Genomic DNA, 105,769 nt, shown 5'->3' with positions numbered 1-105,769 from the left:
ACTGGTTTGTTTTGTCCTTCAGATAACTGCTCCCTGTGGTTACTTTCCTTAGCAAAAACAACATGAGAAGAGTAAAGCCAATTCTTCTACTCTTTCCTCCTTATTAACTTGGAAGGTGTGGGGAGTTGGGTTTGTGGGGTAGGTTTTTTATTGTTGTTTTTAAATATTATCCTGTTCCCTAATTAGGACTTAGCAGACACATTTAGGAATATAAAAGCAAAATAACTTTCTGAAAAGAAGCGTAATGCTTGTTTTCTGATTAGTAGATTGTGAAGGATGTCTGCATGTCCTCTTGGATTCATTTATTGATATTAAAAACAGGAAGCAGGTGTGAACTTTTTATATTAATTCTATTTCAGGTGTTTGAATTAAAAAAAAAAGCACACCTGTATTTTACAGCTCCTTGGAGATAAAAAGGAAGGTAACCTATAATCTTTATATATATGACAAGAATCTGAGTTTTGAAATCTAAAGCAGAATTTTATTCGACTTCACTTAAGGTAATTTTAATATAAAGTTAATAAGGCAATTTATAGTTAAGTAACTTTATTCAACTTCAGTATATTCCAAAACTTCAACCATGTTGGTTTACACTCACAGAATTGTGCCTTGCTGTGTTGAAAATGTGAAAATTTAATATTAGTACATAATAACTATGGAAACTTCTTAAAATATGAGCAACTGCATATTGCTCTTTATTGACAAATATCAATAAAACATTGTAGGACAGATATCAATAAAACAATATGTAGGCAAGTCCTGACAGATGAATAGTAAACTCTGTGTTGGTACACAGACTTAAGCAGGGATCCTGCACTTATGAGGCTTGAAACATGAAGGCAAAGTAAATACAGTCATTTTTTTCACTTTGTAATTGAATTTAAACACTTATTTCCCTCATGCCAGGTCACTGAATTCTCCACCAACTTATACTAAAAAAAGAAGAAGAAGTTGCCTCTGTGCTGGAACCAGGATGTAAAGGCTGCAGCCTGGTTCACTCTCTGTGCCACATGTTTGCCACAGCATCTGTGGACACACAGGAGTGGGGATGGTGAGATTGAGAGGTTGGACTGTCAAAATGTTCCGGCTCCTGCTGCCGTTCCTTGGTCCGGAGCTGGCGGGGCGGCGGCCGTGGCAGTGCTGTGCTCTGACGGCAGGGGCTACTGCTGTATTTCCAGCTGGCTGTGGTTCAGCAAAGCTGATCTGGTTTTTCCTTCCCACTAGCAATTGTGGGACCGGGCTGCAGAGTGTGTTTTGATTTAGCAGTGTCTAGAGACATAATTTTAAACACCAGAGAAACTCCTTAGAGGTTCTGAGGGAGAAAAGATGACCTGGTAATGGTACTGGTCGTATATGAAGTGCCTGTGACCATATGGAGGAACATGCTCTCTAGGTTATTACAACAGGTTGATGTGTCTTTCATCAAACTCTTGTGCATGCTTTCCTATATCTTCTTTTATATGTATCTTCAGATGAAGATCCTCACTTCAGGAAACAAAACAGAGAACTGATTGACGTGGACGAGAACCGATACACAACCAGATAATGGTAGGACAAGGGGCAATGGTTTTAAACTGAAAGAGGAGAGATTTAGAACAGATATAAGGAAGAAATTCTTAACTCAGAGGGTGGTGAGGTACTGGCACAGGTTGCCCAGAGAAGTTGTGTCAAGGCCTGGACAGGTTGGATGAGGTTCTGAGCAACTCAGTCTGGTGTTAGCTGTCTCTGCCCATGCTGGGGGAGGTTGGAACTAGATGATCTTTAAAGTCCCTTCTAACCTAAATAATGGTTTGATTTTATGAATGTTCATACATTGAACTCTTTTCAACTCTTTGAAACTCTTGAGTACTGACCTACAGCCAGTAAACCAAGTTTGGTTTCTCTAAGGTTTAGTTTAAACATGAATCATTTGCAAATATGCTGTGCCTGGTAGTACTGTGATTCAATAAGAAATGGTTGTGCTGAGTAAATTGGCCATGTGATATGAAAGGTGAGGAGATTTCTAACCTATCAGCTGCATACTTATATCGAATCAGATCTGGTCTCTTTTATGTTCAGGATGAAAGAAATATGACCAGGTAGAACATAGGTTTGTTTCCTAGAGACTTCATGCAAAAGATCTCTCTTTCACAGATTAATCCGTGATTAATCATAGAATGGTTACATTTAGCAGTAGCTCAGTATGATAGGTTTCTATCCTTATTTCAAAGTTTAGTGTGAAAACAGGGTGATTTACCTGCATATTTCTTTCTTTGAGAGTGGCTAACTTGGAGCTGGAGGTCAATGATGACAATTTGGAACTGAGGATATGGATATGAGGAAATGGATAAAGATGATTATTGCTGGCAAAAGACCCTTAACCTATTAGTGATCAGAATTGCTTTTGTTGTAATTGCTGCACTATTCCTTTCCTGTCTGGAGCGTGGTTACTTATGCTGAATAGTGAAACCTTTCTAAAACTCAGTTTTGCTTTCTGCTTCCATGGCAATAGATATGCTTACCAAAAAAAAAAAAAACAACCAAGTGCAGATACACTTCTCGTTTTCCCAGTCTCTATGCAACTTAACACTTCACCTTCAGAGACTGCTTGAACAGCTTAGTGAAACCCACTCTGAATCCATCAGTGACTCTGCTGACAGTTGGTGAAATTTGTCTTAGCAACTTTCTTTCCTGTCCGTCCTTCTTATGACTGAGCAGCATAATAAGAAATGACATACAAGGTATTGGCTGTATTTTTCTGGACATGTGAAACAGATGTACTTATCAAGTGTGCTTCCAACTAAATAAGAACAAATGATCTCTAGGACTGTTTTGCCAAATCATAGGCCAAAACACTGGATCCTGTACTGAATTGAGTCCAAAATTAGTAAAAAATATCTGACTCATGGTTTTGACTTGTGTGCCACTACACTAAAGCCACTATCATACTTCATTTATCCCAGGTCTGTCTTGTTGCCCACTGCAAATCATTGACCTGACTGGGAAAGTCAGCCCTGGTTTTACTAAATTACCACGTTGGGTGATCAGCAGTAGGCCTTGGTACGGTGACCGTGGCTTTCAAGATGACATGGAGCAATCTGAGATCGATGGCACCATGGGCTGATCATTTCACAAGACAAATCTATTTGCAGTTGGAGATGGTCTGGCTGCTGTTAGATTTCTGGGATTCTAAGTGAGAAGCGTGGATTACTTTTCAAGTGAAATGGAAAACCAGTATTTTTTGGTCTCATTAAAATAAATGTCTTTTTATTTCAAACAGATTTTTTTTTTTATGGTTTAATTCTGTTAAAAAAAAAAAAGGCAACCTATTGTAGATATCCAAGATTTTGATCTGTTGCTGGGCCTGTGTTGCTTATATAATAGCTACATTTTTATTTTATTTTCAAGTAGCTCTGTATAGCAAGTAATGCAGTTTTGAAAGGATTGAGGCTTTTTACAACTCATTTCTTCAAAATCTGCATGGTGTCATTTGTAATGTTCTCATTTGTATATGTATTTTTCATCTCAGGGGCAAATCATCAGCCTCCAAAGGCTTTGCAAATATTTCCTTTGATAAAATATTTTTGACCTATTTATTGTACTCTGTTTAATAGGTATAGTTTTAACTCCAGAATTGCCTTCTGTGCAAAAGAAATTTTAAAGGCTCATTAGCTCTCCTTCTTCTTTCAGAAAGAGGAGGCAGCTACTATAATTTATTTGATTGATATCTGTATCTTCCTGGGACAAATAATTATTAAAGCTTTATGTTGCTGTATAAACCACTTGAAAAGAGTATGGTGCATGAGATTGCAGGTGATGCTTCTGTATGCTTTTTTGGGGTGTTTTTACACCACTGACTATTAAATTAGTGAAACCAGAACTATTGTCTGGTTATTGCTTTTGGTCTGCTCTGCTGACACTGAGATTGCCTGAACAGCAGTGTGGTGAACAGATCCTTCAAAACATTGCCCTAATATAAAATGAATACAGGGTGTTTCAGCTGCAGGACTATTAGAAAACTGCTTTATATTACTATACCTGTGAAACTGAGAAGAAATTGCTGGAAGCTGAGATCTCTTTGTGTCCTGGATCTCCAATGAAAATGACTTCTTCCTTCTGCCAAATAACTGGAATAAGATGAAGTATATTTATAACAATCTTGTAAGTATTTTCCATGTGGATGCCTTGTTTTACAGATAAACTGGTAAAGATCAGGTGTCTGAAAAAGACGTGGCTCTTGTGTATGGGTGACAAAAATCCCACTTGCTATTGATGTCAGCTCAGGCTTTCCTATAGAAATGGTTGGCAATGCTCAGCAGGCATCAAGTGTGCTTTCCATTTATCCAGACAGAGGTTTTAATGTTCACTTAAGTATCTGCTTTCTGGAGTATGTTATGCATGCAGAGTCATGAGAATGAAGTGGAGATATTTTAAGCTCGTGTGGGGTCTTGCCATCTTTCTGTGCATCCACAACTAGGAGGAGATTAGTCTGAGAGGATGAATCGAAAAGTAGGAGCAAAGCTCTCACTTTAAAAACAATCACATATTCATAAAATAACTGAAGAGTGCAATATTCTGGTGGAAAAAAAAGATCTCCATCTCATTTTGGCCTTAAAAGCCACAAAAGGAAGTAAAAGAGACTGTGAACCCTTCAGTGTGTAGGTGGTGCAGCCACCTTGGGTGTCAGCTCTGAGGATATAGCAGGAAGTCCCCGTGGTGTAGAAATAAATATCTTTTGACCTAAGGAGAAAACGTGAATCTGTAATTTCTTAACAAATGCTCTTCAATGTCTTCACTGGTAAGTAAATAAATTACTGCTAATAGACAAAATAGGGGTGGGGTATGGGGTCATAATTTTCCATACAGCTTTTTTTCTTAAGGCAAATATTTAATGCAGCAAATATTTTAATAAAAAAATAGTCAGGGATTTGTTTACTGAGAAACATTAAAGGGCAAAAAGAAAGAGCGAGAAAAGAAAAAGAAAAACAGTATTCTATTCACAATTAAATGCCTGCCTGCAGTTAAGCAGAATTGATTTTCTGTTTCTAAATTGTACATAGGGAAAGTAAAAATATTGTTCAGTGGAGTTAATCAGAGAGTTGTGAGAACAAGTGTGAAAGTTGTCCATTCTACAGCCAGGACTTTATGTACAAGCATAACAGCTAGATAGCCTGTTTTTCTGAGGTAGGGAGTTTGAGCTCTTCTGAAAACTGCTTCATTAATTTACAAGTCTGAATATTGGATTTTTATTTCTAGCTTTAGGCACGCAAACCAGCAGATTCAGGTACATAATTTGGCAGATTACTATCAGTAAGTACATCTCTAGGTATTTTGACAATTTTTTGAAATCCAAGAAAAGTCCCTATGTATTAAAAAAAATTGTTCCTGCCCCTTTTCAGAGTATGAAATTGTCAGCAAAAGCAAAATCTAAGCTGAGCAAATGGCGTCTGCAGACAGCTGAGGTTTGTGCTGCAGTGAAAATGTGAGGTCTAGAATGCAGTAATTAGAGAGGGTAGTCAATACTTGTTAATGAAGGCAGTGCTTGTGATATGTCTTTGAGGGGGGAGCAAAGCAACACTGCCCTTCCTGCAGTGCCTTATTGACCTGCTACAGCAGCTGCTCTCTGCTTGCATGGCCCATCCATGGAATAATTGACATGCTTTCTCTAAGAATAAGTAACCTGTTTTCCAAAAGTGCTGGAAACAGTTCAAGGAAAATGTAAGTTGCTTAGGACTGCAAGGTGTATGGGTACATTATGTATATGTGCAATAACAAGGTTTTTTTGGTAGGATTTACAAGCTCCAATAGCTGCCTTTTAAGAACAATTTTTCACATTATTTTTTAAATGTACTTTTGATTTTTGGTAAATAGATCAGTCTAAAATGTTTATTCATAACTTGAAGGAGGGAGGTTTAGTCTGTGAACTACTTGCTTCTGTGAAAGGACAATAAATGAAATTCAGGTGTTTGGCAGACAAGCTTCAGGAATTTAGTTCTCTGAGAAAAACTGCTGCCACGTAAGTCCATTAACTGTATGGCATGGCTATGCAGTAGCCAGGCGTGTTACTGCCCTTGAATTTCCATTTTGTCCACTCCTTTATTTGTGCTGTTCCCATGAATTGTTTTTATGCATCTTTCCTGGGGTGCCAGCTTCCAGGAGGTGATCTGAATAGTTGGCTTGTGGTGGTAACCTCTTCTTTATTGTAGCTGTCAGAGCGAGTTTGCCAGGATCAAAGATGGAGAAAGGGGTTCTATTAGAAAAGGAGTCTTGGCATGGCACTTCTTTTAAGGCTATTCTAAATCTGGCTGAAGATGAAGAAAGTGTCACTGAGGTCCTTGTTATGCTATTTAGTTCCACAATTACAGAAGAAAGTACCAAAGATGGAGAGCTGCTCATTTTCCCATGAAAGAGGAGAAATACTACTTGTTTCCTTTTGGAGCAAGGTAAATGAAAGGGAGAACTTTTGGGATTTCTTCTGTGAAACATTATTAAATAATTTTAACCAGTTTTATTCAGCATAGGTATGATGCCTATGCTGCCATGAGCAAAAAAATTGTTACACCCCCCCCCCCCCCCAAATTCTCCTTCTTCAATTTATCATGCTTTTTATGCTTATTAACATGATTTGGTAGTAATCAAGGCTGTTCTCAGAAACTCTTGCAGCAGCCTATAAATGTGCAGGTACTCAGTACTCAGAGCCACTCCATGTAAAGTAGAACGTTCCCGTTCCTTCCTTCTGCTGACCCCTGGGCTCATGCTGTTCATGATTCCTGATTCCATCACTTGGAAGCCTGCACCACTGTATATGGATTCATTTCTTCTTTCAAAAAGCCTCAGGTATTGAAAATGTTTTATTTCTCAATTAATACCATTAACAGTGATCACTCAATATCTTACCTAGTGTTTTAATGGAAAAGCCTATTTGGAAGGGACTTCTGTCAGGACTGTTCTAACTTAACAGTTGCAAGATGGTGCAGTGACAAACCACTGGTACCAGTAGAGGGCTTTAGATTTCCAGCCTAATCCAGCAGGCATTTAAAACTTCTTTGCTGTGGTGTTTGCACATTGGCCACATGAACTTTAGTGGGGTTGACCTGCTGGTGTATTGAAACCAGATCCAGACCTCTATTTATCAATGGGTTTTTTTGGAAGTGATTTATGTGCCGATGTTTACAGTCCTTTACATTTTCTGCGCTAAACTTAGTGTGCTGGGATCTGAATGTGGAGCTTACTGCAAATATCGCTTCTGTGCTCAAGGATTTCAACCAGGCAGGAGCCACAGGGGTTTTTTTGCACAGGTACATCTGGATAGGTACCCACAAAAGGGTAGGAAGCAAAGCTTTCAAGTACACTGAACATCATCAAAATTGAATGTTGCTGTTCAGACTTATTTCCCCCCTCTTTCTCTCTACAGTAAATCTACTCACTGTACTTAACTTGAAGCGCAGATGGGACCGTGTTTGGGAGGGCATAACCTCAAATCACAAATATTGTATGACCTAAAGAATGAGATACATAGGGTCTATCTCTTTCATCTGACAAATGAAAAGCCTTACTTAGATTCAGATATTTCCTCTCTGCTGCCTTGATGAAACCATGAAGTCCTCCTCTTTTAATGGGGCTGTGTGTGCTTTGAAGTAAGGAGGGAAGAAAATGATGCTTTAAACAAGGCATTTGTGTTATTGTAGGAGTTCTGGGAACACAGTGTAAAGAGCTGATGTTCTGTGTATGAAATACCATTTTCAATGGAAAATATTTGCTTAGAATAAAGTGTATTAAAATTATCTTGCTAATTTCAGTTCTGTAAAGTTTACAGAAGCCAGGCTGGGGGAGGAGAGGGAGTTCAGTTTTGTTTTTGTAAATCCAAAAAAACATAGATGATTGATGCATTTACTGTTTCTAGATGATGTGTTGTCTGTCAAACACTTAAAAAAACCCAAAACCTTCCCATTTTCCTAAGTTGCTTCTTGTGTGTCTAAAGTAACCAGTACTAACCAACCCACCTGCAGTCAGAAAATCTTAAAAAGGTCCACTTGTGCCAATCCTATACTCACTTCTTTTGTAAACTTTATCAAATAGGGACTTCAAAAATCTTAGTAATAAGAACCTCTTACTTCTGTGTCAACTTTGAGAGAGAATCCAGAAATACTAAGTTTCAAAATTAGTCAGGTATGTGACCTCAGGGGCCTGCAATGGGTAAAACTGTAAACACCGCAGTTGTTAACTGGAGGTTGCAACCATAACGAGGTTTAAGAAGGAAAAAGAAATGGAAAGGAAAAATGCTTGTTCTACCCAAATGCAGAGTGCAGGTTTTAAGCAGGTTGTAAATAGGTTGTAAATTAAGGGTCCCACTTTGCACTGGGGGATGGTACTGTCTGCAATCTGGTAAAGGAGGGCCAACCATGTCCTGGGGGGCATCAGGCAAAGCATCACCAGCCGGCTGAGGGAGGGCATTGTCCCGCTCTGCTCTGCGCTGGAGCGGCCTCACCTTAAATGTTGTGTGCAGTTTTGGGTGCCTCAATGTGAGAAAGACATTAAACTCTTAGAGAGCATCCAAAGGATGGCAATGGAGCTGGTGAACGGTCTGGAGGGGAAGCAGTATGAGGAGCACCTGAGGACACTTGGTCTGTTCAGCCTGGAGAAGAGGAGTCTGAGGGGAGACCTATTGCAGGTACAACTTCCTAGTGAGGGGAAGAGGAGGGTCAGGTACTGATTTCTTCACTGTCATGACCAGTGACAAGACTTGAGGAAATGGCCTGAAGCTGAGTCAGGGGAGGTTTAGGTTGGATATCGGGAAGAGGTTCTTCACCCAGAGGGTGGTTGGGCACTGGAACAGGCTCCCCAGGGCAGTGGTCGCAGCGCCAAGTCTGACAGAGTTCAAGAAGTGTTTGGGTGACAGTCTCAGGCACATGGTGTGACTCTTGGAGTGTCCTGCATAGGGTCAGGAGTTGGACTCAATGATCCTGATGGGTCCCTTCCAACTTAGCGTATTCTGTGATCTAGTTCAGAGCTTGCCAGATGTTGCTTTCTCTGTTTCTGTTCTCTCCTTGTCTCCTGAGACTCTTGGAAGTCCTTTTATCTGAGATGTCTGCCGTAGTTCATGAAGTTCTAGCCCTGTACTCTTTTGCCTACTGCCATGATATGTGATCTTCCTGTTAATTTTTGCTTTTGGGATCCTGACATTGCCTAGAAATAGTTCATGTTAATTTTTTTTCTATTTTTTTTTTTTGTATGTGTGTGTCAGAATGCATTGTAACCACTCATGGAGCATAAAAGCTGTGACACAGAGCATTGTCACTGCAGTGATAATTAGAACTAATGAAATACAGTCTTTATGTAGTGAAGGATCCCACTGATTGCCTGTATATATCAGAGAACAACTTGAGTTTTTTTGTGAAACTCGTGTCCAGTTTATACCAAAAATAAATAAATAAATAAATAACAAATGTTCCTCATATCTGGCTATAATAGTCAAAATGAAACTGGTGAGCCAGTGGCGATGTGTGCAATTAGCTTTATTTTTAAAGCTTCCGTCTTTGTCCTGAGTGTATTCCAGATAAGTGTTTGTATCTTGATACCTCCAGAAGATACAACAGGTGTCTGATTGGTAATTGTAAACTTGATAAACTTTCTTTGAACTTTTACACACCTTGACACTTGACCTTTAAATATCATTGCTGTAGATGTATTAGTACCAGAGGGAAGGAATTGGCTAAGAAACTAAGAAACACATCCTTTGTTCTTAACTGACTTGTTCAGTGTGAATACTAAATTTATTTTTTTTTTTAGTTGCTCTTGAATGTAGTCAAGCCACTCTGTACTTATGGCAAACTTCTTTGGTGTCCTATTCTATCTTTAGTTTTTCTCTCTCCTTCTGTGTCACTCGATAAGACTCTTGAGGCTGAAGTAAGATTTTTCGAGGTTCCTATTTTGTGGGCCAGTTTGTTCTGTAAATAGAAAAGTAAATGGTTGGCTGGCTACTTCTTCAGCAGGAAGTGTGTACTGCCTTAGAGATTTGTCTGTCACTGAAAGTAACAGCCATGCTGATCACTCTGAAACAGCAGTAAAACACAATAACCGTGATTGAATCGCTTCTGTTGGGATAATGGTGGAGTGGAATGCTAGAAAATAATGAGCTGTCAGGTAGCAGTAGGATTCTGAGCTTTTTTTGGTATAATGTTTGTGGTTTCCAGTGGCTTCTACATTTTTTCATGCTTGCTACGTAGATATTTAAGCTTTTATAACAATACCTAATGATAGTCATCTGGTCTTCTGGCCAGTTATCACCTTCAGTGCTGAGTAGCTCTTCACACACATTGGGTACTGGTCACCCATATTACTACAGAGGAATAAAATTACATCTGCCTTTTCCCTCAAAAGTGATAGAGTTTAGATCATTCAGTTGCTTCTGATTTAAGAGAAAGGGTAGCAGAATTTCTGTCTAAAAGTCTGTAATCTGGAATAAATGTTTCCTGGTTGTCTTGAGTGGTTAAGTGTCAGTTGATTCTGGGGGTGTTAAAGGGCATGACACTGTTCTTATGGATCTGTTTCTTCCTGCACCTGCCTTTGCTATGCTTTTTCCAGCTAATACTGCATGTGATGTATTTGAAACCTAAGTGTAGATGTTTTATAATGATTCACTTTTTTTGTTGATTTGGACACCTTTACGTCACTTCTTCCTTCATCATCTGCTTGAGGGGGTTTCTCTTAAATTCTCAGAAATACCAGAAAGGTGCTTTGATCATCCTCCATGTCACTTGATATCAATGCTATGCCATACAGACAGGTGTTTCTGTTTAAAAAAAGTAAGTCTGAAAAAAGTTAGTTTTATAGACACACTTTTCTATGAGGAAAATCTTGATACTTTTTCCCTGGGTTGTTTTGTTGTTGTTGTTAGTTTTTTTAAACAAGATTTAGCCCTTTAAAGTCCTGAAATACTTGGAAGTAAGCTTTATCACCAATGCTTCTCTAAAATTTCAACAAATAGTATTACTGAGAGCCCTGTACATGAATAGTCCTAAAATACTGAGAGAAATGTTATATCTGCTATCTTCCCAGAAGCCCCGTGCATCACCCAGTAAAAATAGATTTGTGATGATATAGTAGTAGCAACACTCAGTCTAGAAGTTGCTCCCTTTGGAGTGGGATGTGCAGAACTAAATCCAGACAGGCACATGGGAGGCTGGCAACTCTGCGGGTAAGGATGTGAGCAGAAAAAAAGCAACATTAGTTGCATTTTTGGAATAGCTGTTTTGATACTGAACCTGGGAAATCGTGAGATGACTTTTAACAAAATTCCCGGGATCCTGGAAATTTGCTGTCTTCTCAGTGGAATTTTTCCTTACAAGGTCAGTATTTAAACTCCCTAGTGGCGTTTTTCGAATATACTTTTAGAACAGCTAACTCTTTAAACTTGGCAGAGACAAGCAGCTGCAACCCTAAAATGATCCTTGGCAATTAACTACTGCTTTCCCCAGCTGGCAAAGTTTTCCTGTTGTTTTCCTCTTCCCTTTTGTATCAGGCAGTTGGTGATATTTATTTGTCCTCTAATGGGAAAGCAGTTTCCTCTGTCCCATATTAGAACAAAGTCTGATTTTTATTTTGATTCCTGAGTCACTTTTTTTTTTTCCTCTGTCATGTAACTACTTAAAAACACCACGGGAGCCATCAAGAACTGCATGTTCATTTTTCCTGTCTTATAAATATCTGCACAACCTCAAGTAATTAATGATTGTTTCCTCCTTCTATGTTCATAGTCAGTGGGATTATTAATGATAGGGTTATCCACAGAGAAGTCTGCATGGAGAATTAAGGAATATGCTGAGGACAAAAAATTCGTTGTAGAGTCAAAGATTTTGAATTTAGGTTTCCTGAAGTAATTCAATAGCTTACCATAGGAATTTTTTACATTTTAAATTCTCCATATAGGTTATAATATAGTAATTCCATCAGTGGTTCCTGTTTGGATTACCATGTTTCCCTGTTTTTTTTCTTTAATAGTTTTCTGGATTTTTTTTTTTATTTCAAAGCATCTCTATGACAAATGCAGATATCTCTAAACTGGTTTTGCACTAGAATGTAAGGAGGACACAGTGGTGTGGGTGAACTTCCCTCTTTGAATCAGAGTAATGTGTCCTGTGCTCCATCTTAGTTTTTAACTGAGTTTATTAAACTAACTGTACATGTTTTCTGTGGTATCATTCTAGTAATCTATGATCTCTTGCCTAAACATAATCTGTCTATTGTTCCAGAGTACTCCTATAAGTTATTCTTCTCTACCCTAAATAAACTGCATAAGAATTAATAGTTAGCCATAAATACAAAACCAGATCAGTGAAAAACAGTCTAAATTAGTCTTTTTCTGAGATATGAACTGCACTGTTTTTTGGGATAGTTTAGCAGCTGTGAGTACTGTTAGTTTCCAAATGCCCTGGAGAACCACGTGTCACCAATTTGCATATGAATATAGCAAGGGTCCAAGGTGATGGTGCACTTCATCCATGGAAATTGTCTGCAAACTTTTTTTCTGTGAATAATGATAAATTGATATCTCTATTATTTATGCTTTCCTCCTTTTTCTTAATCCCAGCCCGTCTCCAAATAAAAGCCAAAGAACCCAAACCTAACATGTTAGTTTGACATTTAATATGTCCGTTTATTTTTATACAAATAGTTGTGCTATGCCTTCATACACCAAAAATGTAAAAATTCTTTCCATTCTCTTAAGCTACTCAACTCTAAAGCTCTTCAAAGGACCTTTGGGAAAGAAACCCACCAAAACAGTTTTGCAAAGTTGTTCTTGTCTCTTTCTTGTTTATGTTTTCTTTCTTTGATGTACACAAACAGTTCAGGGCAGGGAAAAAATCTTAAAACACTTGGAAACTTAGCAGATGGGAAAAGATAATGACTAACAGTTACTGATTACGTTCTTGTAGTTTAAGTTGTATTCTAAGTAAAGCAATTTGGCCAGTGGTAAATTGGTATTTGAGCTTAGAGGAGGAGCCACCTTATGCTGTTGTACTTCCATTTTTGGAATGGTGCCCTTTGGTTATGGAGAAAATGGTCAGTAATTCTGGAGATGGTTTTGGCTCCCAAAGCACTTTTAGCAGTCCTGGCAGCCAGGGAAGGAAAAGGAGTTCCTTTTTCCTGGGTTAACACTGACTTTGATGCTGTTCCATATTGCCATTAACTACCTCAACAATGGAAAGAAAGGCGTCTGCAGCAAGTTTGTGGATGATATTACATGGAGTGGAAGCAGCTGACAAGGGTTGGGCAGGGATGCTTTTCAGAAGCACTTTGTCAGACTGGAAAAATGGATTGAGAGAAACCTCATGCAGTTCATTACGGGCAAAATAAAGTTCTAGTATCTAGCTGGAAAAATCTCAGTGCAATAGTAGAAGCTTAGAGCTTGGAGAACAGTGCAGATATGTGGGGAGCTGAAGAGGAAGAGGAATGTGAGTCAACTGTGTGACCCTGTGGTGAAGCAGGACCAACTGTGTCAGGTCACAGAAAGTGAGCCGAGTAGTGGTCAAACTACACCTGCAGTATTGTCTCCAGCTCTGGGCTTCCTGGTGCCAGGAAGGAATGGAAGAAGTCTGGTTGACTAAGAGGATCACATATGATGTAAGAGCCTGACAGAAACGTTTTTTTTTCCAGAAGAGGTATTTGTAGAGTAACTTATTACTATTTTATGTTACCTACTGGGGTGACGGAGACAGACTCTAGAGATAAACAGTGTTAGCACAAGAGGCAACAGATGCACCTGCAACAAATGACATTTCAACTAAACACGAGGGGAAGAAAAGCTTGGCATTGGGGTGGTCAAACACTGGAAGAGGTGCCCAGAGGGCCTGGGGGATCTGCATCCTTGGAGGCACTCGGAGATCAATTGCCAGGACCTCAAGCAACTTGACGTAAGCTGGCCCTGCTCTGACCAGGACAGGCTGAGCAAGCTGGGGTTGTTCAGCCTGGAGAAGAGAAGGCTCTGGGGAGACCTTGGAGCACCTTCCAACACCGAAAGGGGGACCTACAGGAATGATGGAGAAGACATTTTACAAGGGCATGCAGTAATAGGACAAGGTCTGATGGCTTTAAACTGAGAGTGGTGAGTGAGGGTGGTGAGGCACTGAAACAGGTTGCCCAGAGAAGTTGTGGATGCCTCATCCCTAGAAGTGTTCAAGGCCAGGTTGGATGGGACTTTGAGCAACCTGGTCTAGCAGAAGGTGTCCCTGCCCATGGCAGGGGGGTTGGAAGTAGATGATCTTCAAGGTCCCTTCCAACCCAAACCATTCTATGATTCTTTCAAAACTAAACTACTGCATGAGGTGAGATTAGTGGATGTGTAGCTGGAATCAGACAGGGTCTGACAATACTCATTAGACTACCTGTTATGATCTGCAACTATCCCTGTAAGAGTGTAGATGCCTGACTGTTTAACTGGAAATGAAAATCTCCCAAAGCACACAGATGGGGGTTTTACTTACTTTTTTTCAATAATATGCAATAACACACACTTATAGCAGTAAGACAGTAAGAATATGTATTACAAGAGGGGCAACACTGCAGTAAGTCCTCACTGAAGTAATTTTTGTTGTTGCTTGCTCTTCTTTGTAAGGCAGATAAAGTAGTTGTTTTGCCTCCTGTAGAAGAAAAAGAGGCACAAACTCCTTTGTCTTGAATAGCAAAAGAAACCATGCAGAGTTTTGTGGTCATGAAGCTCCCTCCAGTTTAGCATGGTAGGCGCAAGTATTTATTAAATTATATTATCATTGAATATATAATACAATATGTGATACTATATCTTTAGACATCTTCCTTGGTCTTTTAGTTACTGTTGTCTTCTGTCCTGAAGGAACTGTAAATTTAATATAAAATTTATTCTTGATCAGTCATTTTTCATTTTTCCTTCTAAGTGCCCAGGTATATAATAAAATACCAGATAAGATGATAATAGCTCTAGAATTCAAATCTCGCAAATATTCCTCAGGTGGGAGCAGCAAATACAAACCTGTTATAGCTGGGTATTTATTGGTTTGATTTTTGAATTGATTTTCCAGCTTCAGGCATATTCTTTCAAAGACTCTTATGAGAATATCATCATACAGATAAAGAGTTTCAGTTCTGGACGAGGTAAAAAGTCATCATTTCCACCATCCCCTCCCCCCAGTTGCCCCTTTTCCAATCTCAAGTCAGTCATGGTAGTTGATAGAAAGGCTTAACAAACTATTTTGACAAATGCCTAGGACACATAAAGATGTTCGAACCCTGTACAGAAAAGATCAAAGAGATCCTTGGAGAAGGCGAAGCTGAACTGGTTTTTTGGTTGTTATTGGATTTTTTTTTGTTTTGTTTTAAGGGTTTTTTTGGTGGTTTGCAAACACTTTTCTTATTTCTAGTTCTTAAAGGTGTGAGTTTATACCACAGAGCTCTTCTGGCTGCAGTATGTCCTTCCACCTGCAATTGATTTCAAAGTCATAATGAGGATGCAATGCCCTAAACCATAAAAAAAATTAGGAAGCAACTGAAGAATAAGTAGCAGTGTTTGCAGTCTGAAATGGTGAGTCAGAGTCATGGGTGTATGTGGCCATGGACTTGGCAAAATGCTGGCTGTTCAGAATCTGCAATAAAGGTAGAGAGATCCAAATTAAAGTGGGTATCTTTTTTTGTGTGTGGTTTGTTTGTTTGCTTTTTTTATGTCATTGATCATCTAAACACTTCTGTATTTAAAAGCAAATTTAGGAAAAAAAATTTCCAGTGTCTGTGGCTGGTATAGTGATATACACAGCATGAAGATTTTGGCATGAAGTAAACTTGAAGAGCTTTTGTGCTTGTTTAGTTCTGAGAGCTATTTCCACTTTACTTGACTCTTGCTGCATGAAAAGGTCTTGTGTGCTACCACTGCTGATGAATATTTTACCACTTTAATTCAGAGGGACACATGCAGAACACACAAGTGGAAGGGCAATCAGATGTTGACAACCTGATGTGATTTGATCATGATTAATAATAACTCTGCAGGGCCCAGCTTGTTTATAGATTTGAAACCAATCAACCAACCGGACTCACCACCACACCCCCCAAAACGCTTACCTCCCCTGATATGAAAAAAACTTCTGTGCTTGTTTGCATGTTGGTGTTCTCTAGCAGCTCCTCTTTAACTTTCTTGCTTGCAAATCTGAGCCAAATTAGGGATTGGACTAGTTGGTCTTCAGTTTTTGTTCCCAAATTTTTCTGTTTCAAGAAGTTAATACTTTTTTTTTTTTTTCTTACTGGTGACTCTACTGAATCTGGATGTTGAGTAGAGGAGTCTAAGATTCTGCTAAGCTACTGTTTCCAGAATATCTGAAGCTTTGTCCCTTAGCTGTGATGTAGAGTATGAGCAACACAATCTAAAAAAATACTCATTTTGGTTGTTTATTAAAAGAAAGTTTATTGAATATAATAAAACATACCCATTGTTTTATTATTTCTCTGGAAATGGGAGAGACCATGGTGTGAACATAAAAACATTCCTCTGAACACACTTTTGCTTATTTTGGGTTAGAGGTTGGCAGCCTTCCCAAAATACAGGTCCTTGACAGACTTTTGTTTCAATATTTGGTGGAGATATATTCTGTCAAAAAGGGAAGGGAAAATAGCAAGAATATTTACCATCAAGTACTGTACTTAATACATAGGCTTCTTGTATGTCCTGAAAGAACTTCAGATCTTCTTCCACATCTAAATAGCACAATCTCTCAAATCTCCAGACTGCTGAGGAACACAGTAAGGCTTCTTGTGGTTTACAGTGTCCTCATAGTCTAAATAACTTGAGTCTCCTTCAGCTATTTCTTTAGTGTTTCCTGAGGTCTTAAACAAAATGGTTGAATTTTCCTTTTTAAAATAAAATGTTGAGCAGTCTGTCCCTCCACTGAATAAGCAACACAGGTGTTTCTAGCTGCCAGCTGCTGCTTTAGAGGGAGGTGGTAAAGGTACAGGATGTCTGTTGTGTTCAGAGGAATGTACTTGAGGTCAATTTGGCAGTCTTCCACTACTGCTGTGCTGTGTTGAGTCAGCTGAAGTATTTATACCCATTTTTAGCATCACTTCTGATAAATTACAAATGTACATGTCTTTGGCATGACAACTGCATGTTTTAAATTTGAATGTGATAAATTTCTTCTGAGTTGAGGAGTGGATGCATTTTGGAGATTGGTTCTTTTGCCTCATGTAGGATTGATTTAAAAATCTTTTCTGGGGTGCTCTGTCTCCATTTTGTAGCTTCCAGGTATGAATGTCACAACTTATTAGAGTCTCTACTTGCTATGGAATAGAGGGACTGATTAAAAGCTGAATCTGAAGCCTGATAGATTACAGATTTTGCTATTTTATGTCCCATGACACTATGGGATTTCCTTAAAATTAGATTACAATTTACTGAAGCAATGGAAATTGACTATTTCAAGAGAGAAAAAAAATCACAGTCTTACAATGTAGCCTTACTTTTTGTCATAAAAGGCTTAATGCAACTTCAAATAAAATAATCTAAGTTTAAATAAATGGCAATGTAATATATGACATAATGCTACTGTATTCTAAGTAACTGTGGTCCAGATGAATAAGTGCTCTTTGTAGGCTGTTGGTTGCAGCTGTTTTCCTGTTGATGACAGCAATCACTGCTAATGGTTATAGTGCTGAAATCAAAGGTAACTCTGCAAAGTGAAAAGCACAATTTTTCTTTCATTAATTTCTGTTCAGCTACCATTTCCTCCTATAACCTGAAGTTTCAAGAAGAAAGAGTGGGAAAATTTAGTGTTTCTGCTGTTAAAGTTGCAGGAGGTTGCAAGAAGAAACATGACCAAAAAGATCATTATAATTCATACTGAGCTTTCAAATAATAGCTTCAGGGCTTGAAGGAAAGGGTAAGAAGGGTTTCTGGGTGAGATAGTGGATAGCATTAGAGATGATAATGTTTAAACTCTGGTTTTTTTATGGGAATGCTGAGGATCTTAGCCCTTCTAGCAGTTAGGAGAAAATGAGAGTGTGGTTGGCTTTCTGTTGAAGAACCATTTTAAAAAAATGTATCAATTCCTTAACTGAAGCATCTGGCTGTACTGTATTTTTCTTTCTCTTCTATTAAGCTGAGGTAGGTGTAGTCATGCTTTTGATGATGTAGTCTTCTCACAGCCATCTTCCCAGGATGAATTAGGCATGTCAATTATGTTTCATGGCTGAGCATTGGACTATGTGGTCTCCTATTATTTCTTCCATTCATGTATTTAAAGGACTCTCTTTTGATCATTAAATTTCAATTTTCTGATATATAAGTTCTGACACTTCATGAAAGCAGCAGTGCAGTAGACACATGCTCCCCTTTTTGTTTTATCTCATAGTGCCTTCTGATTTAAAAAAATAATCAATTTGAGGAACGGTCTTCTAAAGAAGCTGCAAAGGAGTGGGGTAGTGTGACAGGTGAGTCTAGAAAGCTTCAGGCATCATCCATGCCTGATGCTTTGGGATTTTGTTTTAAGAGTTTTTAACTGAGGCATGCTGGAAAATGTCAGGTCTTTTTATTCTGCTTGGAAATTCTCTAATGGCGTTTCAGTAATTTAATATTCAATGCAGAAAAGAGTCAGGAGGTTTTGGCAGTCACTGCTTACTTGTTTCTATGCTGAATTTTGCATGGCACAAATACGTAGCAGTACAAGAGTCGGAGGTGTTCTGCTGAAGTTGGGTATAAAGACCACAACAATGAGAAGCAAAAATGGAAGAGCACTAAATGCAAAGCATTAGACTGTCTTGTTTGCAGGTTTCTGGAAAATAATACTACTGGAAAATAATAACTCCCTACTAGACAGTTTATTACTGTGAAAAGAATAGCAAGGTTACAAGTAAAAGCAACTTAGACTAATCCTTTCTCTGGATTTTTTTTCATGTGCTTCTAGTTCCTGACAAACTAAAATACAGAACTGCTCTTCTACATTGAGTGACAGCCATTCTGCATTGCCAGAGCTGCTCAATACCTTCTTAAGAAGTGAGGGTTCCTAAAAGGTCTTGAAGATGTGACTAGAATATAGCTACAATGATGTGGAATAGAAAATAGCTATTCTTGATGGCACTGAGAGAAGCGAGTCCTGACATGTAAGGATTTTTTCTTTATAAGGAAACATTTCAAAGATAAGTTTCCTTTGACTTAGGTGCCCACTCATACAATCTGCTGTCAGTATGTGTTGAAATATTTTTTGTTGCCTATTTCCTGAGCTATGTCACTAAGTTATGAAATTCAGAACTTCCTTTTTTGTAGAATGAGTTGATAATGCTCATTCTATGTCCAGTTTAAGGACTACCTCTTAGATGAGTAGAGTTACTTGCACAAAATAATTGGAACATAAGGATTTCTGCTCGCAGTAATGACACTCCTATATAAGGCATGGGCAACTGTAAGTAGATGTCTTTTTTTTGCCTTTTTTTTTTTCCTTAATAGTTTACTGTGTTTGAAGTAAATATATGTGCTCTGGGAGAGGCTCAGAAGTATCTGAAAATCATGATATATGTAGTTTTTCTCATCCTGGCCTGTAGCTGATACACATATAGGTCTCTTCTAAAGAATCAGAAACAAGCAGGAGGTAAGAAGCTCTCTAGTAGCCTGTGATCAAACTTTTCTAAGCAGGAGTGCATTCTGTAGTCTAGGTCTAGGTTTTCTGCTCATATCAGTAGAGCTTGTTTCTTGCTTTTGTTGAGGAACAAGTCATCTGCTGGTCCAAGGGCAGTTGCACTAAGCTGAATTCTCATCGCTTGGGTGAGCAGGGCTGGAAGCAGAACAAGAGTGTGTTGACCCAAGGCAGCCATCCCCACGAAGAGAAACAGAACCTTGTGACCTTCCTCATAGCATGCAACGGATTTGTCTTCACATCTGAACTTAGTTTCTGACGCTCTCCCGACTACTCCTTCCCATTTTTCTGTCACATGCAGTCTCGGAGTAGTGATGATCTTTGCAACTATGGATGGGAGAGAAAAGGTGCCTGTCACTACAGCCCCCCACATCATTACCTCGCAGTGCATGGCCAAATGTTCCATTTTCCTGAAAGTGAAGTTGAGATAATACTTACATTTGCTAGAGTGCCTATATTCTGGCTGTTTAAAATGTAACTACGGGCAGACTGGATCGAAAGTATTTTGCTATAGTGCATATATACACTATATACACACATTTAAACTACATTGTATTACTTGAGGAGCATAAAAATGCATTTAAATGTTCATCCGTGTTTTGTATTGCATTCTTTTGACTCATTTTGCTCACCAGTGCAAAGACAATGAAAACCTCAAAAGTGTTTCAAAAATTTTTTTCAGTGAGCAAGATCAGTTTATTAGTTCTGCTTTGTGTGTATATGTGTCAGCCATTACTCATTTCTCAGAATGTGTAGAAGTCTTTCTTTGTATCTATGTCTTGATACATTCTGGTTATTTTTTTTTCCCTTATCCTTATGTATAGTAAAGTGCAATTAAATATAAACTATGAAAAGTCTAGACCTTTCAAGGTACTGGAGTGACTCATGTGCTAATATTCTTTGGTGGCTCCTAATAGCAAAATAAAATCCTTGCAAGATCCCTCTTTGTTATATGTTAATGGCAGTAATAATACAAGCCTTCACGAGGTGATTACTGCAAGAAATGCTGTACAGTAATAGGCTATATTAGGCTGATTACTTTTATTGAAAATAATAAAATAAAGATCACCTGTTGTTGTGCTGGATGCCCCTAATGCCATATATCTGTCATGTATCCACCTAGAAGCCCCAGCTGGGACCAAGACCCCAGCATTCATCAGACTTTTCTAAACAGTTTCTGACAAAACTGCTTTTTTTTTTTTTTTTTGTCAGCTGTGAAACTGGTTTCTTATCCTTGTGGGAGGAGACAGACTGCACAGAAACCTCTGAGCCATTGAAATATAAACAAAATAAAACCAGGAGTATTTTAGGTGACTCCAGTGGAGTACATAGTTACTGTCAGCCTAAATGGTACTGTAAATTTGGGTTGTAAAGAGCTAACTCTCTTATGCCAGCTAGGATGGGAGATAGGTGGAATTTTGGGTTTTGTTGGTGTTGTCTTGGCAGATACCAGTAAATCCTGTGATGCTGCTTTTCCTCCTGCTTGTCAGTGGAGCTGTCAGCATGGAAGGAGCACGCTCCATGTCTGCCTGCCTTATCAAATAGCCCAACCTGGTTTCTTTAGATGACTTCCTGCTGGCTGATCTGTTGACCTGCAGAAGGAGACTCTGGCTGGAGAAGGACAAGGTGTATTGTAAAATGAGTGTGTTGTTGTTCAGAAGGCTGTTACAGGCTGCTCGGGAAAGTGTTTGTTTGTGTTGGATCTAGCACAGGTTCTAGACCATAGAAATCTGCGGCAAAGTGGTGCCTGACGAGTTTGGACAGGAATGTAAATCAAATCAGTGTGTGTTATATGAGTGGATCTGCTAAATTCATTTTGAGATTTTTTTCTGTACTCTTTGCCACTAATAAGTTAGCCACCTGCAGTGGGCTAAAGCTCAAGGATGCTGATGTAATATTTAGTACAGCTCAAATGCCACCACTCTTGCTGCATACCTCAGGCTACCTCTACATCCAAGTTCTGGAGTCATAACAACTTTTTTCTTTCTGAGTTTAATTGATGAAGTATGAGAGTTTCCTGTACCTGCATGAAGGAGACTAGCACACTGAATACCCATAACATCTTGAATTATTTAATTATGGTAGCATTGGTTTTTCTGCATTTCCTTTCTCTCTTACTGTTTGTGGTCTATACTGTAGGATACAGAAGAGAGAATGGTACAGGCTATTCTTCTTCCAAAGACACCATTTCTATCTTTGGTTTGCAAGTTCTGCCAGGAGTTGTCCAAGCCAGGGTTGAAGAGCAGTCCTGCAGTAAAGCCCAAAGAGAAGGGAAAGCCCCGTGGTCACAGTTCCCACCCATGTGCTACTCTGATGTCTGCTCTGCTCTCATTGGGAACATAATTAGTAAATAAAGGTTAGGCTCTCCCTCAGAGCTGGATTTACTCTTGCATTTCTCAGAACCACGTCCAAAGAGCTGTCTGTGATCTCTCTTTGAGCCTTGTGAGTTTGAGCTTTGGCTGGCTCAGCTGTCAGACTCTGAATGTCAAACCTAGGAGTCTGCTGCTTTTCCATGGAAACACTCTGTGAGATTGCAGAAATAATCAGGCGTGTCTGGAGGTTGCTGTGCCCTATTGTTGGATGCTTCCAGACACTGAACTGAATTGTCCCACCTAGACAAACTGTTTTCAGCTGAAATCCTCTCTGCTTTTGTCATCCCTCTGGCTTTTTTTTTTTTGATTGAATGCAATAGTGTCACAGTTTATTTTACTGTTGTAATATGAGCCTCTTGATGTTGTCTTTCCGTTTCTGTTTGTTCACATCTTGCAGAACCAGCTCCTGTCCTCTTCCTGCTGGGTAGGTACCACCAATATGATCTGTCTTCTGCCTGATATGTGGAAGGCCTGAGCTGCATTATGCTCTTGAGGGAGACTGTGCAATTGTACGCTCTCCTTAACAACTCTTCTGTGCACTGCATTTTACTGTTGACATAAAAATAACTCAGCGTTTACAGCAAAAAAATTCTCTTAACTAGCTGTATCTTTTTATCAGCAATTTCCAAGAAGATTTTTTTTAGTACAGAAAGGGATTCACATCCAAAGCCTTGGGATGGATGGATTTTTTTTTTTAAATTACATTTCACATAATTTACTTTTCATAATACTTGAAAATTACATTAATTGATGTGCCTGGCTAAATCTAGATATACTTTGGTATATCTAGATATTGGCTTTAGGAAGAAACAATGTATTTTCTGCAGGCATTACTAACTTGGAGGCACTGTTGCCAATGGGAGAGGTGCCATAAACCATTTGGAAACTAAACCAATTCTGGTTTATGGAATGTGTCTAAGTGTATTGGGCTGATGGTGTGCCTGATCTGAAAATAACTATCTTTGGAGACATAACAGTGAAAGTCTTGTTTTTTCTATATCTATAAGGCATTCATTTTCATAACTTGAAAGTTATTCTGGAGAACTGCCTATGAAGGAAGGATAACTTTCAGGCTTGTACACTAAATAGGTCACTAAGATGGCCTAGTACGACTTCCGTCCATGTTTCTTTGTTGTCCTTTAATGACAGTTGCCAAAAATAAATGTCCACAGAAACAGCTGTTGTAATGTTGGAAGAATGATTGCTGCAGTGGATGGAGACAGTGTCATTGAATTGGTGAGAAGGAGAGAGCTGCTCTCCCCGCTGCAAATCTCACTTTTGTAAGCAGTAACAGTTTGGAAGTGAAAGGTTTATCACTCGAAACACTGACAGCATGTTCATCAAATAGTGTCTGTAAGAGCAAAAGCAAAACAGCTGCTGCTCCTTCTCCCATGCCCAGCACACACATCATCCCAGGTTATGTGGGCACCCTCTGAAGGGAAAAGAAATGCCAGTGTTGTCCCTTGTGACACTGAGGAAGCACGAGCCAATGTGAAACTGTGCGATCTGAAAACATGGTGTAAAGGGAGTACAACTCACCAGGCACGAGGTCTCCATTTGCTGTGTTATCTGCAGAGGTGCTGCTGAGGAAACATTTGTTGTCTGCAGGGCTGAATTCATTGCTTCACTTCCACAAAGCATCATGAATTTTAGGTGCACTTGAGGTAAGATGGGAGGAGCATCTCAGATCAATGTGGAAGCCTTAGTCCTTCTGTGCTTATCCAAAAAAAAAATAAAAAAGTTAAATCTTGGGATTTTGGGAGAATAAGAGGAAATTTTCTCAAATTTCAGCCCTTATACTTGTTTACAGAATATTTTTTTAATACTCTTGAGAATTTAGACATCCTGTTTCTCTTGAAGTGAACTTCCTCAATACTAGATAGTGTGAAGCTAAAAGAAATACATACATATTTTGTGCCCCTGTACCTGGCACTGGTGCAGCCACAGCTTGAATCCTGTGTTCAGTTTTGGAACCCCACACTATAGGAAGGACATTGAGGTGCTGCAGCAGGTCCAGAGAAAGGGCAGTGGAGCTGATGAAGGGTCTGGAGCACAAGCCTTATGAGAAGCAGCTGAGGGAGCTGGGGGTGTTCAGTCTGGAGCAAAGTAGTCTTAGGGGAGACTTTCTCTTTCTCTAGAACTACCTGAAAGGAGGTTACAGTGAGATTGGGATCAATTCTTCTCCTAGGTAAAAAGTGACAGGACAAGAGGAAATGGTCTTGAGTTGCATCAGGGGAGGTTTAGATTGGCTATTAGGAAAAATGTCTTCACTGAAAGGGTGGTCAGGCATTGGAACAGGCTGCTCAGGGAAGTGGTGGAATCCCCATCCCCAGAAGTGTTCTAAAGCTGTGGGGATGTGACACTTGGGGACGTGGTTTAGTGGTTAATACAGCAGTGCTGGGTTAACAGTTGGACTCAATGATCTTGGAAGTCTTTTCCAACCTAAACAATTCTGTCAGTCTGTGTTCATATTGAAGTTGGTTTCTTTTTAGAAACAAAGGTGATACTGTAATAGAGAAGATCAATGGTCTATTGTTTTGCTTTATGTCTGACAGTAATGTGTGGTTGGTACAACTGCCAGAAATTCCAAGGTTGTTTTAGTAGAGCTCTAAAAAACGGTATGACAGATGGACAACAATTCAAACCCATGCATGTGTGAGGCCTGGTGTCACTTACATAGATGCTGTGGTTGGCTTTATTTATAAAGCTTTCAAATCTTATGCAGAGAATGGAGACTAACTGCTGTCATTATGCTGTATTCTAATTTCACGTAACTTGTTTTAGGTGAATAGATTTTTGTCATCAGCAAAAAAAACCAAACCATATCCGATTTGAAAAACATACATTGCTAAAGCCTAGTTTGAGTCTTCATCAACCTGAATAAAGTGCCAGAGTCTTGATCCATCAGATGGCAGCTGGGGCTGGAAAAAGCTGAAGCACGTGGTGTCATTGTTATAAAAGACACTCCTTTCAATGGAATCAATTCAGGAGACAGGATGTCAATATGTTGTTTATTTTCCATTCATATCTTCCAGCTAAAACCAATTTATTCCTAAACGTCTATCTGGCTCAGACTTGGCCAAATCAAAAGGGGAGATGGCTAAATTTTCTTTTCCTTGTCCACCTCTCCTCAAAATCATTTTGGATGTGCTGTTTTCCTCTCCATCTCTCAAGTAGTCTGAGTAAAACTTCTGTCATATGTACAAAGGATACTTTTTTTGCTCCATATAACTTACCTATTGCTTCTGTCAAAAATTGTAGTGCACCCCACTGCCTCTTTCTATGTGTGATGGCTACTCCATATAGTTTATTCAATTTTTTTCCATTGTACATTGTAAAATCAGACTTAATTATTAAGAAAATCCAAGTAAGAAGCTGACTGCTGTTGCCCTTCATTCTGCTAGCAATCCTCCTATAATGAGTACAGCTAGTACTTGTTCAAGAACAGATGGTCTAAGAGTTTTTTATAGTGTAGGGAACAGGTTTTCCAATGCCAAAATTGCTTATAATATTTCAGTAAACAACATAATTTTTAAATACAAAGTTAGAATTAACATAAATCTAGAAAATTGCTTTGTAGGAGGTCTCTTTCATGAAGGAGAAAAGACTGAAACTGAACCTGAATCCCTATAATTTTGAAGTCAGTTTGCCAAGAATTGTAATTCCTCCATTTTTCCCCCCAGAAATGCATAAATACATAAAATCTATTAGTATATCGAAACTAATTTCTTAGCCATGTTCCTTATTTTTAAGAGGCAAAATGAGAAATGCTATTGGTGTTTAATGATGCTTAAATGCTGAAAAGTTTTTATTATTAACAATTGGTAAGTTAAACAGGACATTGATTTCCTTCCTTACTTTATTTTACTCTTGTTGTCGATGGGTAATTAGGTTTGGTGGCCATGTTTGCTTAAGAATTTTTTGATGATGTAAAGTTTGCTTATTTAGAGGAAGAAAATGGATTCAAATTATGAGCCAGCATGAGTCAGAATGATCTACTAGTTGTGGAAGGCGAGTTGGCAGACCTAGGTTTGGTCCCATGCCTGTCACCAGTATCTGCAGTGCCCTTGTGAGCTCTGAGAGTTCCCTCTGAAATCTGAGTCTTCTTCAGCTCCCTGTGGTGGGGACTCTCAGATGGGTTACAGATACTCTCACACTGTCAGCAGTAATCTGAAAGGCTTCCAATGTTAATGCACCCAGCGGTTTAATAGCGATGCCTCTTACCAATATAAACTTCATTGAGCTTGCTGTGAAACAAAACTAACATCCTTGTGCAGTGAGGATGAGGGAAACTGAAAATTTGGGCCTAAGGAGAGAGGAAATTTTTGAGCTCCATGCCTGGAGCCACCCACGGGAGAAAGAGGTGTTTTTGTGATGGTGGGTTCTGGCAAAGGGGTTTTCAGTCTTTTACAGAAACAAACACTGCTTTGCAGGACCAGCTACAAGACTGGTGTCGTTAAGGGAGAAAGGAAACCATTTTCCCTTCCTCAAAAGAATAGTTTGCTAGACCTGAGTTAGCAGGCAGAAACCTGAAGTCCAAATTTGGCTCAGATTTAAGTAAAATTACCCACAATTTTTTGACACACCATTAGTCATAAGCACTGAGTGGTTTTGAGAGTGAGAGAGAGAAAGTTTGAGTGAGTCAACAGGCTACTGTGCTGCATGCTGTTATACATCCAGTGTTTAAAACCTTAAAGAGATGTGGTCCTGTGCAAATCACCAGAATTTAAAAGCTTTAATATGTTCTTTCAAAGCCCTTTTATTTTGCAGACGAGGTCATTATCAGTTGGACTTAAAAAGCCACTTCCCTTTTCCCTCCAGACAACATCAGTGGGAATTCACTGAGCTGGTGCACACCATTGCTGCAGGTGTGTAGCTGTGCAGGATCTGGCCCAGTGAGAGCAAAGGTTTCATGCACACCTTTGATGTGGGGGGGAAAAAAAGAAAAAGGCTTTTCCAGACACGCCTCCCCTGGCAGCCTGGTCATGCAGCAGAGAGACAGGGTGGTTTTGCCTGCTGCTGAATCAGCATTGATCTCGGCAGATGTGGAGCAGATACGCCTGGCAGAAGCTCTAAGACCAAAACAGAGGGTCTGTGCAGTTCTTGTTGAGCAATAGATTATAGTATTCTTGAGGGGAACAGTTTCGAGGTCCAGGAGATAGAGATCAGGCAGCAAATGCTTCCATCGTGCTCAAATCAAACCCATTCAGGGGAAGTAAGCCTGCCTTCAGAAAATCATTTTGTCAGGGGAAAAGCAGATCCCAGCTAATTTCTGTGAATGCTCTGTTTTAACAGCAGATAGAACTCTTGCTGGCTTCACCTCCATCTTAGCGAGTGTTTTACCCCCATTTCCCCCTGCACAACGCGGGAATAGGCAGTGTCAAGGTTAAACCTGGTCGCAAGCTTTTGTTGAGGTGTCGTGCCTGCTTGCGAAGGCAAGGCACCTGCCAGGCATGCCCAGTCAGCCCTAGGAGCCGGCTCTCCCTGCGCTCGGGCTTTGGGAGGCTGGAGCACAAAGAGCGCTTGTTGCCCCAGTCCCCGGGAGTCTCCCAGTGCTACCACTAGCTGGGGAGGACTGGTTACCATGGAGGCTGCCATCTGTTCACTCCCTGCTGGAATGTGATTATCCTCGCTGGGTTGGGAACCAGCAAAAGCAGGGGAGCGTGTGCTGTCGGCAATTATCTGCAATGGAGTGCGTTAATGGAAGGCTGGAATTAGCTAGCTGGAGGAGCACATAAAAGGATTCTATCAAAACTATTAATGATTTCTAGCCAAGAGGAGTAAGCTTTTTGCAAGGTCAGTACTAAATTCATTCTTTATGTAGGCAATTTTTAATTGCTGTGGTGGCTTTATGATTTAAGGATGGCAGCACCACGGAAATAATGCTTATTGTTAAGAGGGTGTGTGGGGGGGACTGTGTTTTAAGGATCTTTGTTTGTCTGTTTCAGTTCGAGCAGTTTAATTTGGGGTTGTTAAAGTAGTAAGTCAGAACAATAACTGGCCGAACTGACACAAATGGAGCAATTCGTATCTCTTGTCTTTATGAAATGCTGTTTGCTGCCAAATATGTTTGATTCACAAGTCTTTTCACGCTAATTGCTTTTTGTCTGAGTGATATCTTTTTGGATGTGGTACGTGTTTGGTTTTCGTACTGGCATGAAGGGTGAGACGAGGGAGAAATGTTCAAACAGAGCTGGTGATACAATGGATGTTTAGGGTGTTTTATGCAGTTTGCTCAGAGGAAGCAGCGTAAGGGAAGCAGAATGCAGGAGCAGGTTTTCCACTCTTCGTTCCCACCCTCTGCCCCTCTTTCTAACTCACCAACTGACCAAACACTTCAGACTCTTTCTCTTAAAGAGCTTAATTGTATGGAGACTTGTCAGGAGTTTTCAGAATACTCTGCAAATATTATGACTGTTTCAACTGCAGGATTTCATTTAAAGGGGAAAATAAAATTAGAAGTATATGCTTGTAAGGTTTTTGTGTCCTACAAAAGACTTTTTTTGTTGTGTTTTAGGAGCTAGGAGTGTTATTTTTTTCATAATGAATGAATGATGAACATTTTAGCGCAATTCAAATGACTGACTTAAACGAGGAGGATTAAAATTTTGCACCCCATATAGACAAAATGTTACTTCAGCAGATGTTTTTAGTCACATATGGGCTTTCCTTTTTCAAATAAAGGTTTTATGCTGCATCCCTCTTGCCAGAACTGCCATTTTTATTTGGTGCAGGGGAGGACGCTACCAGAGGCTTTTAATTAAAACTGTGTCAGTTCTAATTCAACCTATTTGCCCTCTACTTTTATGCACTGAAAATGTCAGTATATTGGGAGTCTGGAAGGGAAGTTACTGAGAGAGTTAATAAGTCACGATTGCAACATATTTGCCTAGGATAAATTTTTAACCTACAAGATGCTTTCCAAGTCTTGGTGCCTCACAAAAGTGCGTGTGGGAGATTGAGGGGGTTTTTATTTCTTTGAGTACTTTAACTGTTTGTGATGTGTGAGCTTTTCTTGTGCTTGTGGGAGGCTGGTATATGTGCATGAAGTCCTTTCAGACTTTTATGCTACGCTTGCACGTTGGTGGAACTGGCTGAGCACTCTAAATGGAAGCTGTATCATCTTATAATTAAAAAAAAAAAACCAAACCAAAACCCACACCTTTTTTAAACCCCTTCTTTTCCCAGAATTTAGCTATTACATTGCCGTTTCAGTGGGTGATTTATGCAAAACTTGTTTTTAATGGGCTGCAGTGGACTTGTTCACACGTGCAAGTCACCGGTCTGGAATTGTGTTGTTAAAAAGAGTGCAGGGGGCAGATTGGCTTTTGTGCTTGGAAAGAGATTAGACTTTCACCCTTCAGATGCTACGCTGGACCTAACTGGAGGGAAGGGCAACCACCCCAAGGTTATGCTGGTGTGGGATGTGTTTCTGTCCCCTGGTGTCTTTCTAGGAAGGTTGCTGTTGCCCACAGGGTTCACTGTCGCTGTGTGTGTGAATGATAGTCTCATTGGCAAGTCTTCACAGACAGCAACAATCACATCGACATAAAGGTAAAGGCTTGTATATCCTTTCCAGAGGTGATTTTTCCTGATTGCTAACTGGTGGTGTGCTGAGAAGCTTGTTTTTCCACTGACTTTGCTAAACCTGTTTCAAGGATAAGTAGGGGACTTTGCATTCTGCATGCTCCAGCTCTTGTTATATTCTCTGACAAGCACTATGCAAATGTCCAAATAGTCTTCAGCAAACAGATTTTTTATTCTGTCTGGATTGGTCTGCATGTGTCTGTCAGTTACTTATTTTTTATTATTAAATTTTACTTTAGGTCACTAGGTCAGTGTTGATTTGTGGATGCAGGATTTAAAGGCTAGACACTCTTTAATCCATTTGTGCATCTGGCCTTTCATAGTCACATCCCATTTCCGTGTAACAGAGGAGTTGTTAAATGTCTGTTGGAAACTAATGATTTTTTTTTCTAAAGACTGTTTTTTTTTAATCTTTGGTAGATTATTACAAGTGGCTCTGATGTTTATGCTTAATGCAAACAAATGATTGTCGATGTAATCTGCTACATGATCTCTTGAAGGAGATTTATTCTAAAATACAGGCTTTGGGGACCAGCAGAGGTGATGGGTCATACTGAGTAGTGATTTGTTTTGAGTTTTTTTCAGAGCGTAAGCTACATTTAGGTACTTCATCTCACACACACAAAAAAGGGACGTTTTTAATAAACTCCCAACTAAACAGTGTCTAGAAATACAACCAAGTATGTAGTGGGCTCATAATAATCTTGTTTATAATGTCTTACATACTAAGCTTTCAGGACACTTGTCATTAAATGGTAAAATCCTGAGTCAATATATAGGAAGCTGGCTTGCGCATAAACGATCACAATTGTTTTCTTCAAACAGACAAGTCTTTCTGCTTTTCACTTGACACATGACTGTGGAATGCTGTTTGACATGACTTGGATTTATTTATACATTGTGTTTGGGCTGCTGCTTGGTGGAGGTTTTAAATGTGCTTGGATTTCAATACACTTTTTTTCCCTGCTGTTTACTCTCCTAGAGTGAACATTAAAACAAACAAACAAACAAGTCCAGGCTCCTTACTGTCTCCTTACAGCAGCATGGCTACTTAAAGGTTTCAGCCTGCAGCTCTCTCTGAAGGGCCAACTGTCTTAGAAAGTCCTGGTGCCTGTTTACAAACTGTTCTCTTTGCAGCTCCCATCAAATAATGGAGTTCTCCCGGCGCTGGATGTGGGAGGATAAACCTGCTGACACAGGCACTGCTGCTGTTGGTCTGTTCTCCGGGCCTTAGTCATGTAAAATTGCTGGTGCCTTTTATGCTTTGCATGGGCGGGGTCAAAATGCTGGCAGTAACACTTTTTTAATTGATGCTGCAAAGAGCTGTACCAGATTTTAGCAAACACCAAAATTGTTGAATTTGTTCTGAAGCAGATCACCATACTAAACTAGTGCAGTGAGACAATGAGTAAGTAAATGGGAGAGACTGGCAGTGTCCAGATTTATTATATGTCTGGGAATTGTGGTATGTTTTTTAGCCTTTTCAAGGGGGGATTGCATTTAGTACAGGAGTACTTTTGTCCTTCCTAGAAGTTCCGTGTTGTTGAGGTGCCTAACTGGAGAACCTGAAGACTCAGAGCTCTTCTGCAAATGATTTCAGAAAATATTCCTCCCAGGTAATTGTTATTCAAAGTTGGGAGAAGAACAGGGTGGGGAGAAATGGCTGCATGCCAGCAACAGAATATCTTGAAGAGGGATTATTTCTGACTTTTTTTTTCCCAGTTCATCCAGTTGCTATTACTATATAATTAGCTGTTCATTTTAAGTATAAAAATACTACTTGGACTGACAGAGACATGGGAATTGTTTACTTTTTGATTATTATCTCAGCAAAGTAAGTGCTTGAGTGCACTTGGGAATGTGGAGCTCAGGACTGGAAGGAGCCATTTGGTCACTGAGGGGTTTTTGTGGGGGCTTTTCCCTCAGTCACAGGTAACCATATAAGTTACACATCATTTAGATGTTCAGTAGGCTTTTCTTCTGGCACACTGCGAATTGCAGAGTGTTACTGGCTATGGAAGCAAACTTTAAGCAGAACTTTAAACTGTATTAAATGATGAAAAGCCAATATTACACTATGCTTCAGAAACTGTGCAAGAAAGATTGAAGTCATTGCCAGTGTCATGAGATTTCTGTTAGTAGTAGAAAACTTAAGCAGGCACTTTGAGACATTAATTCTACTAGCAGGAGGATGCTTTCTGGACTCAATAGCCACAGTCAGTCTCCAGTGCTTCAGAAAAATGGGAACCCAAAGCAGCCAGATTTTGAATCACAGGGAAGAACGGTCATCTAGTCCTGACAGATGGTGGTAGAAGTGCTTTTCCAGCAGCTGATCTTTGGAGGAACTTTCAGTGCAGTTTTTTTATACTTGTTCTTGACTATCTGTAGACATTTACTGACTTGTGTATGCTTCAGACTGTACTTTTAGCTGTGGTTTTCTCTCAGAAGCACTTTACCTTCATGAAGATGGTATGGATGCAACTAACCCTGGTAATTAAACAGTGCTGCAGCTTGTCTGTTCCACTTTTACTTGTGGTAACACTTACTAAAAAAAATTCCACCTTCGGCTGCCCAGTTATGTGGTGTTGTTATAGTTCTGAGTACCTGTTTTGTATTTGATAGCTAATATTGAAACAAAATATCATGAAAGCTTTTTCAGCAAAGGCTTGTGAACTGGGGATTCAGGCTGCAAAAGACTTGAATTACAGTCTCTTCTACAACCAAAGGTTTTGTTTTGTAGACATTGAGTAATGCCATGGGTGGTGTGGTGTATTCCCTGGAGTGGTGCCGAGCATATCTGCTGTTTGAGTAGTAGAGGGAAAATTAGCTCAAGAGCTTGTAATATTACTTGAAAGATCAAGTTGATTCTATAATGAGTTATTCCTGCAGGGCAAGACCTGAACTTCTCACTTGGAATTTTTCTTCCTAGTATCTCCTCCTCGTCCCAGCGTCCTTTGTGTGCTCCTACACCCCTGTCCCATTTTGTACACAAGTTAATATTTATTTTATATTTTTTATTCTCCTCCCTTTCTTAAGGATGTCACTGATGCTGAGGAAGATGAGTGAAAGCATGAAGTGGGGTTTTTTTTGTAATTCAAAATAGTTTTATGGCTTCCCATACCATGATTGCAGCAGTTACATTGAGACTAAGGTCTAATACCTAGAATAAATAATTTGATGCTCATTGTACTTGTGTTCAACACGGGTGAGTATTGGTCAGCTTCATAAAATATCAAAAGGGTTCATGGGTTAGATAAGATTACCTGCTGTCTTTCCCTAAATATCCTATGCCACTTTTCTTTACAGCTGAAGTAGTTCTCTGGCAGCTCTACGTGACAAGGCAGTTTCCAAGACTAATTTTGATGTCTACTCTTGTTCACGCCATTGCTTGGAGCCTTATGTTGCTGTTATGACTTGGCCACCCACCATAATGTAACTGGCAAGTGTTTTAGTCCCTTGGCTTGTCAAGATTTCTGTGTGTAAGTCAGTTTTAACTGTGGAAGCTGCTACAAACACTCTTAAAGATAGCTGCCATAAACCAAAATATAGTCGAAGGCCTAGGGGTGGAATTGGAGCGTTGCCTAAGAACCGGAACACAACAGTTAAAATCTAACACAATGAAATATTCACAGTTAGCAGTGTGAGCACTGTTTGCCCTTAGTAAAGTCAGCAGTGCTGCACTCCTCTGTCGTCTGCTAGCGGCATTCTGTTATTTTGGGTAAATGTTCTTTTTAAGATCTTAGTCTGGAACACTGTAGATAAAGCACCTTACCCACCAATTTTTCCCCATGTTACCACTTATTCTGCAAGCTGTGGTCTGCTTTCTGCTGTAAGAGGCAGACCATTTTGTTTTGGGGTGTGTGTGGTTATAAAGCTGATTTTATTGATTGTAAAATATAGTTTTTCTGACCAATTGAATTAAATTTTCCAGACCTGTCTTGTCACTGATGTTACTGGTCTTATTCCTGATGTTTCTCTGGTTTGCCTGAAAATATTCCAAAATTTTCCTACTGTTGAAAAATTCTGAAAACTGAAGAATGCTTTTCTGCTTGCTTCTTAACACAGGAGTAAAACTTTAGCTGGTAGCTGAGGTGGGTTCTTTGTGTATGTGTGTCTTTCATGGAGCGTCCTCAGCTTGTGCGAACAGAAGTGTGATATTCCCACAATCTGATATTAAACATTTTCAGTGCAAAACAATGCCCAGGACACTGTAATGATGAGAGGGAAAAGCCTCTCAATCCAATGTGATCTACTTACTGTTCTTTGATAATGTAGTCTGTTCATCATGTTTTAACGGATTAAGATTTTTCCTTGCACTGAAACTGCTTTAATCCAGTTTATCTCAAAATCAGGTGGTGTTTTAGAATCTCTTTCTGTAAGAAAGACAACAATGAAACTTGACTGTGTCTGTTTTATAGCTGGCATCTTCTCTGACTCCAGGTTTTTTAGAATTCAGAGATAGCAGTAAAAGAACTGTGGGGAAAAGCTTATTGATTGCTTTTGTGTTGAAATAAATGATGAAAAGTTATTACTGTCTGGCTAATGAGGTCTGGTGTATGGATGGCAATAATTTAAAGGAAATTACAGTTTCATTAGTGCTGATGTGGTCTCAAAGGCTATGTTTAACTATGAGCACAACTTCACTATGTAAAACAGTCGCAGATGTCTCTGATCTCACACCCTTACTGCTCCAAAAGCTGAAATACGTGTCTAAATTCTCTTATTTTTCCCCATTGTGTGTATTTTTACCTTACTTTTTTGAAATAAATTGGTTCATAGAATTCCTTTTGATCAGTTTTCCCTGGACACTTGAGATGTGTAAGGTTGGATGGACTGGAAAAAAGCAGTACTATGTATTAATGGCAGAGGAGAAAAAACTCTGGAAAGAAGGTCCCAATTTGCTGACTGTCCTTTAAGTACTAGATCAAATTGGCCATAACAGGACAAATTCAGGAGACTAAAGCTGTATATATATTTGAGGCAGAATGAAATAGTTGTGAACAGATAGTGACATTTTTTGTCCTGTGACATGATCTAGTGAGAGATCTCTCTGCCCATGCAGGAGGGCTGGGCTGCATGATCTCTAAAGGTCCCCTTCCACCCAAACCATTCTATGGTTCTGTGATTTTTCAGAATGGAGAAAGTTAATTTGATGCTTTCTAAAATGTGACAAGAAGGCTGGAGAAAAGTGGAAGGAGAAATGTGTCGTGCCCTCAAATTTCTCTTCCTCAGAAAGGACAAAGTCAGAGCTAAGGTGGAATAGACTGAAAATGCCTGTACTGTCACATATTCTGCTTAAGAAATCTGAATGGGATTCAGGGAAGGACTAAACAAATTCATGGTGAATATGGCTTCCAGCATCTGGTAAAGTAGGGTTCCACACAAATGCGTCTGCTGATTTGGGTGGTGCATAAATTGATGCTGTAAGCCACGTTATCTGTTTGATGCCTTCTGGGTGGGTTACCCAAACATTTGCTACTCTTTCTCAGACACAGAATTTTTTTTATTGAATTTTTTTTAATTCTTTTTTCCCTGACCTTGCTGCGTATGCTCTTACCTACCCCAGAAATGTACTGATTACTCCATTGTGTTCACTGTGAATCTGCCATGCAGGTTTTTTATTAACTCAAACCAAGAATAATTTGTACTTTATTTTTAGTATCTAGCACTGCCCAAATTTGATTTTTATATGGACATGAAATCACGGTCTCTGTAATTTGACCTGCTTCACTTGAGTCTTTAGTGTCTGGATTTTTAATGTGGCAGAGGTAATTTTTAAATTATGAATTCAGCCTTTCACTGTACTGCAGAATCTTAGGAAAATTTTGTGTGGCAACCTTCCTTGTTTGGATTGTGAGGTTTTATTGTGGGGTACATATGTATTTTGTGTGTTTATGTGTGACCAAAAGCTAAATTAACTGGAAAATGAGTCTATGCTGTTTTGTAAATATGTTAAATGGTGTTTGATGTGTGAAGGTGAGTAAAGGTGGATGGCACAACACTTTTAGGGTAGACCATAGCCTTTTTCCTCCTTGCTTTTTTCCACTCTTCTTTAAGGAGGAGTATGTGGTTTTTATGGTAACAGCTACATCATGACCCCAAGCTGCTGAGGGACCAGAGCTGCCCTCCTGGTCTAGTACCACCTGGTCTGCTGGTCTGGCTGTAGGTTCTGGCTGGCAGGAGAGTGCACTGGCAGGTGGGAATGTCACCATCAGAGGTAATACTGTCACTGGGGACAAGGCAGCAGCTGTGTGGGAGGCAGGAGGCCTGACGAAGTATCCTTCTCAAGGAGGAAGGCATTGCAAGGAGAAAGCAATGAAGAAGGCATGAGAAAAAGCAGGATTGCAGGGCCAGAGTGTCTTCTCTTTGTGGGTATTTGCTAACTCTGTGTTAGCATAACAGAATGGATAACACTATAAATACTAATTTCTTCTTTCCTGAGTCATAACATGATGTTTCTCTCAATTTTGTAGTATGTACATTTATAGTGTGTATATCTATATGTATACATGTGTATATCTATACCTATATATATATATATAAGAAGGAGATTTTAGAAATAAGAACTCTTGAACCATTTTTTTTTAAACAGAAGAATTGGCAAATCAAACCCAGTTGATCAAGGTGAAGCCTTTGACCACTTTTCATGTCTAAAACTAAAAATCCTTTAACAATTGATGAGCTTTCTTTACTGAAGAAGATTAATTGAAAAATGAGCCACAGATTCCTGGATTTATACTTTTTTGTAGAGTATGGAAGATACTTTAAGCTGCAGAAAAACAGCTTTATGTGGTTAGTGTAAAACGTACAGTTGCCATAGCAAAAGCAGTCCTTTTGTAAATGCTAATAAAATAGATGTAAGTGATGTGATCTTTGATATAGTTCTCTGATTTTGCAGAACCGCAACCTTTTCATTATTTGTTTGGAGAGTTTTGTAGTTGCTTGTGTCGCTTCTATGCTTGGACTAAATTGCATTCACAAAGATGCTTCAACAACAAATGCTGTGCAGACATAGGACAAAAAGTTCTTTTCCCCTAAGAACTTCTAATGTTTGTTTGTGCAACCACAAGCTTTCCCTTTGGGGCACATAATACAGCTGAACTGGAAGAAAAGAAAAAAAGATGGAAAAATACTGCTATTTACGTTCTACTTATGGCACGGTAGTTGTTTACTGCATCTACCTTGAGATTGCTTGTTTTGCATCTCCTTGCATGTGAACCAGGAGAGCTAGGGAAGAGTGATGGAGTTTTTGATTTTCAGAACTAGGAGGGTAAAATATCCTTTCCACAAACTTGTTTCTGTATTAGGCTGCAGATCCTGAGTATCCCTTAAGTGTTTGTCACCTTGTTGGAGGCTAGTCACCCATCTTCTTAAGGTGCTATATTTACTTTTGTAACACATTGTTGTGGCGGTCCTGAATATGTGTTCCTAGACTCCCTCCCTGTCTAGCCCACTTCTGTGTGGACTTTTCCTCTTCCCTACTTTTCTTGGTGGTCATTAGTTTCTGCAGGTCACTTGCTTAATAGAGAATTTCCCCCATCCTTATATTCATTATATGCCTGAAAATCTTGAGTTGTCATATGGCTGTTTCTTCCTTCCTCACTTGCCTGTGTGGCAAAGCTTGAAGGATGCAGCTTAACAAGACAGCAGTACTTAAGTTGTGTGCATTGGATTTTTTTTATGTGTTTGTTTTGTTTATGGTACAGTTTATGTCCATCCAGGCTTCTGCACAAAATCACTTGTTACTGATTTTAGAGTAAGCCAAGAGTCATGAAAAGGGCAGCACGTGGAAGGTCTGACAGAAGCGAGGGTCACTTCGGGACAGGAGTGTGTAGTGTCTCGGTAGCTGATCCTGTTCCCTAAGAATAGCTGGGAGCCAAGTTGAACCCCTTTGCCTGGCTTTTGAGAGAGGCTTTCCATAGCATCTCAGGAACTATTTTGGGCTGAGGACAAAGCATGATTTTATTATTACCCATACTCAAAGTGCTGTGCTTTTGAAGTACTGGGATGTAAAGGAAAGTGGAGAGGGGTAGGTCAGTGTGAGTCAACCACAACTACTGTATGAGAATCCTGTGAAAGGGGCCTTTCTCTCTTCGATTCATTGAGATGTCTAAAGATCTCCCACATGGGAAAAAAAAAGGTGGGAGGTATTTTCATATGGAGATTCAGAAGTGCTCATTCTGGGTTCTGTGTCAGGGTTACAGGTTGGTTACTGATCCTTTGGATGAGACAATCACTGGCTTGCACAAACTGTGTATCATGTCCTGATGCAGCATCCTCAGCAAACCTCTTCAAACACTTTGTGCCTGAAGTGAGCCTGCAGTAAGGAGGAGACAGCCCACCACAGCCAGTCTGAATGCTGGGCTGTGATTCACTGTCACATGAACTGATTTGTTTCGGGGGCTGTGTGTGTCACTGTGACATGATGCCCGTGTAGCTCTGTAATACTTAGTTCAGCTTTCTAGGTCTCCTAACAGCACTCATGTGCTAGGAAAAGGAAGTAAGTGCTGTCTATTTACTGTCAGATGTCTGTAAAAACTTTTAATTATTGGTGGCAATAAAGTGGTACATGAGGCAATAATGTTGATGTGAGATAACATAGTTTCATAGAACTAGTCTGCTGTGCAAGGACTAAAAACATACTGGGTTTAGTTTGTGTCATACTAAATGACAGCAACTACTGATTTTAGTAGTATGGTTTTAATTACACACTAATGACAACATTTTATTTAACTAGTTGTTCTCCATTCCTCTTCATCTGCTTTTTAGAGAAAATTAATTAAACTAACTTTATTTTTTAATTAACTTTTCTTCAAAGTTCACAGGCATATTTTGGTGACAGGTAAGGCACAGCTGCACCTATTGTTGATGAGTTTTCAACTAATACTTGCCACTTGGTGTTGTGCAGTTTGCATGTTTCTGCTCTTAAGAGTAAGCAAAGTTGGGGATGGAACACATGTGAAACCAGGGGAATAGGTTAATGAGATGTTCCCATTCTAGCAGTTTTAATCTCTCCCAAATCCCCTTATCGGCTAGATAATCAAATAGAGATAAAACAATTAATCTTTTACCTTTTTTAAAAAAGGACAGGTTAAGCATGTGTTTTAAAGACTGGCAGTGGTGACTTCTTTATAGTTGTTTTAATGTTATTACTTCTGGAAATGAAATAAAATCCCCAGTTTCCCTCATGTGTGTAAAATTCCTTCTCTCTCCTTGAGTGGTAGCAGAACTGTGGTGACTCTTTGTGGGCTGTGGTGGGTTGGGGGGTTGGTTGCCTGTGTGGTCCATGGCTAGTTGGAGCTCTGACTCCTTGCCTGTTCTCTGCTTTGTCCCTGTGGCAAGGACTGAGGGAGAAGAGTGTCTTGGTAGCTCAGATGTCATCCCTCCCACATGTCATGTTGAAAGTTTCTAACAGATATTATATACCTTTCCCCGGAGGGGAGACTTCATTTCTTGTCTGGCCCCTCCTTTTCCTTGTGTGACCCCTTCACTCCTCTTTGTTTGCAGTGGTCAGTGACCATTTATGTAGCTGCATATCTGAACCAATTGCTTTTGTAGCCAATTGTCTTCGAGTTTTCCAACCCACTGTGTTGCTTGTGTGAAAAGTGAAAACTATATTGCTGATGCCATCTGAATTTAAAGTCTCTCACATCCTTGTATGACGGGCATTATCAATGGTTTTCCTGGGCTGGAAAGAGTATACCAGGCTGAAGAAAGGCTGACAAAACCCTCACTGGCAGATGGACAAACGAGGGTCGTGAGGAAAATTATTTGTTCCAAATATGGGAAACTGAGCAGAAAATTTATCTTCTCAACCAAGTCTTTCCTGGAGAGATAAGGTGTTCTTTTGTAGATGTACTTCATATGCAAGCCCAAGAAAGGGGGGCAGCCTTTGACCTCCTGGAGGTGAACTTCAAAACAGAAATATAACCTATGCATTGGAGTTCTCTTAGTTGGTTATGAAACTCAGCTAATGTTATTTTTTTTGTTTTAAGGATGGGATGATGGCCTGGATGAACAAAATTTGTATGTGTCTTTAAGGAGCCTGGGATTACTGGCTAGGAGTATCAAGCATGAAGAAATGCATCTTCCTAGCTCAGCAGTGTAAAAATAAAACACTTTAAAAACAAAAACAACACTTGCAAATCTTGGCCAAAGTGGTAAAAGTGGGTTCCATTTAGATTTCAAATCCATATGCAGGGAGCTTGTATCTGCTCATCTCAAGAACAAAACAGACCGAAGTGTTGAAATAACTGGAGGAGTACTTGGGGTTTTTTTGCTGTTTTTGGCAGTACCCCCTGCCATTCAACATCTGTAATAGAAAGGAAATAATTAGTTGCTCTGTTCCAGAGGGCTGTCCCCTGGGTGAAAAACAGATATTCATGGATTGTTTTGCAAGTGTGTTCCCCGTAACCCTTGGTACTTGTCCTTCAAAGCAGCTCTGCAGCGCTGTGCTCCTGCACAGCCTTAAATGTGTGGACCACAAGTGGCTGGTGATGTGGGAGCTGTGGTTTGGACCAATGCAGAGGCTGAAGATGACCTCAGCTGGAGCAAATGGCAAGCTGGCTGCTATATTCTGATTCATATTATCCAAATTGACAGGGCTGGATTTAAATCCCAGTTTTTCTCCTGCTGAGATGAAAGTGTGCCAACCAGGGATCACATGGTGTGGGAGCTCTGAAAAATAAAAGAATGTTACTTGCAGTAACTTCCCTTTTCAGTTAATCCTTTTGCTTTTTAAAAATGTGCATTTTCACAGTTCATAATTCACTCTAATATCTTTGTATTGTACCCTGGGGCACAATATCTAGTTCATGCCACTTAAAAATTGATTTTAAATTATTTTAGTTGATTTTAATCTGTGCCAAATAAACTAATGTTTTCACAACGATTCTTTAATGCAGACTCTTTTGGTCACTGCTCTGGTATCCTGTGTGTTGTATGTTTTTCATTGTAGGCATAAATTTAAATAGAGATTAGGAAATGCAAAAGATGATTCAAAATGAGCATCATGCAATAAAAAGGGAGAACAAAGCACCAAACAGAAAGTGTACTAACTTGTCCTTTAACCCTGATACTGCTTTAATTTCAAACAGTAATGCAGCTAATAGTGACAAAACTTTCATAGTAGCTGAAGTATTAGACAAAACAACTTACAGTAGTCCCTCCTCCTCCTTTCTCCAGCAGTTTGTAGGTTACATAAGCTGATTTCTTTGTTTTTCCTCTTTACTCGTGAACAGAGTTCACTCTCTTCTCTAAGCGGACTGGTTCGCATGCTTACGTTTTTCCTCTCGAAACAGGCTCGCCTTCAAGGAGGAGGAGCATAGTGTAATTGAAAGACCCAGCATGTAAACTGTCAGCATATACCGAACATCTGGGGAGAAGTCCTTTCTCACAACTTACGGGGCTTGTAAATAGGATAAATGTGAGCCTCTCCTAGGGTTATTACCACTGCAAAATCAATTTCTGCTGCAGTGGTACTGGATTATATTTGCAAACGATGTCTTCTGAACCAGGTAAGACTGAACAGGTTCCTTCTGGTAAACTTTAATCTCTTCAAGACTCTGGGGTACGTTTGTGTCCAGAGACACCAAGAGTTAAACTTTCTAGTTTGAAGCAAATAAGCCGGTGAACATCAGCTGCTTTATGATGCAATACAACTGGAATGCTCTGGTGGCTTTTTCCTCTTATTCTCAGTAAATGAGCTTGAAGTCTCCTGAACCAATTGTCTATACATCTGCCACACCAAGAACTCTGCTGCTTGTCGATTGTTTTGCTGCTGCTTTCATCAGCTCAAGACTTCCTTAAAAGCAGATCAGTTTTGTGGTGTTTCTAAGTGGTTTCAGTTCCTGGCTTATTTTCCAGATTCATTGACCTCTGTTCATAGCTGTAACATATGACCTCTCTTCATAGATTTCTATGGGACATTTCTATAAGTAAGCATTGGCTCTAAGATTTATGTCTTGCATTCTTTTAGGAAGTAGGTGCGCACTTGTGACTTCTACTCAACCTTTCACGTATGCTGTTACAATAATCCATTTGACTGATGCTTATGCCACGATTAATGTATAGAATTGGCTTCCAGAATTAAAGAATGCTTTCTTTTATTGCACCATCTAGTGAAGGGTTTAGATTTTTTCCGTTATATACTCATATGAGTTTTAAAGCATACTGTTGAAAATACTGCTTTACTTGTGAGTATATTTTTCAGTTCTGGAAAACATTCAGCTTAGGGTAAGTTCAATCAAAAGGCATACCCAACCCTAACAGCTTAATATAAAACAGTAAATATTCTGAGTTAGAGTTTTCCACAGAGAGATGGATGAAGCTGATCTGTTGGGAAGTTTGGGTTTAGAATACTGGTCTCCCTCTCTGGAAAGCCCTCTGAGACTAAAGAGAGGAAAGGGAGTCACTGGTTGAGTGAGACTGAGATTTGCAAGGGAAGCTTGGAGTAGGTGCATGCAAATAGTTCTACCCTAGCTCTCCTAAATTCAGTACTTTTGGGCATCTGATTTTTCTTGGGATCAAAGAATACTTGTTTTCAAATAATTCTGTTGGCTCCTTATCTGTTTTATGATGAGGTTTGAAACTGCCCTTCTCCCTCTAGCTTTTAATAATCAACCAAAAGTATGGGAATCATACCTTTCCTCCTGCTCTTTACGTGTCATTTTGCTGAATCTACATGTGGATGTAGGAAACTTTTTTTCACTGATCTATTTTGTAAGAGCTCTTTTCTAGGATATGTAATACATATTCTTTTCCTGTAAATGAGACAATAAACCCTTATGGATTTTTCAGGAAGTATAATGTGGTGCCATAACTACTATTCTTGGTAGTATAACATCTTTCCTCTTGCCCCTTGGCTTACTTTCAGTTTACAGAGGCTCAGGCCTACAGTGTACTTACATCTAACAGTGGCATTCTAAATGTCAAGTATAGTAATACAATGGTAAAGCTGTGATCTTTGATTTTTTTTTATTTTTTATTCTTTTGAGATTAACTAGGTGAAGTACAGGTATAATTGTGTATGCTTTAAGGTGACATAGATTATACTATCGTGGTATTTTCCAGGCAGTGTATTTCCAAGTGTCCAGTTAGAAGGTGTATGAAAGCAGTTAATGCAGGAACAGACTGTGGTGCAAATACCTGACTTGAAGGGTAAGAATTTGTGAGCTTCTACTGGCCTGTGGAATAGCATATAGATACCTCCTAATGTCACCTTCTCAGAACAGAATGATGTAGGATACCTATGGATATAGCGTGCAGAGAAGTGCTGACAGCAGTAGTTCCAATCTGTGTAAGTTTGAAATTGAGTGGACAAATATCCCTGGACACCCCTAAACAGTATCTGAGAGAAGCAGTGAGTTGCTTGCTGAAGCACTGGCTGCCTCCAGTCACAAAGGGAAAGAAATCCTTCCAGTGCTGGGAGCGGGTGAGAGGGGAGTGGCACGCCTGGAGGGACAGTGTCTGTGGGAAGGTACAAATTCACATGGCACTTTATTCATTGTTATCACAATGAGCAGTTGAGTGTGTCCAGCTACCTGAGCAAAGCAGTTTTTCCAAGTACTAGAGGCCCATAACAAATATGGAAAATATGTAGGATGTACCTTCTCTGGATGTTTTTGAAGACTAGAACTTTGTAGATTTATATGTATATATGTATGTATAATATTAGTTTTCACTATAAGGAAAACTGATTTCCACTGATGTTGTTTTGAAGGGTCCATTGATACCATGACCCAGAAGTCAACAATGGACTTCAGTGTTTTCAGTAGTGCCATCTCTATGCTTTGCTTTGTGACTGCAGCACTGAGTCTTATGTTAGTCTTTTATGTGGTAGGTGCTATATAAACAGAGACAGACAGTCTATTAGTTTACATCATCGCTTGTAAACCCAGTGAATTTGTTGAGTCTTTACTAAAAATTCAAAATATTTATGGAATGTTCATCTTCCCTATCTCTTCTCTTCTGCCCTGGGTTTATAATTGCTATAAAACAGAAGGATTAAAGTTCTTTAATGTTAAGAGTTTGGAAATTTAGTGCCCGTGTGTTTCTTACAGTTTAACAGTAAATGCTTGACCTTAAGCAGGACAGGTAGTTAGGAAACTGTCCTTTAGATTGCCATAAAATATTTAACACGTTATGAGTGCTCTTGCTTGCTTGTGAAAAAGCCCTTACAGTCATGACCTGTCACTAAAAAAACAAAGGAAAGAAAAAGAAGGAGGCAGTAGCTGGTTTAGGTCATGTGAGGTAGAGAGGGACTGTAGTACTGCCAAATCTTGTATTATAAAAAACATTAAATGTTTAACCTTAAACAAATGTTACTTTTTAAGAGTAGTTTTGTAGATTTTATTTGCTCTGTTTTGGAAAACTTTCTTCCCCAACATGCAAGCTATCCACTTATTTTAGTGAATGTTTTGATGCTCTTTCTTCTGATGCCAAGAATGAGGCTCTAAGGAAAACAGTAAATATTGCATAGGAGTCAGCAACATTTTGTTGAGCTGAAGATCTGTGAGCAGCTCAAGTGATCCAGTGGGCAGTTGCTGCCAAGAGGCTGCCCAGTCCCTCCCCGGGACTTTCCCAGACTTTTGGTCTCACAGATGAAGCAGTTCAGCTCACTCCCATGGCACAAAACTGGTGCTAAAGCCCTCATCGACTTGCTGTGAGGTGCAGGGGGTTACACCGACCTGGAGAGAAACACAAGAAGCCCTAGAGCTGGTAAGAAGTGAGCAGTGGGAGCTACGGGGATGTGGAGGGATGGAGAGGATGAAACTTTCTCGTTTTGGTGGAGGGCTGTCTCACTCTGTCTGGGGTAGCTGAGGTTTGAGTGGGAGAAGAGTTTTTTTGGTCTGTCCTGGGGCCTTCAAACATTTTCATTCTGAAATGTTTGCAAAGTGAAAGGTTGCACATCCTTGAGATGTGTTGGATGGTACTGGAGCCATTACAAAATTCTTTCTCTTCCTGAGGTGCAGTTGTGTTTAATGTATTTTTACATTGCATGACTGCTTTTTTTTGTAATACATTTCCTATCCATTTGCACACTCAAAGATATATATTTATGAGTATTAAGCTTTTAGGAACACTATGGTAAATATTCATCCAAGTCTGCATCAAAAAGTATTTGAATTCTCAACAAGTTTTAAGAAATTACATTCAAAAGTCATAATACAGTTGTTCTTTTTCTGTAAAACAAAAAAAAAAAAGACATTTTAAATGGGAGTCTGCAATAGAGAGGAGGGAGGACCAAACAGTAGAATAGTTCTGAATTTGAATCTCAGCCAGTTCATAGCTTTAAGTGTAAAGCTGTTTCAATATGTATAATTTTCAAGAGGCAACTGTATTCATGTGCGGGTCTGTTAGTCTGGGATGAATTCTGTGGACAGCCCAAACAGTGGTCATCTCTGGCAATCTAGGGCCAAGGGGTTTTTCCCCACTTGGGTTTCAGACAACTAGTATTTGGTTCTCTGAGGTATGGGATGATTACAAACCGATGAGTAAGTGTGAAATGGTGATTGGTCTCTTGTTCCTTACGGAAAAGAGACAGCTGGCATAACTGTGGTAGGCTTTAAAGGGACTGGGCACGGAAGGTCCTTCTTGAATGATTTCACAGGAAGGCTCTAAATGTACTTAAACGAGGCTTTTTGTGGCTATTCTTCACTTTTTTTCCCTCAACCAGGTCAAAAGCAGGAAGCACTTGAATTCTTGTGAAGTGTCCAGCTTTGGGTTCTTTATATTTCTGGTTTGGTGCAGCGAGCATTCCCAGGGAACTGCTTGTTTTTCTCTTTCGTAGATGATGGTTGTTAATTACTTGGCAGGGAGACTGAAGTGCTTGGGGAGCCTGACAGCAGGCTGGCTGCCCCGGGCCTGGGGGAGGAAAGGCATTCACCATGGAGCAGCCGGGGTGCCGCACAGCTGCACCGCTGGTGCCGCTCTGAAGGGCCGACTGTTCCTTTCCGCCCGCGCTTTGCTCTTGATCATGGAGTGCCCGATTTTATATTTTCTTGTAATCTTTCATGTAACAGGGAGTAGTTGCCTGGTAGCCTGTTGTCATGCTATTGTGCAGTTAATACCCTGCTGCCTTTTCTATAATTAGGGCATATTTCAAGCCATCCATTTTTAGATAATAGTTTTTTGATTAATTTTTTTTTCCCCCCTTTCCTTCCCTACTGTTTGCTCCAACTCTCTTGAGGTATGATTCAACAAAATCAATATTATCTAGTGGCTACTTGCTTCTGGAAAGGAAGTCTTGTCTTCCTTTGACTATCAATACTTCTGCATCTTTGCCCAGGCTTCGGTGCATCTAAGGTGAATGAATGCATGAAACTGGCTGCTTAATTTTTTTGGCAGGATTACATTTCTGAGGGCTTAACTTTTCCAGACCGCATCCTGAGGGTAGATGCATGCCAACACTGGTGCACAGAAAGTGGTGGGAGCAGGCAGCCAGGAGGAGGGAGGGAAGTGGGTGGAACAACTTGTGTCCGTGACAGCTGGCTGCTGGATGAGCTTTGGCTTGTCAGATGCTGGCGGGACACATGGACTGCCTCAGCAATTGGATGAGGGAAACAGTTTTCATCTATCAGTGATAATTTTATTGGCTTGTGTTGAATAATTGGCTTCTGTTTGGATCTTTGACTGTTCTGCGTTTTGAATATACTATATTATGTATTTATATCTTTAAATTATTTGAATGCTCTGAATGTGTGTATTTATACAGCTTCTGCTCAGATCTTCTGAAATAAAACATCAGTTACTGTTTCAACCTTCTGTAATTAGGTATTTTATTCTTTTCCCCCTTTGGGTCTGTGGGGGCTTTTTGCTTTGGGTTGGTTTAGCATCCTGTTTCTAAAAATGCTTTCCTTTAGTCCTGTTATCTACAGAAGTAGCTAATTTCATGTCTCAAAGCATATGAATAGTTTCTAAAATAGCTCTGAGTTGAGATGACCTGTACAGATAACTGAGTAGAGAACAAGATGAAGTGTCAGTGACTGACTGGTTAGAGAAGTTCAGAAACAATTTATACTGAGCAAAATGGTGAAATTTGTAGTTAGATCAAATTTATCTGTACACACCATTATTTTATAATGTCTTATGAATTATGGAAGGGGAGGGCTTTGTTATTGTCTGAGTAATCACTGCACTTGCCTGGTAAGTAAATGCTAATATATTGTCTTGAATTATTCCAGTGGTTTTTATGATAGCTGCATTTTTCATTCACTTGACTCCAGTATTGCAGGTGCTCTCCTTAATATGACAGTAGACTGTGCTACCCAGCATGGTGTCATGCTGTTTATCCAATATATGATAAAAAAGAAAAAGACAAATAAATCATCTTAAAACTTGACAAATAAAGTGAAAGAAACACAAGACTTGGTGCTACAACCCTTGGCCAGACAAGCGATTCTTCTGTGATCAGTAAATCTGCTTATACAAATGGGGTGTTTTGTTTAGTAAATAGGAGCTTGGGACATTTGGAAAATAATGATTACCATCTGTGCAAAATATGCTGGTGACAATTAAAAGCTTAGGGAAAAATTTCAGTGTTACTTAAAACAATAGTTGAAGGGACATTGCTCACTTCACACAGCTCTACGCAGAAAACTCAAATGAAAAAATAATTTTGGGAAAACTCGGTGGAGGTGTATATCTTGTGCTAGGATTCATAGTCAGATCGGCTATTAATTCAGTTGGAACTCAAGAAAGCCACACAAAACTTCCTCAACCCCTTCCTTCATCAGATATGTAGGGAGCTGTAAAGGGCTTGGGGGAGGGAGAGGGTAGGCAGTGACTCTTAGATACAGAGCTCACCAATGTTCCCATTATCACGATGGGGGAAGAAGTTGATGTATGTATTCAGGACTCTCCTGCAACTTTGTGAAATACAGTCATGTGAGAAGGTGTTTGTGAGCTGAAAGTTGCCATTGTGTGTTATGGAAGGGGGAAAAGGTGATGCTGACAAGGAGGGAGGAATTACCCGAAGAGTTACCTGTTACAGAAATGAAGCAGTAACAGCAGGGTAGCTGTCGTGGGCAGCAGGGTCAACTTACCCTGCCTAATCCTGGACTGATGAAGCTGCTGCTACTTATTTTACCCATTTTCTTTTTTGGTGTTTTTTGTTTTGTGGGTTTGAGCCTTGTGGTTCTAAGCTACATGGTACGTGGTTGTAGGGTCAGGAGCTGGAGTCACTTGTAGGTCTTGTTGTCTTAATAAAAGCAAAGAGAAAAATATTCTCCAAAGCGGTTGAGAGATGTTGACATTATGAGATGCTGGAAAGCAGTGCTGGGAAAGGGACCTGGGGGTCCTGGTCAGTGGCAAGTTGAATATGAGTCAGCAGTGCCTTGTCAGCCAGGAGGGCCAACCGTGTCCTGGGGGGCATCAGGCAAAGCATCACCAGCTGGGCGAGGGAGGGGATTGTCCCACTCTGCTCTGGGGCGGCCTCACCTTGAATATTGTGTGCAGTTTTGGGCACTGCAGTATAGAAGAGATATTAAGCTCTTAGAGAGTGTCCAAAGAAGCGCAACGGAGATGGTGAAGGGCCTTGAGGGGAAGCTGTTATGAGGAGGGGCTGAGGTCACTTGGTCTGTTCAGCCTGGAGGAGACTGAGGGGAGACCTCATTGCAGTATACAACATCTAGTGAGGGGAAGAGGAGGGGCAGGCACTGATCTCTTCTCTGTGGTGACTGGTGACAGGGCCTGGGAGAGTGGCCTGAAGTTGTGTCAGGGGAGGTTTAGGTTGGATGTTAGAAAAAGGTTCTTCACCTCAAGAGTAGTTGGGCACTGCAACAGGCTCCCCAAAGAAGTGGTTACAGCACTGAGCCTGACAGAGTTCAAGAACAATGCTTCCAGGCCTATGGTGTGATTCTTGGGGTGTGCTGTGTGGGACTAAGGGTTGAACTCAATGATCCTTGTGGGTCCCTTCCAACTCTTCAGCTTCTGTGATTCTGTGATTATTTTATGAAACACAAGCCATGAAAAGTCTTTACAAGTAAAAGACATAAATGTGTATTTTCTCTTTAGATTTTGGGCTCAATAATATATTCAAAGATGAAAGTGAAAATAAAGGTTTGAGGGAATGCACTGTAATACAGGAACCAAGTATGTGGAAAGAGCAGTGCTTTATTCCTGTAAACAGAACCCCTCATACTCAGAGCTCTCCCTTCATATGTCTGGAGATGTGGTTTGAACATTTCTTTTCTCTGTTCATTTAAGAAACCTCCATTATTCATTAAATAGTTGAGGAACAACCACCATCAGCAAAGCCACTGTCCCTGAGTATAGAAGACTCATAAGAATTTAGTGTAAGAAATGCTGTGGTTTTATTGGAGGACCTCAGTCATAAGCTACTGCTTTCAAACCACAGTCATTTGAAGTCCTGTACAGTGCTTTTTGTTTTATTGGAACAGCATCAGCAGTGCATGTTATATTATTGTGCTAATCCAAAATTAAAACAAATGTCGAAAGATAATTCCATTGATTGCTGACTCATTTTAATAAGAATCACAACAGATGCCCAGGTTTGCCTGCATGGAATTGACTATTAGACCAGAGCCAAAAGAACAAAGATCAGAGCCAGACAGGACAGGATTCTAAGGCACACTGGGTCTGTTTGCTGCAGCCAGCATTGGCAGGACATCTGTAGTGAATGTGGAATTCATCATTCAGTCTCTTACTTTGCATGACACACATGAGACTGCGATCGGGGGGTAATTGATAAATCTTGTTCTGTTAATATCCTGTCAAAGCTTGGACTTTTAATCTTGAGTTACCTTCAGTAGATGTCCTACTTAAATGTAATGGCATCCATAGCTGGTGACTTGGCAAACTCTATTTTTTTAGGAGCAATTACTATAAGCTGTATTTCAGCCTAAAAATGAAATTTACCATGGAAAAGATGCTTGGTTTCCTCCAGTCAGAACAACTATAAACCTTGACAAAACGCAGGAAAGGCAATACTGAATACTCGAGTCTCGTGAATACCTTACAAACCAAACAAATGCAATATTGTCTTTTTTTAGACCAAGCAGATATGACAGTGTTTCTGCTTGGTGTTTGGTTCTGTCACTGATGCCCTGCATATCCTCCTTTAGTTTATTAGAAATGAAACTGTTTCAAAAATTGTTTCTTCTACAATATCTTTTGTGTGTTGTGCACAGTTGAACTTGCTGAAGTTTGTTTCGGTTCTCCTTCTGTGTTACTGCTCTGTGTGTTGCTGCAAGTGGTTCACATATTGAGTGTTATGGATACCAAAGTTTGGAAACCTCTGCTCTCTGTTACTATGGAATGTAGCATATCTACCAAGAAGTTAAATATTTTCTAGTTTTTGGCAAGTATTGTGTGGTGGTTGGCCTACCAGTTTTGAGTTCAGTAATGTTTCCTGTTTAACTTCACCATCAGATGTTGTGAGTGCATTCACGTAAAAGCACACTTTTTGCAATCTACAATTTATACCTGTCATATTTACTTGAAGATTTACTTACTTCATACATTAAATGTTATGAAATTGACGGTAATATTTGTTTGGTAGTTCTGTTAATGTTCGTGTGCAGTGAGAAATAAGAGCCTTATATACTTTGCATCTTTTTTATTCCCAGAAAATGGTCCTCTGTTGATCTTAGAATGTTTTTGCCTGTGTCTGGAGAATAGCTCTGCAAGAAAAAATGCTACATTTTTGCATTTTGTCAGCATATGTATCTGAAGTAATCCTTTAATAGAACCTGATCTGTACCCTACACTTTGCCAAGATTCCATCTTTCAAAGATAATTCTAAACTGTCTGTTATTTGCCACTTATTTTTCTGGTCAGCACCTTCTTGCAGAAAGAAAACTAATTTCTTTGGTGAGACCGCCCTCCTGACTTCAGCAAAAGCTATTTTTTTCTCTTTTTGCAGTGTTGGGTTATCAGCTATTTGCAGTATCTCAGCAGTGGCTCACCACAGTAAAGGCTGGCCTGATGTTTGACTTTTAGAGCTCATCTGCATAAAACAGAATATCAGTATAAAGTTTTTGTACTATTCTGCAACTGCAAACCATTCACAACCCTATTACCACTGGAATGGGAGACGTGAATATACATCAAGACACAAATCTGTATTTAACTTGAAAGGATAGCATTTAATAGAAATTTGAGGAAGGTAGATTTACTTTTTTTGGTGAGAGAAACTTGGACCTTCAGACTTTCAGCTCTCCTCCTCCATACTCCTAATTTTCAGATAGTTTGAGCTTAGTCCAGTTGTTATTGACATGTGTTTGGGTATGCATCAGCAGTATAAGCATCTTAGTAGCATGTTGGGTCCTCTCACCAAAAGGATAAACCAATGAAGGGTAGGTACCTAGTTAATAGCAACTTAGTTTTGAGGGCAGATTTGAGCACAACTGTGGGCAAAATTTGTGACTCAATGTCCTGCATTTCCTGCTCAGGCCTCAACACATGTGGAGATATAACTGCATGGGTGAGGTCACTTTCTGCCTTCTTATTTGTGGTCAGGAAGCTGTTGCTCACTCTTGTTCTGTTCCTTTCTACAGCTCCTGTAGTGTTTGATGAGTAAGTGGGTGGGCTGAATTCATCTCTGGAAGGGTCAGTGCTACTTAACGCTCTCCTGAGCTGATCAGGAGATTGTATGGCTTGGTTACTGTGCCTAAACCAGTACTTTGGTAGAGAGTGTATTAGCTGAACCCCCACCTATGCCCAGGGATGGATAGGAAGCATGAAGCTTTGTACTGATGTTACATGAAAAGATGTAGCAGTAGAACATCAAGACCACACCCATTGTGGCAGGTGTTTTGGGACTTAACACGAGGTATACCTAACTGTATAATTTTAAGAGAAGTAATTTTGATATTTGAATTTTCTCTTGTCACAAGAGACAAATCCTTTTCCTGTAGACTTTGTTTACATCCAGATATACTGGATTTCTTTCATTGAGAATGTATGATCAGAAGAGGGATCACAATGGCAGTAAAAATTAGACAGTGCTGGAGCAGCATAGATGTGCTGTGTGCTTATAAGTGGGAATAAAAATAAATATAACAGAAGACTTAATGGTGTTGAGACTGGCTTATGAAACTGCTGATGAAGGATCTATCCAATACTAAAACATTAGTGTAACCTTTGTGAATATAAATAAGCCATTTTCTCACGTTACTGGCATTTCAAGCTGGCTGATTATGTTTGTCTAAATGTTCATGGCTACAAGTTATTTCTAATTGGAATGCTATGAAAAAATAGATAATGCATTACCTAGCTGCAAACGTTCTTGCAGATGCAAGCGTGTTTGTAAGCATTCTAGCTTCTCATTTCCTCGCAAATGATAAGGAAAATAATTAAGTACTTATCAAGTTTGCAGTGTTTATTTCTCTTTTCTGTTAGTTATTTATTACCTCTCTCTCTCTTAAATTCTTGCCTGCCCCCATTTTAAATTTACCTAAGTTTTTTCCCCCCTTTCTCTCCTCTTCAGTGTATTTAGTCATTCCTGATTAAAAGATGGGGGTATTAATCATGTACTAGTCAACACAGTAAATGACTGGTAGCATTTTGTTGTGCACTGCATTTCTGACCTCAGGTGAAATTTCTCAGTTGTTGTAATGCATAGGAATAGAAGAAATATGCAACTGCTTCTTTAACCAGGTCAGAAATAATCATAATGGGAATTTACTTCAGCCCAGTAAAAGCTGCAGGTTTTTGCAGCATGTCTGCCTTTTTGCAAATCAAATGGGATTTTATGTTCTATTTACAGGGCAACAACTGCGTTTGTAAAGGTAGACTGTGTTACTCCTTACTTAAGTGGAGAGAATTGAGAAGCCCTACTGCAGTGTATGCTGCTGATTGTGGAGCAAGTATTTGGCGTTTTGTAATGGGCTGAATTTTACATGGTTTGGGCTTTTGTTATAACAAAATATATTATTGCCTTATAATACACTTGCATACAATACAATAGATACAGGAATTTTCACCAGGAGTTTGTATTTCTGCCACGATTTTCTTGTCCACGTCACCTGGAGGGTGATTTTGTTCACTGTAAAGGAACCAGGGCTCAGACTTGCACGGATGTTAAATGATGCTTTTTGTCCAGAGAATTTCACTGCTCAGTTTTGCATAGAAGTATGCTCTGGCTAGATTTCCATTACTTTTTTCCATTTGAGCTTTACGTGGCTTGAGGATGTGACACGATTAACAGAATCACTAGCTTGAAATATAGGTTAAATGTCTGCAGCGTGTCCATCTCCAGAAAATATGGCTTCCAGAGAGGATGGATAATATGTTTAATGGCTGGTACAACAATAATTAATTTGAAAACTTCCTGTTTCCCCACACCCCCTTGTGCTGAGTTGTTGGTGTGAAGCCAGAGCAGGTCTCGGGTCATAACACCTCTTGAAGCTTTTGTTTTCTGTAAGCAGTTGCAAAAGATCCCCTTACAGAGAAGCACTCTTTCTGTTGCTTGTGTTACAGTTTTGTATTACAGTGCACAAGCTTTACTAAATGGCTTTTGCCCACTGAATGGAACTAATATTACCAAGTCTAGTGGGGGCATGTGATGCTGACAAAACTGATTCTTAAGGCCATCTAATGTTTTTGCATCAAAGGTCATTTTCAGCTGTTTTCTGGTTTTGCTGGACTTTGTATTAAGGCTATGTGTGTGCACCTGTAAACCAAGTGGAATTGAAGTCTAAATATCTGCCTGAGGAAGTGGAGTTGCATTTAAATTATCTCATCAGGCAGATCTAAGTAAGGGCTGCTGCTGAGAGGAGCTGTCCTGTCCCTTTCCAGCCATATTCCTGGCTGTTCCTGTGTGTGAGCAGCAGTGCTGGGGTGGTCATGATGTCAAACCGACCCAAAATATACTCCAGATTTCAACTGCATTGTTTCTACTCTTCATCTCACTGTGTGGCTGAAGTGCTGCTGCTGGCACAGGGGAAGGAGTAGCCAGAAGCAGAAGCTGGAGCAGAAGGCGACAAGGAGGGGAGGACAAGTGGCTGACCACAGAGTGGCCTGTTCTCAGCAGCAGCTCTGCGACAGCCTCAGCTTAAAGTGATTGTGAGCGATAACCTAAAATGGGAGTAAGTGCCTTGATAAAGTTGTGTGTGTTCCTATAAGTTCCTATTCTGACCCCAGAAGTTTCTTGTTTCGTTAGGAAATCCTTTTAATAAATAAAGTACCACTTGGATGGACATTTTTAGCCTTGGCATGAGCAGCTGACAGCAACAGTGCCCCTTACTGAGCTGCACTCTGGGACCTGGAGATTTTGGAGCACATTAGCTGTCAAATATGCAAGGAAATTAGTTTTCAGAAAGGTCTAAGACTTCATGCTTTCACCCTCATTGCAAAGTTATAAGTGTGATCTGAATGTAGATTTATAAATTATGTGCAATTGCCTACCCAATTTGTGCATCGTACCAATCCCACAGGAGTTACTCTTCTTAAATTAGTTTCTGAATTTAGGATTCCTCAATTAGAGTGTAAACTGCTACAGTATGATATGGGATTCTGTAGGAAAGGGAAATTCAGCCTGTCAGCTCTTTGATGGAGACCAGGAAAACTTCCTGGTACGACTCTGTACCATCACCTTGGTCTTTCTCAGAGCTTCTAGTACTCCTGCCTCCATAGGGGAGACAGATATGGCACTGAAAATACCTTCTTAGGCATTGAGCAATGATGTGGGACACAGCTCCCACTGCTGTAGTACAATACAACTTTTTGTGTATGGGGACGATACCCAAGGAAAGAGGAATTTCTGCCTCAGATTGCAGATGTCTGAAAAGTTTCTGTTCGTGGTGGGCCTTGCTAGATTATCCTCATCATTCTGGAAGTAGCCACCCTTATGTTCCTGGAAGATCCCTTGCTAACTGAATGAAATGGAAGAGGGAAAAATGCCATGTTGCAGCTGTGGATGTCGTGCATGCATTGTCATCCAAGTACTGGTGCCTTTTTAGTACGGATTGTTGATCTCACCATGGACCTCTGCAAACCTCCATGTTTGCAGAGGCAGCCTCTGGGTGTACCTCAGTGTTTAATAGGAAACATAAGCTTTTAAGAAGTAAAAAATAAATACTTGAAAATATTGTTGGAATCCACAGAAGGCTGAAGAATCACTGAGCAGCACAGAGCAATAGCATGGTGTCTCTGTCCATTGCTACACAAAGAGCAGGCTTGGATAGGAGTGGCTTGATATGGTGGATTTTGCCATGGGAGAGGGAGTTGGATTAGACTGGAGTGTCCAAACTGTGCAGACCAGTTGTTCAGAAGGCATCAGAGGATGACCTTATGAAACGGTTAAATGAGTTTCGGATTTGCTTTTTATAGAAATGTGCAAAGAAAACCCAAGTAAAGGCAAAGAAAAGGTAAAATGGTGGCAAATAATAGCAATAAATTGAGGTGCCCAACATTTGCCCTAATAATGTTTTTAAATGAAAATAATTGGGACAACAGTGGGCTTTCTTCCTTTCCCTTGTTCCTCCCACAAAAAAGTTGTGGATTTTTTTTGATTCAGAGTTGAATGAATATTGGCCTAAGTGACATCTCAAGGTCTTTCATATTATTATTTGAAGTTTTTGGTTGTGTTTAGGGAACCAATTGCTTTCACACTCTAAAGCAACAGACTTCAGTAATCACATTCTAATAATTGCTTTTATTACAGTTTCTATTGTTTGAATTTGCTTTCCTTTATGTTTTCTTCCAGATTTCTTACCAATAGCAGATTTCTTCAGATCCTATTAATGGGAATAAATTCCATTCTGCTAGGAAAGAGTTGGCTGGATTTGTGTTTTGCTCTATTTTTTTTCCGTAATACTTAAAACAGGGGCCTTTTCCTACCAACAAAAATTGCATAATTTTGGATCCTACCATCACTAATAAAATAAACTTTTTGAATGTACAGCATTTTGTGCACACTTGGAATGCAGAAGTACAGTAGCCAAACAAAGATTCTGGGTTTTCTACAGTTCTGTTGAACAAGCACACTGACAATTCAGATAAGAAAAAATCTCTCTGTTGGAGATTGTAATCTTCCTATAGAAGAGCTTAGGCTAGTCGTGGTGGAAGTATTTTTTAATATCCAGCTCTTCAAGGTTTAAACCACATAATAAATTTCGGTGAAAGGTAAAATGTGCTTTTAGGATGAGACATGCTTAAAGGGAAGATGAATGTTTTAATTTTCTCTGTAGGGAAGCGTTCGCACTCTAATAAATGTGTTTGTAGTCGTTATATCCTATATTTAATCCTGTTTCTTACTCTCAGGTTTTTGTGTGTATTTTTCAGGCAGCAGCATCTGTCCAAAGTCCTTAATATTGTCTAGAACTTGTACAGCGAGTGCCACAACCAGACTAGTTGAGCAGAATGTACGCAATGAAGCGGCTCAGGGAATAAATGGAAGTGTGCCAGTCAAACAATCCCCACGTTCAGCTTCAAATCCAAAGCCACAAGGTAAGTAGTCTCAAATATTTTTGTTACAAAAGTTGTTCTTCATCTCAGACTTCTGAGAGAAACAGAGCACCTTGAAAGAACTGTGTTTGTCAGAAGGAAAACCGTAGGGTAAAAGCTTGCTATTGAAATACAAATGTTCTGTAAATGCCTTATGATTCTGTAATTTCTGACTTATTTTTCAAAAGTATTGCTGTATTTGAGCTGAGAGGTTTTGACATTATTTTTGAATTGGAGCATTTGACAGGCTGGCTTCGAGGCAGGAGTGATGGGGAGGATATTCAGGACCTCTGGAGTTCTAGCTCTGCAGGAGTTTGTGGAAAGATGGGAACTCCATGTTTGTGCAGTAAATGCTGACCAATAATGTATGTAGAGTAGAAGTAAATGTCCCTTCTTAACCTGTTTCTGTCCATAAGTATGTATCTTTTAAAAGCTGCATAGGTCAACCTATGTATATATAAATACTTTATACGTGCACATTTTATATATATATATATATATATGTATAAATATCTATATATACTTCGTATATATATATATGTATAAATATCTAGATATACTTAGTATATATAGATATAAAGACAATATAGGTATTGACTCAAACCACCACAAACCATCTTTTTTTGTGGTCTTCTTGGTAATGTTGATGATTCTGCTGAAGTTGATCGTAACAGAGTCACTGCATTCCAGAAATCTTGAATTCAAAGCTACTCTGGACTGATGTCTTTTAGAAGTGACATGCAATAGGAACTTTGTTCATCCTAGAAGTTACAAGAAAAAGAGTGAGTTTAGAAGACTAATATCATGATGCTGTTCAGGGAATTGGATTCTGAGATTCTGTTGCTGATACAACAGAAACGAGAATTACTTATAGAAAGCTAGATATGGTAGTTTGACCCTGGCTGGATGCCAGGTACCCACCAAAGCCACTCTATCACTCTCCTCTGTCCCCCTGGACAGGGCAGAGAAAATACAACAAAAGACTCATGAGCTGAGACAAGGGCAGGGAGAGATCACAAACTGATTACCATAATGGGCAAAACAGACTTGACTTGGGGATATTAATTGAATTTATTACCAATCAAAATCAGAGCAGGATAACGATAAGTAAACCAAGACTTAAAAACACCTTCCCCCCACCCTTCCCTCATTCTCGGGCTCTGACTCCTTCGCCCAGCAGCACAAGGAGACAGGAATGGAGGTTATGGTCAGTTCATCACATGTTGCTTCTGCTGCTGCTCAGGGAGAGGAGTCCTTCCCCTGCTCCAGTGTGGGGGTCCCTCCCCTGGGAGACAGTTCTCCTTGAACTTCTCCCTTGTGAGTCCTTCCCATGGGCTACAGTTCTTCACAAACTGCTCCAACGTGGGTCACTTTTCCATGGGGTGCAGTCCTTCAAGAATAGGCTGCTCCAGCATGGGTGCCCCACAGGGCCACAAGTCCTGCCAGCAAAGCTGTTCTAGCAAGGGCTTCTTTCCCCACAGGGCCCCAGGTCCTACTCCAGCACAGGCTTCCCATGGGGTCACAGCCTTCTTTTGGGCATCCACCTGCCCCAGTGTGGGTCTGCTCCATGGCTGCAGGGGGACGGCTGCTTCACCATGGTCTGCACCACGAGCTGAGCAGGAATCTCAGTTCTGGTGCCTGGAGCACCTCTTCCCCCTCCTTCTTCACTAGCCTTGGTGTCTGCAGGGTTGTTCCTCTCACATATTCTAACTCCTTTCTTCTCTGAGAGCAATTTTTTGGGGTGTCAAGAAAGTTTTGTTTACTTCAGGAGAATGAGAGAAAAATAAAGCTGTTATTTTTTGGTATAGTTCATTTTTATAGAACTTTTGCCAGTATTGTTCAGTAAACTAAGATGTTTTTGTCAGTTATATGTAAACATTACTTATCTGAGTAGCCTTTCTGCACCATTTCCTATGTCTCTGAAACAAATTCTCCACAGCAAAGTTAACAAGAGAACACGTGTTCTTCCTAAGAAAAATATTTTAGAAATCTGCTAATGGATAAATAGAAATGGGCAACCAATAAAAAGATTTTAAGCCTTTCAAAAACAAAGCCAGCACACTTATTATAAATTCTAGCCATTAGATAAATTAGGAGTTGTATATTATTGGACACCATTCATTCAAGTAGTTATGCAGCTGTTGTTGCTCTTCCATAGCCATGACTTGTGTGTTTGTCAATACTGTTTGCTCCAAATTGTGCCACAGCCAGGAATAGTGCTGTAGTCTAAGAAATGCAGCTGCGTAGATTATATTTAATAATACTGTTTTAAATAGTATTTTGTGTCTGCTTTGTTCATGGGCCTATGCCTTGCTCCATTTATTCCTATTAAATATGTGCATCAGATTGAAGTTTTATAGTATATCTTTTTTTTTGCTTTTAATTGAATTCAAGCAAACCAGAATATAATTCATGAGAGAAGTATTTGGGAGTCCAAATGATGTAAGCAGACTAGATTGCTCTAGTTTATTGGTTTAAAAGTGGTCACTATATTTTTTTTTAAAGAGCTTTTCATGCACAGGTACAGAAATATTTTTGGTTTATAGCAGTAGGAAATGTTCTTCCAAATTGTTGTTCTAGTCATGCAAATACATAATGTCCTTTCATAGTGAGAGGAAACAAGATGACAGACCTGAATTGTAATGCCAGTATATTTGATTGTGGATGGACTAACTGCAAAATGACCTTAATTTAACCTACTGGAATGCATATAATTAAAATGAGAGATATAAAAAATTACTTTGAGGTTGTGTTGCAAGTAGGGTACAGCTACCTTCAGTAAAGGTAGTTTTAGAGGAAATAGAGCTTTAATAGAGAGGAAAAAGGTCCAAAATCTTGCACTTGAAGTGAACCCTGTTTTGTCTGTACTTGGTCTCTGAGAAGTAGTTTAAATATTTGGAAAGAGTTCACTTAGGGTAGCTAGGTCAAGTGAATAAATTTCTGTGCAGAATCCAATACAAAATTCTTGCTTTTCATTTTCATTTTTTCCCCTGGCATTTCAATGAGGAAAAAAAAATCCGTCTGATACACTGGCTGTAAAGAACAATTTTTGTTCTCCAGTAATTCCTTCCATCAATTTTTGTTCCTTCCATCAACAGTTTATCAATTCATATGTCAGATTTCTGTCCTGAGTACAGTTTGGTTAGTGAAAATCCTTGCAAATTTGGAACAGAGCCTGAAACTGGCTGAAGGCCGATGAGGGAGCTAAGCAAAGAAATCAGGACTGTGGAGCAAAGCAGTCACAGTCTGTACTGGCTGTGGAACCTGATGCTTTGCCTTTGCACCAGTGCATTCTCTGACAGAGTAGACTAATCCAGACTGGAGATAGTCAGTGGAAATAGCAAAATATGCTACCAGGTTCCAAGATGAAGATGATGCATGAGAGAGGAAGCAAATTGTTAAATAATTTGAAATTTACCTGTACCTACAAATAATCGGGCAGTCATCTGAAGCTAGCAGTAGCAGAATGCATGTAGAATGACACATAAAAATTGACCTTTTTCTTTTTTAAAAAGAGAAAAGTTTCTTCTATTCCTTGCTTTTTGAACCTCTTGCTTGAGTTTTTTTATGATGCCCAGTTACTAGATACTGGGCACCGAAGCTGTTGTCTGTACCAGGCAGCTTTATTGTAGGATGCAAAATATATTGAAATGTCAACACTTCTTCAAAGCAGTGAACTGTCTTGTCAGTTCAAGACTGTGCATCAGTTGCTCATTTAAATTTTTCTAATGAGAGCTTAGCAGTTCTTATGAATCTCCTGCTGAGGCTGAAGAGGCATTTTTGTTTGGGTTGGAGATGAATTTCCACTCCAAAAGACAACCTGGTTTGTGCTACTGTGAAATGATAAGGACACAACACATTCAGCACATAGACTTCAGCAGTCAGTTTTAGCTGACTGTCTACTGTGTAGCATCAGTCCTGTCTTCCTTTCTCAGTTAATTATAATATATTCTGTGGTTTTGAAAATGTTCAGTGGCTTGGGCCTAAAAAAGCTGAGAAAACTCTTAAAAGTCTGAAAAGTAGACTGTGCTTCTCTAGCAAACTTGTACAGTTAATGGTGCATTGAACTAAAGCTGAGAGCTGTTGCTAGGTAGGCTTCACTCTCAATGGTGCTTTAAGAAACCTGTTACAAAGTCTCTTTTATCAGCAAAACTGCCAAATCCCAGATATTATCTCTGGGAAGAAGACAAATGAGAGAACAAAGTACATCCGATTAATATTGGTCATCTTTCTTAATACAGTATTGGAAGATATTTCTTCTGGTGTGATCTAAAAACATAGAAATGTGTACCTCAAAGAGAAGATGGCTTTTTCTCTCTTTCTACTGAGTCTAGGTTACTAGTTATTTCATACTGTTCTTAGAGTGTAAATCTTTGGCATCTATCCAGCTGTGCTCGTTTGATCTTCCTGAAGGTGATGAAGCATGCAAGGAGGTGATGATGGATGACTCAGCCAGGAGAGCTATAGTTGTTTGCCCCAGGAACTTTTAAGTGTATTTTCATGGAGTCAAGGCACAGTAGCATTTTTAACCATCGTGAGTTAAACACATGGATGGAGATTGAACACATGATACTTTCCAAGGGAAGAGATAAATGACCTTGTCTAATATGCTTTGGAGTCTGCAGAGGTGGTTGCACCTTTTGAACCATCTGTAGCATTAACTCCCATTTCCTTATGCATTTGTGCAAAGTTGAATGCACAACTAGGCACTGCAGCATAAATGTTGATTATGGCTAGTGGTATACAGTGCCAGCTACCTGAGTACATGGAGGGGTTTTCTTTGAGCAGAATGGGCAGTTCATGTCTCCTAATGAGCTCAAAATTCTACAGTATGGAGATGAGTATTTATAGACTCAAACAGTGCTCTGTATTATGCAGGTTACTACAATGGGCCAGTCTTTTCTTTTTTTTTTTCTTTCTCTTAAGATCCTTGCTGTATGCACATTGAAAAATAATCTGATTAAAACAAAACACTGCAGAAGTACATTGAGGGGAGAGTTAATGGAATTTATTTTCCATAATCCTGTTAACAAGGCTGACCTTACAGGAAGGTTTGAGGGTTGGGGGTTTTTCACGCTACTGATTCTTTTCTTTCCATTGATCTTGTGACTATTCTTTCTCCATTGCTTTATTCCTAAACCATACAGTAGCTACAGCAGCAGCTGATTAGGGGAAATGCTCTCTCTTAGATGCTAGTAGGAAGTAAAGCATGAAATATCTTGCATAAATGAGTTGGTATGACCATTTGGTTTGTAGTTCTCTTCTGAAGATATTACAGGGACTTTCAGTATGCGGGGTTTGCCCAGAGGTTCCTCATGCTTGCCCTACGTAAATGCTGCTAAGCTGTGGTTTTTCAGTAATAGCTGCAAAAGTGTGTGACACTTCCACAGAACGTCCTAGAATTTGATTTTTGTCCCCGTGGACCCAGTATAAAAATAACTTCCAACTAATTCCTTCTGCTTTATCAGTAGACATTAATTCCCTATGGTTCAGTAGTTTTAATATATCCTTGTGAGGATATTAACATTTTATGAGATGTACAAAAGAGTTGAAGAGATGTACGGGTCCATTACATAAGAGATTTCACAGGAATGGGAGTTATACAAAGTCCACTGCAAGAGCAAGAAGTGTTCCTACAAACTCATGTGGTGCTGGTCAGCAAATCCACTCGGTGACCCCTTTCCTGTCCATCTCCTCCCTGAGGGAATGGCAGCGCTTACACTCAATTATGTGTCCTGCTTTTTCCCGGCCTGCTCGTGTCACCTTCTTCCGCTGTCCCCTTGCCTTTGTCAGCGCAGCAAGCTATTCAGTGCTTGGACAATTATCTGATGCTCATTGGCCTAATTCTGCCAGACCTTCTCTGAACTCCCTGAGAAGAGGGAACGTAGGGAAAGCTACTCCACTGCACTGCAGCTGTGGCTGAGCAATTGCATGCGGCTTCTCAGGAGGGACTTTGGTTACTACAGATACTGAAGCAGTTACACAATTTAATAGTCTGCTTGTTTCAGGGTTGCATTGTGACTATTTCAAAAGTGATTGAGTCATCTTTCTGTGCTGCATCCTCTCCAAACTTGCTTTTCTTGCTTGTGTTAATAAATATAAAACTTCCAAGAACCAAGTATGCACATATGTACAGCAAAAGCATCTGATCTACAGTAATTGTCTTCCTTCTCCCTCTGATTATTTAATTTATCTGCATTTGTAGTTGATATGATTGAAGTCTAAAGCTTTTTGTGGTAAATTCGTTTCTTTATAGAGTCTCTCATGGTACTTTTCAGACTGCAGCAATCACTACAATCCCACTTAAGTGCAATTAGGTTCTTGGAAACACAGACAAATATTACCTCCTATAAATTTAACGTAAGGTAGAGATGGAAAATTGCCCTTAAACTGCAAGAAACACTTGATTATCATAGTCTATGATTAGTATATTTGCAAGAATTTTTTCAACACTCCTTTCAGTTGTCAGTTGATGGGAGGTAAGCTCATTCCTGTGGTGCATGGATTTTCCAGGGTAAGTTAGTAAGCTATCCTAAAGCCAGCGATGCGAAGAACATGGCTTTTTCACATCCATCTGTTCTGTACCCTGTACTGATGCCTTTTTTTTTTTTTCTACCATGAGAATGGCACATGATTCCTAATGCCAATTCCTGTCCTCTTTCCCTTCATGGTTGTTCCCTGGCAGGTCTTTGTAGTTGCTGGAGGGCCAGTGCCCGTGGCATGCTGGAATGGGGTGTCTGTGGAGCAGTGGCCAAGCCCCTGGGGCCACTGGTTCTACTGGCAGGGCATTACCTACTCTTGCCAATTTATGCCTGCCTTTTAATAAATCTTTTTTCAATTTCATATCAAATGGTTTCACTTCCATCACAGTATGTTTTGGGAATATGTGTGGGATTCAACAGAGTTGTGGTTTTGGGAATTAAGGACCTTTCCATTAAGTTTCTCTTCTTGATGGAGCTGGATGTGCATTACTCCAATAGTGGAACACATTTGGGCCCAGTTTGTGATGTGCTTTTGCTGCCCACAAATGCTGCATAGTTGCTTAAAGGGATAAAAGTTAATTTAAAGATCTTTGGTACATGTGACTTTAGTTGTTTTATGTGTCACCTTGTCTTTTGTGCTCTAGTCACTGCTTTATTAAACAGTGGCTGGTCATTAACAATCTAATTAGAAGGACTTATGGAAAGGATGAGGAAAAAGCAAGAAAAATAAAAAGTATTTTCAGGGGGGAAGTTTTTCAGCAATATAATTAGACAAAGGTTCAGTGAGTAAAGGAAGTTTAAAGCTGAAGGCAAATACCTTTTCCATTGACAATTATTACTGAGGTCACAAGGGATAAGGTAAAGAATGAGAGCACCGGAATTTTGGGGCAGCAATTTAAATCTCTGTCTTGAGCTTCACAGTACAGCTAGGTCCTTTGGGCTCAATTCTTTTTTATTATAAAGCCTGCATTTATGGAGGCCACTTACGTATTTACTACAATACACTATAAAACCAAACAAACTAGAAAAATTCTTAGTTTTCTAACTTGTCAAAGTAGCATATGGTTCACATTTTAGTCAGGAAATGTAATAAGATCCTCAATACCAAACAGTGTATAAAGGACTATATGAAGTCCCTGTATTCATAAAGCAGCTTTAATGTTAATTAAAGCCATGAGCATCTCTTTTTCATTACTGCAGTAGGTTCTTATGCAAAAGTCTCATATGTGAGAGTAACCTGGTCTCGTAGAAGGTGTCCCTGCCCATGGCAGGGGGTTTGCAACTAGATGATCTTTAAGGTCCCTTCCAATCCAAACCATTCTGTGATTCTGTATTCTGGCAGCTCAAAGAAACATGAGTGATTGATTGTTGTTGTTGTTGTTTGCAGTGCCTCCAAAGCCAATTCATCTGCAGAAGGCAACGTACCAAACCCCCAGGCATAAAGCTTTAGCAAATCACAAACCAAGGATGGAGGAAGAGGCGCCCGCTGCTGTTTCCAGTGTTGCAAGGGAGAAGTCCAGTAAAGTGTCAGATCTCATCCATCGTTTTGAGGGAGGCAGGTATGTAAGAGAATTTCAATTAGCTTGTAACTCTGTTTGTTGTGTGTGGATTGTTGGAACTTGAAGGTGTGAGGAAGAACATTGGTACCACAGTAGTGCTCACATCCATCCCTGCCAGAGGACTTGGTGGCAAAACTGCACATGTTTTGAAATGGTGAGAGCCAACTGTGTATTTGGCCTGTACCAGATGTGCTCACTCATGAGGTGCTAGCCTTAATTTTTCTTTTTAAAAAAAAAAGGAAACAAACAAACTTTTAGCATTTTTAAAGCGTCCCAAAAAATGGTAGGGATTTGAAATAAGTGCTGGGTTTAGAATGAAACATTGCAGCTAATATTAAATTCTTCTGGTTTTGCAGAAAATAAATCTTTTATAAGCAAATAGAAAACCCTGAAATCCTGATTTTCATTTTACACTGTTTTAACCTCTTAGATCATTCATGTGAAGAGGGTGATGTCTACGAGTTATTTGTATTGATATGACATACATTCTCTGAATGGTTTCCTTTGTAGTACTTGGTGATTTTGGAATAGCTCAGTGTTCTGGAGTTTTGATACTGCATTTTACAGAAAACATTTGGAACTGTGGGAAACATAAACCACGGTGAATAATGCTTGCACAAAATAGTGTTACTTGTGTGTCTTTAATTAGATGTACATGATGCATCTTTAGTAAGATGTATTATAAGCTCTGAAACAGAAGGTTTGAAAGGAATCTGCTCTGTATAAAGAGAGTGACTTTCCAGAAAGCCCATGACAGAGGAACAGCTCAAGGAGCAGTCCAGTGCCAGTTGAGTACTGCAAGTTTTGGATGTGGTTTTCTCATTTTTCCTTGGGATACTGGTGTTCTGAAGGAATGCCCCCTGTGAGAATGAATGCATGATGTACAATAGAACATAAGCTTCTGAGGAGCCAGACTATTAAGACTTCCATTGAAAGAATTTCCCCTCAAGATGGGTGAAATTTAATCCTTTATATGGAAGCAGCTGAGCATTGTAAAAGTATCTTTGTCCATTGGAATAGAAGTCATTTCAGAGCTTCATCTGCAAGAAACTTCTGTCATTAGGCAAAGACTTAATTGCACTTGATCATGGCAGGAGCTTAGAGATTGGAAAAAGAGACTACTACAGCACTGGAAGTCCGTGAATTCTTACAGCACAAGTCTCTAGTCCTGTTACCACTTTGTTTCCTAGTCTTCCTCCTAAGTTTTTTAAATAGTGCAGTATTCTTAGAAAAACAATTTTATCCTTTCTGAAAGGAAACTCCTCAGGTACATTGTGTCCTACACTACTGAGCCCTACATTCCTTCCTGCTAGACGTGCCTGCTGTATTGTAAAGTAACTTTTTCAATATTATGCAATAAAAGGAAACTATAAAGAAAGCAAGGAAAACTTTCTTGTCCATAGACCTTTAAAAGTAGGGACATTTTGAGAACTATGGGAAGTTGAGTTGCTTTTGGGCAACATCGTTCATTAGGCACACCCAGTAATATCTGTCTAATGACTAAATTCTCCTCAAGAATATGATCTCTGCTTATGAGAAACTTCCATAATTAGAATGCTGAGTTCTGGAATATCCTGCTTTGACAGTGGAGGCAATCCCTGTTTTTCGAATGAGCTCAACTCACAAAATGTATCTTCTGTGAAGTTGGAACTTCAGTTTTAATTAGTGGTCTTGAAATGGCTAGGTAGCATATTCATGAACTACAAACTGTGATTGTCAGTTATGATAACTTATTTTCATTAGTCTGTACAGACCACAAACATGTAGGCATGACAGAAAGTTAATTAAACCTTTTTGCTCTGTGAAGACAATGGAAAAATGTGAATTAATTTTGTCCTGCAATTAAGCTTACTGGATAAAAAAAAGGCATAATCTTTACACAACTAAAGAAAAACTGATTTAATTTTTTTGTTATATGATGGAAAAAGGTAAAGCTAATGTAAGTTATTTTGTGAGTTCTGTATGTCAAAATGCAGAATGTGTTTGCAATATTTGTGTAAACTGTGCTAAAAATAAGGAGTAAACATACAGTTTGTAAGCAGTTCTCATCTCTCCAGAAGATGGAGATCCATACTAGGAACAATGTGTTAGAGGACAGTTATGATACTTTATAGCAAGTTGAATGTGGCTTGTTAAATGTACTTCAGGTTCCAGTGACTTTTTTTCCCTGACTTATAATGAATCCAAATGCTTTTACAGAGCAGAGTAGCATTTATGTTGGCCTAAAAGTCAAAGGGATAGTGAAAGGTATGAACAAAGGATAATGTGTTTAAAGCAGAGATAAAGTATGGAGGAAAAAGACTTTCAGAAAAGATGCAGCATGATGGAAGGACACTGCTAAATAAGGAAGCAGGGGAAGAAATGGAATAAAAATTTAAAGCTCCTCCTGTAATCTGCTGAACTAAGGAAAGGGATGCTTAAATGTTCTTGGACACATTTAATTCATTTTTTATAATTAAAGAGCAATCAGGGAATAGGCTATTTGTTACTTTAAGCAGTGGACTGGGACTTGGGACACCACGGGTCTTGCTCCATTTCCGCCAGTAATTTCTGGAACACTTTGGACCAGTTGCTTCATCCATCGGTTTCTGGATTACCTTGTCTGTTACGTGGAGCTAATAATAGAATCAGGTTGCAAAAGATCATAGAATCCAACTGTTAACCCAGCACTGCCAAGCCCACCACTAAACCACATCCTTGAGTGCCACATTTACATGTCTTTTAAATACCTCCAGGGATGGTGACTCAAAGTCTTCCCTGGGCAGCCTGTTCCAATGCCTGACAACATTTTCAATGGAGAAATTTTTCCTGATTTCCAATCTAAATCTCCCCCACAAATGAGATTCAAGACACATGAGGATGCAATGGATCGGTATGAATGGCACTCTGGGTTTCTAGTAAGAGATGCGTGTTTGTGTGTCGTTCAGTGCATTCCAGGTCTCAGTGGCCTGAACTTCCTAATATTAACACAGGAAAAAAAATGGTTTGGGAGGAATTGGTTATATGGTGCAACTCTCCTACTTACCATACCAGGATGTTTTATAAGTCCACGTTTAACTCTTCTCTCATCGATGCTTTTTTTTGTTCGGTGTTTTTAGCTCGTTGAATCCAAGTGATTTGAAGAAAGATTCCTCTGTTCTCCACCTTACTAAATCTCAAGGAAGATATGGGTCAACATCATCACCTCAGCCCAAACTCCCCTCCCAGCACTCACTACAAAAACAGGGAAACAATAATACTGACAAAACTCAGGTTGCACAGCTACACACAGCCAACGGAGTAGTAGCACAAGACCAGCTGGAGGATGAGGACAGGAGATTATCAGATCGTGGCTCTGCTGTGTCCACTCCAGTTCCAGATGATGTCATTGACAGCAGCTTGATAAATGGGGAAGGAGAAAGTACTTGCAGGGAGTCATTGCAAAGTGTGACTACCTGTGAAGAACAGATGCTTAACAGCTGCTACAGAACTCCAAGCAGTGATACACTGCTCCCATCTGAAAATGAAACTCCAGAAATTAATACTAATGTGAAAGAAGAACCAGCTGAGGAAATCAGTAAACAAGATCAACCTGTAGAAACAAAGGTAAAAAGAGAAATTGTTTCATTCCTGATATATCATTACTTTGTGTATTTTCTCTTGGTTTTTATTTACAAAACCAGTCAGACAGTTGAAACTCTTTTGGTTATTTTTCCTCTGAAAAAAAAAGATGGGAAAAAAAGTTTTGCTGGCCTCTTCCCACCTCCTGCCCTCCTTTGCTCTTTCCCTGTTAGCTATCTAAAGTTTAAAAAACAAGTGAAACTGAAATATGTGGACATGTTTGACCCTATGCTTCAGCTGTGCCAGACTATGAGGGACACGTGTTAGCGGTGTATATAAAATAAAATTTCACTTGTAGTAAACTGCAATGACAGAGCTTCAGGCAGGACTGTTGTGTGAATCCATGATTTGGATGTAGCTGTCAAGTCAAAGCTTGAAAGGCAGTGGCAGTCTGCTATCTATCAGCTAGATGCAATGTTCAGAGTATACTAAATATATAGCAAGGAGAACTTATATCTGATGAATTTGAACTTCCTTGTAAGGAAGGTTTTAAATACTTTAGAGCGGTAAGTGGGTGGAAGAAAATCTGTCTTGGGAAACTAATTGCTGAAAAACTGTGCATATTTCCACTTACAAAAGTTTGCTTATGCAGTTTTCCTTCTTGTACTGAAGCAGTGAATGTGATTAACAGCTCTGGTCCAGCTGTGCCCTGTGTGACTCATGGCAGGGGGAGCTTGGCAGACCCTCCTGGTCTTCCTCTTCACCACAGAGCCAAACAGCTGAGTGCTGATAAAGCTCCTCACTGCTGTCAGGAGTACACCTGCATCAGTTAACTACAGACCTCTCCAAGCCCTGGAGTTTGGTTAGCTAAGGGTCATGTACATACATGCTTGAAGGCAAATTCTGCGAATGGGAAAGGTGGGTCTCAAATTCTCATGCATTATAGGATGAAATATCCTCGGCAATGACAAGAAGGTGCTGGGTTGTGTGGGTTTTCTTGTTTGTTTTAGAGGTTGTTTTTTTCCTGTAATGAATGAATGCTATGATTCCCATCTAAGCATAAGCCTGGTCATAGTCCAAGGCACCTTTAGCCTGCCACACCTCTCATTATGTTTCTATCTCCTGTTCGGTAGTGCCTGTTTCCCCTCTCTGTGCCCATGAAGTGCTGAATTCTCAGTGGGCAACACTGTTAAGCTTGAATCCAAGTCATGTGGTGAGGTGCTGGCAGCATTTTCAGGAAAAAGCTGAAATGAGAAGCAGTTCTGTTATAAAGTTAAGGAAGGAACTGGGCAAATGCTAATGGCAGAAATCTCATTAAAATCTGTCTTTGAGCTGCTGGAACTGACACGTGATCTCTCTTATATTGACAAAGTCAACTTGTGAAGTGTAATGCAACTGTTACTAGATGTATTGTTCACTGGTGCTTGAAGGGTAAAAAACCAGAACAAGCCAAACCCATGCAGGATGACTTTTGAGTCTGCATTGGTGTAGAACTGAATCTATATAATTGAGCTGGGTCACAACAGCGCTTCCTGAAATGCCAGCTTACTTGTGCAACAAGGGCATCCCCTTTAGTCTAGTGAGGTTAAGAAGCCTGTCTGCCACAGAACGATCTAAGGGCCACCCTCTCCAGAATCAAACACTGATTTAGTTTGTATTAATGCAGCCTATAGATGGAAATCAGCCCCGTGGTGGTCTAAGTAGCTGCTGCCGTGCTGTCTGGACTAGGGAAAGGGTGATGAGCAACAGACTTCTGGTGGAGCTTTAAGCTGTTTCTGCATCCAAGCAGGCATTGGTAAGAAGTAAGAGCATTAGACAATCTGTGATTTTGCTAAGAGCCCACTTAGTCATTACAGAATATTAAAACTGGGATGCAGTCCAGTTGAAGTTGCACTGCACAGGCTAACAGCAGTCTTCTGCCTTTTTTAATTAAGAAAGTGTAGGTCCAATTGAGTAAAAGCAACAGGAGCAGATGCACGTGAGTCATAGTCAAACTTTAAATTATGCATCTGATATATGTATTTTGGTACTGATGCAAAGTATCTTGTCTCTTGAATGCCATATTTCTTAATTCAGGGAAGAGAAGAGAGTGGTGGTCTCTCTTTGTAAATATGTATGTGTACAGCAGAAGTGATCTGAAGTCCACTGCTAGAAGGGGTGAATCAAATCGGGAAATGGTGCAAAACCAGAGCAGAGATTACTTTTTGGACTTGGAAAAGAAGACTTATTTTGAAATAGTGGTGTTCTTACAATTGTTTTTCTCCCTCTTATCACTGTAGATCTGACTAAAGACAGATTACTGCAGGTTATGGAAAAGTTGAGCAAGACTTAGTAAAGTTGACAGTGATCTGAAATGTCTTCCCCAAAAGACCAGAGTAGAATATGCTTTATTTCTCTTACTTGCTGAATTAGCTTGAAAGTAATGAAACAGAAGTATAACAAGCAGAAAGACAATTAAAAGTGAAAAGTTTCCTGCCTTGCAGCAGAAACACCTCCTGTCATAAACTTTGATTTGTCTAAACTGCGGAGGCTGAATAGTACAAGAACATCCCAGTCAATTAACTTCCTTGAATAACAACATGTGGGAAATCTGCTGCCAGTGCTAAGTGAAGACAAGAGGACAAATGTTTCAGTGTTTGTTGTGAGACTGGAAGGAAATAGGCATATAGACTGCCTGCATGCCACAGATGGAAAAGAATCCACTGTACATCCTTAACAAAGTCCTCATATGATGTCTTCTTTTAATGACAGTGCTGGGGACTCTGATGTTTCGAATGCAAAACCTGGTGGAGATCCTCTATTTCTAAATGTAAGGCGAAGTTTTGATTTAAATAGGGTGAAATTTTTGTTGCAAAGTTAACTTTCTGCCAAGAAATGTTTTACTGTTGAAACACTTGAGAGGTTCTACCAACTTCTTGATTCTACAATTTTTTTGGTCTTCTTTAGCAACAGTGATTTGGACAAAGCTCCTTAGCTCCAATGCCCAATAGAAATGCATAAATCGTCTTGTGAATAGATGCTTCTTTAGGGATACCAGGATCTTTACTGCATTGTTGGTTGCTACGCAAGAAGCAAGCAAGAAACAAGCACAATGTAAATTAAATTATATTTGTTCATACTTTACATCTCTCACCCTGTCTATGTTGCTTAATATAGTCCATCAAAGCCCTTGGGGCAAGGTCTATACCTGAATAAGAGTGAATCATGTACAGCATCACTGTCATGCTGGTAGGTATAGTTTTCTTGACAGAAGATGGCTCCTCTTTGGTTTGGATGTTAAGTTATGCCTGTATTGGAATTAAGGCTTACATAAAAGCTGCTTTAAATCAGCAACATTTTTTTCAAGTTCAGGACAATTGAAAAACAATATTAGGAAATGAGAACAAAAAGTTCATACTTTCAACAGCACTTTTCATACCTCTTGTTTATTTCAGTTAAAAATTACTTGATTTAATTTCTGAAGCATCCACAATAATGTAATGATTCTGATGTGCAGCTTTGTACTAAAGAATATCTAACTAGACCCAGCTGAAATATTTACTGTAAGCGTCTGTATAGAGATGCAAGTTTGCAGTTCCTCCTCATGCACCTGTTGCTATTTTATGCTTCTCATATCAGCAGTTGAAATCATGTACCTCTGTACAGCACACTAACCATTTCTGCTTGGTTTCATATGTGGAGTTGCCATGTGTTACAGATTGTCACAGAAGTTTGAAATGTTCCCTGAAATAATTGAGAAGTTGCCTTCCCACCCCCCACCCTGAGAACTTCTTAAAAGAAAAGTAGTATGGTTTTGTGGTATTTTTGCACTGATCTAACCCTATAGGTGGGTGGTTTTGTTCTGGAATAAGAACATACCACTGTGATTAAAAGATAACTCATCCATGGCGTGCAGTTTTCCCCGCACAGAAGATCCCTGTACCAGGTACTGCAATTGTAGAAAGGAGGCTGAGATTCAAGAATTAGAAAGACGTGTAAGGTTGATACTGAGAGGATTGGAAAGCTGGGGTCAGCTCATTTTATGTGGTATTTTTGTGTCTGTTATGCATGATTTTTCCTCTTTTAGTTAGTTCAAGTTCTTCTGAAAACTCTGGATTGGTTCTGTAGCAGTGCTTAGGGAGACAGTGGGGTTCTGGGGTGAGAAAAAGGAAATTAAATTGCTGAGGAACCAGTAGCCTCCGTGGTTTTGTGCTTCAAGTCCACATGTGAAATCCTTTTTAAAGGGCTGCATTAAACAGCAAGCTGTAGCTGTAATAGCTAATCCTCCAGCTCCCTGCAACGTCTCTTGACAGCACTTAAAATGCTGTTCTGTAGGTTACTGTGGTTGCTATGCTGATTTAAACAGATTTAATAAACAGCTTTGAAGTCACTATCGAAAGCCTGTATTTAGGAAGGAGGTTTACCATGCAGCAGCATGACCATTAACACTGCAGATTAGAACTGAACTGTGTTGAAATTTGGAATATTTATAGAATACTGAAAAGAGGAAAATAGCCACTGGAGTCCCTGAAATGTAAGATTGTACCTTATTATTCAGTATTCCACAAACTGTCTTTATCGATGTACTTGCAAATGTTTATCACACTCTTGTGGAAAGCAGTGTGCAGTTTGAAATCAGAAATCACTCTTCCAAGCTCTCCTCTCTATTTTTCTTATGAAGACTTTCTATGGTTTGCCTAGAAATCACCACTTTCCCAAAAGCACTTTGATAAGACTGCCATTTACTTAGGAAAAACTTGGACATCATTAAATGTGAACAGACTAGCATGAGATCTGGAGAAAGAATATTGTAGTGGAAGTGTCATTTTGTTGAATCTGACACTTGCAGGCTTGAGGCATTTCCCTAATGCTTTAATGTTGTAGAAGCCTGTGCTTTCACTGTTTGTTTTGAAGTAATTTTGCCTAGCAACTTATAATTATATATTCTAACATATTTAGTTTAATATCAAAATTTGAATGAATGTTTTAAGTTTCTGTTCAGCAAAAGAATCAGAAATATATTTTGTAGAATCATAGAATAAAAGGCTTTAAAATGAAGACTTCCCTTAAGATGCTAAAATGGCTTCTGTAAAGACTTAATGAAGGAGCCCTCTAATTACAGTCAACACTTATTCAGCAATGAGTCTACTGATGAACATAAAGCATTCTGTATGGTATTTTTCAATAATTCTGTGCAAAGAACATACAGTTCAAACAACTTTTGAAATGGGGGTGGGGGTGAACACTGAGTACTCCCATCTGTTCCCTCTCACTCTGCAAATCAGTTCTTCCAGCTCTGAAAGGTCAGTGGTACTCGATTACCAGGATATGAGCTGATCTGTTAAGTAGGGAGTTGGTGCTTTGGCAAAGATCCCTATACAAACTGGGAAATACTAAATCTTTTAGGCTTTGAATTTTGCTCCACGATTTTTGTCATTCTCTGACATTTGTACTGGTTGATTAAACTGCTGGAAAGTTTGTGTTTTTCAAAATTGGTGTCCTCTTCACAACTGTGAGGTAATCATAAGTCTTTTCAATTTTCTTTTACTACTAAATTATGTTTTCCTTAAGTCCCTAAGAGCTGCTCTTATTTTCTTGCAGGAGACAGATGAACAGAAACGCCACAAAATTGCCAGTGAACTTCTGCAAACAGAAAAAGCCTACGTTAGCCGACTTGACCTCCTAGATGGGGTACATTTTTGTTGAATTTGCTTTTATTGTGTTGCCTTGAATTCACTCAAATGGCTATGCATAAGTGTGGATATAAATTACGTAAGATGTGGTATGTTTTTCACATTTTGCGGATTTTCCAGTCAGTTATTTGCTCTTGCCACATGACTTTGCCTGTGCTTCTATTTTAAGAACACTACATTTTTAAAAAGTATTAAAATTTTCTGGATATTAATGCAAAATGTTCTCTGTGTGTAGATGTCACTATAAGCAATAGTATTACATGCTGATAACCCTTCCAAAAAGAGGATGGATAACCATGTCTTGGTTTATTATGATTTGGAGGAGTATAATTTTATAATGCTGAAATCACCCATTCACTGGAAAATTACTAAATCCTTCGAATTTGAACCACCCTGTCAGAATTTTTCTTTAGTGCTAAAGAACGTAAGTTGATCGTTCCAAATGGTACATCCTCTCTTTTTCTACTATATGTTTTGAGTAAGTCATACTGAGTGAACAGAAATTCCTCTCTCTGCAAGGAAAGGGTTGGACTCTTATGCTTTGTAGAATCTAACTGATCTTTCTTAAATGCTAAAGTCTGTAGTTCTTGAGTATTTTTCTTTCCAAGAAAAATTCTTTTCTTTTCTTTACTTGCTCGCATAAACAAAACACATATGCATTTTACCTGGATACCTCTAGCTTTGCATTGTCTTATTCCATGATATTTTTCACAGAAACCACTGCTTAAATTTCTCAGGTCCAGTTCATAAGCCTTGTATAAGCAGTCGATGAAAAGCAAAAAGCCTCAACTTGTACAATAATTGTTCAGGCTGCTTAGGGATCTAAGTGATTGTCCCCATGAAAGTGGATTGACATAGCAGATCCACGTTGTGATGGATATATGGCGACTTTTAAAAGCCAAAGTATTGCAGAAAAAAAAAAATCTTTGATTTAGAGAAGTCTAAAAATAAAAAAGAACAGTGTTTACTTTGTTCACAGATTTTTCTGATGGGTAATGTACAATTATTTCCCTTGATACCTTCATAAGTGCATTACTCCTATGCCTGCTTTCCAAATATTAACTAGATGGAGTTCTGAAAAATGAGTTTCAAACACAGCTGCTCAACTGTTGCTAATGAGAGGAAAGCAGAAGACTGGGAAGGGACTGTTATATTTCTAAACTTGGTTAAAAAGTTGTGTAATCTTTATGGTCTTCAAAGTAGCTTGTCAAAATTTAACTACCTGTCCTCTCAGAGATGCAGCAAATTGAGCATATTTTAAAGTATGTGTGGAAGTGTATGGCTTTTTCCTTTTAAGACACTTCTGCTGTCTCAGTTTGTGTGATCAAAATTCCTGTCTTCAGACTCTTTTGCAAGTCCTTACCCAAACTTCTGAAACCCTTTCTAGGGAGATGCAGTCTGTTCAAGCATGGGAGGAGGAGATAGAGGGACAACAACTCCCCATAAGTACTTTTTTTTGATGTGCATATTAACAGATGCACAAGTCTCCAGCCATTTTGTAGCTTTGTCTAGTCAGGCAGAGCTCACTGATGGGGAAAGAATATATGGGTTTTTCTTAAAGAAACATAGCAGACTATATAGAACTGGGCTCCTTCTAATATAATACTCTAAATAGTATGAGGGTACCACTCATAGTCAGCCAGCTACTTTGATTTCAAAAGGATAAGGGGATAGAGCATACAACAACAGTGATCAAACATCATGATCAGACAGCATGCTGATTGAAAAGAAAGGAAGAGTGGAAAATGTGACTGGAAGACTGGGAAAGCTGAGATGATCTAGCTGTTAAAACAGACAGGATGTCTGGAGTTGATCCAAAATAGTACTACTTCAGTTTGGCTTCCCTTATGTCTGCTCTGCCTGCAGTGCTCTCCTGGCTTACGAGAAAGAAAGTGGTGTGTGAGGGGAGGAGAAGCTTTTCCCTTCTGGTGAAGGAAAGACAATAAATGAGTTCATCATTACCTGTCTATTACTGAAATATTAATGTTGCCTCAGTTGTAGCAGGAGGGGTGGATATGTGGTCTTCCATTGATTAAATATAATAGGCTCTTTTTCTGTATTGCAGGTATTCTATTCCAGACTCCTTGAGGAAGCCAACAGAGGTTCGTTTCCACCTGAAGTGATTAATAAAATATTTTCTAATATTTCGTCAATAAATGCCTTCCACAGTAAATTCTTACTTCCAGAACTTGAAAAAAGAATGCAAGAATGGTAAGAGGCAATTCACTGGTTAAATATGCTACTAAAACTGTGTCTGTAGCAACTCTGTTGCAGGGTTGAGGTAGGGAAGGTACCTTCATAATTAAGTGCTCCAGGCCCAGGAAGTACTGTGGGTAGGAGAACAGCTGCTCTTCCACTCTTCATCAGGATCTGACTCAGCAGAGGACTTGAATCATTTGCTCAAAATAAAGGACATGTATCTCACTGAAGCCAGTGAGATTACTCATGATCAAATGCCTTGCTAAATTAGGGGTTCAGACTAAAATTATTTGCTACCTGGTGAATTCATTGTACAGAATACAAAGTTGAGATAAATAACACATATGTGATTTATGCTAACATTGAAGCACAGTAACCTTTGTCATTACTGCTTTCTGTAATAAGATGGGATACATTTAAAAAGAAATTACAAATATTGTTTCATCCAGTTGTTTTGCCTTAGCAGCTCTTTGGCTCCTTTTCCATCTTACTTAGAATTTATTATGAGGGATTCAGGTGTTTGTCCATATATAATTTCTAGTTACACTTCCATAAAACTTCTTTATTGTCAAAAAACCCACACTAAAAATGTTTTTGTGACATATATGAAAATCTCAGACCATACAGTGGTGCTTTAGACAGCAACTGTATGTGTTCTGACTCTCTAAGGTGATCCTCCTTTAAAATGTTGATTCTTTAAAATAGAACAGTTACCATGCACAAACACATGGTAGCTCTGTATAGTCTATAATGGAAGAAAGTAAATAAAATACAGTCATTGTGAAATATAGGAAAGCTTACAGCTTATGTTGCAGAGTGACTATGTGAGGTAAGCCAAACCTTTACTTTTAATCAATTAAAAAAATCTGACAGGAAATACAAATGCCTGGATTTTAACAGAGTGCATGTTCATGAGCACTGGAGTTTAGTTGTTTGAAAAACAGCTTACACTACATTATGCCAGTGCTGTATATATTTAAAATTAAATTCATGATGCAGTCTTCAAATTCTGCTGTAGACACTTTATGGAGCACAGAAGATGGGTTGCACTACTTTACATATTTGCAAAATGCTACATTGCTCACTAATATTATGTGTATAATCATATCACTTCAAAGGGTGAAAAATGCTTTTGCAGATAAGCTTTGACTATTGGTGCAAAGCTAATAAATCTCGTCACAAGGATATTATCTTTTCCACATTGCTTGAAAACAACCTTTGTGCTGTACCTGAGACGCCTGTTTAAATGTCCTTGAAACGTGCTTTTGGGAGGCATTAGAAAAAAGGGTGCACTCTTTCTGATCATTGCTGAAAGAAAAATCTGGGATAACTTTCTCTCCCCATCACCAGTCTGAAATTGTCTGGCACAAAAGCTTCTGCCAAATAGAGAGTCTTTTCTTGGCAGTTCCTCTCGTTAGACAGAGAAAATTAAGTAAGTTCTATGGGTAGGTTTATGCGCTTCTATTATTCTTTAGCTTCCAACAAAAATAGCTGGATAAAAATTTCTGACATTTCCCTTGAGTTGTGGTTTGTTTTGAAAACTTACAGTAGAAATATGTAGGTTTGCAACTGGGAAAGCAGATCAGAAGCAGATTCTCTCTTGGAAGAAAAGGCAGTGTGAATCTAAGCTTATCGGGTAAAAATGGAATTCTCTGGTAGTTGCATTTTGAACGAGTTGAGCAACAGCTGGAGCTGAATCTCTTTTACAACATATGCCTTGAAAACACTGGAAACAGCAATATATTATCCATGAAAAGAGTATAACAGAGCATAACAGTGATCCCACATCATAGAGTGGTTTGGTTTGGAACCAACCTTAAACATCATCTAGTTCCAACCCTACTGCTGAGGGCAGAGGTACCTTTCACTAGACTATCAAACAAAATAACTGGATAAAATACCTTGTGTCTTTTGTACCCAAGGATGACCAAAACCAGATACTTGGGAAGAATATAAGGACACAGCATGATAGCCTCTTGGGGTAATGGTGGTGGTGAAGAAATTATTTCACTCTTTCAACACAAAGTTTTGGAATCTGTCAATTAGACACCACTTATTCATGTGATTTGTTTTGCTTTTGAAACTGCAACTTGCAGTTTTGTTGGATGTCTGTTAATTTGTATGTTGGAAGATGAAGCAGTTGTTCTGTAGGCACCTTTGCTGTGGTTGATTTTACAGAGTTTTCCTTAGTTTTCTTGCAGCCAGTTTGAAATTAGATGCTACAAACCTTGATTAGTAAGGTCTGTATTTTTTGGTGGTTTTTCTTTTTCTTTTGACCTTTAGAAATAAATTCACATTTCCTTTAGTTCTGTTGGAATTGGCATGATTTGTATTTTATTTTCAGTTAAAAGTTACGTTTCTACATTGCCACAAATTGACAACCCAGAGAAATGGTTGAGAATCAAAGGGCGGTTGTTTTAAATTGCCACCTTGCCTTTGAACGTGTGTCTGTGTGCTTGCATGTGGAGTGGTTGAACAAATGTGTGAAGCTAAGTGAGGGTGGAGAGCCTTGGTGACTTCAGAGACCAACTTCCCAGCCTGTCTTGTCCCCTAATTGCCAGGCCCAGCAGAAGGACAGACCTCTGCCAGGTGTTGCATAGGTACTTTCTGCCCTCTCAGAGGCAGCTGGAGCTGGACCAGTTTTTGACAGTCTTGCAATATCCACTATTCAAGTAACTTTTCTCTTCTGCACACTTTTTTTCTTGGAGAAGTGGTTTGTTGAAGTAGACTGTAGAAATAATGTAGATTGTTTCACTTTGGACCACAATAACAATGTTCAGAAATCCAGAGATACTGAGTTTCTGAGTCTGTCCTTGAAAATGAGACATGAAATGTGCTTCCTATTTTAGTTCTCGGAGATGCATGTGTGCTGCTCCACATTCTTTGTGTGCACTGAGAGTGCAGCTTCTCTCAGCTTCTCCATCAGTTGCTTTATTATTCTGTTTTATTTGAAGATGCCATCATGAATTGGGAAAAATGTGGGAAAATTCTCACAAAAGACTGGAATCCAAGGGTTTCTCTCTACTTCATGTGTTATCTTAGAGAAATAATACTTTTTTAAAATTGTAAATATATATGTTTATATAAGGCACAGAAGGGAAGCTGTACAGCATGGATTTAGTCCTCAAACAAAACTACAGGCTAGATATTTTAGAGGTTAAAATCAAAAAAAGATAATGTACTTTTAAGAAACTGCAAATAAAATAAATTAGGCTATGTTTTATAAACATAAGTTTTTCATTATATCTAGCTTTTGTTTCTTTAGTGCTCTACATGACCTATAATGCTTATACATCATTAAAGATATTACAAACAGTCTTTCTATGTTAATTCAGGTCAGTTTTAATGGTTACTTTGGAACTCCATGTGAGGTGATCCCAAACAGAAGGATTCTCTATTAAAGGCTTGAAACTTTTTATAACCTTGTGTGACTTTTTTTCTTTCCTGTTTGCTCTGAGATTCCACCCTCTTACTTTGCAGGACTACCACCCCTAGAATTGGAGATATTCTGCAAAAGTTAGCTCCTTTCCTCAAGATGTATGGAGAGTATGTGAAGAATTTTGATAATGCAATGGAATTGGTGAAAACGTGGACTGAACGGTCACCTCAATTCAAATTCATTATTCAAGACATTCAGGTAATGGGAAGAATAATGTAAATCTCCAAGTAATACAAGCATTTATAAAAATATATAGGTTTGTGGATGTAAAAAGGATTAAAGAGAAAATTAAATACCAAATCCCCTAGAATTAAGAGTTGTTGTTTTTTGTCAACTTCACGCTGCCTTCTGTTTCTTCTCCTTCTTCCTTCATGTGTGCACAATCCACCCACAGAAATCCAGACTTTTCTCCTGCAAAATAGAGGAGCAAAGTATAAAGGTTGTAGCGTATGAAGACTAAAAAATGCTGCATTTTGTTGTAGATACCAAAAGTAAATAATGTTTCAGGATAAAGTGACCTATCAGTGCAACTGTAGATCCTTGCTCTGAATCCATGATATTGTGTTGGCTCACACTAATGCTGAACCACAAAAGGTTAAGAAAGCTTGAGAGTCCAGCAATGCATCGACCTTGTCAGAGGTTCGTTTCATACCCTCTAGTGCTCCCTGTGGGTGTCTCTGTGAATTGGCAGGTATGTGTTCTACTGCAGACTGAGCAGTTAGAAACAGGATAAAGCATACCTACTTAAATTTTACTGCTCTTTGGGGTCTTGTGATTGTAAGCCAGGGAAGGAAACTATGTGTATTTTAATGTAATCTTTTTTTCCCTAATCTAATTATATCTAAGATTATGGAAATGAATATACATCTTAAAGCACTGCTGAGGGAGTTTGCACTATAAATGAAACTCAAAGAAAGCATTCCCTCCTCAGATAGGTAAAATATAACTTTGTAGCCCATTTAAGTGATTGTTTCTAATATTTGACCATGAACTCTTCTTATTAATTCAGAAGTAATTATCTTGTTTGTGTTATTACAAACCTCATTTAAAATACACTGGAGTTTAGGAGATTTTTTTTTTAGTAAGACTTTTATTTATGGATTGTATACTTACTGCTGGATACTTAGAGAAGTTTTGCAAGTTACTTTTAGGAAAGACTTTCTAATTATTTGGTTTGGTAAAGTAGTTCTATTTTCTTTCAGTAGGTCTGTCACGCATATTTCAAAATACATTATGTTTCATCAATCATAACTTTTATTTTACTATATCGTAATAACATTTTTTGCCTGCTACATTGAAATATGTTTACAATTTTTTAGAAGGAAAAAGTGTGTGGAAATTTGACATTGCAACATCACATGCTAGAACCAGTACAACGCATTCCACGCTACGAGATGCTTCTAAAGGACTACCTAAGGAAATTGCCTCAGGATTCTCTAGACTGGAAAGATGCTGAAAGTAAATATCTTCAGGCCATTAAAAGAGCTGTAATAAGATATTAGTAAGAGGATACTGTAAATTAAAGATGTCTTCCTTTAGGAAAGTGAAGAAGTAACTGTGAAAAGAATAATAGAATTTCTTCAGGGGAGTCATAGGATTCTTTGAAAAAAGTCTGTCTGAAACGAAGTTAATGTAAAAACCATAAAGCCTTTAGTATTCTCCTCCTGGAGCACAGAAGTTTTGTCTTAGTTTTGGAATAACACACAGGTTTTGATTTGTTTGCTTTGCAGAGGATCAGGGCTTGTGGTGGCTTTTCTTTTTTTTTTTTCTTTGGTTGGCATTTTGATTTGCTTTATGCACATTTGGAATGTATAACTGTTATTTGTAAAAAATTGAAGTTAGCCTCACTGTATTTTTAAGCTTCTTCAGGGAAGAAGAACAGTCCACTTTTAAATTTCTAGAACAGCTCAAGATATTTCCATGGGTTGTTCAAAATCACTTGCCAGATATTTTTTTGCTATATATCATTGTTAGTACCATTACAATAAACACTTGTAAGATGAGCTGTTTCAATGAAAAATACAGTTTGACATTCTGAACTGCTTTGAGAAAAGAAGGGAGAGACCATGACTGTTCTTGTCACAAAAAATGTGATTAAGTGCTGAAGCACTAAAGTAATCTGCAATAATTCTCTTCTGGTCTTTACAGATTATAATATCTATTTGGTAGTTTACTTTATTATGCTGTCCACTTTACCTTGTTTTCTTTTTATGGAAAACTAAAGAAATTTATTGTACTTTGTAATTTACATAAAAATGACAAACATTTTTGTAGAATGACTCCTTTTTTTTTTTTTAACATATATAAATATGTAAAAATGCAGCTTTTTGGTTATACTTTTTCCTTTTCTTCTGTCTAGAATCCCTGGAAATTATATCCACTGCAGCAAGTCACTCGAACAGTGCAATTAGAAAGATGGTAAATGATCCTTGTTTTCCTGTTCACTTTTCAATATATTGTATTTGAGTATTTGGTGAAGCTAGGAGGTGTGAATTGCAAATCTTTCCTAAAATGGCAAAAATTGTTTTCCTGGATCAAAGTGATTGCTCCTACTTAATGTGTTTATACAGCTCCTGGGAATGATAGGCAAAATCTGGCATTGCACTTAACTCCCTCAAGTGGAAAGTGGGACACTTAGTTCCTCCCCTGGCTCAAATAACTGATATTGCACTGAACTCTTAACCTTGTTTTGTCTGTTTCTATCGGTGCAAGGATAATGTTTGTAAAGAGTAGCTACTGTTTCTCTGACCTATTGGGTGGGCACAGTAGGTACTTCATTAATACGTGAGAAGTTTTGGGAAGAAATAATGCAGAGTGTGTGTGTAACTGCATTTTTTAACTTGCCAAGGATATAACATATCTAAAAGTACTTCTGACTTTATCAACTAAGTTAATCAGTCAGACCATGCATACCAGGTATATTTGTTTTTCAGAGGTAACGTTCTCCAAACTTGTGCAAGCGCCCATCATTTAATTTAAACATGCTTAAAGATCTGTGCTTTCAATTAGTAAGTCTTATAACTGTATTTTCACCATATAGGAGAATCTAAAGAAGTTGCTAGAGATATATGAGATGCTGGGAGAAGAGGAAGACATTGTGAACCCTTCAAATGAACTGATAAAAGAAGGCCAGATCCTTAAACTCGCTGCTCGCAATACGTCTGCTCAAGAACGGTATCTTTTCCTAGTAAGTACAGTGGCCTGTGTTTGCAGGAGTGGCTGTACACCTTTCTAGACTTGAAAGAACTACTAAAGAGAAAGGGAAGTCCTCTCTAGTTGATGTCTAGGGTGGGTGTGCTGCTCTGCAGAGCATGTGGCCTGTGGTGCCCGGCGTTGTGGGGTGACTGTTGGGCTGTGCCCATCAAGCTGGGAGACAGACTCAGCTGATGGTGGTCACTGTCACTGACCACCTACCACACAAGCTCTTCTGGGTACCTCTTCTGCCTGCAGAGGTGCCCTGCCTTGCTCCAGTGCTGGGAGGTTGGTGTTGCACTGGATCCAGCCTATGAATGTTCACGGAGGGTAAAATTAATCACTTGCCAGACTCCTTTTCCTGTGCCTGCTGCAGTCCCTACAGTTTCAGAGCTCTCATTTGCCAGTTCATAGCCAGATTTAGAATGTTATCTCAGGGTGACTCCATGCTGAACAGGCTTATGCTCAGTGGGCTTCATTTATTTCTGACTTCTTGGCACATGCTGTCCTGGCAGCTCCACGGTGTTCTCCTGGTATCTCCCAAGTCCCTCCAGAAAAACATTTAAGTGGCTGTTGATTATAAATGTGGCTCCTAGAGCATTAGAATTTTGACCTTCTCATTAAATTGAAGTGTAAAGGCTTAGGATTTTAGTCCTGATGGATTGTGTGTTGAGGTTCCAGTAATGCTCATAGTCCTCTGGGAGCTTGTTAGCATGGCAGGTCATCCTCTCGACAGGTGCCTGTGTCCTGTCTTGGAACTCACAAGCTGCAGCCATACTCCCTTACAATTCCCTTGGAAAAGGTTTGATGTAGTTAATTGCTTTCCATGCATTAAAAATTGCTGATGCATTTTTGCTTACGGGCCTCTGGCATTGCCTGTCTGCTGCTTAATAAAGCCTAGTAATGAGTCGTCGAGGCACAACTTCTGCTTAACTGTGCTTCAAACAACAGGAGAAATCATTGAATAGCAAGACCTCAAATGGAGCTAGACAGCTGATTAAAATAATGTTCTCTTCATATGAGAGATGACAAGTTCAAATGTGCTGTGTCTGTGATACAGACTAGGCAAGAGGCTAGACAGGAATACTATGACATAGGATTTAACTGAAGTGAGTTTTTCTTTTTAATAATTAATTTTGAGAAGAATGTGAGAGGAAAAATGTGAGAAAATTAAACACTGTAGATATGATTTAATAACTGTGCTTCCAGGCTGGGGCTTTAGACATTTAAACATTATTAAAGTTCTAGTTTTTAATAAAGGAATATATCTTTGTCCTACTCATGTACTTCTTTTTTTTTTTTTTTTTTTCCCTGTGATATGGAGGTTTTCGGGGAATAAAACCTCTAAGAAATGTTCTTCTGTCTTGGATAAAAGACAAAAAATGTCCTCAAGTAATAGTAGTTACAACTTCTACAAAACCAACTGGATAAATATAAATGTATACACTGAAGAAAAGAGTTCTTATTCTGCAGTTTAAAGTAGGTTTTGCAGCATTGGGGCATAAGAATGGGGTTTTTGTTTAGAAAAGCTTTACATTGGTATATAATATCTAGTCTGAGTATTGGTCTCATAAGCCACCAGCATGCCTGTAATAAATGTGGATAGAGCCTTCCCAAATCTTCGTTCGCAAAGCCTAGCCATGAATGAATGAATATCTAGTCTGAGTATAGTTTGATAATAAATGCTATGAAGACTGCTGCATATACAGAGCAATTATTCTTATAGTCACTGCAGCTGTCCTTTAATCTTACTTCTAAACAAATAAGAAAAAAGCATTTGTCTTACATGAGAAGACCAAAGCTTTAATGCATCAATTGATCAGGAAGGAGCCTGCTTCCTCACCCACCAAGTCTAGCTTTGCAATACTGTCCAGCTCTCAGTGTCCAAACTGTGGCTTTATCTGTGTTTTTTTTAATGAAAAACGGTGTGGGTTTTTTTTTTCCCCCCAGTTTAACAATATGTTGCTCTACTGCGTTCCCAAATTCAGCCTGGTAGGATCAAAGTTCTCAGTTCGAACCAGAGTTGGCATAGATGGTATGAAAATTATAGAAACTCACAATGAAGAATATCCACATACTTTTCAAGTGTCTGGAAAGGAACGAACACTGGAGTTGCAGGCCAGGTAAGCAGTTGTTTTAGCTAGTTTTTTGAGGATTAAATATGTACACACAAAAGAGTGGGCTAATAGATTTGGAGACAGATGCAGTGGATGTCATTAAAATATCACTGTTTTGAAAACAACCTGCCAAAAAACCATAGATTGTCAGTCCAAGAATCTCTCTGACTAGAAGATGCATCTACAAAGATATGCTTGTATCCTGCTCTTGCTGAGTTACCTTCCCGTTAACTTTTGCATTGCCTAGACTAAATCTTTTCTGTCCAGACTGCCCCACTTCAGATGAAGTTTGGTGCTCTACCTCTCCTTTTGGACCTGCTTCAAGATCCTATTCCTAGCAGTCAGGATTTCGTTGCAGAGAGGTGAAGGTTAAATAAGCAGGAAGATGTCCATGGTGGATACAGTTCTGTGTTGGCACCATGGATTTGGGACAAACCATGGCTTGCTAGCCAATGACCTTGCAAGCAACTGTCCTTTATGAAATAAAACCTTTTTAAAAAGTAATGAGAGTTACAGCAGTGAATATGCAAAGATAACAGATACATATTAATGTAGATATTTACCTACACTAGCACTGAATTTGAAATTAAGTAGAAACTTTGAAAAATGACAGGAAAAAAAACTTTCCACTAAGGTCTGTAAGACTTCTGGGACATGTTTATGCCAATCAATCGCATCCACTGTAAATTGCTCTATGATATCTTGCTAAGTATTTTGCAAGTTGTTATGCCATATACCCATTTCAGTGGTGAAAGATGGCATCTTGCTGCACTGTTTGTAAAGCATGTTTTAACTGGAAGAAAAACTATACAGTGAAGGAAGTTTATTTTGTTAACTTTCCTCTATTACCAGTAATTGAAAGTTTATTGCACTAGTTTGTTTTAGGTGTGAGAAGCCCACATTTTAATCTTTTTCTTTATGATCATTATTGGAAGGCATTAAGTCTGTACAAAATTGTGAAGGAATAAGTACCAAACAAGGTCTGACTCATATATATTAGAATAATCTTTATTAATGTATGAGTATTGTACGTATGCTATATCTTAATGTCCTTAATTCATGAGCTGGTATTAACAATATTGCATGTTTAGTTTACTCTCGGGGTATTTTTTATTAGTAGCCTTCTATTTACTTTTCAGACTACTATTGGATTACATTTTAAATTACTGTTTTTCAAACAGTATCTAAGGAGGAGGCCACTTTTGAAGAGCCAGATACACTGAAGTGTTAATTCTTATGTTTCTAACATAAAGTTTGGAGATAAACTTTTTTTTTTCTTACTAGCAATAGCCAGTAGTTTCTAAAAGTATTATTACTTGTGATATAAGATGCCTTTCCAAAGATTTGAATGTCAAAGTTCTGCTGATATATTTAAAGGCAAAGCTGTCATACAAGATTAGGGTTGGATATGCTTCCTCTCTTATCTTTGACTTGTCTGTTTATCTCATCTGTACTACTGTTAAGTCATCTGTATCTGGTGTGATGCATAAAAGGGACATTTCTGCTGTTTGGTTTACAATATTAAAACGTGTTTCCTTTAGTTTAATTGGATGCAATTCCTGTCACTGTTGAGAACAGCAACAACAAAAAAGCATTAAGGAAATCACTTTGGGGAGGGAGTGAGATTTAAGAGGTACATGGGAGAAACGTATATTAGTATGTGAACTTATAAGTAATGAAACGTGAGGAGAAAGACACACCTAAGCTGTGCATTGTCCTCTTTTCCTCTCTATCCTGGTTTAAAAAATAATAATCATTAAAAAAGTCTAACAATGAAATACTATTGCTACTTTTAAATGCACTGACATTTAACTTATTACTTGAATTTACTTCTTAGTGGTTGCAAATTTGTGAAGCCTAAGGTCATGGTTTTGCCTTCTGGTTTGGTTTGTTTTTTTAAAGTTTGACAGTTAAAAATTAATATTGTTTAAATTTAAATTCTTGAGAATTACTTCAGAATTACTTGGCTTTTGCAAGAAGTTGTTGATAGTGAAGTGTTTCCTGAACCAGTCTTGGACTAATGTGTCAAAATATTTCTTTTAGTTCTGAACAAGATAAAGAAGAATGGATAAAGGTAAATTCATCTACCTTCTTTATTTTCTAACCACTTTTTCACTGAAGCAATCAAAAAAGTAATATTCATATTTTCTGTCTGTACCTTCCCTCTGCTGATCGAGAACTGGTCAGAATGCTGAGTCTGTTTTTAATTTAACATGTTTGAGGAATTTCTCCACTGTTTCCTTAGGCACTTCAGAGTACTATTGAAGTTTTTCAGCAGAGGAATGAAACTTTCAGAAATGCTATTGCTAAAGAATATGAAGACATGCCTGTTGAGGTTTCTGTAAGTTGCTGTTATTCCTTTGTAACCTTCTTAGTACCCATTTTGTTCTTCAGTAAGTGGAAAAAGTTTGGCAGAAACTTTGTTTTCAAGCTCATTGTTCTTATAGCAGAGTAATTACAGAGTAGTCATCTTGTTGGTAATTGTTTTTCTTCATAATGCTGAATCCTATAAACAAGCCTCTTTCTCTCTTGAAACTCGTAACAGAGCACCCTTTCAGTGATGCATCGTGATTTTTGACTGGGTCCTTTGTTGTTTCTTTTATAGATTTCAAAATGCATCTTGAGCTATGTTTTGCCATTTCCTTTCTGGAGGAAGAGAATAATTATTTTCTCTATTTCAAGCACTGTACAACTTTTTACTAGCTTTTTTTTTTTTATTCTCTCATCCTCCTCCTGCCCCTGCTTCAGAACGCCGAGCTTGGGAAGAGAGCGCCGAGGTGGATACGGGACAACGAAGTGACCATGTGCATGAAGTGCAAGGAGCCATTTAATGCCCTGACAAGGAGAAGGCACCACTGCCGAGCATGTGGACATGTGAGTGCAAAGCCCTAGTACCTGTAGCTGGTCAGCAGGTTTGGGAATGTCTCCAAGCATCTACCTGACTTCCCGTGACTCCTTGTTATCACAGAATAGCTTGGGTTGGGAGGGACCTTAAAGATCATCTAGTTCCAACCTCCCTGCTATGGGCAGGGACACCTTCTACTAGATCAGGTTGCTCAGAGCCCCATCCAACCTTCCAGGGATGGGGCATCCACACCTTCTCTGGGCAGCCTGTTCCATTGCTGTGCAGTTTTTTGCTGCACTTGCAGCTGAAAGAAGCAGCTCTGCATTAGCACAAAGGACCCTCTGTCTGCTTTAACTGGAATGCTAAATTTGGAAATAATTTGGAGCGGTGGAAGATGCATGTTTGTGTAAAATGCCCCAAGTCCCTGGACATACTGTATGTATGTTCACTAATATGTTCACTAATATGAACAGTTTCAAGACTATACTAAGCTGGCATAATCCAGCATTATTTCTGGCAGCACTGGCTGCCTCCTCTTTCCATTCTGCTACATCCTCTCTCCTCTTTGCAAGAAGACCATGAAACCCTGCAGTTATTCATTGAGTTAACTTGGAGCTGTTCCCAGCTGGGTTCACTGTGTAACTGTGTGGACATGTGCATCAGGGAAGGCGAGAATGTTAGAATGGAGAAAGAGTATTGCTGCTGCTTTCCGTGTAGGATGTTACAGTAACATATCCAAATAGTGGTATGACTTGGGAGTTTTTAGAAGTTAACAAAAGAAGAGGAAACAAACTTCTTTCTCTTGTCATCCAGCAGCTATGCCTTTCTCCACCAGAGGGTGGTACAAGCCCAGGTTTAATATTTGCGTGATTTCTTTCTAATGTTTTTATGTGGTATGAAGACTTACTGCATTCATAACGCTGCTTTTATGCTTTGCAGGACACTTGAGACTTTTACAGAAGCTCCAAATTATTGATTCTGGGTTTTTTTCCCCCCAGTCATTCTGTTTTAAAACTCCATTAATCTTAAAACCGCACCCTTCCTTTTTATTTCCCCTTTTGTTTAGACTCCTAACTGCTTCTCTCTATTGCTGCTCTGTCACATCTCCTTGCACTTTAATTTTAAAACATTTTTTCGTGGGAGTTAATTTGGGTCAGCAGTGGCTTTCCAGCAGTGACTAATGGGGAATACTTCACTAGTATTCTCTAGAGCCACTAGCTGAAGGTGCTGATCTGGATTAGTACTGCAAAGCCCTGGCCCACAATAAAATTCTCTTCATGTGTCTGACTGATTCAAGTCCATTTGCCTACCTTTCTTTCTTGAAATAACCACACTCATATTTTTTATTCGGAGCTTCTTCTCTCACCTGAAAAAAAGAATTCTGTGGAAAAATATTTCTCATGAAAGAACTTCTCTCAAATCTCTCTCACATTTCCTTTACATCTGTAGTGAAAAGAAAAATTGGGAAAAATCAGTGTGATATTGCCTTATCAATTCTAAAAGTATAAATTATTTCTGATTTTATATTTTTTTAATCATTAAAAGGGCATCTCAATTGTAGGTTTCATTCATTCACAGAACCTCATTTCTGATAGAAGACCATATAGTAAATCTACCTTTTCACATTGACGTCTAAAGAAACTGTAGGATTTTCTTCCTGCAGCATGACTTGTGCTATATTCTGATTCTATATCCAATTTTAATCTACAGATGTAATTGAAAGCCTAATGTGATTTTATGCAAACTCCAAAACTTGTACCAGGTAAATAGTAAAAAGCACTTCTAGTTAAGAAGTAATGGCAAAAATTTGGAAAATCATTATTTTCAGTTAAGTTATTTTTGACATGTTATAAAGGCATTATCTATCTTGTTCAATATAACTAAAAATGTACAAAGTAGAATAATACTAATTTTAATTAAATTGTATTTTCATAAATCTTCATAAATACTTAAATTTTATATGTATGTTCTCTTTTTTGTTTCTAAGGTGGTTTGCTGGAAATGTTCTGATTACAAGGCACATCTTGAATATGATGGCAATAAATTGAACAAAGTCTGTAAGGACTGCTATCATGTTATAATTGGTTGTACAGACAGCGAAGAAAAGAAGAAGAAAGGCATCTTGGAGGTATGTCATTCAAAAATACTATATATGTATGGATGCTATGATTTTGGCTCATCAGTAGGTGAAAAATGGTAGCATTCTTGCAGGGCTTATTTTTTGTTTGAGAAATAAAAACCATGTGGATCAAACTCATCCTATCCAGTAGATTTTGGCCTTCAGCATTCACCTTTGCAATACTGCTTTGTTTCTTACAACTTTTTTTAAGAGGGAATTACAGACCCTAGAGGTCGTTTGCTTATTTTGGTTACATCAGCTCCTGTGATAAGACATTACCTTTCCTTATAAATCTTCAGTTTTCTTCTTCTGCTTTTAAGCTTTCACAGCAACAAACCCCACAGCTACTGCAGTGATTCTTGAAAACATATACCCAGACTTAAAGAACTGGGGATGGAAAAGAGGAGAATGGGGGAGAATTTTGCTCTTCAGAGTCTGAGTAGTAAGATAGTTTTGATCAATATATACAACATACCTTTAAGTTGTCGAGCTGCTCTCACCTTTTGACATCTAAAAATTCAAGGTCTCGAGCAGACAATGAAGAACCATGTTTCTCTTATGATCAGGGGAGAACGAGGCATTTTAGAATTGTAATTAACCTCCACATTTCTTAAATGCCCCCGATAGGCCCTTTTAAAATTCCTGTCATACACTAGAGAAAGAGCATCCTAACTTTGTCAAGACATATATTTATCTTGGGAGTTAGTAAAGAATAATTGACCCTAGAGCCAAATACCAATAAGAAAAGAAGGCTAAATTAAAATACAGATTATAATTCCATATACAGTTCTTAAGTGTAGTCAAGCCAACATGGATTGACTATACTCTCTTCAGCGAGACAGAGTAAGGAGTGCAGAACTCCACTGGCTTCCCTTAGAGTCGAGATACTGCTGTTTCTTGGCATAATGGCTTTTTTAAGGTAGTTGAAGGAGATATAGAGCATCTCAGAAATGTTTGTCTGCAAGCTGGATCTCTTGGCAACAAAATGGTTGGTACCATGTTGCAGCATTCAGACAGTACTGCTGCTGGGAAGGGAAAAAAGTCAATGCAAGGAAATTTTAACACATAATCACTGTGTTCTTTCTAATTGTCTCAGGTTCACTATTTAACCTGAGTAGCATGTCACTATGTCTTCAGTGTCTTCTTTTCTCTAGTATTAGTGCTTGCGTGCTTATGTTATTCTTAGAAAAGTGTTTGGATCTGATCCTGTGATAATATTTTGACTGTCAAAATAGATTGGTAGTCATGTTGGATAATTAGTGGCACTTCAATGCCTAACATGATGTTATTTTGGAAATCAGACATTGTAGATACTCAGATACAAAGAAAGGCTAGTTGTGGTGGCAAAATGAATTTTAGAGAGATCTAGAAGTCTATAATCCAAAATTGCTGATGAAAAAAGGAATAGATTACACATGTTAAGGGAATATATGTTGTGATTGTATATGTTTAATATATATATTCTCCATAAATCCAGTCCTTCTTGGTCTTTCTTGGGTATTTCCTGAAGCTCTTTTGCAGATGCTACCCAAGATTTTATATGAATGATGATAAATTTCTGCTTTTCTGGCCTGTATATTTTTAGACTTTATTTAAGAAAAGTTTTTGTTCCTTTTTATGCTTTGTACTATCTCCCAGATTGAATCTGCAGAAGTTTCTGGAAACAGTGTCATATGTAGCTTTCTTCAGTACATGGAAAAGTCGAAGCCCTGGCAGAAAGCTTGGTGTGTTATACCTAAACAGGAAGCTCTTGTGCTCTACATGTATGGTGCTCCACAGGTACGTGCAGAGAAAACGGAAAAGGTTTCAGTAATTATTGCCACTGACATCTGAGGAAGAGAAGTCAAATATCTTGGGAATGCAGGATAGATCCAAGTGTTTTCACCAGCCTGTATAGTAAATGAGAGGTAGTGGGCAGATTAGTTGTCCCTTCTTAACCAAGAACTTCTTCTTCTTAGGATGTTAAAGCTCTGGCTACAATTCCCCTTCTGGGCTATACAGTGGATGACACTCCAAAAAGTGCTGACCTCCCACACAGCTTCAAACTGACCCAGTCTAAATCTGTGCACAGCTTTGCTGCTGACAATGAGGAACTGAAACAGAAATGGCTGAAAGTTATCCATTTAGCTGTCAAAGGTGAGACACCAGAATGTCAAAATGAACTGCAAGTGAATTTAGAAGAGCAGCCTGAATCTTCTAAAAGATCTGAATGCTGAAGCTCGAGAACACATGGCATTTTTAAAAGATTTCAGTTGAAATTGTGGTTAACCTTTGTGTTAACATTTCTTTGCTCAATCAAGAAAAAAGAAAAAAAAAAAAGAAAAAGAAACTTCTTACTACCATACACATCTTGGCACTTTATGTTTGGGAAAAATTCTGGTCTTTTTAGGGGTCTTTTTCTTATATTTATGTTCTGTCAATAAAAGAGATGTACAGGTTCATTTAAGAGACTTTTTAAAAAAATGTGAATGCTATTAAAAATACTTACTAACTTTACTGTACTACTTGTTTGTCATAATGCAATTTTTTTTTTTTTTTGAGAATCCAGTTGCTCTTCAGTTAACATTTGCTACTTTCATTAAGAATGCAAATATTTTAAGCTTCCTACTTACATGTTAGGACTTGCAACAGGATAAAAGATATACCTCCACATTGCCAAAATAGATCTGTACTTCAACATGCAGGGACAGTTTGGTTTAATGTAAGTAGTTTATAGATTGATTTCCACAGATCTGTACATATGTCGTATTCACTTGTCTCTTTTTACTTAAAATAATGCAAATTGCTTTCACTGGTATATTGGCTTTTAAGGTTTCAGTTTATCAAGGAAAAAAATCTAATGATTTTCAATCTAGAAATAAAATATGAGAAAACTATATATAATATATGTACAGTATTAAAAATGTACAATACTTGATTTGTGCTTTGATTTCATTCTGGGTTCCTATTAGTGAATAATTTATTTTAAAAAAGCATGTTTTCTATTTGAAATTAAACACAGTCCTAAATTGAAAAATACTGTTCAGTGACTTGTTTTAATAGCTGACACTTAATGATCTTGATATTTTTATGCATCAAAAAAATAGCAGTAATGTAAGTGGCATGCAATGGACATATGAGTTCCAGTTGTGTTTTAAACGAGTAGTCGCTTTTCTTTGGTGTCCTATCACTGGTAGCTTTTAAGAGTGCAGTAGTTTGTTACTCAAATGCAATATGTGGTTTGAGAAAAGCAACAGATTCTAATAACCTGCTGGGAACGTGTGTTTTTGCTATTATGGTTATCGAAACAAAAGAACATTTTGAACTTAAGTTTTTTAATTTTTGCAGAAGATTAGATCCTCTAATACTTATTTATGACAGCAGTCTTCAAGGATTATTGTTGTAAGGTGGAGCCTGCTTTATAAAAGTTCAGTATGAAGTCTGAGCTTGCAAATCTCAAGTTGTGTTAACTAACATTATTTGTTTTCTTCGTCTGTGAATAACGACTTGTTAGCTTTACAATATTAAGTTCCTTTTGAACTTTCATTCCTATTACAGTTTTTATACATAGAGGCAGATGAACTCCCCAAAATTTTTGCTGTAATTATCCTTGGATGAAATATTGAAAACTCAGAAGTAGTGATTGACTATCAAGTAGACAATTAAAATCATTGCTGTCTTTCCTTTTCTGAACCATTAAAAGAGGGGAAATATGTAACTTCTACAATCAACTTGTCATAAGACCATTCAGGAGTCTTCTCAATATATCTGCAATCTGTACTTTAAATTCTACCAAGCTGCAGAACTCAGGTTCAAGTCCAGTTTTCTTAGTAACATGAGGGCAGATTTAAATTGTTGCTTTTTTATAACGAGTTTGCCAAATGAATTATTCACCAAACTCCCATTCCCACTTTACTCTTTCTACAACATTATAGGGAAAAAAAAAACCCAACTTGTTTTGCATTTAACAAAGGATTGTTAAATTTTTAGCATCAAGCGTACATGAGCATGCAGCGTCCATTGTTCCTTCACAAGAAGAATGTCATGCAACTTAATGTTAGTAGGATGGATTTTGCTCTCACCTGCACAAATCCAAAATCTGCCATAGCCTTTAAATTTCAAAGCTTTACACCAGTGTTAGTAATGATCAGGACGTGGTATTGTAGAGTACTAACTCTGCCGCTGACTTTTGTGCATGTCACTTCTGAATTCTTCCTTGGGTGCTCCATGTGTCCAGATTACTCTGCATGATACCCTAGTATTACTTTTATCTGATGTGCAAGCTCTTCTGTAATTCTCTAAGAGATTTGAAGTTACTTCTACTGTCGGCTGTGTTTACCTTTATTAATAGGCAGCTCAAGCCTGTTTTGATTCATATTGGTGAGTACCAACAGGTCTTTGCCAAGGTATCCCTAGCTAATACATGTCACCTTGTGTATTCCTTGGTGAGGGATGGGGGAACATTCAGGTAAGCAAGAAGAACTCTCAGTGGCTATCTTTCTTTCATGGTCATCTCCCCATTTTCTACAAGAGCCACCAATGCAATTGTGGGATATGGAGAGTTGTCTTACCATATTTCAGTTTATAGAAAACGGTTTCCCATGGTGTGATGGTTTCGCTCTAGGCCTTCCTGGAGACCAGCTTGAAACCAGGAAGGAACTGGTTGTAGACTGTAAGGGAAGAAGTTACTTTAGAAGAGTTCCCAGATAAGATGGACTGAGCTATACTGAAAATAATATGATGGGATGACTGTAATCATAGAATTGATTCGGTTGGAAAAGACCTCTAAGATCATTGAATCCAGCAATTACCCAGCACTGCCAAGTCCGTCACTAATCATGTCCCTAAGTGCCACATGTCTTTTAAATACCTACTGGGATGGTGACTTAACTCCTTCACTGGGCAGCCTGTTCCAATGCTTGACCACCCTCTTGGTGAAGAAATATTTCCTGATATCAAATTTAACCTCCCCTGGTGCAACTTGCCATTTCCTCTTGTCCTGTTGCTTGTTATGTGGGAGAAGAGACCAACCCCCACCTCACTGTAGTCTCCTTTTAGGTAGCTGTAGAAAGCAATAAGGGCCCCTGTGAGCCTCCTTTTCTCCAGACTAAACAACCCCCTTTCCTTCAGTCACTCGTTATCAGACTTGTGCTCCAGACCCTTCACCAGCTCCGCTGCCCTTCTCTGGACACACTCCAGCACCTCAATGTCTTTCTTGTTGTGAGGGGCCCAAAACTGAGCACGGGATTCGAGGTGCCAAGTACAGGGGGGCAGTCACTGCCCTGGTCCTGCTGGACACATTATTGCTGATACAGGCCAGGATGCCATTGGCCTTCTTGGCCACGTGGGCACACTGCTGGCTCATGTTCAGCGGCTGTTGACCAGCACCTCAGGGCCTTTTCCACTGGGCAGCTTTCCAGCCACCCTTCCCCAAGCCTGTAGTGCTGCCTGGGGTTGTTGTGACCCAAATGCAGATCCTGGCACTTTGCCTTGTTGAATCTCATACAGATGGCTTGACCCATTGATCCAGCCTTTCCAGGTCCTGGAAGAGCCTTCTTATCCTCCAGCAGACCAACATCCTGCACAGACTGGTGCTGTGTAGTATATTCTGTTTTCTAAGCTCCTGCAAACTGAATTCTAAGTCAAGTAGAAAGCCCTATTCCAGCTAAATTATTAGATTGGAAGCAGAAGTTTCTGTGCTGCCTTATTGTTATAGTGGTATTGAGTAGCTGAAGCTGCTTGAATGGTTGCAGCATCTCCCAGATGAAGCCCTGCATTTGGGCATAAACAATTTGAAATGAAGTTATTGGGAGTTATTTATTTGGATGTTAGCCTCATGTTTGCTCTCAGCCATTAAAATTTATATAGCACAGGGTATTTTACTTAGTCTAGTAAGACCTATTTCATGCTCTCATAATCAGTTGCTTGGTCAGAATTGTTCTCTTCCGAGTCAAAATGCTTTGGCACTCAAATATACGGTTCTGTGTGCATTTTGTAGGAAAAGTATGTACTACCAATATTAAAGGGGATCAGAAGATGGAGAAATTGCTTTAAATTTAACCACCCTGTTTTCTTCATTCTCCCCAGACAAGCCCTCCTACAGCATCCAGAACTTTAAATTGTAAATTATGACTGCAGAGGAACAAATTCAAGGTCGTAACTGCTGTGGCTTAAGTGTTATGGTCAAAGCAGTCAAATTAAAACCATCATTCTAACAAGGTAGAAACTGTTCCCACTTCTACTGTTAAATTCTTAGAGGAAAAGAAAAAAGGCATTAAATTTCTTGGCATAAAGCTGTGTGTGTAAGGAATAAACTGTAACTGAGCATTCATTCATAATACATGAATGAATGTGAATGGCTCTGCTGAATTATTTAAGCTTTGCAATTCTTGTGTTCAAGAAATGCTTGTTTCTCACTTTAAAAGTGATCAGTCTTCTGTGCGATTTAAAGCAGATCAAAAATTATTTTGTGTGATTTTGTCTGTGTTCAACCAGAACAATGGCTTAATTTTATCATTAGTATTTTTTGGAGCATAGTAATATATTTTTTGAAATTACTTATTCCCCCCCCCATCACCCCATCATGGGAAAATAGTGTATCCTGACATCTGCACGTCTGTGCCATTTGTCCAAACCCTCTAAAAATTCTTTTTGGGTATCAGGTACTCCTACTTGGTTGAAGAGCTGCTATAAAACCTAGATCATCCAGTACTTTCAAATCCCTTTACTCTGAGTAGTTTTGTTTATTTCAGAACATATTTAACTTATATGTGCAAAATAGATATTGAGAATACAAAACATCCTCTTCTATTTGGAGTAGAATATTAAACCACTTTAATTGCATGTAAATATATAGTGGCACCTTTTTATGCAAAACTATCTCAAAGTGCTTTATAAATCTCCTCAAAGATTCTAAGTCCCTATCCTAGAAAAGAAGGGTTTTATTCTTTATGTTTTCAAATTACAGATGAAGACAAGGCACAGATTAAATGTAGAATAAATACACTACCACCTAAGTAAAATTTAGGTGAGATTATAGAAGTATGCTCTAAAGAGTTCCAAGTGGAGTCAGAAGGAAAAAAATATATATACATATATAAAAAAAAAATAATCAAGTGTGAAAGATGTGGAACCATTTGACAGGTTGTTTTGGTTCATCACCACATAGCTAGGATAAAAAATGGTCAGCTTTTCATTTCAAGACAAAATTAAATAAAAATTAACAGGGGGCAGTGCTTCCTTATACTGAAGGAAAGGCTTTCAGGAAAGAAATAAACGTTCCACATAGAAATAATTCTAAGCAATAACAAAGGGGCTTTCTCCATAAATCTGTTTAGAGATCTTTAGCTGGTGTAAACCAGCATAGACCTGCTGGAGCTGTTCTACCTTCAGAGATTTAAATTCACTTAGAATCTGCCTTACATATATAAGGACACTTGTGGAAGATCAAACTTTCACCGGTAGCTGTTGACCTACTATGTCTCATCTGGAGTCACAGTGGTCAGGTGGACTTCAGATGAGTTTCAGTTAGAGGTAATTGATGTAAGGGTGTATGTAAACAGCTGGAAATCTATATCCAAAAGTAAATGATTGGAGAAAAATAATTTTGTGGCAGAATTGACTATCCCTGAGATAAATCCATTGGTGAAATGGGCCTCATTCTTAGTCTGTGGTGTGCTGTTATTTGAAATCTGAAATGAAATACATGGAGTTAATGTGTTTTTTTCTCTAGTCTGTGGCCCTATTGGTGTGAGGAATTTACTTAGCTGGTTCTGACCCGTGGGACTGTAGTGAAGTATGTTCCTTGGATAGAAGTTTTAATCTGCTAGTCAGATTGTTTCCTAAATCCTTTTCCTTTAACAGAACATAACATTAACTTAATGGTTACATGTGTGTGTATATACACATATGTATATGTATGTGTGTATATGTATATATGTGTATTTATATATTTGAGACTATTATTCAGATGACTTGTTTTCAAGCAGTATTTTACAATCAAAAAATACACTGTGCTGCATTCAAAAGAGAATGTGTATTGACTGTGTTGTGTGTTCTTTTCAGAAGAAAAAAATCGACAGAAGTAGATCTGCTGTTGTGGCATGTTTACTATTTCAGCCTAAAAAAAGCAAACAAAAAACCCCCCACAAACATGCAAATTCCAGTAAGGCATTCAATCAGCTTCCTTTGAAACCTCGTAATTAAATTTCTTCCCAGTCTTAACTATGGCATTTTGTTTCCCTCCTTCCTCTTCCTAGCACAAATGAATGTAAAACATGGTTTTTTCTCTATTAAAATCCCCGAGCAGATTTCTTTGAATAAAACATGTTTGCAACCACTGCATAACACCAGCCTATTTCTGTTTATAGTTCATCTTCGTAGATTCATTAACTATTTATGGTGGAAACACTCAGAAAAGGGGGAACTGTATCAAAGCATTTTTGCATGTATGTGCCCTAGTATGTTTAAGAAGCCAAATTTTATTGCATATAGGGAACAGTTTGCAACAGAAATATTGTTTTTTCTATCAGTGAATTTTCTATTCTTCAGCCCTTACAGCAGATTAATATATTAATTTTAGTAGGAGCTGGATCAGCTGTAATGTTTCACATCAGAATTACAGGCTCTAAATGTTAATTTCCTTTCATTTTGGAAACATTTCTGATTTTAATTGCAAAAGCCCCCTTTTTAAAAAAATACTAATATTTGGAAGAGGTGTAAATTTGTTTTGGTTTTGCCAGAAAGTGAATAATATTAAAAAGGTGAAATTTAAATTCCATTGTAAGTTGTGCAAATTTGTCATTTTTATGGTCAATAAGTATATGAATGTAAAAAAATGAAGATATTGTACATATTTTATGTAATATATGTATATTTGGTCCTAAGGGGGGGTGGAGATTGTAAAAATTAAGCACTTTAATTCATGTTGAGTACTTAAAAAGAAAAGAAATTTGTATCCTGTAAAATAAAAGCATAATTAAATAAGTATTGCCGGCTGGGTTTTTTTCTTGGTTTTTTTTTTTTTTTTGGTTGGTTGGTTTTGGGTTTTTGGGTTGTTTTGTCCACCTAGTGTTCTCTTTGCTGATCAAATCTTTAATCTTTAATGTATTTCCAGTTGTGTGTGTGCTTGTAAGGACCTATCTGTTTTGGTACACTCTATCTAATTTGCTGAAGTGCTGCTTACTCACAAGTACTGCTGAGTCGATCAAAGATATATTCTGAGTTTATGAAGGGTGGATATAATGCTATGACATCTTAGGTAGGAAAGATACAAGGTGTGGTCCCTGCAATCCTGAGTTTAGGTCCAGATTTCTTTAGTGGGAATGTGACCAGTAAATTTTGTGAGCTGCTCGGCATGATCTCTTGTGCACTGAATTAAAGTGGTGCTTCAAAGGAAAAAAATGATCAGGTAGTTAGCTGGATGATCATCCTAAGCATAAACAACTTGGATTCTTTAAATTCCTTCACTGGCTAAGCATACATTCAGTTTAAGGAAGTGCCACTTAAGCTGCAGCTACTCCTTTTCCAAGTGTGGTTTAACAGACCAGAACCATTTACAGTTGCTTCCAATTTCAATTGTCTGTACACATTAAACCTGTTTTGATTGTATCTGATTTATTCTTGGTATTCTTCTGCAGATGGGCACAGTGTTGCAGAAAAGACTTCTCTCAAAACAGAGAGAGGAAAAGTTACTGTAGGACTTGTTAGTTCCTATCTGGAAGGAGTTGCATACAAGAATTTTGTTTAGTTTCTACTTCTTCTCTTTGGAAACACAGTAAACAAATTAGTATTTGAAATCAGCATTGACAGACCATGGCGAGTAATGCTTCCCTCTCCATTTATGCAATTTTTTCTACTAATTTTTCTGGGGTTTTTTTCCCCACTGTGATTAACTCTGTTCCAAACCCACTATTTTCCCCATTAAACACAATGCCCTGCCTTCTTCATGGAGACAAAATAACAGAGTTTACCCTACAATGTGCTTAACAAGAAAACACAATTAAAAAAAATTCAAGCTACAGGAAATCCGCAATCACAGCTCCTACTTAATTCCTTTAAATAAGTACTGTTTAATAAGTACTGATATTTCTAGGTGGTAGCAAATTGTCCAGGAGCCCATCAAGCACAGGCGTTGTCTCCTCTGGTTCTCCCGAAGAGCCTGACTAATATTGTCTCATTACCACAGAATTGTTCTTGGCATTATATGAGCTTCCTGACACGAGAGAAATGGCATACCAGCCCTTGGCAAACACAGTACTTGGAACTCGTTTGCTTTAAAGAAATTTTTTGCTCTGGAGGGTTCTGTGGTGTCTCTCACAGAAAAGCGGAGGGAACTTTGTGATGGTTTTTGTCTGGGAGCTGGTTACTCTCTGCCTGCTTGGCCCTGTGCACCAGACAGCCATGACAATATTTAGCCTTACCAGACCCAGTTCATGTAATAAGTCAGGATACACACAGTAAAGTTTGGTTGCTTGAGGTCTACACCATGTCTGTGTTGCTGTTTCTGTCTCAAAAGCATAACACTGGTGTCATGAGCAGGATGTGCTGCCTGCCCGTCATGTCAAACTGTTACATTTCTTTCTGTTACAGCATATCTCTCACTTTACTTTCCCTGATTTAAAGACTTAAATTATGAAGAATTCATCACACGGCCAGGTAAGTTTTCCAGTTGTTAGCTATAATCTCTGCAGTTATTTTTCGTTTGGTTGGTTGGTTGGTTGGGTTTTCATATTTTTCGGGGTTTGTTTTTGTTTGTGGGTTTTTTTAATGACTGTTATTCCCAGTCAGAATTTACATAGCCTCCAACCATCAGGATCTCATCAAGAAAATTCATTGACAATTTCAACTCCAGACTTGAATATGTTTTTGTTTGCTAAATGATGTAAATTTCTGCTGTGAGAAGCATCTCCTTATGGAATAGAGCTTTAACTAGGAATCTAGGGTAAGACTTAGTGGGTTGAAGTTGAGTTTCTAGATCCCCAGATTTCTTCATATTAGTTTTACTGAATCCACCCTATTCAAATTGAAGATTCCAGAGGTTTTTGGATTTGGTTTATGCATTTGCAATATTAAAAGAGCACATGGTGGAAGAAACAGAGATTGATTTGGGAGCAGAATCTGAGATTACCCTCTCTTTGGCCTCCAGTGGCCTCATGTTCTCTGCAGTCCCTTCCTACTGCTGTCTCAGAGCCAGGCAGTCCCAGCACTCTTCTGAGGAGAACATGTGGAAATGAACTCTCTCCTGGGTCCACTGGAGACTGAACTTGTATCTCTGTGAGCTTGTGTTTTGAAGCAAGGCTGGATGTTTGTGCTCTCTTTGGAACATGTTTTGACATTGTATGCCTAACTCATTTTTCCAAACTCTAGGTAAGGGTCCCTCCTTCAGAAAATGAGGTTTAGACTCTGCCGAATAGGAGAGCCTTCTCACCGTGTGAAATTAAATTAATGGAAGAAGATAAGATTTCAACTGTAGTTCTGTTTAGATGCACTGTCTAGTATGTAGAACTACCTGCCTTGCCTGTTCCACCATACTTGAATGTTTCTTGACTTGCAAAGGGAATCCAAATCTTTTAGCTCAAGGCTCAGGGACATAGCATTTACAAAAGACCTACATTACCTATGTAGTATTTTGGAATTCAATTTTGGACTAGCACTAAGGTGGTCCTATTAACTGAATGCCCTTTAGTTGCTGAAGTGCATCTTACAATTCTGTTTCACATGAAAGACTTACATTCATATACTCCGAGACAACTCTGTGATGCAAAGCAAAGCATGGCAGGTGAGACATCAAGTGTCCATTCCAGAACTGCAATACTGACCTGAAGTAAAAAGCTTTAGATAGATAAACTTGAAGTATCCATTAGTCTTATAAGCAGGACGTGATGATGTAAATCACATATGCTCAGTTGTTACATTTAGAATTTAAACTTAAAATTGTGCCAAACACAAGCAGGTTCCCAAGAAAATGTGTATTATAAAATTAAAAAATTGTCATCTTGCCATACTATTTGGTCTTAAAAAGTCCACAGGAGATAGCCTTATTTAAACTACTAGATCCAGAAGTAGAAGATACAAGCTAATTTCTTCGTGAATACCAGCAAGTTTTGGTTGAGGTAAGGTTTGGTTGGGATAAGTTTTTTTCTTTTCTAGTTATATTGCCTTATCTGAATGCTAAGTGTGCATTTTGTCCAGTGGTAAAGGTTACTTTCTTGATAGCAGACAGAAGGCTATTGCTTTTATTCCCTAAATCTTAGTCCTGTAATATAAAAAGTCTTTATATGAAAATTGGACAGCAAACCACTGGAGTGGGAAGAATAATTTACCGAAGCAACTGTTAACTATTGTGTTTATTATTTCAAGACGTCTGACCACACCCATTGCAGGGGGGAGGGGGGCACTGTTATGCAGCAGTTAAGAACGGTACAGAGATTACTTTAATCTCCAACCAAAGTTTTTATCTCTATTGGCCTAATGTCTTACAAACACCAGAGTGCTCGGGCTATGTTACTGATTTATGAGGTTTGACTGCTGTGTTTGCCCTGTGCCTCTTAAACTCTGTGCCCTCCCCTTCCTTAACTTGAAACTGCTTTCTGTTCCGCAAGCGTGTTTTACCAGGAGTTGTGTGACACCACGAATATCCAATGAGTTTAGATAAATAACTTCCCAGTGGACAGAGTAAGAGAATATAAGGAACTCTCAGTTGTTTAGTTCATCATATTGTCCAGCAAAATTGCATCTCTGCCCCAGGATAATTTTGTTTTGTCAAAGGCTGGGTGTCAGCGCAGGTTCCTCGTACCTCAGGGATTCCTTTCAGCACTATGACCTTCTTACAGGCAGCACGTAGGAGAGCACGCTTTGCCAATTCAGCAGAATCCCTGGACTATGGATTTCAAGCCTCTGATTTCTGTTTCTTCTGGAAAAAAAAAAAAAAAAAAAGAGCAAGGTTTAGAATCCATCAGCTTGGGAAATCTGTGCAGAACATCCAAACGGAGAGTCATTCTGTCAAGGGATTTCAGGAATTTATTTACGTCAGCTGCTAATGGTGTTCTCTGTGCAGATGTCTTGTATAAGAAACTGTTACAGTTACTTCTGTGATGAGGTTGCTCTGGAGAATACAGAAACACCATGCAATTTGTCTGCACATAAAAATCAGGCTCTGCCAGACCCATATAATTGCTGTACTGCACGATTCCAAAAGGTGACAATACTTAAAGAATAATTTACATAAATATTTTGCTAACAGTGTTTGTGCATTATGAAGCAGTATGACTGTATGTGGCACAAACTTGATATGTTTCAGCATGGTAATAATTCTCTAGACAAATAGGATGGCAGGGAAATATGCTTTGCTGAGGTGCTAGTTTGTAGTTTCTTCGTCTGGCATAAACGAATTAAATGGCAAATGACTTGTCCATTGCTGTCAGTATGCCCATAGAAAGAGACTCGGCTGTCTAAGCAAAAGTGGAAGCAGATAATGATGCAAAACTAAAAAGAAATTCATACCATGGAGAAATAAGACTGGAAATGTTGTTCTCCTGATTTCAAACAAAACCAAGGAGGCTTATAATGAAATTAGAAGATGACAAATATAAAAGTCACACCAAATTGATTTTTTACATGATGTATAATTAAATAATGAAATTTACTGTCAGAGGTTGTCATTAGAGCCAAGAATTTAGCATGATAGGGCAAAAACCCTATTATATGGTAAATAAAGAAATCTAGCTTTCAGAAACAAAAACCAGAAGAAATATCGAACTGTCTATTTCAGATCTTACAGCAATATCAAATTTATCTAATATAGAGTTTTGGAATCAGAAGATCTTATTACTGCATTTTTATGCTTTCCCCAGATGGCTGATGCTGGATGGTTTTAGAGAGGATGTCCTGAGGTAGATTGATACCAGGTTAGATTCAGTGTGGCAGTTCCTGTGTCCTCGTATCAATTAACTTTTAGTAAACAACCTGTCTGACTACTACTGCCTTTTATCAGAACTTTGAGTTTCTTAGTCTGTACAACGTAAGTAAGCCATGGAAAGTTAGAGTTAAAGCTACAGCTAACCATTGCACGTAAAATATTTATTGCTTTGGCAGAGTCCTCAACTGGGCTGAGGTAACTGTTGGATTTTGTAAGTTGGTGTAGGACATGACACTTCATATCAGAGGTATTTCCGGCTCTCACTTTTTAGCCAGAAATGTAAAATGTGTTAAACTTTGCGTTCTAGTGTTTCTTAGCTTTATATCTTCTTTAGTACTTTCTTCTTGCATTTCTTCATTAATTCACTTCCTTCATCTGCTTTGTACTTGTCCATTAGTGTGTCCAGCCCCTGGTAGGCCTTTTGACATCTCTGCTGGGCAGGCTAGGTTATCTCAACTTGGTTCTGCAAGTGATATTTCCTCTGTATGCTTCTTGAAGTATTACACTGATAAAATTCTAAGAATAGCCATACTGAGACAGACTAAAGGGTGAGCACAGACAGTGGTTCTGAAGGCTACTGTCCCAGCTTCCAACCATTGTCAGCTCAGAAACATCCAGAGCTAGATTTGATTCCTGCATAGCTATTTATATGCATGCACTACATTTCTCTTTCTTAAACTTGTCCATATACCATCTGGTATTTGGTATTTAAACTTTTACTGTCTACAACATCCTTTGGCAAGGAGCTCAAGAGGTCACCAACCCACCCGTGAGGGGCTGCTGTCTTTGTTTTGTTCTGAGCTGGCTCCTCTTTTCAATAGATGTTCCCAAGATGCCTGTATTGGAAGGGAGAGTAAAGAAATCTGATGCTTTTCCACCCACTCCACTGCTAATGATTACACAGACCTCTGATCCTAGCTACCTCGTTCCATTTCTTTTGTAGAGTGAAGTTTACTTAGTTGGTCTTGATATAGAAGCTGTTCTGCACCTTTCATCATCCTTGTTGTCCCTCTCTGACCCTTTTCCAGTTCTCCATTCTTTCTGAGATGTCCCACTTCTGGCCTAAATTAAAACATAAACCAGGATGCACTTGCTCCATTTCACAGTGGTGTCCATGAGATCATATGTCAAAATAAAAGCAGTAGGAGAAGAGAGATTCACATAGAGAAATAAGCTGGTTGTTATCTATCTGCTTTGGGTGCCAGCGGCTTCTGGTCCTGTGCAACTGGGGTGCTTTTCTTCCTGTCTCCTTTTCTTTTCCTTCCAGGGACTCAAGGAGAGAGAGGAAATGAAGTTAGACAGGAAACAGCAAATCCCTTTAGAAAGATTATTTGCTGTGTCAGATGTACAATGCAGGAAATATTTGCTATTTTCCTGGAAGCTGAAGAGGGAGATGCCAAATGGCCTTCTGGTGTTAATGATCTCTGAGAGCAACCGGCTGTGACACGCTGAAAGCTAATGGGCAAAACCACTGGATAATCATGTTTGTATGGCTATGACAAGAACCCTCACCAACAGGGCATTCAGGACCTTCTTCACAAATTTTACACACATTAACTGTTTTTCTCTGTGTTGAATACACTAATTTTTGAGTGTTTCAATTTGCTCAGCCATGTTTATGCTTTTATTCCAAAATATTAGCCCTCTGACAAGCAGCGTGAAATTGCTTATGTAAGAATGAGAAACTTTGTTGTAAAGATGTACAGATAAAAATATATTTCCTTTGTTCTTCGACATTTGAGTGTTTCAAGACATGAAGACTGGAAAAGATTAATTTGTATAGACTAAGAATACAAATTCTATTGCCATCCAAAACTCCCAACTTTTAGAAGCACTTTTACTCTGCTGGCTTACAAGAAAGGACAAAGTCAGAATTAAACTCAGCGCTAGTGTATTCATAATTTATCTTTGAGAAAGTGCACTCAAGGGAAAGACATTTAAAGATGTGACAGCTTATTTGTTGTGATCTCGCATCACAAGTCACTCTCTGGTTTCATTCTATCGTTTTTATAAGGCAGCAGAGTATTAGATCTCACACAGTTTCCCATTTCCCAAGATGTGCCAGACATCTCAACCAAGCCTACTATTATACATCTTAGTTACAAAATTTCAGATGATTATCTGGGAGTCTTGCAAAACCAAAAATATCCACGAAAAAGTGAACAGAATAAATTTAGCTGTTTAAAATATGTGCATTGTAATTTTCAATATGTGAACAGAAATGGAAGCACATTTTTTTCACTGCACAGTTTGTAAGAGCAGGTCTTCTCCAGTGCTGTTGTCTCTTCTAAGACGCCTCCATAATGCTTCTTCCCCACCCTCAGCGGCTTCATTTTTGTGCTCTGTTGGCTTTGTGACACCAGATGCTGCCGAGCTCTGGCAGTTTGCCATGCAGCACCTGTCCTTGCTGCATTCCGGCAGCAGCACTGCCACAGCCGGTGAAGCAGTGAGGAGGGCAGCGGGGGCACACCTTTGGCTCCTTTCTGTTTTTCGAGGGATTTACAAAAAGTAGTGCCTCAAATAAATGTGGCTGCTCCCTGCTATTTGCTGAAAACTCCGTGTGGTGATGAGGCCAGCCTGCCCGACACGGGCTGCCTGTGCCGCCCACTGGAGCGGGTCAAGAGAAGGGTAATGGAGCTGGTGAAGGGTCTGGAGCGCATGTCCTGTGAGGAGTGGCTGAGGGAGTTGAGGGTGTTTCACCTGGAGGAGGCT

At 38.9% G+C, this 105,769-nt stretch overlaps 1 protein-coding gene across 4 annotated transcripts; it reads left to right on the top strand.

Annotated features, from left to right (window-relative positions):
- The first annotated feature begins 27,454 nt into the window (after positions 1 to 27,454).
- FGD4 (FYVE, RhoGEF and PH domain containing 4) lies at positions 27,455 to 93,726 on the top strand. 4 transcript variants are annotated; one of them, XM_032689237.1, is made up of 17 exons: positions 27,455 to 27,796; positions 55,835 to 55,999; positions 63,866 to 64,037; positions 67,136 to 67,622; positions 73,158 to 73,247; positions 75,315 to 75,460; positions 78,929 to 79,085; positions 80,207 to 80,345; positions 81,247 to 81,305; positions 81,928 to 82,074; positions 84,030 to 84,202; positions 86,240 to 86,270; positions 86,442 to 86,537; positions 86,945 to 87,070; positions 89,029 to 89,169; positions 90,799 to 90,939; positions 91,119 to 93,726. In XM_032689237.1, the coding sequence occupies exons 3-17, from the start codon at positions 63,946 to 63,948 to the stop codon at positions 91,374 to 91,376; spliced, it is 2,283 nt and encodes a 760-aa protein (XP_032545128.1). In that variant the 5' UTR covers positions 27,455 to 27,796; positions 55,835 to 55,999; positions 63,866 to 63,945; the 3' UTR covers positions 91,377 to 93,726. The 4 variants fall into 4 exon arrangements, with proteins under 4 accessions (XP_032545128.1, XP_032545126.1, XP_032545127.1 ...); XM_032689235.1 differs by lacking the exon at positions 27,455 to 27,796 and adding an exon at positions 29,534 to 29,554; XM_032689236.1 differs by lacking the exon at positions 27,455 to 27,796 and adding an exon at positions 40,942 to 41,103.
- The last annotated feature ends 12,043 nt before the right edge of the window (positions 93,727 to 105,769 follow it).

The sequence above is a fragment of the Chiroxiphia lanceolata genome, chromosome 5, assembly GCF_009829145.1.
Source record: "Chiroxiphia lanceolata isolate bChiLan1 chromosome 5, bChiLan1.pri, whole genome shotgun sequence".
NCBI classification, from domain to species: domain Eukaryota; kingdom Metazoa; phylum Chordata; class Aves; order Passeriformes; family Pipridae; genus Chiroxiphia; species Chiroxiphia lanceolata.
This window is presented reverse-complemented; position numbering and strand designations above follow the sequence as displayed.

Bases quoted from the DNA above. Each gene is read 5' to 3' on its own strand.
- FGD4 (XM_032689236.1), top strand. The intron at 81,306-81,927 runs GTAAATGATCCT...TTCACCATATAG, and splicing joins ACAGTGCAATTAGAAAGATG to GAGAATCTAAAGAAGTTGCT. The intron at 86,538-86,944 runs GTAAGTTGCTGT...CCCCTGCTTCAG, and splicing joins ACATGCCTGTTGAGGTTTCT to AACGCCGAGCTTGGGAAGAG.